This window comes from Muntiacus reevesi, chromosome 1 (assembly GCF_963930625.1).
Source record: "Muntiacus reevesi chromosome 1, mMunRee1.1, whole genome shotgun sequence".
NCBI classification, from domain to species: Eukaryota; Metazoa; Chordata; class Mammalia; order Artiodactyla; family Cervidae; genus Muntiacus; species Muntiacus reevesi.
In genome coordinates this window covers 84496802-84640980 of record NC_089249.1, presented here as the reverse complement: position 1 = coordinate 84640980, position 144179 = coordinate 84496802, and the positions used below count along the sequence as shown (strand labels likewise).

The window sequence follows — 144179 nt, the reverse complement described above, 5'->3', positions numbered from 1 at the left end:
TATGAAGTAGAATTAAAAATAACAATAATAAACCAACATTTATTAATTCAGGCACCAGTCTAAGCTCTTTACATGTAGTAACTCCTTTAGTTCTCACTAGAACTGTGAGAGATAAGTAGTAATACTATTTCCATTTTACAGACTAAAAAATTGAGTCATAGAATGATACAGATGGCCAAGTAACACTTATTGTCTACAATGTACCTGATAGTAAGGTTAAAGCAAGGAGTAGAGAGAAATGAAAAAGTTTTAATTAGAATAAAACTTGGGTCTTTATGGGTGAAGTGAACAAGTTAGTAGATACTTTCTGAGGGACTTTCAATGTAACACCCTGAAAATCCTTCTTCACTTTGTTTCATATGTTGTAAAGTAAGGAAAAGTAAGAGATGAGAAAAGGAGGAAAGTAGACTAAGGCCACCAGGGCTTTTTGGAAGATGCCACTGGAAGTCCAACAGTTAATACCAAAGAACCTGCACTCAGGAGGTAAACACGAAACATTTGAGGAACAATGTAAGTATATGAAGGAAGGAAGTTGTAGAGGAAAAATAAAAAGCTCATTCAGAGATGGAAAAATATTGACCAGAAAAGAAAGTAAAAGCAAGTGCATGAATGGCCACTGGGAGTGATGGAAAGGAAGTGTGACAATAGGCACCCATACACAGACCTCATGGTAGGCTTATCAGGAGTGCCAAATCTAACATTAGACTACTTCAAGTTAAAACAGTAGCCGGCTCTGCCACTCTGAAGTGTGACTTTGGGCCAGTACCCCAACCTCTCTGTGCCTGATTCTTCTTGGCTATTATTTGTGGATAATATTAGTACCTTCCTTATAGAGCTGCTGAAAGATAAAATGAGATAGTACATACACATGAGCCCTGGCACATGGTCCGGTGCTCTATGAATTTAGCCATTGTTATTAATCCTAAACTGGTGTGAACAAAACAAGACAAGAGCATTCCAGCTTTTTCATTACATACAGCCCGATTATTCCTCGACAGAAGTTGTGGCAGGGACAAGAGGATGATGTAAAATAGCCAGTTAGCAAGATCCTTGACAAACATCAAAGGAACTGAGACAAGCCATCATGGAGAAAAAAGGTCACATGAGTGAAAAAAGCATGAGGCATAAGGAGGGTCCTTAAAACGGGCCAGCAAATGTACCTCTCCAGCTCTTCTGAGGATGAATCTGGAGAAAACGAGCTTGCTTCATACAGGAGGGAAGAATTTCCTGATGAGGGATGAGGTATTGAGTTCTAAGGGAGAAAGAGTGGTTCCTGTTTCCTACTTATCAGAGCTTTCAATTGTAAAGAGACAGATACTTCTTACCCTGCTGAAGTGCGGGCTCAACCAAGGCCCAGGGGTAACTAGAAGAAAATATAATCCAAGTCTCAGGCCTAAGAACTTAGCATATGACCCATTCTCCTGGGTTGTGTGAATGTGTTAGTCACTCAGTCATGTCCAACCCTTTGCGACACCATAAACTGTAGCCTGCCAGGCTCCTCTGTCCATGGAATTCTCCAGACAAGAATACTGGGGTGGGTTGCCATTCCCTTCTCCAGGGGATCTTCCTGACCCAGGGATAGAACCCATTTCTCCTGCATTGGAAGCAGATTCTATACCTTCTGAGCCACCAGGGAAGTCCATTCTCCTGGTTGTTTGGTTCTTTTTTTTCACCTTCAACCACTAACTAGCTGAGCACCTACTGTTTGCTACACCCACTTGAAGGTCCCACACTTCATCAATATTCTAGGCCTGTCCTCCCTGCCACGCCTTTCTGAAGCACCACAATTGTGCACGTATGCGTGCAGTTCCCATTCAACCTCAGTACTCTGGCATTCTCCAGGAGCCTCTTCCTTACGCACACGCTCAAGTCAGCCATAACAACGAGTGTCACTGGTGTGTGCGCCTGAGGACGGGTTGGAGGAGACGCTTGACGCTGGTTCAGACGCTGAGCGCCTCCTCAGGCTCCAGGTCTTCACACACGCACCTAGCAACCAGGGCCCCAGAAATCATAAGCGCGATGCACTGACTTCTCTTGATTTCTAGGGTGCTGAGTAATAATAATAAACGAAAGAGAAGAACCGTATAAATAGACCACTCTAATGTGATCACATTCACACATAGAAACCACAATAGCAAAGCAGAACAACAGGGAAACACTGCACGCTAATGAGACCGGAAGGCTGTTTTAGTTTCTGGGCTCTGCTCGTTCGTGTTTTGAAACTCAGTTGCAGGAATGTCCCGGGGGAGAAAATCCCACCAGGACGGACTATTATCAAGCTGTCGTGGAGGAGGTGGGGAAGGACTGCCAAAGAGAATCTGATTCGCAAACTGCTCTCAGAGGGAGCCAATGCTGGGTCTGATCAGAGCTTTTTCTCTTAATGCTGCCTGCTTTTTTAAGAAATAAATGCCCAGGGTTACATTGCATCCTTGCAAACTCCCAGTCAAGGCTAGCGGGAGGGCTGCATTAGAGGAGTGTAACTTGACCCCACCACCTGCTGGCAAGCTGGAAAGCTGGCTGGAGGGCTGGAGAGAAGGAGGGCCGCCTTCAAGAATCTGTGAAGGGCTTTGCTTCCTCCTCTTCCTCCTCTTCCCATCCTCCCACGGAATGGCTTATTTCTCTGGTAGAATTCTGATACTCAGAGCCAAGGTTCTCCATGCATAAAGCAGGGATGATAACATTTGTTCTCCACTTTTCCAGGGTCTTACAAAACTTCCTATTCTAATATTTATAAAGCATTTGAACTTCTTCAGCAAAAGATGACCATCTATAATCACCTTGAACTGTCGTTGGCAAATTATATTTATTGAGTATTGACTTTGGATCAGACCATGTGCTGGATATTATGTATGTATTATCTCATTCAAGCCTCACAACAGGCTGTCAAAGAAGGTGTTGCTAACCCTGGCTTTCTGGCAAAGAAAAGGAAGCCCAGAAAAATTAAATAAACTTGTCTAAATGTATACAGATAAAAAGAGGTAAGTTTGAGTCTGAAGTTTCCCCAATATGTGGCTCAGGCTTTCCTGTATGCTGTGGACTGTGTCTCCCTGGATTTTCTGTTCATTTACCCAGTGACTATCCACTATGTGCTGGGTGTTCTTCATTCCTTTTTTTAAGATATAATATCTCTGTGTCTGTTTTTCTGTCTTTTTGTCTCTTAGTTTCCCTCTGTTGTTCCTCTGCCATACTCCCCCCAGCCAAGTGAAGAACAGCACTCTCATCCTACAGCCTAATCATGGACCAGTAGTTCTGAACCCTGCCATTCTGCAGCCCCATTCTTATCACACAATTCAAGGAAACCTCAGTACCTGTCCCCTGATGACTGACAGGGGGCCAGTTCAACTACGTGAAACTGGCAGTTTGGAACTCTACCTCCACTAGGTGACCTTTCCTTGGCAAGGTCTGAAGAAGTCCATCCATTCATGAAATACTATAGTACATTTGACAGTAAATCACGTATTGCTTTGTGATGGCTCTTCTACTGTTGCCTTTAACAACTGGTTTAGCATCTTTTACATATTTCTTTCTTGTTCCTGGAAACAGGAACCATGTCTTATGTCTGTTTCATCAACAGTTCCCACCTGCTTAACACATGATTTGTTGTTGTTTAGTCACGAAGTTGTGTCCAACTCTTTGTGATCCCATGGACTGTAGCCCGCCAGGCTTCTCTGTCCACGGGATTTCCCTGGCAAGAATACTGAAGCAGGTTGTCATTTCCCTTTCCAGGGGATCTTCCACCCAGGGACTGAATCCGTGTCTCCTGCATTGGCAGGCAGATTCTTTACCACTGAGCCACCGGGAAAGTCAATCCAACTCTTAGGCATTCAGTAAATATTTGTTGATTTTATATCCCCTTCTTTGGAACAGGTCTGCCTAATTAGCCCTCTTGACACATTCTGTCCCTTGCTGGATACTTCCCAACACTCTCTCTCCCATCCTTTCTTGTTTTTTCATTCCTTCCCTTCCTTAGTTAATTCAGTGTAAGTCATGGAGTCATGTTTATCTACTAAACCACCTTCTTTGAGTAATACAAGTAGAAAGAAAACCAAATTTGGAGTCTTATGATATAAGCTTTGGTCACTACATGACAACAGAATTTGCTAGCTGCATCACCTTGACTAAGCCACCAGACCATTCTGAGCATCATTTTCCACCCAATCATTGTTCTCCAGGACTTTCCCCTCCCATACCATGCCACAGAAACATATTGCAAAGATCATCAACGTCTTACCTACAGTTAAACTCAGTAGACCTCTTTCAGCCTTTTAATTTTGACCTCTTATCACATTTGTCCTTGTTGACCAGTTTTTCCTAAACACTATCCCTTCAACTTTTATGATATTGTTTCATCTGATACTCTTCTGACTTCTGTAGCTGCTGCTTCCTCTTATTGCTATCATTTTTGTTTCTCATTAAAATAATTAAAATAATTGCTAGCATTAGTTCATGCTTACTATGTGCCAAGATTATGCTAAACTTCTTAGATGCTATTCAATAAGATAGGTACTATTATTAGTACCTATGAGAGACATAAGAGAAATAAGTTCGACCCCTGGGTCAGGAAGATGCCCTGGAGAAGGGCATGGCAACCCACTCCAGTATTCTTGCCTGGAGAATCCCACGGAGGAACCTGGTGAGCTACAGCCCATAGGGTCCGCAAACAGTTGAACACGACTGAAGTGACTTAGTACGCATGCACACAAAGAGGAAAAGACCAAGGTTTAGAGGGGTAACATAACTTGCCCAGGGACATGTGGCCAGAGTTGTCTGTTTCCAAACCATATTCTCTCAATAGACACAACATGCTTTTCACTCTCCTTTATAGGCTGTCTTCCCCTACGCTTCCCTTTACTTTTAGAATTCCATGGAGCTTTATCCTGGGCCTGTTTCTCCTCGGTCATCTCTCCCTGGATAATTTCACCCACTTTTTTGTCTTTAATAACCATCCATATAGAAATATTACTATCCTCTGTCCTCAGTCCATGCTCCTCTCCTGAGCTCCAGGTCTTTTTCTCCAACTGCCCAAGACACAGGAGCATATGATGTCTCACACAGGACTTGTTATCTTTCCCTCAAAACCTGGTCTTCCTCCCAGACTTCCTATCTCAGTAAAATCACACCATTATCCAACATTTGCCCAAGGCAGAAAACTCAATGTCATCTTTTTCACCTCTCATTTACCCTCCCTAACATGGCTTCAAAGGCCCTTTAAGACTTGGTTCCTGCCTCCCTTTCCAGCTCCATTTCTTCTGATTCATCCCGACAGTCTTCACCTAACTGTGATCACTCTGCAGTTCCTAGAATGAGCCAACTCACTTCCCTTTTCTGTCTTTCCTGTCTCCAGTTTTGTTTTTTTTTAATTGTACCTATAACTGTAATATTTTCCATCCCTTGCCTCTCTCCTAGCTCAACCTTGCTTACCTACCAATCAGTTCTCATCTTAAATGTCACGTCTTTTGAGAATACTTCCCTAGAACAGATTAAACCTTCCTGCTGACACTCTTATTTTCCTCAAACATAATCTATCATACTCCATTGCAATTTTACTTTTCAATTGTTGATGTAGTCTTGTCTGTTGTAGTATCTTGAATATCTAGCATAGCACCTTGTTTATAAAAGGCTCTCAGAGTATATTGAATGAATGAACTGCAAAATAGAGTTAATTATAACTACTTCTCAGTTATATTGGGTAATTGTGGAAATTGCATGAGATAGTATTTGTTATTACACTTTGTAAGCTGTGAAATTGTAGAACAAATCCCCACAACAATAAAAAAAATTATGCATGGTTGATCTCCCATACTTTTCTAGATTTTTTATCCTCTTTCTGGACCCACTATCTCAACAGTTGAGAGATCATGATGCATCAAACTCACGTCAGCTGAGACTTGCCCTGTGCTTTCTCACTTGGGGGTTCCTTTCTGATCTAGAAACTGCTCAGGTTGTCTTCCATAGCATCTCTGTCGGTGCCGTCCCCAGCTTGGCTCAATCAGCAGCTATCCCAAAGCTTTGTACTCACCCCTGCAATATCTACATCTTCATGCTGGTTCAGTCCAATTTGGTTCTTTTTGCTGATTCTCCCCACCCTTAGGACTCTTAGCAATTGCCTTTGCAGTAAGGATTAGCATCTCTGTTCCTGACCAGGCTAACAAGCCCTCTTACTTTCACTCACTCCAGAAACTGCAGGAGAGGGTTATAACCCAAGATTATCCTGGCCATTGGAGAAGTTAATTTGGAGAGGAGTAGAAAGCTGAAAGAGTTTTTAAAGCAAAATCTCAATCCAGAGGTTACAGGGGAGAGAGATTAGAGATGATATGAGAAAAGGTAGAAAGAGAGAAACAAGGAGAACGTGTGAGGGTAGAAGAGTTGTTGGGTGAACAGGGTAGTGAATCCATCCTCCCAGGTCATACTCTGTTCCCTTGAGAACGGTACATCCCACTGAAGCAAGGTTGTGTCTCTGGCTAGCTCTGAACAGAGGTGGAGGTCCCAGTCTCATCTGGTGCTACCCAACATAGGACGTATTGATACATTTGATCTCTTGTGATTTAATTTGGAAACAGAGTTAGGTATTCAGAACCATTCCTGAGCTTAGAGGCCAAAAATCAGAGATAATATCAAGCAATCTTTTTAAAAAAATCACCACCAGGGTTATGTTGTGGGAAAGTCAACCACTGTATCAGTTGGCAGTGTCAAATTATAAAAACAATCATGGCAGCAAAAACCTTATAACCTCATTCACATAAGAGGTTATAGAAGTAAGTGCCTTCTTCTCCACTTCGACAGCCCCCTCCTTAGATTAACACCCTTTGTGATTTCTTGAAAACTATGCTGGATGTTCACTAACCTGATTTTACCTGTATAAACGTGTGAGGGGAGAGCAGTTAATGTGATCTCCCTGGAACATCCAGACCAGGAATGGACAAACTTTTACTACCATAGATGATAGTTTATCTGGAAACCCAAACACTGGAAATCTCTCAACACTGTACATATGCTAAGTGTCTTCAGTGTTACATTCATTTGAAATGAACGTATCTAAACTCCACACACAGAACTGCTTGGATGCTCCGGGTGAGCACTTCTCTCCTATATCCACATGAATGCAGGCCCTTTCTTCAGTCCTGTGTCTTCTCCCCTCTCCCCCTCCGCAGCTTCCCTGTGTAGAGCCTCTTCCTGCCTCCACCCTGGGCCCAGGAGCAGCATTGCTTGTAGAACAGAGTGCTAAGCTCACCTGCGCCTTTCTCTGTTTTCACCCTGAAATTTGGGGAAGTGACAGAACTGTCATAATGTGTATGTTTAAGTCTCTGAGTTTTAAATTCAACAGAGGGAGAAAAAAAATGAAGATGAGAAGGGTAATAGACACATTTTATAATTTTTCAAGATATTAGTCCCATGGCCTCATTTTTTTCACCCCCACCTCCCAAAATTCCTGCATAACAACTAGATAGAATGATAAGCAGTGACACTTTGGAAGGCAGCCAGTCTAACAGTATTAGAGAGACAATATAATTTTAGAACTGGAGGGGGCCTCAGACCTGATTTAATCCAATGCTCTCATGTTAAGATAAGGACAGTGAGGTGCAGGGAGGTGTTGTGACTTGCTCAAGGTCACATAGGGAGTTTGGTCTATTACCAGCCCTGTGGACAGTCCAGGCCAGGCTATCTAGACTCGGGTGGGACTCAAGTAGCAACAGCAGGGTCTGTGCAGAGGGTTGGAGGCAATGATGAAATGAGGGGCAGGGGCTGGAAGAAAAGAAGCCAGGAGAGGTTGCAGAGGAAGAGGCTGTAGCCATACAATTTCAATCCGAATGGTCAAGCCTGAGACATCTGAGCGTGAGAGGTACCAGATGGGCCTGGGATGGGCAGCAATCAGGCACTGGGAAATTCACTGGGAGTCAAGGCAACAGGAAGAAGCTGAGTCAAAGAGACTGATTTGCAAACACCACAGGACTCTGCATACAGAAGCTGCAGCTGCAACTCAAGGACAGCATTTAGATTTACAGAGTGTGGATAGGACTTTTGGCCAGCATCAGTCACCTCAGCCAGGCCTGTGAATCACAGCCAAATCTAGATGAGTTGTATTATTGACCATACTAATGGGAGGATGCATGGTGGCTGTGACTGCCTGCACGGCAATCAACCTTTAAGATGGCTAGAAATTTTGATCTGGCCAGTCCTTGGCCTGGAGTATAATGTCCCAGAGACACAATGATCACCATGAACAGAAGCTACTTCAAAGACAAAGGCCATGATGCACAGCCCTGTGATGGAGGAGTCCACTTTGTCATGGGTCAGAGCCCAGGTTAAACATCGACCTTAGTTGGAGAGGGGGAGGGGGGGATGAGGAGAGTGATGACCTGGAGAATGAAGAGAACTGAACGGACTGTTTTCATCTCATGGATGTAGAAGCTATCAGTGGGGCAGGAGCAAAACATTGGTGGTACGGATACTAAGGTGGTAAACCCCTAAATCCTTTTACTGACGGTATATTCAGAAGATTTTGTCACAGATCCTGAGAAAGTCACTTAACTTTGCTATGCATCAGGCTAAATCAACACAATGCAGAAACATCTGGATGAAAATGAAATGCCTCTGTCAGTAGTCTGGGTGTTTTGTCGACCTGACATCAAACAGCTGGATCCTTATAAACATTTGGATGACGCAATGAATTTTTCATTTTTCATTCAGATCACAAAATCATAGACTCTCCGGCTTGGCAGGAACTTAAAGGTCATCTAATCCCTGATATTTGGCATAGCCTCAAATGACCTGTTTTGTGTTATTGTGCACATTAAATGCTTAAGATATGGGGATGTGTTATGTCTAATTATACATATTGTATCTTATTTAAACACATGTTTATTTTAACATTTTGTTCTCCCTGGCTGTTTAATTGAATTGTAAATGAATTGTTTACAGGGTAGACTAAATTATTATGTGTATGAAAATACAATGAAATTCTGTAATTAGCCCAGACTTAAGTTTGGGGGGAAAAAAAGCTGCAGGTGCATAAATGTGGGTGAACCTTGGTACTTGATCAGCACAGAGCCAGGAGACTGCCTGGGTTACCTTCGCTCCTAAAGCTCCTTGCTTAGTTTCAGAAGGAGAGCTCTTCCCAGAGAAGTCTGCTTCACCTCTGTTTCACTTCGTTACATATGCCTGCCACTTTAGGAGCTCCAACCAGGTATCTGTTCCTAGACTGAGACTGAAAGGAAAGTAAGGGCAGAGGACTGTGAAATTCATTAACTCCAGAAATCTGTTTCAGCATCTGAATCTTTCTCATCCAGATGGCGAAGGCGTCATCCCACCCCAGCCCCCACTCCATATTCAGAGAATTCCTTTAAAAACATCCCCCCCCAAAAAAAATAAATAAATAAAAACATTCCCCAAAATACAGCTTCGCAGAAGAGACAATCTAAGGAAGCTTCCTCTCCCACAGTTACAGCTCTGGTCTAAAGTATGCGTTTAATGTCCCTGACAATCTGCATGGAACTTTTCTTTTTTTCTTTTTTTACAAGTGGCTCTTGGAGCCATTGTCTCATTTATACAGCTAGGCTCCATAGAAATGGGTATGGCCGAATTAACACACAGGAGAAAATGGGAAGCATTTTCCAAAACTAAAAATGTGTGCACCGACTTAAAATGATAGTCTGGGGAGAAGAACTAAGTTAGAATGTCCAGGAAAAGGAAGAAAGGGTGAAATGAGATGGTGAGTCAATGAGGCAGGGAGATCTAGGAAGACTGTTCTGGATGGCAGGAGATGTAGATAAGGAGGTTCTTATATTTGCAGTGATGAAAGATTATAATAGGATGGAGGGGAGTCGGTAGTAAATCAGTCAGTCAGCCAGCCAGCAGCCTTTGCTAGCCTTTGTGCACTCTGTGCACAGTGGGTACCTAGCATTCTCGGTACTAATAACTGCAGGGAGTTAGCCAGACTGTAAAACACCTTCTAAGATGAGCTTGAAAACTAGTGGAAGAGATCACTGCAGAAAAACAGCAGCTCTGTGAATGTAAGCAAGAGCGGAGAACATATTGAATAATGAGGATAGCTATAACTCAAGCAGGCATTAATACAACCACATGCACAAAAAATAACTCAAGCAATCTAGATAGTGTAGGTTTTATATGTATGTATGTCAGAGTTAATGTCTATCGAGTGTTTGCTATGTGGCAGATAGAGTATTAACCATTTTATACACATTAGATCTTGAATCTGCCTGCAAAGCAGGAGACCCAGGTTTGATTCCTGGGTTGGGAAGATACCCTGGAGAAGGAAATGGCAACCCACTCCAGTGGTCTCGCTTGAAGAATCTCATGAAAAAGAAAAAAAAGGAAAAAAAAAAAGAATCTCATGGACCCGAGGAGCCTTGCAGGCTACAGTCTATAGGGTCACAAATGACTTAGTGACTAAACCACCATCATGAGAAATATGAACAAGCCTGTGAAATCTAAACATCAAGTAATACATCCATTCATTTGGCATGAAATGAAGTAAATGAAAGGTATGGACCTGAGGTATAAAAACTTCACCATTCAAGGATTTGACATAACTAGTCATGACTATTCATGAGCAGCCCTTAAAGTGGAGGACGTGGATTGATTTGTAATTTACTCAGACACCAGAATGACTTATGCTGGGCAATGATTCTCTTAGCTTTTGAGAGAAAATTTTTTACTGCCCACTGTCTACATCTCAGTACAACTTGGTTGTTCTAACATGTTTCATTGAGTTTGTCATCATTCTTTTGGAACAATGCTTTACTGCATTTTATGGGGGATAGTATCAACTATTATTTTAACTGAGAGCTTGAAGACTTGCAAAGATCTTAAGAAGTATACTTCACAAAGGCAAAACAGTTTCTGATTTTGAAGAGATGAGGAAATATCCCACTGATACAGGTAAATTCTCCAATGTCTTTTCATAATATTATCTAGTTTTAGATTAGGATAGTGGTGGAGACAGAAGGGCATGTATCTGCAGTTATTTTAGAGATGCTGCTTCAACAGCCCTGCCCTTCTTCAGCCTCCTGGGGAGTAACATCACAGGATTATTCAGAGTTTGGAATGGAGAATTATAAAATGTATCCTGAATGGGTCAATTTTTCTTTCAAAGGATAACTACCTTCATCCTCCCATTCCAGGCTGTGCTGAGGGAAGCAGCCCTGGCTGGGCCTTGAATGAGGGTGGCCATATTCCCTACCACAAGAACCTTCTCTCTGCCCTTGGATCAAATGCATAGTTGACTCCTGATATAAAGGCAGGCAATCTGAATTTTGTCAAGTAACCCCAATACTACACAAAGTTTTGCAGCAACAAGAGTGATGATTCAATAGGGCAATAAAGTTCTTTCAGGAATTTGGACTGAGAAACTCACAAAAAATATCTGTACTGTGAGATGCAGCAGATGAACACAGAATGAACACAGAAGAACAGCTGGAGAGAACAGACTGGTCATGCTTGTGATGAACAGTACGGAGATGAAGGACCACCTCTGAGGTTAGTTCTCCCACTACCCATATGGCATTTCACTTACTGTGAGACCACTGTTCCAGATGGTGTGACATGTCTCTCTTCGTATTGCCACAGGTATGCCTCAGTAATCTCCCACTGACTGAGGTAAGCTAAGGGAGTACTGGTTCCTGGGGTGGGGGGTGGGTTTCCAAGACTGTCAGAGGTGGTTAGGGATCATCTAGTCGGTGCTACTCAAAGTGTAGTCCAAGGACCAGTGGAATCCACCACCATTCCAGTGTGTGGGAACTAGGAATGGAAACTGAGTAAGCATTTGAGAATTTTAACAGGAATTTGACCTTGCCCCAACATCCAATTTTATGTCTATTGAATCTAATAATAAAAAATTTGAGCTTGCATTTTGCAAATTTGTGGGGATTTTTTTCCAGTTCATTTTTCTAGTAATTTATTATTATTTACAAAATTATGAGGAACAGTTGACCTTTGAACAACATGAGTTCAAATTGTATAGATCCACTTTCATGCTGATTTTTTTTTCAGTAAATATGACCACAGTTCTACATGATCTGGTTAGTTGAATCCTCAGATGCAGAACCACAGATATTAAGTTATACCTGAATTTCAACTGCAGTGAGTTGGCACCTTTAACCTGAACATTGTTCAAGGGTCAGTTGTACATGAAGGATTGGAAATTGTAAAAAAAAAAAAAAAATGGGTCTTTCTCAAGAGATAGTTTGAGGACCACTGATCTAATCCCCAGCTTTCAAACTGTGAATCCTTGATCCATGAGTGGGTTCAGTTCAGTTCAGTTCAGTTGCTCAGTCATGTCCAACTCTTTACGACCCCATGAATCGCCGCACGCCAGGGCTCCCTGTCCATCACCAACTCCCAGAGTTCACCCAAACCCATGTCCATTGAATCAGTGATGCCATCCAACCATCTCATCCTCTGTCATCCCCTTCTCCTCCTGCCCTCAATCTTTCCCAGCATTAGGGTCTTTTCAAATGAGTCAGTTCTTCGCATCAGGGGGCCAAAGTATTGCAGTTTCAGCTTCAACATCAGCCCTTCCAATGAACACCCAGGACTGATCTCCTTTAGGATGGATGGGTTGGATCTCCTTACAGTCCAAGGAACTCTCAAGAGTCTTCTCCAACAACCATTGATCAGTCATGAAATTAATTTGTGTAGGTACCAGCATTAAGATGAGAATAGAAAGTATCAGGGTGCATTGCATGTGATAAGGCTAAGTACTGTTTCATAAAACTTTTATTTTTAAAAGTGTATGTAAACACACAGGTGCATGTATTTGTATATACGCCAACAAGGAAAGGAACCCAGGAATCCCATGTTTGTCTGTCAGATATCTCTGCTTTCCTTGTAGGTGTAGGAAAAAATTTTCTCATCACTGGAAAACTATGTGTTGTCTATAGCATACCATTTTGCATTATCTGATTTTGATTCAATGGAAGCTGTACATTATACAACTCCATACATTAGAGATAACTGATATCATTGCAAAAACACTTCTTGTCTATAGACATGCAAATTTCCATCCCTTCTGGTAGAGGCTCAATTGACTCTCATGTCCCTTAAGAAAGAAGCCAGTTTTTCAGCTTTTTGCACATTCATGTCAACATTCCTAATCTAGAAATGGGTCTGTTTTCTTTTGAATTCTTGTTTGAATCAGTTGTGGCATCTACCTTGTTCCCTCAGTGACTGAATTAAAACCTCTAATGAGTGTTCATTCTAAATCTGTGAGAGTCATGATTTTACCTTTTCTTGAGAATAATCTTTTTACAGAGGTCACAGTAGACCTTTGTTACACCATCAGGTAGTGGTGTTTGTTCAAACTTAGATCATTTCTAATGAAATGGAATCCCTTAACAAGAAGTAATGCCTGGGTCCCCAGCAAGACTGACAGGCTTGCTCCCGAGTTAAGTTTCTACTACTGTCCTGATAGGAATCAAAAGGGATCTCAGCTGTGAAAGGTCTTTTCTTGTGAAAGACCATGTGCCATCAATGATCTTGATTGCTATTCCATAAAATTATCCCTCCCATGCCTTAACCTGTGATATTTTAAAGTATACATCTCTTTTCCTACAGTTCAGAAAAATTTTTAAATACAGTAGAATGTGGACTGGGCACATTAGAAGTTCAGTTCAGTTGCTCAGTCGTGTCCGATTCTTTGCAACCCCATGAACTCCCAGAGTTCACCCAAACCCTTGTCCATTGAGTCGGTGATGCCATCCAACCATCTCATCGTCTGTCGTCCCCTTCTCCTCCTGCCCTCAATCTTTCCCAGCATCAGGGTCTTTTCAAATGAGTCAGGTCTTCAATCAGGTGGCCAAAGTATTGCAGTTACAAGGTCTCAGATACAGCAAGAAACAACACTAGCTTGAGAATCAAAAATCTAGATTCTAGGCCCAGCTTGACCCCTAATTAGCTGTGCACCTGTGTGAGTGCATGCGTGCTAAGTCTTCAGTTGTGTCTGAGTCTGTGTGACCCTATGGACTCTAGTCCACCAGGCTCCTCTGTCCATGGGCTCCTCCAAGGCAAAAATACTGAAGTAGGTTGCCATGCCCTCCTCCAGGGGATCTTCCCAACCACCCCATGCCTCTTACATCTCCTGCATAGCCAAACAGGCTCTTTACTACTAGTACAACCTGGGAAGCCCAGTTAGCTGTATAATCTTAAACAAACTGCTTAACCTCTATGGTCAGATTCTTAATCTGTCCATTGACCCAAGTCAATAGCTTTATGCTTTTATGTTTGTTTAGTACAACAGCTCTTTTCCACAAAAAGCTTGCACACAGCTCCCAAATCCCAATTTCCAAAACAACAACAGACACTCTGATGAACAGTGGGCGTCTGTTTGGTTTCAGCTTCCCACTCTGTGGTGGTCTCGCTTACAGGGGCCACTCAGAACTCTGAGGATTCCACTGTAGCACAGCCCAAGAGGCACAGAACTTAAGAGCACTAAAGCTCTTCCTGATACTATGATGATGTTGCAGTCCATTATTTTGTCCCAGAGTTAGCATATTAAAAAAAAAAAAAAAAAACTTTCTAAGCTGTTCCACCCTTCCTTCCTTGACCCACCCCCACCCCACTCCTTTAACTGCCTCCAATTTTAGTTCTGACCTTTGGAGTCCTCAACCCATCCTCAGTTCCTTCAACCCCTGGGATCCGCCCCCCATAGCTTCAGTTCAAAAACATATCCATTGTATTGTAGTAATGTTTAATTATCTGCTTCCCCCACCAGACTGTGAGTTCCCTGAACTGCAAGGCATGTCTTCTCACCTTTGTTCCCCAGTCCAGTACAGTGCCTGACCCTCTCCTCTGTCCTCAGCACACACTCCACCCACTGTGTCTCCTGTTCAGAGTTCTCTCCTGAACTCCAGGTCACAGAGACAACTACTTGCCAGACATTTCCACTTTTGTGTATTTCCTAGGCTCTTCAAAAGCAGCGTGCTCAGAACTGGCCATAGCTTCCATTCAGAATCCTCACCTCCTCCTGAAAAGTCCCATCTCTATGAGGGGTACTGCAGTCTACCTGCTGCCCAAACCAGAAATCTTCAACACCTCTCTTAACTTCATTTCCACATCCAACCAGTTACACGTCCCTTCAGTTCCTCCTCCCCTAATTCTTAACTCCATCTGCTTCTCTCCATTCTCACTGCTACTGCTCTAGTTCAGACCACATGGATAATAATTGATAGTTTTGATGGTATTTTCATGGTACTAAAGTGGTATAAAAAATTAATAATAAAATCCTCTTCATACATTAGATCTTTCAGTGTTTATGCCTACTCTGAGAGTTTTAGTGCTGTTAATAGTCCCATTTTACAGTCAAGGCAATTGAAGCTCAGAGAGAATAAATTTGGGTGGGTTTGTTGTTGGAACTTAAATCCCTGTCTCTCTAATGCTGATGCTCTAGCCCATAACCATTGCATTAAAACTGAAATATAGACTGCTGTTGTTCCTACCATTAGCCTTGCCCTTTTAAGTCCTTTCACCATTCTACTACCCAGGAATTCTTTTTAAAAGAGAAACCTTATCATGTATCCTCTGCTTAAAACCCCTCATTGTTTTTCCTTTGCCTAGACACAGTACAAGCTTGCTAATAGGTCACTAGGCCCTTTATAATCTGGACCATCTTAACCTCTCTGGTCTCTTTCCTTGCCATTGTCACCTGAGGCTTCAGTCTTACTGAACCCTTCACAGTCTTGAGGATGTATCTTGCGGTGTCTCCCATTCTTACCTCTGTGCCTTTTTCTTCTGCCTGGCAAACTTTTCCCCCACCTCCTTACCCGGCCAACTCTGAGTCACATTCCAATTCTTGGCTCAGAAATTTTCAACTCTAAGAACCTCTCTATGAGCACCCATGTTCCCAGAGCACCATGTATTTTCTGACAATATCACCATGACTCTACCCTGGAAGTACCTGTTTATGTGTCAGTATCCTGGACCAAAAACGAGCTTCTGGATGGTGGAGGCTGCTGTGATGTTGCTCTTTGCTGTAAGTTGGGGTTCTTAGACGCACAGCCTAAGATGAAAGTTCTTATCATGTGATTCATTGAGAGCGTACTTTCAGGTGAGACCTGTGGAATGAGGGAAACAGAATAGGGTAAGATGAGATCAGCTGTGGGCTCAGCCTAAGTCTGAGGCTGGGGGAGGAGCTCTAGTTCTTGAATGACAGCACAGAGTTGTTCCACCTTGAGGCTAGGGGTTGAGTTTTCACCACACCCCCAAATATCAGTCATCTCATTTTCTGCAGGCTGGGGCCTGAGTATGTGTGTATGGGTTGGGATAAGAGGGGCACAACTTCCCAGGTATCACTGTGGGGAGTGATATCCGCCTACAAGCTCCAGTAAAGGTTTCAGCTGAGAGTTCTCAGGGGCTGAGATGGGTATGCCCTCCAGGTAATGAGGATCTACCACCTACCCTAGCAGCTAGAACTTTCCTGCCACCATCACACTCAATAAATGTCAAAGGAGTAAATGACATGACTTTTTTCATTCATCTTCAATTTTTTCATTTATTCCTGGCTGGTGATTTTTTCTAATGAATTAAATCCCCTAACCTCCCCAATCTTGATTTGCTTTAAAGGTCTCTGGTATTTTTGGTCAACTTTTTCTGAACTCTAATTCCAGGGCTCCCAAACTTGGGTAACTAGTTTCCCACTCAGTATGTTTTGTTCATAATAGCCAAACATGTTCATGAGGGCGTATTTCTACAACTTAATTAGTTGTGAAAGGTCTGACTGGTCCCTAGTCAGAATGTACACATCTTCTCAAATCAAGTAGGATTTGTGGGGAGAAGGTTTCTCTCATACCAGCAAATTTGATTTTTAAGCCATTTGCCTAGAATGACTTGCTCTGGAATGTCTATACATATCCTAAGTGGTGTGCGTGCTAAGCTGCTTCAGTCATGTCTGACTTTTTTTGATCCTATGGACCAACAGGCCCCTCTGTCAATGGGACTCTCCAGGCAAGAATACTAGAGTGGGTTGCCATTTCCTTCTCCAGGGGACCTTCCCAACCCAGGGATCGAACCCAGGTCTATTATGTCTCCCACGTTGGCAGGCAGGTTCTTTATCACCAGTGCCACCTTGGAAGTCCTGTCTAATTTGGGGGTCTACCCAAATGTATCTGTCAGTTCTGCATAATTTACATATGCATTATCCAGGCATGGGGGCCCTCGCCTAGTGGTGACCTAACATGGCTAGGAATCTAGAGAGATCCCGATAGAGGGAAGAATTATTCCAAAAAGAAAGTTTGCTTCTGCTCAAATGGCCTGGGGCCTGACTTTGTCCCTCAAGGACATTTTTCTCTCTGGGAGAAATTTAGCCCCACCAGACTCAGCCAAAAATTTAAGAGACCTAAAGGTAGAGACTGGGTCTTGTTAATCTTTACATAAATACAAATAATACTTCAGACTCAACTGCTTAAAAGTACTTTCACATATATCTCATCTGATTCTTGCAAAAATCCCAATAAGCAAAAAATTAGTGTTTCCATTCTACCCATGAGGACACTAAGATATTTGGAGGTCAAATGACTCACCTAAGGGCACATAGATATTAAGTGGTAGAACTGCCATTCAAACCTAGGATTTCTAATACCAAATATGGTGGTCTTTTCAGAGCAGCTTCCTATATAACACAGACCTGGCAGGCCATACGGCCTCACTAGCTGTTTGTTGAATTACCTATGGTTTCTGTTATTCATGTCCAGGGCTCCCCTCCTTTAATATAGATAGTGTATCATGGGCTAGCCTGTGTCAGCTAAAGCATTGTGCCAATGAGGTCAAGGTCATTGGTTCAATTCTCAAAAGACCAGTAGTTACATTTTCATCAAGACAATAGCAATCTTAGTTCCAGTGATACAGACCACTCCCCTAATCACCCATTTTGCCATGTGTGCCATGGTCAACAGCAAGGGATAGACAAAAGAATATGAACAGAGCAGAGCAAATCCTTCACTAATTCTAACTCTAGAGAACATGGGAAAGAAAATCTGATTATTTTTATTTTTTTTCCCAGGAGAAAGGACAGAATCCTGGAGTTATCCTTAGAAGTTTCTAGGTCAATATTCAGTGACTTGAGTGGATCTAGCCCCAAAAGGCTTTACAAAGGAGAGGGTGAGGCAGGCTGAAGTGACAGCAAGGGCACAGGAAGAAATGACCAGCTGGGTCATTCAGTCCAATACATGTCATGTTTTCAAAGAGAAGGTCACAGGGTACCTTTTCTGCTAGAGATAACTTAAAGACTTTGTAGGAAAGCATAATGGTTCCAGTGGCTAAATTTATAATCTAGAGCCCTAAACAAAACCTTCACCCACATTCACCTCTTCCATCTCTATAGCTTAGTCTATGATGCCAACAAAAAGCAAACGCTTTCAAACAGATGCTTGAAAACTGCAGAGCTCTTATTGCTAATAATGTTTATACCATTCAATTACATGAACACTGATTGACAGGCCTGTTTTACATCTACAACTCTGAAGGCCCTAGGAGTGCAGTGAATTAAGTCTCTGCCTTCAAGTCATCATCCAAAGAGTGAGACCATTATAATATATAACATAAATCAAGCAAAAAATAAATGCTAATTAAGTGACTGTGCTCCAGGAGTTGAGAAAAGTTGACTATGACCAGATTCCTTTGGAAAAACCTCATGGGAGAGGACTGAACTGAACTTGGAAGGATCTGGTGGATCTGAATCAGAAGACAGGTTGTGGAAAGAGCATTCCTCCTCTGAATTCAGTGCACCACCTCCATTTCTGGGCCCACCTTACCATTTCAGCTATGGAGGCAGCAATGAGCTATAAGCCAGAGAAATCTGACAATGTTGTAACTTCAGGTGCCCGGAGCAGCAATGGCTTTCTCTTTCTGGCTTCTCTGCCCTCCCTGCCTGCAGACTTCTACAGCCATTCCGATACACATGCAAACCTGGAAGTGTATGGATGTTAACACCCAAGGAACCACACTTGATCAATGGGGAGCAGAAGCTGGCAGACTAATACTTCCCTCATCCATCCTTTGGGCTCCTAACACTGAGGCATTGTACAAGGGCTCTTCAGAGAGTCCTAGGTAGGACTGAGTTCTGGTTTCTCACAATGATAATCGGATAATGAAAGTCATCATGGATTGGCTTCTCATTCTTCCCTAATTTAGTCTTCACAGGCACTCCCCCTCCATCTGCGCTGCCCCCCCCCCCACTATATTATTCCTTAGCATCACTTCCCCCAATTAATCACCTGCACACAAGCCCTTGTCTTGGAAGGATTCTGGACTAAGAGTAAACTTGTTGTTTTTTCTGTACATCCCTGAAAAATAGCTGTTCCAGACACAGGAGTAAGTCACACAGTATGACACAGTGAGGGAGTGTAAATTCTCTCCACCACCGCTCTCACGCCGCTGACCATCTCCCTCTTGGGTAGGTCCTATGGGGCTTAAGAGTCATAAGAGGTCTTCAGAGAGCTCCCGGAGGCCTGAGTGATGGGGAATCCCACGTCTGTGGGACACAGGGCACTTCACTGAGGGCAAAGCAGTCAGGCACTATGCCCTCCCCTCTCCCCAGATGGCTGTGACAGCTGAAAGGCTCTTGTGTTCCCAGGGTTGCGGGAAGGAGTAAAGCCCAACCTCAGCCTGCCTGCAGCACCCTTGGTGGCACTCCTGTCCATCGTTCTCTCACTCTCCAAGTCCGTAAATTTCAGCACTCAGGAAGGAAGGCTGGGATCATCCCAGGATCCCCAGCCCATCCTCAGATCAGCACTTGCTCGCGTTACACAGCCAGGCTCCCCACACTACTCAGCCATATACATCATCCTCACCAGAAAGTGTGCTCAGCGAAGGGCCAGCAGTCTCATTTCCCCTGCTCTCAGCAAAAGACCCGATTCTTCCGGAATGTGCACCACTTTGTATTTTGTGCCTCACAAGTGAAGCATGATAATAAGAACTGGGGGAGGATGTCATAGGGATATGAGTTTGAGAAACAGACCTAGGCTGAATGCTGAGTGAAAAGGAAAGACGTACAAGGACACCAACTGTCCCAATGACTCAGACAGACTGACTCAGACTGGAGGAATGGACAGCGTATGAGCGACTGAGTCCAGATGGAACTTCTCCCTTGTAAGGGCCGTGAAGTTCTTGAAATTTGGTGGGGAGGTGGCAGGGGGATCGGGGGAAGGTTGTCATCAGGGAGACTGAAGAGAGGAGGATTATTAAATAGTGTTTCTGTTAGTGATCATGTTAATAGAAGAAACAGGACTAGAGATGAGTCATTTGTTGTTCAGGTGCTAAATCATGTCCCACTCTTTTGCAACCCCATGGACTGTAGCATGCCAGGCTTCTCTGTCCATAGAATTCTCCAGGCAAGAAAACTGGAGTGGGTTGCCATTTCCTTCTCCAGGGGATCTTCCTGACCCAGGGACTGAACCCAGGTCTCTTACATCTCCTGCACTGGCAGGCAGGTTCTTTACCTCTGAGCCACCAGGGAGCGAAGCAATGCCCAAAGTCAGCAGTGTGGCCAGGCTTATTCTCAGCTATCTCTCTGGCTCTGAGTGCCTCCATCAGAGGTGAATTCTACCTTTGTGATAGTCGCAGGTACAGCTCAGTGTCACCATCCCTTGCCACCTCCAGTAATCCTTAATAGGTCCTCCAGGGTCTTTGATACAGAATTTGTTCAGAAAAGTAATATGGCCTAAGGTTAGGATCATTGGCCTTAAAGTCAGACCCAAAAGTCCCAACACTATTGTATTCAGCCTGAACAGCAGTATTCAATTACTTCCCAGCCTCAGTTTCCTCATCTGGATTGGAAGCCCCATGAAGACAGGGACTTGGCCTTATTCACTATAATATCCCTAGAGGCTCCTTGGACACCTGGCAATACATATTTGCTGAATGAAAAAATAAACTTATAAAGTGAGAGTAATATTAGCACTACTCCACAGGTAATGAAATGGGCTTCTCAGGTGGTGTTAGTGGTAAAGAACCCACCTGCCAATAAATTCCATCTCGGGGTTAGGAAGATACCCTGGAGGAGGGCATGACAACCCACTCCAGTATTTTTGCCTGGAGAATCCCATGGATGGAGGAGCCGGGCAGACTTTAGTTTATAGGGTCACAAAAGAGTCAGACACAACTGAAGCAACTTAGCATGCACACATAGGCAATAAAACAGTAATATAGACAGTAGAACCAGACTGCCTTAATCTGAATTCAAACTCAGCCACTTCCACCACTGTAACTTCAGCAAGCTAGTAAATCTCTCTATGCCTCTCTGTCCCCAATTTCCTCATCTGTGAAGTGATGATAAGAACAAGAAGTCTACCTCAACAGATTATGGTGCAACTTAAAATAAGTTAATATATTTGAAGTGTACAAAACAGTACCTATTTATTAGTTAGCTATCATTATTGTTAAGAGAATTAATTAATAAAATCCAGGAAAAAATGCTCAGCATTTGAGGTTTAAATTTAAAAATTTTTTTAATTGAAGTAAAGTTGACTTGCTGCTGCTGCTGCTAAGTCGCTTCAGTCGTGTCCGACTCTGTGTGATTCCGTAGACAGCAGCCCACCAAGGCTCCCCCGTCCCTGGGATTCTCCAGGCAAGAACACTGGAGTGGGTTGCCATTTCCTTCTCCAAAAGTTGACTTACAATGTTGTTTTAGTTTCTGGTATACAGCAAAGTGATTCTGTAATACATATAAATAAATATATATATATATATATACCCTTTTTCAGATTTTTTTTCCATTATAGTTTATTACAAGATACTGAATACAGTTCCTTGTGCTATTCAGTAGGACCTTGTTGTTTAGCATTTGATGTTTTATTCCATATACTTCTAAACTATGTAACTCTTATGATGAAATATAATCAGATATTATTACTAATATTTTTAAATATAAAAATATTTTAAGCAGTTAGCTCATCACCTGCCATATCACAAGCTCTCACTAAGTGGTAGCTATTCTTATTGTTGTTGCTGCTCTTTTTGTTATAAGAAAATCATTCTGATCTCACCAGGCCTGCAGGCTGACAATAAGGCCACAGGTTCATCTTCAAGGTTGACTTTGAATAGGAACAGGCAATGGCAGGCATTAACTGAGGAAGGATCCCCAGGAAAACTGCTATCGGCATTGAATACGGTAAGAGTAGTGAGAACTGAGCTAGTTGTAATGTTTAGCCGCAGGCTAGAGAAACAAACTTGAACAAGAGTGGAAAAGGAGAAAAACAGTGACAGAAGAAGTGCAACGCTGGGTAGAACGTGTTGTAATACACCAGACCAATTTCTCCCTCTGTACAGTCTGTTACTTCCGTTACTAGTCAGAGGCTGAGTCAATTCCTCAAGAAGTATTTACAAAACCTGCACCGTTTTTTCCAGCATTGTGATCAGGGTTATGGGAAATAGAAAAGCAGTATGAGTCTTGGGCTTACAATCTCTTGCAGAGAGAACACACAGACAAAAAACCAAGATCATATATGAATATATCCCCAAGTGTGTCAAAACAGCTAACTGCTACAGAAAGTTAAGACAGGGAGAATTAATTCATTTGTTCCTTCTTCCATATATTCTTTTACTCACTCATTATTTAATAGACACTGAACACCCTCTGTATTGAGGGCCATGAAGGAGAAGGAGCTCAGGATAGTTAAATGCTGCCCTCAGAGAACTTATACTTTAATAAGGAGCTGGTGCTGATTGGAGAAGGAAAAGGCAACCCACTCCAGTATTCTTGCCTGGAGAATTCCTTGGACAGAGGAGTCCAGTGGGCTACAGTCCATGGGGTCACAAAGAGTCGGACATGACTGAGTGACTAGCACTGGTGCTGATCTGTGTGGGCATGGCTCCAGTATAGGGTAGAACACGGTCATGTCCAAGAGGCCTGCTTGATATTATCCAAGGTGTCCAGCTGGGGCTTCCCAGGTGGCGCTAGTGGTAAAGAATCCAGCTGCCAATGCAGGAGATGCAAGAGACATGGGTTAGATCCCTGGGTGGGGAAAATCCTCTACAGTAGGAAATGGTACCCCACTCCAGTATTCTTGCCTGGAAAATTCCATGGGCAGAGGAGCCTGGTGGGCTACAGTCCATAGGGTTGCAAAGAGTCAGACAAGACTGAGCACACATACACACACACAAGGGGTCCATTTGAGTTGTCTCATTATGAGGATGGTGGGTCTTGATTTGATGTGAAGGTTTGGTATCATCTAAACAAATGAGAGCACAGACCGGCATGCCAAGTAGGAAGTCACTGGGGGGTAACTCCCAGAAGCAGGGATGAACATAGTTTTTATTGATTGATTCATTAATGCATTGAATGAAATTTTTTGGAAATATCTATTATAGGCCTGAAAGATGAGTAGGACATCATTCCTTCCCTCAAGCAGTTTGTAGTCTAATGGGGGAGGTAGACACATAAAGAAAAACGTATATTAGAGTGTGATGAGTATAACAACAGGGGCCTGTGTAAAGTAGCATGCAGAGAGTGTCATCTTCCTGGGGAATGAGGAGGGGCTCAGTGGGTTACAAGGGAGCCAAGGCTCTGCAGTCGCAAGGGACAGCATGCCAAGGCTCTTTAGGAAGGACACAGGAGGCCAGTGTAGAGGGCAGATGATGACTGATGGGAAATAAGGCAGTTAGACGGTCTAGAGATCAGACCTCAAAGGCATTTAAAGGACATTCTATGGAATCTGGACTTTATTCAGAGGATGAGACAATCACAAAAGATTTCAGGGGAGATGACATACCACATTTGCATTTTGGAAAGATAAGCATAACAGTGTCTCACATTATTTAGGGCCAACCGCAGTTTGTAAACCTTAACCTCACAATGACCTTTATCAGTTCCAGAGGGAGGTACAAACTTGCCCAAGGTGACTCCAGCAGAAGGAGCAGGAAGAGGATTTTTGGGTTTCAAGACCGGACTCTTCACCCCCACATTCTGTTACCTCTTTGGCTGGATAGTTGGAAGGCTGGGGAGGGGAGGGAAGTGGTGGGGGAGAGAAGACGTCAGAGTCATGGTCAGAATAAAAGATAATGAGGCCAGAACTGAAGTGGTGGGACTGAGAACGGATAGAAAGAGACGGGGTTCAAAACCATTTAGGAAATAGGCCCTACTGGGTGTTGTGATTGATCTGATGTGTAGGGGAGGGAGGACCAGCAGGACTCCAGAGCTCTACTCCCTAGCTGCATTTCTTTCTTGTGGGGCCGTCAGCAGTGAGAACCACAGGAAGTAAAGGGTGTGTTTGTGAGATAACACACTGAGGACCCTCCCTACTGGATGGTGGGTTAGACCCAGCCAGAGCTCAGGACCAGGTCTGGGCTGGAAGAAGAGACTGGGGAATCTGACAGACTGGCTAGGATGAGTGGAGGGCTGATTAGACAGTAGAGAGCCTAGGTGACAGGATGACATATGGACTTGAGTGTGAAGAGTAAGAAGTCACTGACGCCCTTTGATTAAGGAAACAACACAGTCAGCAACAGCTTTTTAAATGTCAAACATCAAACTAAAATAGTCAAGAACCAAAACAGAACTTGATTTCCAGCCCCCATTCCACCCTGTGGTGAAAACCACACCTCAGCAACGGTGGGCCAGCCCTGCCATGCTTGGCGTGGAGACCAGGTTCCGAGAGGCTTAGCAAGCCCTGGGGACGGGAGCTGTTGTCACGCTCCATGCTGGGGTCCCTGAGATGTCTCTGCTCCTGAGGTGTGCAGGCCCACTCCACCAGGGGCCCAGCCATATGCCCCTTGTCAAGGCTGCGATGTGTCTCCCAGTTTGGAAGTGGTGAAAGGTTGGAGGAGCTCCAGCCTGTTGCTCTTTTTTCTTGTTCCTCATACGACTTTAGTGACTGAAAGGTAAAAGATGAAAAGAAATGTTGGGAGATGAGATGCAGTGGGAGAGGATAATATCCTGCAGTATTATCCTGCCACATAATAAAAATCATATTTGGGGAAAGCCAGTTCACAACATGGGACAGGATCTAATGGAGTGTGGAGAGGGTGGAGGAACACAGGAACTGATTCAAAGGCCATCCCAGAAGTGGAACCAGCCGGGGTCGTTTCTGATGGACATTTACCTCTCATCTGATCTGCACAGCAGCTCTGTCAGATGGTGTTCATTATCCCTGTTTTACAAATAAGGCAACCAAGAGAAGATAAACAAATCAGACCAAATCACTTGGTGGTTCAGATGGTAAGGAATCTGCCTGCAATGCCGGAGACCTGAGTTTGATCCTGGGTCAGGAAGATCCCCTGGAGAAGGAAATGGCAACCCACTCCAGTGTTCTCTCCTGTGGAATTCCATGGATGTAGAGGGATGGCGGGCTACAGTCCATGGGGTCACAAAGAGTTGAACAAGACTGAGCAGATAAGACTGAGTGACTAACACTTTCCCTTTCTCCTGGCTAGCAAACAGAAGAGCTCAAGCTTGAAAACTTCAGTCTTCTGGGAATTCCCTGGTGGTCCACTGGTTAGGACTCTGCGCGTTCCCTGCGGAGGGCAGGTGTGTCCAAAAACAACAACAACAAAAAAAGCAAAGCAAACAAAAAACTTCGGCCCTATCATGAAAACTTTTAAGAGGGAATCCGTTGTGCTTTCATCACCCACTGCTGCACATCCTGCAACATCAAGTTGCCTCTCCAGGTGCTCTAAACAGCAGAGCCTAAAGGTGCCTTTGGAGGCTCTATCTTGAGAGAAGGTCCCTCTGGGAAACAAGTCCACCCAGCATTCCTCCGCGCTTGGAAACGGACTTTCAACCGAGAGCTGCTTCCAACCCCAGCGCGCATCAGCCTTCCGCGCGGGTCCCCAGTGGAACTGAACTGCGAGGAGCAGTGAAAAGCCGGCTCCGACAACCGACCTCTGATTTACGCTGAATGAGTCCCTGGTACACACTGTCAGAATCTAAGAGGCAGGTGTAGCTCCCCTGACGCTTTCAATAGGAACTTGCTCATATCATGTAGCCTCTCTAGGAACATTTATTTCAAAGGAGTGGTTTATAATTTCTCATCTGTAGCAGGAGCGAGGAGGTGGATGAGGAGGAGGAAGGAGGAAGTACTGATGGGGGAGGCAGGGAAAAAGACACGATTCTCAATCAGAGCAGCGAAGATCAAAGGAGAGGGGTGATCCTCACTTCGGGAGATGAGAGGCTACGAGAGAATGCCGGCCAAGGTAAAGGAGAGTAAGAAATGAGATGTGGGAGATGGAGCCTTTGCTATAGAGAGAACCTGAAGAGGTTTCTATTTCCCCACAGGATAGCTGTGTTTAAGGCTCACTGGCTCCTCCCTCCTCCTCTGCAGGGACCTCGCCTTCCTCCAGGGTAGGGCTCCAGGTCCCCACCTTCCTCATCCACCATACCCTCTCCCTCCAGCCTTTCTGTTGTTTGTGTATTCCAACCCCAAAACATTCACTCACCAGGTTCATCCTTCCCGAATCGCCCTCTACCCTTCGCTCTGTCTCATTGAATCAAATTTAAGTGCCGAATACCCTGTAAGTCTGACCAAACCCTCCAGCCCCACTGGTCCCACTTGCCCACACCCCTGTTCTGTAGACTTTGAGTCAGGATCACCTGGAGGGCATTTTATTTATTATTTGTTTGTTTATGTTTTTCTTTCTGTAGCCTGTTGCTAACAGAACCAACTTTGGCTTAAGCTCATGTCCAACTTACTATCAGATAAAATTCAAGCTATCCCACCCCAATCCTTGTGTGCCTGTGTCACACACTAGTTTATAAATATTGTTATTAGTAACAATCAAGTTTCCAGTTCACTTCAGATCCTTCCTGTTCTTCATCCAGCAGAGAAGTACAATTATATTTGGAAATGATCTGAAAATGTCTATTGTTTTACTCAAGGGTGGGCTTCCCTTGTGGCTCAGATGGTAAAGAATTGGCCTGTAATGAGGGAGACCTGGCTTCCATCCCTGGGTTGGGAAGATCCCCTGGAGGAGGGCATGGCAACCCACTCCAGTATTCTTGCCTGGAGAATCCCTATGGACAGAGGAGCCTGGCAGGCTGCAGTCCATGAGGTCACAGAGTTGGACACACTGAGTGACTAAGCACAGCACAATACATGCTAGCCTTGCTTACTCAAGGGCATTTTAAAACACACACAGGTTTCTGGGACCCCTCAGTCTCTGATCCAGTAGGGTTGAGGTGAAATGAAGTGAAGTCACTCAGTCGTGTCTGACTCTTTGCGACCCCATGGACTGTAGCCTGCCAGGATCCTCAGTCCATGGGATTTTCCAGGCAAGAATACTGGAGTGGGTTGCTCTTTCCTTCTCCAGGGGATCTTCCCAACCCAGGGATCGAACCCAGGTCTCCCGCATTGTAGGCAGACGCTTTACCGTCTGAGCTACCAAGGAAGCAGGGAATTTACACTGCTAACAAATTCCAAAGTGATGCTGATGCTATGTTCTGAGGACCACGAATCTGTATCATTCATTTAGCCTTAATCATGCACTGCCTGTATTGATATGTTCATTGAGTGTGTGTATTCTGCCCCCCAGATGAAACTGTGAAGAAGTCAAAGGCAGTGATGTGGTAGGTCCTAGACTGCATCCCCCACAGTACCTTGGTGGCATACTCAGAGAGGGTACCCAAACCAATATAAATTATTAGTTGGTGTGAAGGGTTAGTATTGATTTTAGGTAAAAGTATGGAATAGGTAGTTTGGCCATAGGAACATCCCACTTCCTCAACCTCTTTCTGTGCCACTTACTCATCCCCCTCTAGACTGTATCAGGCCCCAAAACGTATGCCTATCCTAAAAACCTGGAGTCCTCTGGCCTGCCCCGTAGAGTTTATAGGCAATTCTCATAAGAAGTTTGGCTGAGAAGGAAAGAAATGAGGCAAGGCAGTAGCTCAAGAGGGGTATGAGACCCAAGAGGCTTTTTATTTAATTTTATTTTTTTTAAATGAGGGAGAGTTGAGCTTATTTAAATACTGATGGAAAGAAGCCAGCAGAGCCGGGGAGATGGTGGTTTGGAAAAGGGAGGTATAAAGGATAAAGGGAGGTCTTTGAGAAGGAGGGTGGGTGGGATCCAGAGTATGGGGAGGAGGATTAGCTTAGACAGGAGCCGGGATATTTCTCCCATTGTGGATGGAAATAGGAAAGAATGGGTCAAGTGGTAGGAACAACGAGGCTTTAGACTCTAGCTTGTTCCTAGCTCTAACATCTTACAATTCCATGAAATTAAATCGCTATGGTGTCAGTGGCTTAATGTGCCACCTCTCCTTGGCAAAGTTTTAACCCAAAGAAATGAATCTTTCATGAGAGACTCTCAGACTATGGGAGGCCTGCCAGTAGGGCAGCAGGGCCTTCCTAGCATCCTCAAACACCTAACATCCTGCTATACAAGGGGGAATTGGAAAAATGGGGCAAATATGCTCAACTGTGACAATGTAAGACCTCGCATAAGATCACGGAGCTGAAAAATAAATAATGGAATCAGACTAGAACCCTTCTTCATTGGATGCAGCAGCTTAATGGGAATGGCCACTTAATGGAAATGAATAAGAATAGACATGGAAGTAGAAGTATTAAGAACAGCTTCTCCCTAGTCCTTGGAATGAAGACTTGTGAGGTCATACTCCATCCCAGATCCACACATCCCTAGCCCATCTCTGGAGCTCTGAGGAACATCTGATGGTTATAGGAATAACAAGTTACCAAATACCTCCTCTATTAAATTAGCAAAGTGCCTGCTACCTTATACTAGAAACTGGATCACAGGAAGAGGTCAATAAATGTAAGTTGTCATCATCATCTTCCTCCTTCTTATCATCATTATCAACAACAATCACTATGTGCCAGAGCACCATGCTATGTGCTAACATATTTATTTATTTTTTAAGATGTTTCTTTGTCTGCACCAGGTCTTAGTTACCACATATGGAATCTTCTGTCTTCCTTGTGGCATGTAGAATCTTCCTTGTTGTTGTGGCATGCAACTCTTAGTTGCAGCATGTGGGATCTAGTTCCCTGACCTGACTTGGGAACATGGAGTCTTACCATTGGACCGCCAGGGAAGTCCCTACATATTTACCTATAAAGTATGTGTTTTTCCTAATTATAAAAGTAAAAAGTTGTCAGTGTTAAAAAGTTTTAACAAGAAATACATAAGAATTGAAAGAGTGGTGTGCTGCAAAGCAGGAAAGTACTGGATTCAGACCGCCTGCATTTATGTTCTGACTCTGCTGATACTAGCTAGGTGATCTGGGATGTCTTACTTAACTTTTCTGTGCCTCTGTTTCTTTATTTGTTTAATAAGGGAAATAATACTCATATCATAGGATTCCTGAGAAATTTAAATAAGATGTTATAAAGCACTGAGCACAGTGCCTGGCATACAGTGAACAGTCACTATAGCTTGGTTATTATTGATATTATTAAGTTTGCTGTTTTTAAATAAGTTCAGTTCAGTCACTCAGTCATGTCTGACTCATTGCATCTCCATGGACTGCAGAATGCCAGTTGGCATCACCAACTCCCAGAGCTAACTCAAACTCATGTCCATTGAGTAGGTGATGCCATACAACCGTCTCATTCTCTGACGTCCCCTTCTCCTCCCACCTTCAATCATTCCCAGCATCAGGGTCTTTTCCAATGAGCCAGTTCTTTGCATCAGGTGGCCAAAGTATTGGAGCTTCAGCTTCACCACCAGTCCTTCCAATGAATATTCAGGACTGATTTCCTTTAGGATGGACTGGTTAGATCTCCTTGCTGTCCAAGTTTTTAAATAAAGTTCTCCATAATTCACATCTCAGAAGTAACTACTACCTATAGCTCTTTGCGTATTTCTTCAGGTTTTTTCTACCTATATCAATGTCTTTATATCTGTGTATGTATATAATATGGGGTCCAAAATATGTAAATAATTCCACATCTCTTTGTTTGACAAATATTATAGATGATTTTCAAAACAACCCTACAAATTACATATTGATACATCATTGTGTCTATAAATGGATATCTGATGTAACCTCTCTGAAGGTTGCAACTTCATATCCCAAATGTTCAAAGGAAACCTTTGGAGGCTGAAGTATAGGGCATGGGTCCACAGCCTTTTTCTGCAAAGGGTTGGATACAAATAGTTTAGACATTTTGGGCCATGGAGCTTCTGTTACAACTAGTTAACTCCAAGGTTGCAGTGTGAAAACAACTGTACACAATATGTGGAGGAAAAAGGGTGGCTGTGATCCAATAAAACTTTATTAATAAAGAACAGAATTTGAATTTCATGTTATTTTCACATGTCATGAATGATTACTCTTCTTTTGATTTTTTCCCAGACATTATTTTAAAAAGTAAAAGTTATCCTTAGATTGCAGGCTGTACGGCACAAAAACGCAATGGGTTGGATGTGGCCCATGGATCATAGGGAACAAACCAGCTTGTCATTCTGAAGCCTGGTTGAAAATTAGAGAGGCAGTGAAGTGTAGAAGTAATATCTTAATATAACCTTCCTGCCTTCTCAGTAGGAAGTACCCTTTCCTCTGCTTGAAATGCATTATCCCACCAAATCCACTAAAATCCCACTCAAGGTTTAGATCACATGCCGCATCCTTGGTGAAATCTTCCCAAAATTCCCCTGAAGAAATCAATGCTGTTCCCCTCTCAGATTCTTAAAGCACTTCCTTTATAGGACGATGCACTGTACTTTTTCCCCCTACCAGAATCCCTACTAGGCCTCAAAGTCCTGTGAGTTCAGTTTATTTGATGAACATCTGGAACTAGTACAGTGCTTGGCAACTGAGAAGGATTGAACCAAATTACTGAGCTTCACACTCCCTCTATTCGGTGCAAGAAAAAGGAACTCACTAACACTAGTTTAGGAGGAGGGAGAGGGCCTTCCCTGTGGCTCGCAATAAAGAATCTGCCTGGAATGCAAGAGACACAGAAGACTGGGTTCCATCCCTGGGTCAGGAAGATCTCCTGGAGGAGGGCATGACAACCCACTGCAGTATTCTTACCTGGAGAATCCCATGTCCCACAGACAGAGGAGTCTAGCAGGCTACAGTCCCTATGGTCTCGAAGAGTTGGACATGACTGAGCACGCATGCAGTGGGAGGGAAGGGAGTGATTTAGAATCAGGAACATTTAAAGAACTTAAACTGAGGAAGCCACCATCAGAGCTAAAACCACGGTTTCCTAAGCTGACAACCAGGGGTCTTCTCTCTCTCTCTCAGGCCACATGGACTTCCATCTCTACCCCTTTGACTAGTCTGATTTCATTACTTTTCTTTTGGGGGCAGTCCTCTCAATTCAATAGCTCACAGATCAGCTAGCTTCTGAGAGTTCTAATTTTAAATTTCTGGGAGAGACAATCTTATTGGCTGGGAGCACTGGATGCATGTTATAAACAAAGTGCCGAAGATTTGCGTGGGTAGTCTAAGAGTCACTGGCCAAGAATGGAGGGAATGTGTTGGGCAGACACCTCAAAATGCCTGTGATACTTGCTGGCTTCATTTGTCTCATGGTGGCTTGTGTTGTGGTTACTTGTATGCATGTCTGTCTTTTCCACTATCTAGACAGCGTGCTCCTTTAGAACAGGGACAGAGCCTCACTCATTTTCGTGTCCCCCATTTCAATACAATGTTTTGCACCCAGCATGTATTAGCAACTGCTTATTGAATTGAAAACATCACCTTCTATTCAATCTTAAAGCATCTTTCACCTTTATGAAAGATACACATTCCATTGCTAGGTAAAAGACATGTGGCATAAAAGACAAATTTTCTTTTCCTGGCTTCATTTTTTTTTTTAATTTTGTTAAATTGTCTTTAGCTCAGATAATTGCATTATTTCCATTCCAGGTTTTCAGAGGTCAAACAACCTCAGGTCCAGATGTACTATGAATGCAACTTTAATAGTTTCAGAGCAATTATCTCCTTCCAGCTCCACAGGGAGAAGCAACTCGAACTCTGGAGCCAGACTAGCAAAAATCCTTTCATAGAGTCAGCCCAAAGTGAAGTCTAGGCCAGTGTGAGCAGAGAATTACTTAGCTGTGGCTAGTGGCCTAGGTATGTGCTGTGCTTACCACGCAAAGTCAGTTGTGTCTGACTCTTTGTGACCCCGTGGACTGTAGCCCACCAGGCTCCTCTGTCCATGGGGATTCTCCAGTCAAGAGTACTGGGGTGGTTGCCATGTCCCCCTCCAGGGGATCTTCCCAACCCAGGGATCGAACCCAGGTCTCCAGCATTTGCAGACAGATTCTCTACTGTCTGAGCTACCAGGGAAGCCCTAGGTATAACTGCTGCCTATGCTGGCTTTTACGAAGGTCCAGAAGCAGCTGAGTGCCCCAAATCATACCTGAATCCTTCTGCCCTTTTATCAAGGCCAGGAAAGCTCAGCCTCTGCATCTGCCAAGGTCAGTCAGGAGAGGCGGCCCTTTTCTGGCTGTCTTGTAACTGCTGGAGAGTTTCTCTCCATCGTTTATTATTTCTTCTCTGATCTGCTCTCTTGAGGGAGAAATTGCCTCATTGTTTACCAAAACCAGTTGCTCCCACCGGTAGCTCTGCTGCCTCTTTCTGCTCTGATGAGCTGCAAGCTTCAGGCAGAAGTAGATCTCAGGGAAGAGGCGTTTCAGACAGTGCACGGCAGATGCACCCTGTGCTGGCTTCTGCCGTTCTTGGCTCAGCCGACATCGATTCCTAAGGCCCTTGTCAGGGTCTTCTGTGCTCCCTTCTATATCCTAGTTAGAAGGGAGAAGACTCAAGACAAAATGGCCCATCCATCCCACTAAAATACCAGTTGTATTATTACATACATACTCTGTTCATAACAGACACTCTAAGACTTTCATTGTTGGGGTGCTTAATGTAGTTCAAGGCTGATTTTTCTCTCAAGAGGATGGTATGTGGGTGTGCACATACATGGTGTCACATCTCATGAAATGCATAGAACTCCAATTTATTATTTAACCCCACTTAAATAACAATTATAAAAATCAAATACTTTGAACTCAAGCAAATCTCTGACTAGCCTTGATCACCTAATCAGACTCCTTTAAAAGCACCCACAGGTCTTTGGCAAGAATTAGAGGTTTTTCGGAAGTTTGCCTGGAGAAAGAAAAAAAATAAAATAATTGAGCTTTAAAAAGTAGTATTAAGATCTTCAGTTCAGTCATTCAGTCATGTCTGACTCTTTGCATCTCCATGGACTGTAGCACACCAGGCTTCCCTGTCCATCACCAACTCCTAGAGCTTGCTGAAACTTATGTCCATCAAGTCGGTGATGCCATCCAACCATCTAATCCTCTGTTATCCCCTTCTCCTGCCTTCAGTCTTTCCCAGCATCAGGGTCTTTTCCAATGAATCAGTTCTTCCAATCAAGTGGCCAAAGTATTGGAGCTTCAGTTTTAGGATCAGTCCTTCCAATGAATAGTCAGGACTGATTTCCTTTAGGATTAACTGATTTTATTTTTTTGATTTCCTTTAGAATTGGGGGCATTTAATCTGTTGGCCACTTCCAAAATGGTTATCCTCTCAGCCTACCCACCTGTAAGTCCATTCTCCTAATTTATTGCTGTTTAAAAAGAATGAAGAAGCTGTATTCATTTGTTCTGAAGGAGCAAGGAATTTCTATTTCTCACTACAATGATGGTCTATTTTTGCCTGCCATCTCTCACCAGATTTGAGTAATGTGAATCTCTTGTTAATATATGTATTTTAACTTTGTTGTTTAAACTAAGTTCTTTAAACATTTTTTTGGCCTGTAAAAACTGTAGTTCGCAATTTTCTGCTGCTGCTGCTGCTAAGTCACTTCAGTCATGTCTGACTCTGTGTGACCCCATAGACAGCAGCCCACCAGGCTCCTCTGTCCCTGGGATTCTCCAGGCAAGAATACTAGAGTGGGTTGCCATTTCCTTCTCCATCACAATTTTCTACCCATCTCTTAAAGTTTGAGGGGAAGCATCTTATAGTTTGTGGGTTACCTGGATACCTTATTTTTCTTTATTCTAATCTGTAGCTTTTGACCACTAAGTGCTCTATATTGACCTGAAGCTTAACTACGAAAAGAAAATGAGGGAATTCCCTGGCGGTCCACTAGTTAGGACTCTGTACGTCAATGCCAAGAGACTGGGTTCAATCTCTGATCAGGGAACAAAGATTCCACAAGCTGTGCAGCATGGCAAAAAAAAAAAAAAAGAGAGAGAGAGATGAAATTTAAACCAATAATTTTTCATTTCTAAAACAAGAGTTTGTCACAGTGCTTTTCTGAGATGCTTGAACTATGTTGAGGGATCTTTTCAAATAGTATTTTTAAGTAATAGTATTACTTTCTAAGATGCTCTGTATGGAAATATTTTCCCTGAGTGCTTATGTTTGCAGACTAATAGTTCAAGTGGGAAGCTAATAAAGGTAAAACAAATGATGTTGCAATTAGTATGTCCTTTCAATTATCTGTGGTTCAGGAAAATCAGTGGAAAGATAGACAATATAAAAGAACAGTAAAGAGCAAGAGCTTTGGATCAAACAGAACCTGGTTTTGGACCCCTTATGTTTACAAGCTGTATGACCTTGGGCAAAGCATTTAATCTCAGCAGTCTGTAAAATGAGAACTAATATAACATCTAACATTTGTTGATTACTTTTATGTGCTGGGCACTGGGCTAATTATGTCACGTGCATTCATTATCTCATTTCCTCCTCAAAATAATCCTATGAGGAAGATGCTATTAATATGGTCATTTACAAATGAAGAAACTGAAACTCAGAAAGGTTGAGTAACTTTTACAAAATCACAGAGTGGCAGAGTCTGTAACTCAAGGCCACGCCTGGCTCTAGAGGCCAAGTACATAAACCAACACTATATTGTGTCCCTGTAGTACAACTCCTCTCACAAGGTGAGTTATGAGGATTAAATGAGGTAATGCGTGAGAAGAACATGCCGGGTCATAGTTAGCACTCTTATATTCATATTAATATTACTGCAAATATGCTAATCACTGCAAATATACTAATTAGCAAATATGCTAATTACTGCAGATATGCTAATAAGCAACTAAAATTTGTATTTGTTTCTGTTGTTTAGCTGCTAAGTTGTGTCCTACACTTCGGTGACCCCATGGACTGTAACCCACCAGGCTCCTCTGTCCATGGGATTTTCCAGGCAAGAACACTGGAGTGGGCTGCCATTTCCTTCTCCAGGGGATCTTCCCAACCCAGGGATTTAACACTATCTCCTACATCGGCAAGCGTATTCTTTACCACTGAGTCACCCCTCTTTATTAAGCTCACTGATATTGTAGCTCATTACTTCATGAAGACAAGTGAAGGATGATAAAACTGTGGCTCAGAAAGCTTAAAAGACTTGGCCAAGTTCATTTAGCTTATAAGCACACTGAAACAGGAACTCAGATCTCTTCATCCCAGAACACAGAAACCTCACTGTCTTTTAATCATGGTGGGGGGGGGGGATATATTTTTATATAATTAATTTAAATGATTATTAGAAGAGGTGGCTATTTCCAGATTGAGTTCTAAACTTTCCTGCCTCTAAATTGCTGCTTTATCTTGGTAAATCTTGAAAATTCCTCTGTTTCTTACACTTTATGCTATCTTTTGTTGTTGTTCAGTTGCTAAACTGTGTCCGACTCTTTGCAACCCCATGGACTGAAGCATGCCATGCCTCCCTATCCCTCACCATCTCCCAGAGTTTGCCCAAGTTCATGTCCATTGCCATCTTTTAGTGCCCCTTTATCTTCTCTTGCTCTGAGCGACCTCCAGATCACGCCTTCCATATATTAAGGAGTCCTCTAAATTCTAAAACTATCTACCTGCTCCCCTCTCATCTTTCCACTTCATCCTCTAATCTAAATGGCTATTGGGAGCTTCCCTGGTGGTCCGTGGTTAAGAATCCACCTCACAATGCAGGGGAGACAGGTTCGATCCCTGGTCCAGGAGGATCCCACATGCCTTGGAGCAACTAAGCCTGATTGCCACAACAGCTGAAGCCCACACACTCTAGAGCCCCTGCTTAGCAACAGGAGAAGCCACCCTAATGAGAAGCCCGCATACCTCAATGAAGAGCAGCCCCTGCTAGCTGCAACTAGAGAAAGCCTGGATAAAGCAAAAAAGACCCAACACAGCCAAACAGTAAAATAAATAAATATTAAGCAAAGACCCAACACAGCCAAACAATAAAACAAATAAATATTAAGCAGCTATTGGATATGAACTAAGGGTTTGGAGGAAAGCAGATTAATAAAATAATTCACACTGAAGTATAAGAAGCTGACTTCCCTTATCCCTGCTAGAGGTTTGCTTATTTAAAAGATTATTAGTTTTAGAGTCACAGACATAGAGATCAGACTTGTGGTTGTCAGGGAAGAGGAGGGGAGGGAGATGGATGGACTGGGAATTTGGAGTTGGTAGATGCAAACTATTACATTTAGAATGGATAAACAACAAGGAACTACTGTATAGCACAGGGAACTATAATCTCCTGGGATAAACCATAATAGAAAAAAGTATATTTAAAAAAGAATGTATACATGTGTAAAACTGAGTCACCTTGCGGAACAACACTGTAAATCAACACTTCCATTTTTTAAAAATATTATTAGTTGTGCATGTACATTCATCTTGCAGTGAAACAAAATAAAGTGAAAATAGCTGCTATGTAGAAGGTAGTTTGGAAGTGATGTGCCATTATACAGAGAGACCAAGCCAACAAGGGTCTTTCTTGCCCAATCCTTTCATGCCACCAACCTCTCCAGTACATATATATACACACGCATCCAGACACACATCATATCAACTACCTTGGCTGCTAATCTTTTCCTCATCAAATGGACGGTTATTAGAATGATGGCATTTCAGCACTGGAGAGGGTTGTAAAGCTAATGTCATTAGTTCATTATATAATTGAGGAAACCAAGCTCAGATACAAGGGCCTGGTGAGTGGTAGAAGAGGCACTAGGTCTTCTACCCAAAAGTCTAGGGTATTTTCTTCTACAATCCATGCTTAGCATTCAGAAGTCTCGCAAAATAAACTCAGGAACACTCATTGACCTTGTTCACTTATCCACTTGGATTGTCTTTTCTTTCTTTGGACTTGGTAGGTAGAAGTCATCACTGCCGGAGGCAAGATAACCTGACCTGCTCTTCCTGCCAATACGTTCTGACCCGGAGGCTGGAGAGTCTCTGTCCTCTACCAAGAGGGGCTGTGGAGGAATTAAAAAACTGGGGCTGTCTGGGGGCCCTGGTACATGCTTTTTGGTTCATTAGCTACTCATGGAGATCATAGGATTATTACTGCCTCTCTCCCCTTTCTATCACTGAGCAGTTAGATTTTTCACTCTCATTATTGAAACTACTCTTTTCACTTCTTCAGCAGTATCAGCAGAGTGGGGAAGAGCATGATCTCTGGGGAGGCAGGCTGCCTGGGGTCATAGCTCAGCTAGCACTTCCTGACTGAGTGAACTCAGCCTGTTACTGAACCTCTGTGCCTCAGCTTCTTCATCTGGAAAATGGGAACAATAATAGTGTATACCTTATGGGGTTGTTTAATATGTACCTGCTCATTACATGTTACCAATTGTCACCGTCAATATTACCATCAACAATTTGTGGATGTATTCAGTTTGCTTTGTACATTTTTTAAGGAAGGGAAACCTTTCTGGTCTTAGCTGCCTTTCTCTGTTGCCTGGCAATCAGTAAATCATACAGTCATTAAAGGTCAAGCTGACCCTTTATGCAATTCTTGCCTAGAAGGCCTCATTGTATATAGTGAGTCACCACCACATAGACGTGGATGGTGAGTCAGTAGTCTCTTAAGGAGAGGTCAGAAGGTCCCCTGGCTCAAAGTGAGAGGATCCAAACTTAGCTCTGGGGTGCAGAAAGAAACAGGGCACTTTTATGGCTGAGTGGACTTGGGGTGTCATGGAGAACATGTGTTACCCAGATCAGAGGATATAAATGATGGGTAAATGCTGGAGCTTTAAAACCACACAGACCTGAGTCTGATTTCAGCTCCATCTCTATTTTGCTGTGTGACTTCCGGCAAGTTATCTCTCTGTGCTTCATTTTTTGTCATCTGTAAATAGAGATGGTCTTAACAGAAGTGACTTCATGGTATGAATGCTTGGAAAATGCTGAGAATCAAGTAAATACTTAATCCAAAGGAATTATTTTCATTATCATCATGAATGTGAATTGGAACAGACAGTTAAAAGTATCTGCCGTAACGGAGAAAGGGAAAAGGTAGTAGGAACAAGGATGTGTCTGATAGGGTAAGTTTTACGTAGTGACAAGCCATTTAGCTAGTTTTTTTAAAAAAATTATTTATTTATTTATTGGCTGTGCTGGGACTTCTTTTGCTGTGTGGGCTTTTCTCTACTTGTGGTGAGCAAGGGCTAGTCTCTAGATGTGGTGTGCTGGCTTCTCATTGCGGTGGCTTCCCTTGTTATGGAGCACCGGCTCTAGGGCTTGCAGGCTTCAGTAGCTGCTGCCTGTGGACTCTGTAGTTTCGACTCCCCGGCTCTACAACGTAGCTCAATAGTTGTGGTGCACAGTTGCTCCAAGGATCAGAGGTCGAACCCATGTTTCCTGCATTGGCAGGCGGATTCTTTACCTCTGAGCCACCAGGGAAACCTTTAGCTAGTTTTAAATGTAAAAAGTCATAACTTAGTCCTTATTGCACCCCAGCAAAGAAATGAGTGATGTGTTTTCACATAATTTGCATGTTGTAGAGGAAGAGTCAGAGGACTAGAGTATAAGCGACCTTTCTGCAAAACCACAGATCTGGCAGCTCCAGTTAGGAGCTGAGCTCCCATTCAGATCCTGCCTGTAGAAGGGTAACCATCCCAGCTCTAGCAAAGGAGACCTTATCAGGTTCATAAGACTCCACAAGAGGCTAAAATTACGAATGTCACATAATCATCCTGTCCTTCTTCTTGATCTCAACTGGCTCTCCTGATTTCATGCCATCTGCAAATTTGCACATCCTTTGTGCTTCTTTTTGCTCACATTTTATGCCTTCTTTTGCCATCTCATTTACTCGGCATGTTTCAGTCTCTGGGTTTCCATTTTTCTTCTTCCTTTCTCATGCACTGTTTTTTTTTCCTCCCTCCTCTCTTTCTCTTCCCTCCTTTACACCCCCACCTTCCTCCTCCCTCCACACCAATCAAATTCCTGCTTGCTTCTTGCCATATTCATTATTCTACCTCATTCCCCCTTCATTCCTCGAAAACAGCTCAGAGACTCACCCTTCCCCCCTCCAACTCGCAATGCCCACCCTCCATAAATTCCAGCAGCCTGGCAATCAGTAACTTTCGCATCACACTTCACAGCTCTCAGAGTTTACACTACTTGTTACTATTCTCCTTGCTACCGCTCTCTAGGGTTTCTGCAAAAAAAAAAAACACACTTAAAAATATCTTAGGTACAAGTTGAACCCACAGTTAAGTTTACTCGCACATTTACACATTTCCTGGTTTTATTTTAACTAGTGGTTCAGGTTTAGGCTCCATTATGCAGTGAAGAAAGACTAGCTCCATAGGGAACACTTTTTTTTTTTCCTACTATGAAGAAGAAAACCATCTAAACATTTCAACAGAAACCCCAGCCCTGGGTCCACCCACTCTTATCTCCCCACTCCCCCAAGCTGCAGCTGATGGGCCGCGGCTTTTTCCTTTGTGGAGTCATTGATTTCACTGTTTCTGGAGCTCAGACTGCCTCCCAGTGTGTGTCTGTGTGCACACGTGTGTGGCCACTGCTGTTTTTGCAGGGGGCTCACCTCTCTTCTGCCATTTTACCAGGACACAGGAGGCGGTTCTCCGTCTCCCTCTCTTTCTCTCCCTGCCCCCAACTCAGCCTAGGCTTTTTCCTGTCTCTTAACTCCACCAGTGCAGCAGCAACTAGCTGAGCTGCTTGCGTGAGAGAGCGAGAGAGAGAGAGTGTGTGTGTGTGTGTGTGTGTGTGTGTGTGTGTGTGTGTGTGTCTGCCTGCGCAGCTAGGCCAAGCCTGCGAGCCTGCCTGTCACTGGAGAGTTTTAGTTTGCATTCAGAAGAAAGGAGGAGGGGAGGCAAGGAGGGGGGAGGAGAAGGTGGAGGGGGGAGGAGTGGGGGGGCACTGAGAAGGGAGGGAGAATGTCTTGTTTGTGGCTTGTCAGCAATTGCTTGAGACAAGCTTCCATGTGTGAAAGCTACTTGGCATGAATGCCTGGGCTGTACCAAGTGTCACCGCAGCAAGAGGGGGAGTCAGAAGAAAAACAGATCAGACCAGAGCAGACAATAGGCCCCTAAAGTGTTCCCCCTAAGTTGCTTTGATGTTGTCCTAGTGTCTTGATACCAGGAGGCCAGGGATTGCAGGAAAAGGGTCTTTTTTGTCTTCATTCACTTTCCCCCCTCAGTTTCTGAAATGATTCTCCAGAATTTCTCCTCATAAAAAAGGTAAGAGCCCTAACAATTCCTTCTTCTGTGGCAGGCTGGTTCGCCCGTGCCTGGAAGTGGGGGTCTCATTCCTGCGCTGCTCAGGAGGAGCGCTGGGAGCCTGCGATTGGAGCTCTAGCCTTGCCCCTGGAAGTCTTTGCAGGCGCTCCGGGCTGGGGATGGCCCCCTCTTTCTAGGGAACCCCAGTAACACGATCTGCGCCTCTGGGTTGATGGGGGAGAAGGGGTGGATGGAGAGGAATGGGAGGAGGGTGTGAGGTTGGAGGGCGTGAGGGGGGAAAAAAGAGAGAGCAGCCTGAAAGAGAGGCAGAGAAGGGCAGAGCCCTCGTTCAGAGCAGCCCCAGCCAGGAGCCCAAGGAGGGCCTCCTTGCAAGCTTGCGCTGTGCATTCTCAGGCTGAGCAGGGGCCGGCGGGGGCTCCGCCGAGTGCCTGCAGAGATTACACGGAGCTTTGTGTGTGTGCGAGTGTGCCTGTGTGCGTGTGCGTGTGTGTGCACTTCCCACACCCTGCCCTGGCGTGCCTCATCGTGAAGGGGAGGTACCCCCATCCTTAGCACCCCAGCCCAGACTCTCCGGGAGGAAGAGCGGCATGGCAGGCAAGCAGGGAGGCTGAGAGAACTCTGTCGCAAGACGATCCAGAAACTTTTCCCGTCTCAGGGATCTCTCTGGTGGTAGAGACCGTGAAGGAGTTGTGGGCGGCCCCATGCCTCAGTTTCCCCAGCTGTAAAATCCAGAGAGCCGCCTGGGGATGCTGCCCGCCTCTCTGGGATCCGATAAAAACGGAACAGATATCCTTCTGTCTCAAACGCGTTGACAAATCTTCGAGCTAGCAATGCTGTGGCATCACAAAGTAGAAGTGTTATCATTGTTCTTGATCGTCATCATCATGATAATAAAACCATCATTAAGACACCCTGAGACAAATAGACCGGGGAACACAGATCAAGTGTCTGAGCATTTCTAAGGAAACAAAAAGCCTTTTTCCACCTGTTGGCTTCTGTCCTTTTCTCTTGTGTCTTTTCCTTAGATTTATTGGCCGATTTGTACAGAGAATGGGGTGGGAGGGGTTGGGTTTTCCCCTTTTCTCCTCCCTGGTACATATTTTTTTTTTTTTAAAAGAAGGTCAATGTAAGATGCTTGAGAGAGAAAATGTGTCTCCCGTTAAAGGAGTTTTTTCAAGACCTTGTGTTTTCTGGCTCTAGCAGGGCATGCAGACACATCTGTAAACTCTACCTTGGAGATTTAAGATTTTTATTGTGGCTTCTAGAGATTAAATGAGATTTATTTACAAATGCTGTTTATCAGAGAGTAAATATCTTACTGTGTGTGTGTGAGGGTAAGAATGTGAAGGTTGTTTACTCACTGGTGGTTTTGTGGATAAAACCTTTGCTTTTTAAAGTGACATCTTGAGAGATGGGACTAGAGGACTAAAATCAGTGCCTAATATTAATTTAAAATTTTTTTAAGGAAAAAATATGTCTGCTTATTTTCTCAAATTATGGGTTTCCTTTCTTCTGTTCTTACACAGTGATTGTTTCAAGGCTCTCAGTTGTTGCTCTCTCTGAATTCTCTGGGGGAATTTCTCTTTCTTACCTAATTCTAGGTTTTCTGTGACTCTCCTACTTGTCCATAAAAAAAAAAATCTGTAAAAGTCTGAGAGGCTGTGCTTCCTTCCATTCTAACTGCAAATGTTTATCAGACCGACTCCCTGTGATAGCTAGAGATTGAAGCTCTGGTTGAGATTATTTATGTTCTTCCCATTGAGGCCTAGAGAACCTGACTTCTGGGTGTGGAAAAGGATGAAGAGAAGGTATTAACTGGCTTGGATCTGGCAAGAAGTCACCCCCCACCCCAATAACATTTCATTGAACCAGAGCTGAACTTCATATTTTAGAAATTGTTTTCAACTTTGTAAGCAGAAGGTCTTACCATGGTTTGTCTCTGGCAAGATTTCAAGGTCCAGAAATCTTCCTAAAAGGTTAGAATTTCAGAACTGCAAGGGAAAAGAATGATTATTCCTCAAGTTTTAAATGAGGACACAAAAGCCCAGAGAAGATCATCAGTGATCTGAAGGGGCTCAATACAAGTGTGGTTGCATCTGAATCATACCCTGGGGTTCAGAGTGCCCTGCAGGTCAGTTGTTACGCCAGCCGTCCTTTCCTGGCCTCCACATTTGATTTTGTCTGCCCTAGCATTGAGCCAGGCAAAGATGGGCACCTTTTGAAGTTTTGCCTGCTGTACTGAGTTATGGCAGCACACTCAGCCCTGCTCATGGCACAGACGTGGCAAATATGCGTCACAACATGAATTTGCATGAATTCTTATGTGTATTCGTTTGTTTATTCAACTAATATTCAGGGGCACTTGCTATGTGCTGAGCATCTTGCTGAAAACTGAGGATGTGGGAAAGAACAAGGCAGATGCACCTACACTTCTCTCAAAAAACTTGTAGTCTTATTGGTGTAATCAACATGAACCACACAAAGTAGTAATTATAATATTGATAATATACATTGAACGGCTTGCAGATGCTCTAATGCAGAGCATAAAGTTGCATAAGTCATTGACCTGAAGTTTGTAATTAAACATAAACTAACTCTCTTTTTGGCTTTGTGGCTAGGTTATTACCCCTGGCCAACTTCCATTCCCTCGTAACATTTCTACTCACATAGAGTCCAGTGTTTGTAAAGACAGCAGAAAATTCCCTCTTTCTCATTCCCTCCACCCTCCTCCACACAATACAAAAGAGTCACAAATATGTCTGCTAACCCTTTACACATGTACTATTAAATAACTTCATACTCATTGTGAGCCAGCCTATTTAACAGTCATTATCTGGGTGATTCGTATTAGCTATAGCCTCTGTGCGCAGTTAAACCAAATAGGCATTGAGGGGACATGTGTTTAGGGAGACTTGTCTCATTGCACTTGTTCCATAGTTCTTCCAGTTGATACTAAACACTTAGCTGCAGGACACGCCACCATTATTACTGTCATCTTAGAATTCCAAAGACATTTGTGTACAAAATGACTTTTCCCATTCCTACCAACAAGCATACATATCTAAAAGGGGGGGGGGGAATTAAAGCCTCTTCAATGGGTCCACTTTTGGCTGGTTTGTTAAAATCTCACTGGTTTTATGAAGTCAAAGGTAGGAGAATCCCCCCCACCCCCACATTTATGGTCTTGTTTGGAGAGAATATTTTGTTGAAATGCCAGTCATTTCCTTGGAGGCAGATCTGTTAACGCTTATACCACCATTTTCTACATTGTGTCTTTTTCTGGTACTCACAGGTGTTAAGTCTTCAATGTTGTCAATCCATGCTTTTTTAGATTAATTTAGTAGTTTAAAAGGAAGACAGATATGCCCACCCAGACATAAATCATAGGTTTGGTGCCTGTCCTCTGGGAACCCACACAGGTTGTATGGTCAAGCCATGTGAATAAGAGGCATTTCTATGTACCCATTGTTGCTAGGCAGTGAGGTAGTCGACACACGTTGTAGCAACTACCCTTTCCGGAGCTTTGGTAGTCGTCTGCATTTGGCACCTGTGGCCATTGCCTTCTGTAAGCTGTATGACTTCATTTGCAAGTCTTTGATCACTTCCGAGACACTCCCCCCCCCCCCAACTCCATGTTACTCACTGGGGAGCTGCCTCTGGGGGAGGCAGTTTGAGTTGCCTCCGAAGAGTAATCCAAAGAGAGGAGTAATCTGACTGGGGAGTTAAACAGTGAATAAAACAAGAATCTGGTTGGGGAAAACATTTAACAGAGCTAGGGAGCCAGACAACAGTGATCCTGATCATCCTTAACTCTAGAGAAATAAGAATGAAGATTGTGATGATATTTTAAAAAGGTACAGTGGTTGGATACTTGCATAAATAAAAGTGCTAGAACCTCTAGTCCTGATGAAAGAAAAGAAAGTGAAGTCATTCAGTCATATCCGACTCTTTGCGACCCCATGGGCAGTAGCCTGCACCAGGTTCCTCCATCCATGGGATTTACTAGGCAAGAGCACTGGAGTGGGGTGCCGTTTCCTTCTCCAGGGAATCTTCCTGACCCAGGAATTGAACCCAGGTCTCCCACATTGTAGACAGACGCTTTATCGCCTGAGCCACCAGGGAAGTCTTGCTGAAGGTAAAACCAATACAACATGCAAGACATTCCTCAAAAGCCTTAGATACAAATACTGCTTTTGCATGTAGTTTTATTGAAGGGAATTTTGTGTCCTCCCAACCCCCAAGAGACATACATATAAGATGTAAAATGGAAATTTTCTACATTTCTTTTAAGTCTTGACATTTTGATGCAGTTTAAAATGATATCTGCTTAGTCCTCTCTTGTAATTTTTTTTTCTATTTTTGATCACACCATGTGGCATTTGGTATCTTAGTTCCCCACCAGGCGTCGAACCTGTGCCTGCTGCAGTGGAAGCATGGTGTCTTAATCACTAGACCACCAGGGAAGTCCCAGACTTCTCTTGTATTAATAATATTGTTTAGTTAAGTACTGTTGTTGTCCTTATGTTATATTTGAGTAAGGTTATGTAGCTCACCTAAAGACGCACAGGAAAATAAGGGGCAAGATGGCCATCTGATTAAATCTCCCCATTAGACTAAATCTCTTCAAGACTTGAGAAGCAAAGAAGTGAGGGAATCACCATGCTGTTCAGGTCAAAGGTACTGTGTTGACAGGATATTAAGATAGCTGCCTTAGTTTTTTAAATGTATTTATTTAATTTTTGACTGTGTTGAGCCTTCGTTGTATCGTGAGGGCTCTGTTGTTGAAGTACAGGGGCTCAGTTTCCCCATGGTAAGTGGGATCTTAGTTCCCCAACCAGGAATTGAATCACGTCCCCTGCATTGAAAGACAGATTTTTAACCACTGGACCAGCAGGAAAGATCCTGATTGCCTTAGTTTTGGCCCCTTTTTAAAAGACTAAGATTTAGAATGTTGATCAAAAGAGAGGAATTCCCCAATTCAAATTTAATAATTGGGCTTCCCTGGTGGCTCAGATAGTAAAGAATCCACCTGCAGTGCAGGAGACCTGGGAACAATCCCTGGTTTGGGAAGATCCCCTGGAGGAGGGCATGGCAACCCACTCTAGTACTCTTGCCTGGAGAATCCCCATGGACAGAGGAGCTTGGCAGGCTTCAGTCCATGGGGTCGTAAAGAGCTGGACACAACTGAGCAACTAAGCAGACAATTTAATAATTACTTTTTTTTTTTTTTTTTTGTAAAGTACATTGGACCAGTTTCTGGTGTTGGTTTTGCCAATCTATTTCTCTGGACCTCTTATAGAATGAAGTTCTGTACTGTGCTAAGTCACTTCAGTCATGTCTGACTTTTAGCCACCCCATGGACTATAGCCTGCCAAGCTTCTCTGTCCATGGGATTCTCCAGACAAGAATACTGGAGTGGGTTGCCATGCTATCCTCCAGGGGAACTTCCTGACCCAAGGATCGAACCCATGTCTCATGTCTCCTGCATTGGCAGGTGGATTCTTTACCACTAGTGCCACCTGGAAAACCCCTGTAGAATGAAGGGGTTGGACTAAATCCTCTCTAAATTCCCTTTCAGCTCTGTTATTCAGCATTTCTGACTCTGTGAATAGGATCTTCAATGAATCTGGTCTTTTAGTCACCTTACACAATGCCCAATTCAAGAATTATGTTTACCAAAAGGGGAAATGTGAATTTTGTGGGTGTATGAGATTTATTCCTGTACATCCAAACTATGTTGACGTTTTGAAGTGGAAAGCACAATAAGGAAAAGTAGGGTTTTAAGTTATGAATTTCAAGAGAATTTGCCAGTCAGCATGCAGACTCATGTGGAAGGAGACGTAAGAACCATTTTCAAAAGAGGTGCATTTTGACTATGTCTTTCTGTATAATAAGTGTGAATTTAAAATGGCTGAACACTGGGTACATCTCTTAGCTTCACCATTCTCATGCTTTTTCATAGAAATTGTGCTATTCCTTTCTGCTTTATGTTTACATGTTGTTTTGAGGATGCAAGGGACCAATTTAAGCAATTACAGTGTTTATGATACATGCTGCGTGTTTAATGTTATGCTTTTGGGGATGACAGGACTGTTGATGATCTTTATGATATGCAACTCCTGACGGATATTGCTGAAGACTTGCTGATGTGATGACAAATACATAAATAAATGTATGTGTGCATATATATATACATATATATATGTATATATGTATATATATGATATGTTTAGAATGTGAGTAATAAATTGCTTCTAAAGTGAGCCCAAGAGTGGGACAAAAAACGAGAGTAAATGACGTTTTTATTAATCATGTTTTCTATGAGTAATTCCATGCACTGTTCTTTTGAAATTGGTTAAAGGTTTGGAAAGATATAATTGGAAAATTTCACATAGCAGCTTTTAATGCAATTTTTAGAACCCCAGAGTAAGTTCTTCTGCCATATTTTAGAAATATCATCTTGGCTTGTTGCAAGAGTGACCAGTTCAAGGCTGCTTTGACAATTAGTAAATCACTGACTCTCTTTGAATTGGTCTTATTTTCTGTCTGAAAAAAAATAGTGTATAAGATATAATTGCTTTATAACTGGAGAAGAGAATTTTGAAAGCAACATATAGTAATTTTTTTCACTTATATTGTTCTTTTATTTTTTGGTTGCTTAAAATTTCTGATTTGGGGTATTTTGCTTAATCTTACACATCAACCCTTAGAAGTAGATATATAAGAGAAAGGCATTATTGACTTTAAAGATGGAAAAACAGAAATAGGTTTGTGGAATAGTATAATGATATGCCTTTTAGAATATAAGAATATACTCTGTAGAAATATGTGAAATGTTTGTTTATTGGTAAGTGTTAAATGATTATGGGAAATAATATTCTACATATTATTGTGGTCAACTAATTTTTAATAATATAAATGATTATCAAAACTATTTTTATGCTATTCACTTGAAGATTCAAAATGCCTCTAATGTAAAGTTTTGGAGAACTTTAGTGATTTCCATGAAATCCAGAATCACTCTTTTTCTTGAAAAATTAATGCACAAATTCAAAATTAACAATAATGTAATGACAGTTGAAAGAAGTCAAGCCATCATTTGCTCAGAAGAGAAACTTGTGAATCTTGAGGTAGCTTTGTCTTGCCTAACACTAGATCTATTGGACTGTCTATTATCCTTGGGGCTTGTGTAGTTAGTACATGTTTGAGGATGAAAGCTTTGCAGAGGGTCTGTGGACAAGGGACTTTTTGAATGCAGGTCCAGGACACACTTACCCTAAGGATGCCTGGAGTGGTGAATTATTGTATAGAAATCCATGAAATACTGGGCTGTTTAAGACAACCATACTCTAAAGAATGCAGAATTTTAGTTCTTGTACCAGTTCCCAGGTCTTCTGCCTTGTCTTTTCCAAGCCAAATGCCGCTGCTCCTTCAAGATCATCCTGGCTATTTCTTCTGGAAAGTTCCTTAGTGTCTAAGGAACACAGCACCCTACCTCCTTTCCTGGACTGGTCATGTTCTTATGGCCCTCCTCACACTGCAATGGAATGATCTGGCCTCTACTCTGGGCTGTGGTCCCATCAGGGACTGGGGCCGTCTTTGGTTTTTGTACCCCTAATGCCTAACTTAGGGTGAAACAGCAGATGATCCATAAATGTTGTTGAATGGATAAACGTTTTTACTGTATACAGAAAGAATGACAGGTAAAAAGCTTAGATTGTATAACTTTATGTCTCAAGTTTAAAAAACAGGAAATTTCTTATATTAGAGTATTCACTCTTCTTCTTGTTTGCAAGTAAATTACACATTCATAATGAAGTATTTTTCTACCCTTGAACGTTCCTATTTCTTATGTCCAGTTTTTCTCCCCTAAAGCTTTTTTGTCATGTTTCCTACCCTTGAACCTTGTGCTTCCCTTACTTAAGAGTTTATTTTTTTATATCAAAGCATGTGTGCTCAGTCACTTCAGTTGTGTCCTACTCTTTGTGACCCTATGGACTGTAGCCGAACAGTCTCCTCTGTCCATGGGGTTCTCCAGGCAAGAATACTAGAGTGGGATGTCCTGCCCTTCTCCAGGGGATCTTCCCAACCCAGGGATCGAACTTGCGTCTCCTGCATTGCAGGTGGATACTTTACCCACTGAGCCACCTGGGAAGCCCTTATGTCAAGGAATCCCTTATGACAAATGAGTTGGTGAAGTTTGTCTTAATAGTAGTAGCTGAAGAGACGCTTATTCTACCTCAGTACACGGAAAATAGAGAGATATTTGGGGAAGTCAGGACAATCAGAGGATAGTGAGGTAGATGACTGTCTTCCAGGAAACTGTAGTTGTGACCCATCTGAAACAAAGAAGGGGAATAGTACAATCTAACTTTTCTAAAAAGGTTTTTAAGTGCTGAACCCTCTAACAAAGGCATACTGGTTGCAAAGAACTGGACCACTGAAGTTTCCTCAAGAAAAGGGATTTTCATTGTGAGGATGCTCACAGATGGAACCTGAAATTAGAACTGGAAATCCCTGAGCTAAACTCTAGGCACCACCTTCTGTCTTCCATCAGTCCTATCCTCTCAGGGTGTGTTTGCTTTTCTTAAGCTCCGTTTGTTGCCTTCCTTGAGCTCCTTTTGCTGCCTGCTGGTTTGGTCTTCTAACGTTATTCTGAATAATCACTCTCAATCTCATAGCTTTTGTTTACACCCAATTGTTGCTTCTTTAACTTGCCAAGTAACCCCCATGTCGAGAACCCTACACCCTTTCTCCCTTACTTCCTTCATGGCTTCTTCCCCAGGGCTTCTGTCCTTGTATTCCTTCATTTGTAGTGTTCCCTGTGAATTGCTTCATTCTCTCAGAATTCCCTAATTTAGATTCCCAAGAAAGAATCCAACTGAGCCTTTCATTGCCCTGTCTTATAGGACTCTAACCAGTTTAGGATTGGAGTTGCCCACAGATCAGAAGTGCACCTTTAGTTCAGGATGCTGTGGCAGAGGGTAGTCGGTAGAAACAGGTGGGTTGTCAGTCAGTATAAAACTGGATTGCCTTTTAGTAGGAACTAAGGAATGCTCAAACTACCACACAATTGCACTCATCTCACACGCTAGTAAAGTAATACTCAAAATTCTCCAACCCAGGCTTCAGCAATACGTGAACCGTGAACTTCCAGATGTTCAAGCTGGTTTTAGAAAAGGCAGAGGAACCAGATATCAAATTGCCAATATCTGCTGGATCATCGAAAAAGCAAGAGAGTTCCAGAAAAACATCTATTTCTGCTTTATTGACTATGCCAAAGCCTTCGACTGTATGGATCACGATAAACTGTGGAAGATTCTGAAAGAGATGGGAATACCAGACCACCTGACCTGCCTCTGGTGAAACCTGTATGCAGGTCAGGAAGCAACAGTTAGAACTGTACATGGAACCGCAGACTGGTTCCAAATAGGAAAAGGAGTACGTCAAGGCTGTATACTGTCACCCTGGTTATTTAACTTCTATGCAGAGTACATCATGAGAAATGCTGAGCTGGAAAAAGCACAAGCTGGAATCAAGATTGCCAGGAGAAATATCAATAACCTCAGATATGCAGATAACACCACCCTTATGGCAGAAAGTAAAGAGGAACTAAAAAGCCTCTTGATGAAAGTGAAAGAGCAGAGTGAAAAAGTTGGCTAAAGCTCAACATTCAGAAAACTAAGATCATGGCATCTGGTCCCATCACGTCATGGCAAATAGATGGGGAACCAGTGGAAGCAGTGTAAGATTTTATTGTTTTGGGCTCCAAAATCACTGCAGATGGTGATAGCAGCCATGAAATTAAAGGACGCTTACTCCTTGGAAGGAAAGTTATGACCAACCTAGATAGCAAATATTAAAAAGCAGAGACGTTACTTTGCCAACAAAGGTCCGTCTAGTCAAGGTTATGGTTATTCCAGTGGTCATGTATGGATGTGAGAGTTGGACTGTGAGGAAAGCTGAGTGCCGAAAAATTGATGCTTTTGAACTATGGTGTTGGAGAAGACTCTTGAGAGTCCCTTGGACTGCAGGGAGATCCAACCAGTCCATCCTAAAGGAGATCAGTCCTGGGTGTTCATTGGAAGGACTGATGCTGAAGCTGAAACTCCAGTACTTTGGCCAATACTTCTCAACTCATGAGAAGAGGTGATTCATTGGAAAAGACCCTGATGCTGGGAGGGATTGGGGGCAGGAGGAGAAGGGGACGACAGAGGATGAGATGGCTGGATGGCATCACCAACTCGATGGACATGAGTTTGAGTAAACTCCGGGAGTTGCTGATGGACAGGGAGGCCTGGCGTGCTGCGATTCATGGGGTCGCAAAGAGTCGGACACAACTGACTGAACTGAACTGAACTGAACTGAACTGAAGGAAGGGCCATCTTCCCTTCCATATAGCTCACAACAAATATACTTGACGTATCTATTATGAGGCCATTAGGGAAGTCTGAGAAATTAAGGATAACCAGATTATTAAAAATTAAAATGTTTCATGGATGACGATTAGTATAACTGAGATAAGAAGACCGTGGGAACAAATAGCAACTTTATAACCAGGAAAGAAATTGGGAGAGGGAAGTGTATTAGAGTTAGTTCTTAGATGAGTGGCACCATTTCATACATTTATTCAAGAATGAAGGTAGATAAATAGTGAAAGTGAGACTATATTGACATGAATCCCAGAGGCTAGTTTAAAAAACAAGCATAAGCCTGGAATTGAGGCCCAGAATGAGAATAAATAGGAATACTAAGCTTTTTAGGGAGTTTCTGCCTATCCTTTCTTCCTGTATTTTATACCTCTTCTTCTCTGTTCTGTACTTGATCCCTCTTAACTTTAGCTTCTGGAACCATCTGTCATGAATTAGTGATGTGACCTTGGGCTGGTTATTTATTGTCTCTTGAACTCAATTTATTCATCTGTAAAATAGGGCTAATGATTATTATTTCAATAGCTTATTATATGAATTAAATTAGATTGCATAATATATTTAAAGTGACTGGTACACATTACTTAGAATGTCATAGGTGCTCAGTCAGTTGTAGCACAAAGGAAGGAAAGAATTGACTAAACAATGTTCTGAGCAAAATTTTGCTTGTCATATCATTTATTCCTTGTAATAATCCCACAAGACTTATATTATTTCTACTTTTTCTTTTATTGAGGTACAAGTACAGTAGTATATAGTTCATGTGTTATTTCTACTTTATGAGTGAGAATACCCTAATAGTATTTAATTGGTATTTGCTATGAGAAAAGCACTGAGCTAAACCCTTTCTTGTGTTGTCATATTTGAACCAAGATAGATACTGTTCGTGTCTTCATCTCCTAGACGAGGAAACTGAGGTCTAGATAGTTTAACTTGCCCCAAGTCATACATCTAGGAAGTGATAATCAGAGCTTGGGTGTAAGTTCATCTGAACCTAGGCCAGTCTGACTGAAGTTTTCCAAAGTCACAGAATCGACGAATGTGAGTATGACTGAGTCAAGACTGAGGTCTTGGTTAGGCCAGTAATTCTGTAGTTCACCACCAGAGCTACACGCTGATGAAGAATAGTGGTAGCTGTACACACACTTGTGCTGCATCTGAATCTGAGTGCCATGACTGGACTGCAAGGGCAAACTTTGGAAAGGGTACAAAGGGAAATTTTTTTTAAATAATTGAAATATGTTAAAATAAGTTCTCTCAGACCTGCTGAAATGATTTAACAAACATGTGTTGGAAATGTCTATTGTGTGTCAGGCAATGAAAAATAGGCTTGGCACTGTGGAAATGCAAGATGAGGAAGGCTGACTCCCTGCCTTTAAGGTGCTTTCGTTCTGGTGGATGGAGATAGATACTCACCCAGCCGTGATAAAGCAGAGGACAACAGATGAAAAAACAATGGAGTTAAGAGAGAACATCAACTTGGTGGTGAAGGGTATGTTGGTGGAAGGAACTTGGGAAATCTTCATGATGAAGATGGCATTTGCAATGGTTTTTGAGGGGACAAATATGGAAGTGCTGCCTTCTATTGTTTTCTTTTTCTTCACACCAAGGATTTCATAAAGCGTGGTATAAAGAAGATAACTACTGTGGTAATATATGGCTAGATAATAGGATTTCAAAGAGTAAATTCTTTGACTAAAAGTAGAGAAGTATCTACTCTGATTAATCATAGAGAATAAATAACAAGTTCCTATTGCATAGCACAGGGAACTAGATTCAATGTCCTGTGATAAATCAAAATGGGAAAGAATATAAAAAAGAACATATGGATGTATATACCTGGATCAGTTTGCTGTGTAGCAGAAATTAACACAACATTGTAAATCAACTATACTTCAATTAAAAATGATTTTAAAAATTAAAGGAAAAAATCATAGAGGTATATTGGCATTTTTCTGGTCTACAGTTATGTATATTTTTATTGAAGGAATCAGAATGTGGAATTCTCTATCCTGTGCATCCTCAGTTGGGGATCTGTAGTTGTCCAGCCATCTAGCAAGAGCCTTCAAATCCCTCCAATGGCCAAATGGTACACTAGTAGCTGTTCTCAGCTATATTGAGTGGTATTAAGTAGGTATGAGCACATAGGTCATTTATCCATCTACACTTTGATTAGAGATTTTTTTCTGTTAGCTGGAAATTCCCAGTTTTCCTTACATACATGATCAGGCTTTCTGAAATTTTTTTGAAGACAGTCCTAATTGAAAACGTTTTTGTCTTGTTTTTCATAAATTTACTTGTGATTGGTAGTCTGTTTCCGAATGTTCTTTCAGATTGTTAATTAGATGGAGTTTCCACATATTAATCCTGTTTACAGAGGCCAAGTAAATGTCTTTCACTTATCCACTTGCAGTGAGAAAGTCCATATTTGTTTTTATGCTGTGAGGTAGAAAGCCAGCTCGGGGAAGGCAATGGCAATCCACTCCAGTACTCTTGCCTGGAAAATCCCATGGACGGAGGAGCCTGGTAGACTGCAGTCCATGGGGTCTTGAAAAGTCGGACATGACTGAGTGACTTCACTTTCACTTTTCACTTTCATGCATTGGAGAAGGAAATGGCAACCCACTCCAGTGTTCTTGCCTGGAGAATCCCAGGGATGGAGAAGCCTGGTGGGCTGCCATCTATGGAGTCACACAGAGTCAGACATGACTGAAGCGACTTAGCAGCAACAGCAGCAGAAACCCACCTAAAAAGATCTGTCGTTTTGATTTATTTTGGTTCTTTGCTCAAGTCCCCTTTTCCCAAGCTCTGTCTTAATGCTCATCGTTTTTTTTCAAGGTCTGGCTCAAATGTCACCTTATTACAGAGTCTTTCTCAATTTCTAGAGCCCAGGAAATCTCTCCAACTCTATGGCATCCATGTTATCTTGTTCTTTTCTTGGAATGGTCGTAATAGCTATATGTGTTTGCTATCTCAAATTTACTATCACAAATCCCTTAATAGGTAATAAACACGAGGGCAGGGCCTTGAGTTCTAGTCATCTGTGTGTCCCTCAAAATACCTAACAGGGTCCCTGCTTTACAGTTGATTGATGCTCAGAGATGTTTATTGAACTGAACTTAATTGTATTCTTGGTTTTATTGGATTGGTTTTGGGTATGGTAACCTTGATATCTGAGCCCCAGTTCCCTTTTGGAAAAGAAATGTTGCTTAAAAAAAAAAAAAAGCATCATCTTACTGATTTTAGGATGAAAGAAACCATGTAATATAAATAGTAATTATAATTACTATTAATAAGCATCATTAACATAGCATGGACTGATAGGATTATTTTCTTTACTTGCTTTTGCTGGCTGAGTGGGCAGACTTGGTAAACTAACTGGTCTTTTCCATCTCTAATATCTATGATTCCTTGAAATTTTATGTAGACAAGTGCAAGCTAATGTATACTGGAAGGAACAATTGAAACAGCTCATACTCACTGATGGGCTCTGAATTACTCTACTTGTAAGTGCTCAGGAAAAAGATCTCAGATTCATTGTGGATTGCTCAATGGGGACATCTGCTTGCTGTGTAGCAGCAGTCAGAAGAATGAATGAGATATAATAGGCTGTATTAACTTTGAGAATGGGATAAAGAATAATGCAGAAGATAATATAGTGCACATAATTTGGCATTGACTACTTCTGTAATTGCAATAAAACATTTTAATGATATACACTGATGTTATGACTTCACCTTAAAATCAGAATTCGGCATTGAGTCCTTTCATTTCCGAGAAAACAAAGCAGAAATATAAAGGATCCAGAGAAAAACAACAGACTGTCTCCAAGACATACAAGGGATTTGCCTGTAATGAGAAACTGAAATGACAAGGACATTTTAATTTGGATAAAGGGGGGAAAATGACATTGCATAAATTTATTTAAAATTAATGAAAGTTTCAGAAAATTGCTAAGGCTAGCTTCTGATTATCCCTGGTAATGGAGGTCAGAGATAGGCAGGATAATTGAAATCCTTGATAATCTCCAGCCCTCATTTCAGATATTAGTTGTAGGATCCAGTCCTATGGAAAGTTTTAACAGATGAATAAATACAAGACATAGCAGCCCAGGGTTTGTGAACTAAATGGCTCATGAGAAAGACAGTGTGGGGTGTTGGGAAATGCACAGAATTTGGAATAAGGTGAACAGGGTTCTATTTTGTCATTTCTGTTTATCATCCATACAACCTTGAGTGATATGTTTAACTTCTATGAGATCCTGTTCCCTCATCTGCAAAGTGAAGGGTCTGTAAAATTATAGTTTGTTGGAAAAACTACATAAGTTCATTGGAAGTGGTTGGTGAGTGGTGATGTATGAATTTGAGAGCTGGTTGTAAAGAGCTCTGTCCACTTGATTTGCCAATCTCGAGAGCAGACATGGCTCCCAATACCAAGGAGGCAAGGGGGGCTCACACCACTCTTCCCTTCTCTTCAATCTGCTATCACTAGTGCTCACAGTAGGGGGTTTTAGAAGAAGTATGCAACATTTCCTTCATCTCCAGAACCATCTGCAGCATGCCTACTCCCTTATTTCCAGAAAACCTTAAGATAACTTTGCATGTGTTTTTTATTAATGCGAGATTATTTAAAGGTCATCTCCTGTGATTTTCTCAATAGCCCTGTAAGGCTCATACTGCAGTTATCCTCACCTTCCAGACTGCAGATACTGAAGCACAGACACCTTGCTTAGGGACACACAGTAATGGCAGAATACAGAGTCAAACCTATGCTCTCTTGCTTCTGGGTTGATTTTAAAAGTCTAAAAAATTGTCTCATGTGACAATATTGATCCCTTTCCTGGGGAGTGGCTGGGCTGGCGTTTCCTTATTTCCCTGGGAACTCCTACTCTATCCTTTGGCACACAGTTCAGGATTCATCACCAGAAGTCATCTTGTCTGCTTTCACACCCCTGTCTTGTAGCTCTTAACAGGTTATTATGTTAACAACAGTAGAAACCCTTTTACCCTGTTCAGCGAATAGTTGGTGACTTAGCTGAACAAGTTAGTTAAAGCAAGAGTCATACAAAGTGATGGAATCATCCCTTAAGCCTTTATTTCCACTTAAAACATCCCTCAAGTTTTTGATGTAGGGCCAAGGCCTGTCTTTTGAGTTTAGGGCCTCCCAGTAGCACTCCTCATCCTATTTCTCATTTAAGCCACACCTCCAAGGCTTTCACAGTCATTTTGTCTCAGTTTCTTTAAAGTGGAGCTGGATCTTAAAGACATTCAGTGAGACAATCAGATTTTTCCAGATTTAATGTTGACTCTTCCCTAGTGGTTCAGTGGTAAAGAACCCGCCTGCCAATGCAAGGAACGAGAGTTCAATCCCTGAGTTGGGAAGATCCCTTAGAGAAGGCGATGGCAACCCACTCCATTATTCTTACCTGGAGAATCCCATGGACAGAGGGGCCTGGTGGGCTACAGTCCATGGGGTCGCAAAGAGTCAGACATGCCTCAGTGGCTGAACAGCAAAACCCCCCACAACCTAAGTTGACAATGCATTTTTTAGTAACTCACCTTTAATGTGCCTTTCCCAAACTTTCAACTTATTGATAGATCTCATAGAAACAATTTTCTCTTGTGCACTCATATTTCATTATTTTAAGTAACTTTAATAAGATTGTGGAATTATGATAAGAAGAACTAGCATAGTTTTCTCCACTGGTGAGAAAGCAGGGTGCAGACCTCCTGGAGTAGCCACTCTTGGCTGTGATCAGGCAGCATGCCGTGGGCCTGGTCTTTACATTTGCTGTGGGAATGGAGACCACAGATGAGTCTCAGTTAGGTGCTGGCCACTTAAAAGAGCCCTGACTCAGTATGGCTTCTGTTCCATGTCTGGCCTAGAAGACGAATACCTTGAAACTTTAGCTTTTATCTTTTTGGTTAGTCCCCAAACCCACTACAGTGATAGGTGTGTGTATGTGCTCAGTCGTGTCCAACTCTTTACAACACCATGGGCTGTACCCTGCCAGGCTCCTCTGTCCATGGAATTTTCCAGGCAAGAATACTGGAGTGAATTGCCATTTCCTACTCCAGGAGATCTTCCCGACCTGGGAATCGAACCCGAATCTCTAGTATTGGCAAGTGGATTCTTTATCACTGCACCACCTGGGAAGCCCAGTGAGTGGATAGTGGACCCACAATTAACACTGATAAACTAGCTAACTGATTACACCAACAAAAGCAAAACTCAACTTTGTTGCTGCACATCTTCTGGTGAGGGTCTTAAGCACCATCCTCTGTGCAGAAGTTGGATTAGAGAGAAAGAATTAGCAAAAGCATTCCCAATATTGCTGTAGGATAAGATGATATATACCATTAGAAGTTGAATGGAAGGCAACTACAAAGAAGTGAATTTTGTATAATATGTAATTAACCTGGATAACTCACTAGCACAAAATAATAGTGAGACAGTACACTTGATAACATCTTTAAAAGGATTAGATAATATTCTTACATGAGGAAAAATCCACACTTACAACCACAGTATTTGACTATGAAAAGCCTCTCTGATGATTACTTTCAGGGCCAGCTGGGTCAAGAAAAAATTTCCCTGACTGACGTATCCTTGCAACGTTGAGTTTATGATATGCTTCTTGTGACAAACTAAATCATCTTGAATTGAGCACCAGAAGAGGAAAGAAGTCAGATCTGAAGGATATTAAACTTGATGGTAGATTTGGGAGTTGCAGGTAGAATGTTGGTGAGGGCAGGGATATCCTCTTTCCTAAGATAAAGAAAGTCAACCCTGAATACTCATTGGAAGCACTGATGCTGAAGCTCCAATACTTTGGCCACCTGATGCAAAGAGCCGACTCATTGGAAAAGACCTTGATGCTGGGAAGGATTGAAGACAAAAGGAGAAAGGGGCAGCAGAGGATGAGATGGTTAGATGGCATCACCAATTCAATAGATCTAAGTTTGAGCAAACTCCAGGAGATAGTGAAGGCCAGGGGAGTATGGCCTGCTCCAATCCATGGAGTCGCAGAGTTGGATATGACTTAGTGACTGAACAACAAGAAGATACAGTTGGGCAAAAACATTTAGCCTCATGCTCAAAAAATGTTTGAAACAAAATTAACGGAACAAGCATAGTTGGAAAAGTACAGAAAGTTTCTATGATGAGTAAATGGGATGAGAAAAAGTATCAGTTCAGTTCAGTCACTCACTCATGTCAACTCTTTGCAACCCCATGGACTGCAGCACGCAAGGCTTCCCTGTCCATCACCAACTCCTGGAGCTTGCTCAAATTCATATCCATTGTGTTGGTGATGCCATCCAACCATGTCATCCTCTGTCGTCCGCTTCTCCCGCCTTCAATCTTTCCCAGCATCAGGGTCTTTTCCAATGAGTCAGTTCTTCACATCAGGTGGCCAAAGTATTAGAGCTTCAGCATCAGTCCTTCCAATGAATATTCAGGTCTGATTTCTTTTAGGATTGACTGGTTTGATCTTCTTGCAGTCCAAGGGACTTTCAAAAGTCTTCTCCAACACCACAGCTCAAAAGCATCAATTCTTCAGCACTCAGCTTTCTTTATGGTCCAACTCTCACATCCATACAAGACTACTGGAAAATACATATATATATATATATGTATATATATATATATATTTACTTATTTGTGTATTTATACACACACACATATTTGCTTATTATATGTATGCATATATATATTCACAAATAAGTAAATATATATATATAGTGTGTGTATGTATACAGTAGAAATAACACTCCATAGGATCTGGTGTGAATCTTCTCATTAATTTTCCATATTGTGTACCTGTTGGCCAATTCCAATAATTAATTCTTGAGGACCCCCCATTCTTCAAGAGGTTATGAAGCAGTTATCTAGAAAAGGAAGAATGGAATTAACATTGTATTGAGCACTCATTGTGTGCCAGTTATTATGCTAAGTATTTAATATAGCTTTGCATATTCCTTTGAATATAAGTTGCAATTGATTTTTTAAGATCAACATTACTTTATGTGCCACTATGAAAGAAAAAAGCAAAAACTCCCAATTAACCATAGCACACCATCAATGTTAAAATACATCTTGATTTCAGAGCTTTTAAGATGTGAAAAATATGCATCTTAGAGAATCAGTAAGATATAATATCTCATTTAACCCTCCCAATGACCCTTACATTAAGCATTCATATTGCCAGATGAAGAAAATGAGGTTCAGAGAAGTCATTTGCCTAAAGTCAAGTAGCAGGTAAGTGTTAGAACTGGAGTTGAACCCAAAGTAATCTGTCTCCAAATCCAGCGCCCTTTCCATAGTTCCTTAGTTCTATGCCATTTTCTTTTTTTTTTTCCTAAGCCGTTTTCATAGTTATATAGTTCTATGGTGCTGATGGAAACCAGTGCTTGCCCAGGATTCAGAGATTTTAAAAAATAAATAATAAAAACAATGTATTCTACTAAAAGCACACACCTTTGAACTTGTCACCCCAAAACCTTTCCTCGGGGGAAAACTGTGAGAGACACTAGAGTCAGTAAGAGCCATGGATTTCTAAGAGTAAAAGGGCAATTTGAGTTCCTCTGGTTCAGTCTATGTCTGGTGGTTGAACGCCGATGATAACACTCCCCCAGGGAGCCCTGTGACCTATGAGAAGCACCAGCAGGGCGGGGCCCCTTGAGCAGCTCGGTGCACCTTTTGTGAGCTTTGCTTTCATCTCTTCACTGGTCCAGTTCTGTGTGTGGAGCGTCTAGAGTTGGCCTCACTGTCTTGGCACCACATGGCCCTTCCCATATTTGAGAACAAGTATGAGGGCCCCTCCAAGACTTGTCTTCTCTAAGGTGAACCTTCTGAGTTCCTTACAGGACATGGTATAGAAGTCTCTCTGGTTGCTATTCTGTTGTCTGTATTCATTTGAAAAAAGAGGCATTCAGAAGGGTTTCCCAGGTGGCTCAATGGTAAAAGAACCTGCCTGCCAGCCCAGGAGTCATAGGAGACACTAGTTCAATCCTTGAATCAGGAAGATCCCCTGGAGAAAGGCATGCAACCCACTCCAGTATTCTTGCCTGGAGAATCCCATGGACAGGAGAGACCAGCGGGCTGCAGTCCATGGGCTCACGAAGAGCTGGACGTGACTGAGCAGGCATACTCAGTCATTTTGTTTCTTATGGGGTAGAGATCTGTCACCTCCTGAACCTGCCTGCAATGCGGGAGACTTGGATTAAAACCCCAGGTTGGGAAGATCCCCTGGAGGAGGACATGGCAACCCACTCCAGTATTCTTGCCTGGAGAATCCCCATGGACAGAGGAGCCTGGTAGGCTACAGTCCATGGGGTCGCAAAGAATCTGACACGACAGAGAGATTAAGCGCAGCACAGCACATCTCCTGGCACAAGCTGTGGGTGCATTTGATGTGTGCAGAGCCTCATCACAGAAGTATAGACTCCTTCCTTCTCTCTCCACCCCTCCCCCCTGCCCTTTTCTTAACACCTACTGCTATGGAGGCCGTCTGAACTTTAAAATGTATTTCATTAGAATTGATTAAGGACTTTTTACTTTGGACATATATTTGTTTTGTTTTGTTGATTTTTTTTTTTTTTTTTTTTTGGCATTTGATACTCATCTCCCCCAGTTTTATAACATCCACAAGTGAGATTTTTTAAAAAATGGTTTTTCAGAGCATTAATAAAAACATTGCGGCAAAAATTGAGCTGGGTAGGGACAAAGACAGAGCTGGCTGGGAGGTCATAGAAAATCTTTTAGTTGTTCAGTTACCAGTCCATTATATTCTTCTGTCCTATCTTTCTATGCCCTGAATTTCCCTATCTTGTTTATAAGATTATCAGGGGCTTTACACATGCCACCTCATTTTACCCGGGAAAATGTCTGTAACACGATATGACTGTCCCTGTTTTCAGTTCAGTTCAGTTGCTCAGTCGTGTCTGACTCTTTGTGACCCCATGGATTGCAGCATGCCAGGCTTCCCTGTCTATCACCAACTCCCATAGTTTACTCAAACTCATGTCCATTGAGTCGGTGATGCCATCCAACCATGTCATCCTCTGTCGTCCCCTTCTCCCACGTTCAATCTTTCCCAGCATCAGGGTCTTTTCCAATGAGTCAGTTCTTCACATCAGGTGGCCAAAGTATTGGCGCTTCAGCCTCAGTCCTTCCAATGAATATTCAGAACTGATTTCCTTTAGGATTGACTGGTTTGATCTTCTTGCTGTCCAAGGGACTCTCAAGAGTCTTCTCCAACACGACAGTTCAAAAGCGTCAATTCTTCGGCGATCAGCTTTCTTTATAGTCCAACCCTCACATCCATACATGTCTACTAGAAAAACCATAGCCTTGACTAGACGGTTCTTATTTTACAGTTAGGTAAACTGAGCCTCAGGCAGGTGAAGGAGCTCTCCCAGGAGTGTTTGTTAGAAGCAGAACCAGGATTTGCAACCCGTGTTTTCACATTCCTTCTCCTCTACTATGGAGGTACCCACTGCAAATTTTTTTTTGCTGAAATTCAGAAATGGTATTTCTACCTCATTTTCCTGAACTACAGGAGAGCATTTCTGACCTCAGAGAACCAGATGTCATAAAAGAAGTGCCCTCTCTTCCTCCTTCCCCAGAGAACCGCAGGCAGGAGACTGGATAGCTCGCTTCTCTCTAAGGATGGGAAGTTCTCACACCCTTTCCTTTCCGTTGACTTCTCTTACAAACAGGCACAAAAACAGTGTTTGAACAAGAAGATTCTTTCCTGAACAGTAAAGGGCTGTTGAGCAGTATTTGGACTTAGAGAAAACAGAAATTTTAAGAAGCTGGTAAAAACCAGTTACCTAAACTCTTGGTAATAAAGTCGCCAGAGTTATAAAGCCTCGCTTTCTCTCCGTCCCTCAGCACATGCTCTGATGACTTCATATTTCAAAAGAAATTACAATTGTAAAGTTAAAAACGAAAGAGAAAGAAAACAACATGCGTGATTCAGGGAAGATGCAGAGAACCAGCCCTACTGCTCGGTCCAAGGTGGGTGAGCATGGATGAGATACATAAGGGGCTGCCAGTCCAGGGGGAGATGAGTCGTATGCTGAGGTGTTGACTGCCACGCTGCTCTCTAGCTAAGGGACTGACCTTTGGCGGATTCCTTAAAACCTTCTGGGAGGAGTATTTTAAACCATAAAATAGTAATAAAAACAGGGCACTATAGTTCATGGGAGCATCCTTTTTTATATATAAATTATCTCAAATCCTTTCTAAATAAGTTTCTTTATTTTGGCTGTGCTGGGCCTTTGTTGCATGGGCGTTTCTCCAGCTGTGGCGAGCTGAGACTACTCTCTAGTTGCGGTGCTAGGGCTTCTCATTGCAGTGGCTTCTTTTGTTGGGGAACAAGGGCTCTAGGGTGTGCCGGCTTCAGTAGTTTCACCTTCCAGGTTCTAGAGCACACACTTCAATAGTTGTGATGCACCAGCTTAGTTGCTCCACAGCATGTGGAATCTTCCTGGACCAGGAATCAAACCCATATCTCCTGTACTGGCAGGTGAATTCTTTACCACCGAGTCACCAGGGAAGCATCTTGATTCTTAAACACAATTAATAATAGATATAGTGTGTTAGTCGCTCAGTTGTGTCTGACTCTGCGACCCCATGGGCTGTAGCCTGCCAGGCTCCTCTGCCCATGGAATTCTCTAGGCAAGAAGACTGGAGCGGGCTGCCATTTCCTCCTCCAGTAATAATAGATGGTTTACAACTAAGCACTATACTAACAATATATCTAATTTAAATAACACTGGGGACATGCAGTTATCCTCCTTCATAAAGAGAGTCAAGGTCTGTGCATGAAGCAAAAGAAAGGGAATGAGGAAAGGTCACCTTGTTGCTTCCCAAACAAATTTGTGCCCGTTTTCTACGTAAATAGAAGCCTTTGCTCCGTGAGGAGGTTCATTCAGTACCTTTCTTCCGAAGCAAAGTCGCTGAAGATAAATGAACTCACCCACACAATTGATTGAGGTAAACCCCAACACACTAATTCAGTCTTTCTGGAATGCTAATACAGTACAGTGAAGAATTAGGGAATTAGCTGAAACTTTTTATCTTTTTTTCTAAAAAGGAGCTACTCAACTCAAAATTAATTGCGAAGGGAAATGGTTCTACATTATTTCCCATAAACCTACCTTGGGGATTGAAGGACTGTGGGTAGTGGGAGCCACAGACATGAAGTCTGTGTCCTAAGGCACTGTTAACACAGTGTATGATTTTCAGCAACCCCCAAGTGACTTTTTCCTCACATCCACTCCATGTAAAACAATGGAAACCTATTTCCATGCTTATTTGTGTTTCCCAGGAGTCCTTAAGTGCCATGTGAAGATTAAAGGGCTAGGCCCTTCTTATTCCCTCTCATGATTATTCATAATTTTCTAAAATCGTCTTATTGAACTGCATGAATTTTAGGTCTAGTGCTCTGTTTGTTCATTTGTTCATTCAACTAATATTTATCAAGGTCCTCATCCCACTCGAGTATTCTTGCCTGGAGAATCCCATGGACAGAGGAACCTGGAGAGCTTCAGTCCTTGGGGTGGCAGAGAGTCGGACACGACTGAGCAACTGACACTTTCACTTTCCTGTACACTATGTTCTCTGCTTGGGACTAACAAGCATAAAAAAAAAAATGAATAAGGTTCAGTCATCATCCTTAAGGAGCTATTAATTTAGTAGAGGAGTAAGACATGTACACAGATAACTGTAATACAGAGAACAAGTTAATAAATGCTTTAAAAAGAGACCAAATCCCATGGGAGGTTCACATCTAGGTAGAAAGAGCAGAGAAACCCTCAGGAAGATGGTATCATTTGACTCCAGGGATTGAACAGTAAAAGACATCTTACATATAACTGGAGGAAGCATCAATTCAGACCCAGGAAATGACATGAGTAAAAGCCAGCCATGTGCTGCGAAGAGTAAGTAGACCATTTGACCAAAGCATAGGTCAGATGTAGGTAATCATGGAGAGACAGCAGCTCGGGAAACATGGTGGAGGATCTTAAATTTTGGGTTAGAGAATTGTAATTGAGTTTCTTGGGCAGTGGAGAGCCATTGAAAATTTTTGAACAGAAACAGTGACATAAGCAGATTTTACTTTTGGAAGATTTATCTGGCAATGGTATGTGGAGTGGAAGAGTTAGTCAAGAATCTGAAAGACCAGTTAGGAAGCTATTAAGACTAGAGTAGTTCCGGTGAGAAGTGGTGAGACCTTGAATTAGGGTGAGGCAATGGGAATGCAATGGAGCAGTAACTTCAGAAACAGAGGGGCCGAGAACTTCAGAGAGGCCGGGTTGATAGGATTTGGCAACAGCTTAAGTGGGGGTGGGGAGAGACTCACCCATGACAGATAACTGGCAAAATGATGATGCTTTTAAGAGAAACTGGATGTGTGCACTTAAGTACTCAACATTTATGTATTTGGGTGAGGGGATGGCAGGATTAGAAATAATCTTTTTAAAAGGCAAAATCAGATCCTATTGTCCCCTGCTTAATAATATCCAAATGGCCTTCTACTGCATTTTAGAATGAAATCCAAACTCCTTACCATGAACTTGTGTAAGGTCTCCATGATCTGGCCCTTGTGATTTACTCTAACCTCATCTCTTGGTACTCTCTCCAATGCTTCAGCTTTGACCACACCGGTTACCTTTCAGTCCCTTAAATGCACCAACTTTATTCCCGCCTCAGGGCCTTTGCATGGCTGTACCCCTGTGCCCAGAACACTCTGCCCTCACATAACTCGCCTTTCTTGTCAGTCAGGCCTCAGCTTCAATGTTATCTCCTCAGAGAAGACTTTCCTAACTAATTAGTTACCATACCCATCACCCACAGCCACTCTTTCTCACATCATCCTGCTTTTATTCTTTATAGCACCTACCATAATCTGAAATGATCTTATTTGTTATGTTGTATCTGTTCCCCTCTAATGAAAGTCAGCTCTAAGACCATGTCTATATCATAACTGTATCCCAGTTATTAGAATCAAGTCTAGCACATTTGAGGTGCTTCATAAATAGTTGCTGAATGAATGAATGAGTTCTCTTTGGAGAATGTTGGCTTTTTATTCAGGTGTCACATTCATGTGGACTTCCCTGATGGCTCAGATGGTAGAGAATCTGCCTGCAATGAGGAGACCTGGGTTCAATCCCTGGGTTGGGAAGATTCCCTGGAAAAGGGAATGGCAACCCACTCCAGTATTGTTGCCTGGAGAATTCCATGGACAGAGGAGCCTGGTGGGTTTACAGTCCATGAGGTCTCAAAGAGTCGGACACAATTGAGTGGCTAACACTTTCATTTTTTCACTTTCACATTCAGGTAGAGACAGGCAACAAATACTTGGATATGTGGGATTAGAGCTCAGGAGAAGGCCAGGGCTGACATCTGTCTTCCAGGAGATGAAAAGTCAGGAAATGTATTACAACTCCTGGGCCTTTTTGAGCAAAGGCATCACTTTAGTGTTTCTGCCTCAATAACTAATCTTAAACCTTAAATCTCCTACTTTACCTCTGTTATCCAACTGAGTGTCTTCTGTCCTCCAGAGACTCTTTACTTGGTAGACTTTAGCAAAAAGGCTACTTTGTCAGACATAATTTTGGAATCCCTATTTTAGAATTGCCCACAGAGTCACCAGCACCTTAAAAGTAATGCAAAATATTAATAACTTCCATTCACTGAGCTCTTGTGCTAGGTAGTATACCAAATGTTTTCACGTGTTATCTCATTTAATCCACTTTAAAACCTTGTAAGGTAGGCAAAAAGAATCCCCAGTTTTGCAGTGGAGGAAACTGAGACTCAGAAGTATAAATCCCTTGAACCCTGTCAGATCTGAAGTTCACATTTAGTCTGAGTGACTCCAAAGCCTAAGCGTGCTCTGCGGTGAAGTGGGGAGCGGGGCGGTAGAGTTTGTGGGAGGGTGAGAAGGCAGTGGGAATCTTTCTTTTCCTTTGAATGCATATGTGACTTCTGGAAACATACAGGAGCTGTAGAACAGAATCCCAGTTGTGCCACTCAATAAGCAGGTAATCTCAGACTAATAACTTTATCAACAATAAAATGCTGCTGAGAATGCTGTCTCATAGAATTTGTTCTGTCAAGTACCATCTGCAAAACGCTTGGCACACAGTGGGACTTAATTTTTCTATTTTTTTTTTTTCTCGCAAGAGACACACTACTAACTCTTGATTCTCTCTGGGTTGGATAATCTGAGTTGGTGGACTATTGAGTTCCTTGCTTTTTCCTTGCTTTCTTATTATCATATTGTGTTGTATTGTTTAATCTGTAACAACTTCTACAATGAAGTCAGGATTGGAGGTTGTACTGTCTGTTAAAGGAACTGAAGAAATGAAGTCAGAAGTGATTGATTTAAATTACTGCTTCATTTACTGTTTGACCCTGGGCAAGTATCCAGGTCTCAATTTGCTCCTCTGTAAAATGAGATAGTATTAACTTGTCTTCTACATCACAGGGTTTTGGTGAGGACCAAATTATAGTCATGAAAGAACTTTGGAGAGCATAAAGTCATATATAATTGTGTGTGTGTGTGTGCTAAGCTGTTTCATTTGTGTCTAATTCTTTGTGACCCTACAGACTGTAGCCCATCAGGCTCCTCTATCATGGGATTTTCTAGGCAAGAATATTGGAGTGGGTTACCATTTCCATTTCCAGGGGATCTTCCAAACCCAGGGACTGAACCTGGTCTCCTGCTTTGGCAGATGATTTCTTTACCACTGAGCCACCAGGAAAGTCCCATATGATAGAATATCAAAGATCAAAAGAATGTTGGCCATCATCTATTCCAACTTCCTAATTTTATTTATTTATTTTTATCCATGCCAAGTGGCATGTGGGATCTTAGTTACCCGACCAGGGATTGAACCTGCACTTCCTGCATTGGAAGTTCAGTCTTAACCACTGGATTGCCAGGGAGGTCCCCAAATTTCTTAGTTTTATTAACCCCAAGGAACTGAGATCACTTGCTTGAGTTCATACAACTCTTCAGTGGATTTCCACCACTCTTTGCACAGTATAACTGTGAACACACGAGTAATAGGGTAGCATTATTTTCCTCCTGCAGGGTGGCTGATATCATCCATCTTAGAAGAAAATATGTCTGAGACAGAATTTACAGGTTGCTTGCTATTGCCATTCAGCAGCCTTCTCCTGTCTGGCCTAGTGCTACTGGTGAGCCCTCGCTAAGTCATAGTGAAGACATGGTAAAAGATGGGGGGCACACCTCACCCTTCCATCACTGCCTCTGTTGAGTTACAAGGGCCCTAGAAGGCTGGCTTCCTTGAGAACCAGAGTATTCTGTGGTTGAGAATTTGAATAAATTCCCCAGATCAGATCAAATTCCTTGAGACTGGCCTTACTTCCTCTTTACACTCATCTGAATCATGATATATTGGATCTTTAAGCAAACTGCTAGGGAATTAAAATGGGGATTGCTGTTCCCAGGGTTATATGTAATACGGATGTAAAATAGTAAACAGCTCTTGGTATATGGTAGGTGTCCAGTAGACATTTAATTCCCTTCCCTCCAGCTCTATCCACTTCCACTACCATCCTCTTACCAGCTGCCAGCCCTTTCCGAGATAAACAATATAACACTTATAATTCCCAAGTTGCCAGAACCCCAAACTCCTGTTTTTGTTGTTGTTGTTGTTGTTTTTGTCTGGTTTTGCTTTTAATTCTTATCTCTTTGGTCAACCTTTTTTGAGAGTCTACAATCAAGGGCCCTGTGTACGAACAGTTGTAGAGGTATGGGAGCAGGGGAGATAGTTCAAGATTTTTATCATCAAGACAAAGGATCTGATTGATATAAAAGCATTTCTAGAGACAACAGAAGTAGAAAGTGACCCAGAAAATCTGCACTGTGTGGTTGCTCTGTCCCTCCATACCTGTGTGTGAATTAACAGTGGGGTTCATTCTTCACATGAAATGGCCATTGGGGCCTTATTGGAAAAGGGATTAGCTGGGTACTTGAGAACAAACTATATGTATAGGCAGAGGTGGGTCCAGGTTTGGGGGAGCTGGAAGTTTATTCAGTTTGTGGGACCCTCCTGAAGAAAAGATTATTCAAAATTAATTAGGTTCAGGACCCTGCAGGTGGTCTGTGAAAGTGAGGTTAAAGCTTCATTGTCTTGTTCATAAGTTTAGGTCTAACTAAGAGGGGTTTCTTCATGTTTACAATGTCCCATGGGGTGGGGTAGGGGTGTAGTAGGATGCTGGGTGAAAGCTAATCAGAGAAGGATTTTGGTTATGAGAGGTTATTTATCAGGCATCTCTTCTTAACTAACCTTGTATTGAAGTTAGAAAATAAAGTTTGAATTGGACTCTGTGGGAAATAGAGTCTGGATGGGTAGGAAGCCAAAGAGTGGGTCAAGAACCTCTTCCAATGAAGGAAAGGGACAAATACTAACATTGTCTGTTTGTAGTTGTATTATAGTGTTACAGTACTATAATATATCTATATCTGTAGTATCTATAGTATTACAATAGAAATATCACCAGTAAGTTTAGGAAGAGAATTCTAGTCTGGCCTACTTTTCACCATCATAGATGACTTATTTCCAAAATATTCTAATTGAGTTGACATTTCACACATACTTGATATATGCCTAAGGGAAATTTAGGAGGGAAAACCAAAATGGAACCCATTCATTTTTTTTTTCCATTTATTTCTGAGTCTACTAAGAGCAAGAAAAAAAATACTTTATTTTAAAAACCAGATATGTTCAACAATTAGTAGTACAAAAATCCATCAAACTTGGCTTATAACTGACACTCAGTTATAACTCTGTTAAAGGGAAATATGTGAGGAAATAATGAGAATCTAAGAGGTGAAAGCAAGCAGTGTTCCTGCATAATGAAACCTAAATCTGTTCCTGTCCTAGGACCCCCACCCCCACCCCAGTCTCAGGAACCAATCTCTCCCGCCTCCTAATGCAGAGATCCCCTTATCTACTTTGAGGGTGACATTGCTAGTGACCTAGCAGGTCTGACTGCCATTCTGCTCAACTGCTGTCTGTCTATTTCAAATTTTATCTTTCAGCTCTAATGGTTTTGCACTTTCAAACTGCATGCATTTAACTCTGAAACTCACTTGCACACACAAACACTAGCAAACCCCATCCAGTTTCCTTAAGAAAGCCTGCTGTCTTCTTTCTTTTGGAAGGCCTTGCATATCACGCTTTAGATATGCTAATAATCTCACTGATCCCTGTAGCCAGTGCCTTATCTCTTTAGAACTCCAAACAACCCACTCATCCCAAGAAAGTTCTAGTCTTGTCACTTCTCCCAATAGGGCTCTGTTTGGGGATTTAGGTGCTTGAGGGCAGAACTGTGGTCAAACGATCTCATAAAAGGTGAGTTCCACAGCCTTGAGAGGCTTTATAACCTAACAGTGCAAAGTCTTAACAAATATCCTGTTGATCATTTAACCTAGAATGCAGTACTTCATGGAATCACAAAATTTCAGAGTTGTAGAATCCAACATTTCACTGAATGCTTAAATCCCCTCTCCCATTAAATTTCATACCTGGGCACATTGATCCAGAAAAGTTGCCGTAAAAAGCTAAAACCAGGTCAGTTTCTTTGTCATTTTACTTGGTTCCAAACAGAACACAAAATAACAGCCTGTGATTTCTAGAAACCTAACTGAATGGAAATCTTTTACTTCTTTTTTTTCAAATAGAGAAACATGGATCAGATGAAATGGGAGGGCAAATTCAAGAGGACTTTGAGCAGACTTCTTTTACCTACTTCCTTCTTCCCCACAGTCTTTTTTTGTGTGTGTGTCCTATTTCTTCCATCATTTTTGAACATAGATGCAAAAATCCTCAACAAAATGCTAGCCATTCATATCCAACAATACATTAAAAAGATCATACACCATGATCAAATGGGATTCATCCCAAGGATGCCACAATTTTTCAGCATCCACAAATTGGTCAATGTGATACACCACATCAACAAACTGAAGAATAAAAACGATCATCTCAATAGATGCAGAAAAAGCTTTTGACAAAATTCAGCACCCATTTATGATAAAAAAAATTCTCCAGAAAGTGGGCATAGAGGGTACACACCTCAACATAATAAAGGCCATATACAACAAACCCACAGCTAACTTCGTACTCGATGATGAAAAACTGAAAGCATTCCCTCTAAGATCAGGAACAAGACAGGGATGTCCACTCTTGCCACTTTTATTCAACATAGTTTTGGAAGTCCTAGCTACTGCAATCAGAGAAGAAAAAGAAGTAAAGGGAATCTAAACTGGAAAAGAAGTTAAACTATCACTGTTTGCAGATGACATGATACTATACACAGAAGAACCTAAAGATACTACCAGAAAACTGCTAGAGTTCAGCAATGAATTTGGTAAAGTTGCAGGTTACAAAATTAATACACAGAAGTCTGTTTCATTTCTGTTTCTCCCATCATTTTCTTTTTTTTTTTTTAATTCTTTAAAAAAAATTACTTAATGAATATATTTTGCTGTACCAGGTCTTAGTTGTGGCATATGGGATCTTAGTTCCCTGACCAGGGATTGAACCCAGGCACCCTGCATTGGGAGCATGGAGTCTTAAGCCAATAGACCACCAGGGAAATCCCCTCCCTTCATTTTCATTCATTCATTCATTTATTCAGTCATACCACTGTTCCAGGTGCTAGGGCTCCCTAGGAATCATAGATAAATGCCTTCCCTTCAGGGAGCATACTGCATAGTGTAGTGATGAATAAACAGACCAATATTAATACAAAGTGATTACGATGATAAATAGAAGCCTGGACGTGGGAAGGTGACCTCCGGGCAGCTGGGATAAGCATGGGAAGAAGCAAACTCTTAGACTGAGCTTTTCAGGTTTAGAGGAGTCTTCTGGGTGAACAAATAGGGAGCCAAGGCAAGTGGAGGAAAAGCGTCCAGTAAGGGGGCAACAGAATGTGCAAAGTCACAGAGCCATTCCAGAACCAAGCCTTCTTAGTAAATAACTATTTTCTTGAAAAGGATTATTTTTGGAGAGAGTAGAAGGAAGTGAACAAGAGCCAGGAGAGAAAGGATCTGTCCTACGACAAGGACTTTGAACTTTATCCTGTAAGATCATTCTGACAGTACTTTGGAGCAGGGCAAGAGTCGGACACGACTGAGTGGCTGAGCATGCACACAAGACTAGAGTCAGAGAGATTAAATAGCAGGCTGTCAGAGTGAAATAGGAGCGGGTGGTGAGGGTCATTGGCAGTGAGAATGAGGAGGAAGGGGTGTATTTTAAACATTTTGGAGGTAGAATCTGAAAGACAATGTGGTAGTGAGATAGTAGAGGCTGCGATGACTCTAAACTCTGGTTATTAAAAGTGTGGTTTTCTGAAGGGAAAAAAGAAAGAGAGAGAGAATAGGGGTTAAAAAGGACGATCAGCCATAGCAAAAGATTACGTCTGTCGAATCTGAAGACTCTACAGGATGTCCTGATACCTTTTTAAAAAAGATATTTATTTATTTATTTGGCCGCACCAGGTCTTAGTTGTGGCAGGTGAGATCTTTTGTTGCAGCACGTGCGACCTAATTCCCTGACCAGAGATTGAACCTGGTACCCCTGCATTGGGAGCACTGAGTCTTAACCACTGGACCACCAGGGAAGTCCCTATCCTAGAGTCTTAATGGAGCTTATGGTTGAGAAAAGTCTGACTAGAGCTTAGTTAGCTTCAGCAGACAAATGTTGATTGTAACTTGCTATATGCCAACTATTGTGTTCAGCAGGATGTCCGGGCTATAGATATTGGCTTGAGAGCTATCTCCGTGTCAGTGGCAACTGAAGCTATAGGATATCACCCAGGAAGAGTGGGTTGAGTGAAAAGAGAAGTCTTGGGATGGAAGTAAAAGAAAGTTGGGAAAAAGTGAGAAGTGAGAGGAGAATTAAAAAACTAGCATCACAGAAGCTACGGGGAGACAAAAGGCCTTGAGGAGACAAGTGTGTGAATTCTGCAAAGCCAGGCAAGATATAGAGTGGAAAGTACCATCTGCAGTTGACAACTTGAAGCTATTTGTAACTTACATGAAAGCAATCTTTATTTTTATGAAGTGGGGTAGGCAAGAGTTTTGCATCATCTTCTTTGGAGCAGGGATCATGTTTTCAATTTCTTATATACTTATACTCTAAATTTTGTCCCTTTTCCTCATCCTATCCCTTTGTACCCCCCTCCCCAAACACAATGTTGTTGTCTGATTTCTCCCCTAAATTCTAGACACGTTTACAGCTACCCAGGGACACTATGAGCAAAACAAAATGCATGCACTTTTATCTAAAAATCCAGAATCTCTTCCTGCATTTCCTTACCTAGTTAAATAATCCACCTTTCATCTGGTCTCCTAAGCTAGAAATCTTGGGTCATTGAATTCTTTCTCTTCCTTACCTTCTGCATCCAAACAGTCATGAGAATCTATTGACTCTACCTTTAAAAAGTCTTCAAATTCAGTATTTGCTTTCTCCACCTAGCACTTCTGGGACTTAATTCATTTCATCATAATGTTGTGTATGTTCGTGTTTCCTCCTCTAAATCCTGAGATCCTTGAAAATAAGGCCATCCATTTATTTAATCTTATAACTCTGTCCCTAGTGTAGTGGCAGACACTCAGTAGATGCTCAGCACATGTTTGCTGAATGAATGAATGACAAGACCTTTTCATACTTGACATTTGCTTGGCTGGCCAGAAGCTTATGGAACCCTTTCTCTGCCTGTGGTCTGCCCTTTCTGCTCTCTGATCTGCCTGCCAACCTCCTTCCTTCACTTTAGCTCCAGTTGGGTGATGTGACCTTTGCATGAAGATGATCAGATGAATTAAGCAAACCAGTTATAAATTTGCCCTCTTCACCCCTCCAACAGAGGAAAACATTTCTCAGATAAGAAGAGTGATATATAACCTAGTCTTCAGAGGTGTGATGAAGTCACTCAGTTGTGTCTGACTCTTTGCAATCCTATGCACTGTAGCCCTTCAGGCATTTCCAGGATTTTTTAGGTAGTAGTACTGGAGTGGGTTGCATTTTCCAGACCCAGGGATCAAACTCAGGTCTCCCACATTGCGGTCAGACTCTGCCGTCTGAGCCACCAGTTACTCCGGAGAGTAATTACCTCTCCATGGCAAGGATTCTGTCGTCCCAAGTGTTAGTCGCTCAGTCGTGTCAGACTCTGCAATACCATGGACTGTAGCCTGCCAGGCTCTTCTGTCCATGGGATTCTCCAGGCAAGAGTACTGTAGTAAGGACTTCCCTGGTTGGCTCAGGTGGTAAAACATCTGCCTACAATGTGGGAGACCTGGGTTCGATCCTTGGGTCGGGAAGATCTGGAGAAGGGAATGGCAACTCACTCCAGTATTTTTGCCACCCCCCCCCCCCACCACCACCCAAAAAGAGTACTGGAGTGGTAGCCATACCCTTCTCCTGGGAATCTTCCCAACTGAGGGGTCGAACCCAGATCTCCTGCATTGTAGGCAGATTCTTTACCCTCAGAGCCACCAGGGAAGCCCCCTATCTTCCCAAAGTTACCCTATTTTGTGGCTCAGAATAGAATCCAGAGACTTCCCTGGTGGTCCAGTGGCTAAAATTGTGCACTCCCAATGCAGGGAGCCTGGATTTAAACTCTAATCAGGGAATTAAACCCCGTGCCGTAACTCAGAGTTTGTTCTCATGCTGCAAATGAAAATCCTGCATGCTGCAATGAAGACTGAAGACCCCATGTGCCACAACTAAGACCTGGCGCAGCCAAATAAAGAAATATTTAAAAAGAAAAAAAAAAAAAGAAAAAAAAGAAACCCAGTAAGTGCCAGTTGGACTAGTGCATAAATGAATGAGACAAAGCTTAAAGGCAGAGAAATGTCAATTAGATCCCCCAACCTCAAAGAAGAACCACTTTCTTTCTACCAGGGAAGATTAACTGTAAGGACTTTTGGGGATGATCCATTTTAGAGTTCGGCCTCATGATGAGGTTCTTACTAGGGAGACTCTAGCCCTTCAGCCCTTCTAATGGATATTTGAAGCAATAGTGTCTCGTATTTTCAGGGACAGGCATACTCCTTAAAGAGGAATGGATGGACCTTCATAGTCCTGAAGATACCAGCCCCATTTGGGGTTTTTACTGGCCAAATGGAGTGAAAGGACAGGGCATGGTCTCCCTGACACCTCTGCCTCAGGGGACTTCCCAGTACCTCTGTCACTCCTAGGAACTGGTCTTGGATTGCTCAGAATCCCATATTTACTGGGTCATTTTTCCTATACCTTTAAATGGGAGGACTTGTTTTTTGGCAACTTATTGATTTTTTTTTCCTCCTGTAGCAATGAATGTAAAACATTTTTGTTTCTCTTTTGCTTCAGATGACGAAAGCTGGTATAGTTTTCTCAGGCAAACATCCCAACATTTGTCTTCAGAGGGGCATAGTCCTCTGGACTTGGATTCATCATGTGACCTTTCCGCACCACAGTTTTCTCTGTTGTCAAATGAAGGGTTGACTTACCCAAGTTCTCCCTTAGACCTGCTATGCTGTGATTTGGGGGTTCAGAATATTTCCCACACCACCCTAGTCACAGAGGCCCTTGACTCTCTGTCTGGCATGCCCTACATAGCACAGAAAGCTGAGTTATGGACACAAAAAATGATACATTGAAACTGTATTCACACAAAAGACAAAATGAGAATAAGGAGAATGGCACAACCATTCTTCTTATAGGTTTCTTCATTTTACCCAAATATTTATTTATTCATTAGTATATTTATTCATTTTTTATCCTCTTAAATTAATCATCTGTTTTTTTAAAAAACATTTTAATTAAAGTATAATTAATTTGCCATGTTGTACCAGCCTCTGCTGTACAGTGTGGTGACTCAGTTATACACATATACCCTTTCTCTTTTTCCTATTCTTTTCCACTGTGGTTTATCATAGGATACTGAATTTCGTGCCCTGTGCCATACAGTGGCACCTGTTGTTTACCCATTCTAAATGTAACAGTTTGCATCTCCCAACCCCAAACTCCCAGTCTATGCCTCTCCTTCCCCTATCCTCCTTGACAACCACAAGTCTATTCTCTATGTCTGTGAGTCTATTTCTGCTTTGTAGATAGGTTCATCTGTGCTATATTTTAGATTGCACATGTAAGAGTCACCTATTATATTTTAAGGCCTGTTCTAATTCCTGTTCCTTGTCAGGATTCCTTAAAATTTTGTTCTTCTCATATGTCAGACTGGAGTTCTCCGTAACCAAGGGCCTTTCTCTTCAGTCCCTCACTTGCCTGGCTTGCCCAGGCCCTTAGGAAATGGTAAGGAACCAATACTTGTGACCAGTGGAAAATAAGGAAGAAGTTCTTAACTCCCACAAGTCTTCATCCGTAAAAATCCATCGCCAGCAAAGAAACGGAGGCCAGGAATACCATATGAGTGTTATCTGCTTCTCAGGTGTGAATCTCTGGAGCCATCCTGCCAGATGAGCAGCCAAACCAATCTCTGGCAAAGACAGACTCATGCTTGATCTCAGGGAACCTGCATTCCAACAGCTGTACACCGTGGGGCCCACCCAGGCATCCCTGAGGACACTGTGGGTCACAGATGTTCCTAGTCAGGTCCCATTACAATTAGATACAATTACTTAATGGGCAAGAGGTGGTAACTCACTGTTACATGATGTTTGCAATGTGCAATCAGCTGTGGCATTTACTATCCCTTTTGATTCTTATAACTCTGGGTAGGGGTGAGGGCTGGGAGAAGGATGGCTCTTATCCTTATCTTACACTGGAAGAACACACACTGGTGGTTCAAGTGGTAAAGAATTCACCTGCAATGCAGGAGAGGCAGGAAATGCAGGTTTGATCCCTGGGTCGGGAAAATCCCCTGAGGGAGGAAATGGCAACCCACTCTAGTATTCTTGCCTGGAGAATCTCATGGACAGAGGAACCTGGTGGGCTACAGTCCATGGGGTCAAAAAGAGTTGGACACGACTGAAGTAACTTAGGACACACCCTGGAAGGAAGTTAAGCTGCCCAGCTTAAGACTTGAGTTTCCTGGTCCCAAATCCATTGTTTCTTCCTTCTCTTTGTGCTTTCTGACCAACCATCACTGAGGTTCTCACCTTGCAGGTATGGAACCAACTTGACATCACCCCTGGGCAGTCTATTTCAAACTGAGGCAAGGATAGTTAAGTGTTTTCCAATCTTCCAAGAGTTGGCTTCCAAGACCCTCTTTTTCCATCAAAGCCAAGCTCCTGGGTTGGGAAATGCTTAGTGTTCTGGGCATTCAGGCAGGGTCTACCACCAGCCCTTCTGCAGGGTGATATTGAGGTCCTTGGATTCTTCCTCAATAAATGAAAAAGCAACCTCTTCCCTCATCCCATACCTTTTCCTTCCCAGAGAGACTCTGGGGTGAGGGAATCACCACAGGATGTGGCTGTGGGCAGCCCTCCAGACAGAGGAGTCAAAGAACAGACCACACTACTCAGGATTACCACCTGAGGAGATGCCAGAGGAAGCATGCACCAAAGGAAGGAAGATGGACTTTCCCAGACTTCCACATGTCTGAAAAGGTGTAGAAGCTTCTTTGGTTTTTGCCGCAAACTCCTGTACTGGAACCCAGTACTCTAGTCACTTGCTCCTGTATTGTGCTCAGTCATGTCCGGCTCTTTGAGACCTCATGGTCTGCAGCCCACCAGGTTCCTTTGTGCATGGGATTACCCCAGCAAGAATACTGGAATGGGTTGCCATTTCCTTCTCCAGGGGATCCTACGTCTCCGGCATTGACAGATTCTTTACCATTGAGCCACCTGGAAAGCCCTAGTCACTTGCTCCACATACATTTATTGAACATCTACTATATACTAGGCTCTGTTCTGGGTACTGGAGACGAAACACGATACAAACCAATTCTGTCCTCCTGGAGTTTAGGTTCTAGTGGGGTATAGACTGCAGGGAGGCCAGCTTTAGAGCAGGCTTTTGCTGCCAAGGCCCTTAAGAGTCAGGTGACCAATGTGTCGCATTCATCTCCTCCTACAACAACAGAAATTCCTCCCAGGATAGGGGCAGGAAGTTCTTGGTCTGAGCTGACCATAGTGGACCAGCTAGCATTGCATTTTTGATCCCCTTAACACTTCTCTAGAAGAAAATGTGGAAGGTTTCGATTCTCTCTGAATGTTTAAGAACAGAGTTTGGGGCTTTGCTTATGGTTTTTGTGTCCCCCAGTAGAACAAGCTGGCAAAGAATATCTGTGTATAAGTACCCAATATTTCTGGAGGCTCTAATTAGACTCTATGACAGTAATAGAGAACCAGAGTCCCTAGAACTTTTTCCTCTGAGAAAAAAATGTCCAAATGCTAGAGGCTGAAGAAGACAGCATATGTAAGGATTTTCTCCAAGACTGAAGTTAGTTTCAATTGTGAAAAGAGTTAAAATATGTAATTCTGATGGGGCAAGCATTTGTCAAAGCACAGGGACTCTAAGGCAGGTAGTCTAATAATGAAGTTCTTGGGGTGTTTGTGTTGGGGAGGAGGCATCTTATTCTCCTTAGAATGCGGCATATATTAGACACACAATAAAGACTTCATAATTGATCAGTATTGCTGGCTACGAGTAAGGTTGAGGGACTTCCCTGGTGGTCCAGTGGTTAAGAATTCACAGTTCAGGTGGTGTGGGTTCAATTCCTGATTGGGGAGCTAAGATCCCACATGCCTTGTGGCCAAACAACCAAAACACAAAACAGAAGCAATATTGTAACAAATTCAATAAAGACTTTAAAAACTGTCCACATCAAAAAAAAAAATCTCAAAAAAAAAAAAAAAAATATATATATATATATATATATAAAAGAGGGCTCACCCCATAGGGCAGAACCACAGATTGTCAGAGCCAAGAGAGACCTTGGAGATACCTTCTCCAGTTCCTTCAGTTACAAATGGGAAGGGGAAAAAAAGCAATTCAGCGTAATTGTGATTAAGAGGGTAGGCTCTGGAGTGAGACGTAGGTTCAATTTCTGACGTAGTCCTATAATAACAATGACAGATTTTGGCTTTTGTTTTTGAAAATTATTTACTTAGGTCTCAGACTCCTCATCTCTAAAATGAAGAGTATTGCTAGAAAGGTGAAGTCAGAAAATTCATGTAAAACAGTCAGTACTGGACCTGGCTCAGTACATGCACCAAATGTTATTTTCCAGGAAGGAGAAGTGACTTGCTGAAGTCACACGGCTAGTTAGAGATAAACCTGGAAATAACTATGTTTCCTAACTCCCTGTCATGTGTTTTTCCCACCACCACTGCACTATGCCAGAAAAGAGTAGCAGGACAGGGAACATGAGGACTTAGAAGTGAGTATGATGGTGACTTAAAGGGAAAAAAAATCCTATTACTTATTGAGGGCTACTATGTGCCAAGTGGGGCTTCCCAGGTGGCTCAGCAGATCAAGAATCCACCTGCAATGCAGGAGACACCACTCGATTCCTGGGTTGGGAAGACCCCCTGGAGAAAGAAATGGCAACCCACTCCAGTATTCTTGCCTGGACACTACCATAGAGAGAGGAGCCTGGTGGGTTACAGTCAATGGGGTCACAAAAGATTCGGACACATCTGAAGCGATTTAGCACACATGCACGCGTGTGCCAAGTACGACCTGCATTCCATATGTGTTACCTTATTAATCCTCACAGAAATGCTGCATTATTCTTATCCCTGCACTAGTGATGTAAAACTGAGAACTGGGTAGAATAAATAATTTACCCAAACCCAGGTCTGCCTGCCTGGCCCCCCAACCCGACGCTTTACTCTACACTCTGACTGTGGTTAAGACTGGAGGAATATGGCATTAAGTGTATAGCAAAAAGGACTTTAAACAAGGCTGTACGTTGTACAGCCTTAACTGATGTCACTGACCTCAGTGGCTGCCCCTTCAAGGGGCTATGACAGTCGTCCCTGGAAGGACACAGAGTGATTTGAGTGGACAGTGTTTTTACGGTATTTGTTTCTCTGTGGAGGAGAATCTGTGTAGGGAGATGAAGAACCTGCTGCCATCTGGGACCAGAATTCCAGAAGAGTAAACTTATCTGCTCACCTTGGTGGCAGGGGATGGGGCTTTATTTCCAGTGTGAAATGCCAAATAGTCCAAGAATGATCAAATCACCCTAGTTTTTCTTATGAACTCCTAGAAGTCATCTTTGTTGGTATAAATGAGATCATTTAGCCTAATTAGTTCCAAGCTTAATTAGCAGTAATTATCCCAACATGGGAGTAATATCCGAGCAGGAAGTGCCGAGTCCTCGATTAGATAGATCTCTAATTGGTGTTACAATATTGTAATTAAAGCGTGTTTGTACGCCTCTGCCGCAGCACGCGATTTGTTTCATGTCTGATTAAACAGGGAGACCCAGCAGCCTTTGAGGGAGCCAGGACTTTAGATCTGACTCATACATGTTAACCCTGTGACAAAAAAGATTTGGGGCCCCCGCCTCCCTGCCATGGCGAGTGTGCTGCCCTGAGCCTGAGGGTGTTCCTGCCAAGAGGACGTGTACTTGGCTTGCTTATCCCATCCCCTCCTGTGCAGCACGTGCAGGAGAACCTAAGTGTTTGACTGAAGGTTCATTTGGTAACTTTTATACTTTTGAGGGCCGCCTCATCTATAAACTGGAGAAGGCTGTAGAGAGTGAACAAAGAATCATAGTCAGCATTTACTGAGCACTTACTATATGCCAGAAGCTACACAAAATGGTTTATTTCTTAAAATACTTGTGTATTTATTTGGCTGTGCTGCATGTGGGATCTTAGTTCCCAGGACCAGGGGTTGAACCCTTGTCCCTTGCATTGTTACACGAATTCTTTTTTTTTTTTTTTAGTTCTACCAGTTTATTGCTACCAACCCATCTCCCTCCACCCTCGTGAACACATGCTCAGTCAGCCCGCCAGGCTCCTCTGTCCATGGGCTTTTCCAGGCAAGAATACTGGAGTAGGTTGCCATTTCCTTCTCCTAAGCGAATTCTTAACCACTGGGCCACCAGGGAAGTCCCAATAATAGCTATTAAACAATAGCTAGACAGTAATAGCTATTGTTTATTGGGTGTGTGGTCTTCCCAGGTGTTCAGTGGTGGAGAATGTGCCTGCCAATGCAGGAGATGCAGGTTTGATCCCTGGGCAGATACCCTGGAGTAGGAACTGGCAGCCCACTCCAGTATTTTTGCCAGGAAAATTCCATGGATAGATGAGTATGGTGGGCTACAGTCCTTGAGGTCGCAAAGAGTCGGACTTGATTGACTGACTGAGCATGCACCCATTGAGCATGTCCTATGTTCTAGATGCTACAACAAATGCTTTCGATATCAAAATGCATTAAATCTTTAAAGAAAACCTTTGAGATATAATAGCAGCCATAATCCCTATTTTTACAGACAAGGACCTGAAGATGAGGGAGTTGCTTCACTTGCCAACTCCAGGTCATCCTTCCAGTCTTACCTTGAGCATCATTCCTCCAGAAGGCCACCTCTGACCCCTAGACTAGGTTAGCTCCTTGTCAGTTTCCCTCACAAACTTTACTATAATTTAATTGTCCGTCTTCCCCACCAAATGATAAACTAACTCATTTCTCCTTTGTTCTCTACTCTGTGCTGAGTGCCTGGCACCCAGAGAAGTACCTGCAGTATAGCAGGTATTTGACAAATAAGAGCTAAATGAATTGTCAAAGACACCCGACTAATAAGACGGGTGATTCAAACTTAGCTACGTGTGGTTCTGTGGTCTGTGTGTTTTCCATTGCATCATGCTTCCTTTTTTTAGTTTTTCAAATTCCAAGCTTAAGTCTCTTGGTAGTACAAGTACAATGAATATGCATTGGAGGGGAGGGATAGGGGAATAGATTTTCTTTTCTCTCATTTTAAAATGCTGTATTACAATTTTGCAGTAGGTCCCTTAACGATTCATCATATTTATCTTTTCAATACTTCAGGCTTATCTTACAATTTAGAGATTTTTGACCATATTCAAATAATTGGTGCTGTGTTCTAAGTCACTTCAGTCATATCTGACACTTTGCAACCCTATGGAACGTAGCCGCCAGGTTCTTTTGTCCATGGGATTCACCAGGCAAGAATACTGCAGTGGGTTGTCATTTCCTTCTCCAGGGGATCTTCCCAACCCAGGGATCAAACCTGAGTCTCTTATGTCTCCTGCCCTGGCAGGTGGGTTCTTTACCACGTGAGAAGCCCCAAATAATAGGTGATTGAATCTAATAAACCCAAGAGAGTTGGAGTAAACCAGATAAAATTCATGTGCATTTATGTGTCATTGGACTCTGTAAATTTTTAAAAATGTAACTAGCACTCTCAGAATCTGTATTTCATTGATTCCTGACTGTAGTTTTGGCACACTCCAAGAATGTCCAGTTATTTTGAACAGTGACGCACGATTCTTGAGAATTTTTTTCTCATAACTTTGCTGGATGTTTAAAAGGCACTAGGAAACGGCTGAAGTGACTTTGCATGCACGCACATGGCACAAGAAACATTGTGGAGTAATAAGAGGCCGGCTAGACCAGAACAAAGTCGACGCCTGTAAAACTTTGAAAATCAACTGCTATTTATTCTTGGTCACTGCTGCAACATATTTCGGGATTAAGAAGCTCGATGAGAATATTTGTTTATTCATTAGCATTTTTAAACATATTCTTTAAACAGGTAGACGATACACAAAGTAATGTAAAATTCACAGAAAGATAAAAATGAAAAGGCCCCCTTTCACCTTTTCCCATCCCCTAGCCACTTTAGAGATAACCAGTTTTGCATATGTCTATGCATAGAGATAGTCTATGACTAAGCAAACATATGCTTTTTAAAAGGTATTATTTCTTGATAAAACACCACATTACAGACTGAATCATAAAAGTGAATTAGCTCACTTCCTAGTCTAGGCAAAGACAGGAAGTGAGAGGGAGGAATTCAATATATAGAACCCAAAAGCACAAAGCTCTTTAAGTCTACTTTCTTAGAAACTACTACTGAACATCATGGCTATTGAAATTTGAAACATGGTCCTAATGGATGAGAAATGCTGCGTGACTTATGACAGTAATGACTTCATCAAGCTTGAGTCCTGAATCAGCCTAGGTGCTCTGTTCTAGCTCTCAGAATGATGGTTCTATACATCTCTTTGTTCAGTATCAGCATGACGAGGCAGAAGCTGTGGATTCCAGTTACTGTTAGCAACTTAACTTACTGCTGATCTGTCTCTAGAGGAGTTAGGTGAGAAAGTGAGTATGAATTCATGTAAATCTATTAACCATCAAAAGAGAAACGTCTACATAAAGGACATCACCATTATATATTAGTTATCGTGGACAGGGCTTGATGCTTATCTTGGATGACTATTTTAGTGCAAGAATAACTCACAAATCTTCTGACAGTTATTACATAAATATTGGGGAATTTTAATTTTAACTTTTGAATAGCCAGAAATTATCTAACCATGATATTAAAATAATGGGATTTGTATTTGTACAAGTAACAGATAAACCAGGTTAAAATTGCTATGAGTATCTTATGATGCTCAAGGAGTGCCCTGGCCAAGGTCATCATCAGCTTACTCTAGTTTATATTTAGAATTTATTGAGCCCTGCGCATGTTAGGCTTTGTAGAAAATCTGGTGCCTGGAAACTGAGACTCTTATGTTATTTATCATCTCATTTTGTTTATGAGAACTTGCCTGTAGTTCCTCTAGCATTTCTTTTCACCAAGGCTCACCTTGGGTGGTGGTAGACTCTGATGCTTCTATTATGACGGTGGAAGGTTCTCATGACTCTGAGTAGGCTATGATTACCTTCTGAAATATGCCTTTGGCAAAGAGAAGGACCAACACGGTGGAATGCTCTAGAAGCATCATCAAGGGCATCATCAAGGACCACAGTAAACTTTTATTTTTATTTTAAATGTTCTGCTCCATTAGGCATATCAGTGCTCTTGTATTTTGTGTCCCAATTTTTGGCTTAGAAAATATAAACACTAGAGCTAGAACAAAGTGGCTCTAGTTTGGGGCCTGATTCTTTTTTACTTTCCTTAGTGAAAAGGTAAGTTTTTGCTTTGTTTCTCTGGACATTAATCTTTCCATTTCTAGTGAGATGTTGGACCAAGTGATCTTGAAGGGCACTTTTGTTTTTAACATTTTAACAGTATGAGCTTTAGAGTAGTGCTTTCAAAGTTTTCTACCTATTGTCTCTTTTAAAAATTTTACTTACTTACTTTTGGTTGCACTGCGTCTTCATTGCTGTGAGCAGGCTTTCTCTAGTTGGAGCAAGAGGGGGATACTCTTCATGGTGGTGGTTGGGATTCTCATTGCAGTGGCTTCTCTTGTTATACTGTACAGGCTCTTGGCATGCGGCCTTCAGTTGCTGCAGCTCAAGGGCTTAATTGCTCCACAGCATGTGGAATCTTCCCAGACCAGGGATCAAACCCCCGTCCCCTGCATTGGTCAGTGGATTCTTAGCCACCATCCCACCAGGGGAAGTCCGTAACTATTGTGTGTGTGTGTGTGTGTGTGTGTGTGTGTGTGTGTTTTAAATAAGCCTTCATGATATCAATCTCTGAGTGAATTTGGCTACAGTCATATGATGTATCAACACATTATGTCAAAAACAAAAAGAAATAAAAAGACTATGTCTGTAGGGACAAACTCCAAAAATCTTTGAAATGTAAGTTAATTGATTATTTCCCTTTTTACCCAGCTTATATTTAGAAGCCCCCCCCCCCCCATCCCCGGTAAAATGTTAATACAATCTATATCCTCCCTCTCACTGTATATTTCCTGACCAGCTTTTCTTTGTCATTACAATATTTCCAAGAATCTGCCTTTTCCTTCTGTTGGCTTATAACTGTCTGTGTAACTTAATTCAGTCATGCCCTTCTCGTCATTAATAAATTTAGTCTGTACTGCTTTTAGGGTACACACTGTATGATGTTCATCTTTTGGGGCTTCCTATTCTCTATGCCTAGTGCTTTGTACATATTCGGCACTTGGAAAATGGCTGTTGAATTAAACTGAATTTCTGACAATTCCTACCCGGCACATTGCTTCATACCTTCCTCCAAAGAAATCTTTCTGGACAAAATCAGACTTTGCATTCCCTTAATTTGTCTTTCACAGTACTTTAGTACACATGGTTTGTATCATATTAACTTTAGTTATTTGTTCAAGTTGTTCCTTTTGAAGTATGAGTGAACCATAAAGGAACAGTACCCAGACTTGGAGTTATGAAATGTTGATTTTAACTCTGCTAATTTGCTAGTTGAGCGACAGAGGACAGTCAGTCACCCTCTCTAGTGTTATTGTTTTTGTTTAACATAAAAGATGGAGGGAGGGAAAAGTTGCTAAAGGATCAAATGATTCTAGCCTTAGAATTCTGAAATTTGGCATATTGGTTCCTTAACAAGATTACGGGCATTTCTCGTGGCTCAGATGGTAAAAGAATCTGCTTGCAAAAAATAAATAAAAAAAAAAAAAAAAAAAAGAATCTGCTTGCAATTCAGGAGACATGGGCTCAATCCCTGAGTCGGGAAGCTCCCCTGGAAAAGGGAATGGCAACCCACTCCAGTATTGTTGCCTGGAGAATCCCATGGACAGAGGAGCCTGGCGGGCTACAGTCCATGGAGTCATAAAGAGTCAGACATGACTGAGGGTCTAACACAAGATGATAGCTCTCAAAGACAAAGAATTTCCTTTTTCTACATTATGCTATAGATACACTGCCTGACATAGATGGTACTTAATAGATTCTTCCTTAGAAAATGACTGCTATTCTACTCCTTCTGGCAAGAAAGTTAAACCTGAGGGTGCCGCTCTCGTATCACAGCCCATGACGTGAAAGGGTCCTCGAATCTGCTCTGGGAAGTGCTACTCCAGACTCAGACCTTGGCAGCGAAGACCAGCACACTGTATTAGTCATGAAGTTAAGGCGCACACGTAACAGCTTCGCCTTTTTAAGTAAGTGTGTTTATGGTTTGTGCTGCTTTCCTCGGGAAGATCATTTCCTTACAAGTAATGAGAGCTGTGTGTGATACGGTTGCAATCTCGTCCCTCAGCTGGGATGGAGCGCTCACGTGATGCTGAGCAGCGCCCGTTTTCCCACTGGCATGCCCAGGAATGCTAAGTCTGGCAAATATTAACTCAGGAACCACAGCAGCAGTTAGGAGACAGCAGTCTGCCCACCTTCCTGAATCTATCACTACTTTTAGGGTATTTTCTTTTACTTGGTTTGAGCATTGTGCTTTTCCCCCCTTTCATTCATTCTCCTTTCCTCCTTTAAAAAAAAAAAAGGCAAAAACAAAATAAGACATTATATTTCCTCCATTTATCCCCAGCTGAAAGCCCTGATGTTCTCATTCATTTCAGAGCAAGTCTTTTCCTCTTTTGCCTAAGTGACGTACAGCACTTCTCTGGTGGCTCAGACGGTAAAGAATCCGCCTGCAACGCAGGAGAACCAGGTTCAATCCCTGGGTTGGGAAGATCCCCCGGAGAAGGGAAGAGCTACTCACTCCAGTATTCTTGCCTAAAGAATCCCCTAAACAGAGGAGCCTGGCTACAGTCCTTGGGGTTGCAAAGATCAGACACAACTGAGCGACTGAGCACACAACACATACATAGTACATGCATTCATCCTCCCTGCCTCCAAGCCAAGGGCCTGGGTGTTGGAAGAACTCTGGAATCTTCCAGAGGTCTCTAGGAGCAGACATTCAAGCAGCCAGCTCTGGATAGAATAGATGGGTTGTGAGATCGCCTCAAAACCATTCCTGTGTGCTGGAGGAGCTTTCCCAGGAGGGAGAGAAACATATGCAATTTTTCCATATGGCAGGGAAGGGAATTACATATTAGGTGGAAGAAAGCTAACACACATCTGAATGTATGTAAAGAAAAGACATGACTAGAAGGGAGGAGCTGTGGTTTAGGTTAAAACCACAAAGGAAGTGAAGGACGTTACCACCTTCCTCCTTGCGGGCAGAAGAGTCTCCTTTGGCTCATCTCATGGGCTCTGTGAGACTGCGTCTTCCTATAGGAATACGTTTATGGCTCCTACCCTTCTAGAAAAGCACCATACGCAGTGGTTTGTGGTCTTACAGAGTTTAGACTTGATTTTTAAAGCATAAACATGCTATAAAGTACTTCCATTTCCAAACTTGTCCCAAACAGGCTTCCCTTATCTTAAACAGAAAAGCAAACACTTAAAGCTCTCTGGGAAATAAAGGGAAGGAAAAGCCTTTTCCCAAGTTACCTTAGCAATTCCCCTCCTTTAACTCTCCTTTGTTTTCCTAGAAGAGACCTTCTGATTAAGTTTTAGCTTAGTGAAGGAAATGAATAGTAGTTGTGTTCTCCTAATAGCAGTCATTCACTGAGCACTTACAATATGCTGGCTATTTTCTTTATACTGTCTCTGAATTTCCAAAAGTTTTGAGAGAGAGATTTTAGTATCCCCCATTTTTGTAGGTGGGAAAACCGAGGATAAGAAAAATCAACTCATACCATGATCTTGCACCTTGAACTCAAGTGGGCTTGATGATAACATTTGACCTCTACTCTGCCTTTCCTTAAAATATGGCTTGAGAAACATTTCAGCCACTGATGCCACAAACTTCAAAATAAGATTTGAAACCAGACTTTACCTAGATGACCCTGGGCAAATTATTTGACCCCTCACAAAGAGTCGGACACGACTGAGCGACTGAACTGAACTGAACTGAAGGTCTTACTTATCTGGTAGGTCTTGACTGGTATGACACTTGCTTAGATCAGGGGTCCCCAGCCTCCAGGATCTAATGCTTGATGATCTGAGGGGGAGCTGATGTAATAATAATAGAAATGAAGTGCACAAAAAATGTGATGTGCTTGAATCATCCCCAAACCACCACCCACCCCTAATCTCCCCCCAACAAGTCTGTGGAAAAATTGTCTTCCACAAAACCAGTCCCTGGTTCCAAAAAGGTTGGGGACTGCTGATTTAGATAGTGTTGAGGAAAGTCCTCTTTATTGGCTTCCTTTTAGAACTAAAAGAAGCAACCAGTATAAAGAGGTAGCAAATGGACTGGCAAACAGTAAATTCCCCAAAAGATAGCCATATATTCATTGTGTGTAAGTCAGCTTCTGCCAAACTGAAAGAGCTGAAGTTTGTTTAAGGGAACCTTCCATTTCCTGAAACTGCCCTAGCTTTTCTCCCTCTTTGCAGCAAAAGATGCATCCAAGTGTAAATGGCTAGTTAGCACTTGGAAGAGAGAAGCCATCCCTCTGCAAAAATAAAACAACAGAAGCAAGCTTTCCTTGTAGAATTCTGTCTTTCTAAAACTTGAGACAACAGTTGTTTGGAGTTTATTTGGGGGGAGGGGGGATGTTGTTGGCAGAGAAAGAAAAAGAAGCATCTGAATGCCCCTAGCCACACTGTGCACAAGGACAGGTCCTTTAATCTCATGCTTTTCAAGTTATGTTCCTTAGAGGGTCAATTGTAGATTCCAGGTCTCAGCTGCTTTTGATCAGAACTTTTTTTTTACTTTGGTGGTGCTTGAGTTTTAGACCCAGTCAACTGAAACTTTCCTGGCTGAGTCTGTTTTTCATTGCAAATTTTGTCAAGATTTTACATCTAGGTTGCATTGGACAGGTTTTCTTTTTTTTTTTGCTTTCTCTGACTTTTCTGTGTAAACTAGTTTCTGGATTATTTTTTTTTCAGTTTATTTTAAATATAATATTAGAGTATCTTCCTAATTACAAGGGTAATAACTACTTACTGTAGAGAACTGTTAGAACAAAAGAATAAAGAAATATAAAATCACTCATGAACTCAGCATCCAGGGCACTTATTCACATTTTAATGTATTTCCTCCAGTCTTTTCTCAATATACATACATATGTATATTAACATGAACATAACCAAGGTTGTTTATTTAACCATTCCCATTCTACTGGATGTTTAGCTGCTTCTCTGTAAATATAGCTGTCTGAGTTTTTTTATTTTGTTTTTCCTTATAAATAATTCTTAGAAAGGAAATTACATGACAATTAGGGAAAACAGTACAAACTTCCCAATTTTTATTTTAAAAATTATTTGTAAAAAAAAAAAAAAAAAAAAAAAAAAAAAAAAAAAAAAAATTATTTGTACCAGATTATTTTGATACTGGCAAGCCTGGGTATGGTCTTTTTTTAGACTCTTGATATATAGTGCCAAACTGATTGCCAGAAATGCTGCTCTAGGACAGGGCAAACTACTATCCATAAGCCAAATCTGTCCCATGGTCTGTTTGTGTCTTGAGCTCAGAATGGTTTTTACATGTTTCAGTGGTTGGGGGAAAATCAAAAGAAGTATAATATTTCATGACACAATTAAAATTATACGGAATTCTCATTTCAGTTCCATAAATAGCATATTTTTGGAACACAGTCATGTTCATTCATTTACATATTGTCTCTGGCTGTTTTCAGCCTACAACGGCAGAGTCCAGTAGTTGCACAAGACTATACGGCTTGCAAACCCTCAATATGTACTGTCTGCTCTTTACAGAAGCAGTTTGCTGACCCCTGCTTTCGTATGTAATCCTACAAGTTGCATGTTAGAGCACTCATTTGATCATATCCTGAACATTGGGATTTTCTTGTTTTTTGTTAATTTGAACAAGTCAATGAGTATTTACCAAATGTTTATCATGTGCCAGGTCTGCATAGAAAATATGATTTATTTATTATATTACTTCTTTGAATACAAGTTAGAATGAATTTTTTCATAAGTTCAAGTGATTTTTTTTCTGTTAATTTTCTATGTATATGAAGTGTTCAGCTTCAACTCAGGTATTTACACTTTGCATATTGCTTTGTATGAGCTCTTTATATGCTAAGAACATAAACTTCTTTCAGTCATATTTGTTGAAATCTTATTTGTTGGAAATATTTTTTTCATTACGTTGTTTGTCTTTTAGTTTTATGATTTTTTAAACATACAGAATTTTACATTTTTATGTAGTCACATCTATTGAATTATTTATTTTTTCCTTTGATTTTATTCTAAGAATATCTTTGCCTGTCTCCAAGGTCTGATAAATATTTATCTATGTTTTCTTCTAGTTTAAAAAAAAAAAGATTCATTTTTATGTTTATCATTTTAATCCCACTGGAATTTTTTATATATGATGTGAGATAAGAATGTGAATTTTTTTCCAAAGAGTAGGACAATTATTTCAATATTTCTTGAGCAATTCTTCCTTTTTCTACTTATCTGTGATGTCACCTTTACTGATTATTATGTATCCTGAGATGTGTTTCTGGCGATTATTCCAATTATCTTTAAGAATGTGTGTGTGTGTGTAGTCCTTGTGGATGTCCACTTTATTGTTCCTGATTAGTTCTGTACAATGTATACATCCTGGTTGGAGTTTCAAGCTTTACATTTTTTTCTTCCTCAGGTATTTTACTCCTTTACCATTGTAAATTTCAGTAGCATCTCCCCTTCTTGCGGTCAGTTTGTCAGGAATGTGGTATAAGCTTATGCCCTGAAAGTACACAAATGGTAAGGAAACTTCATACCAAACCAGAGATAGAGGCTAAAGCCAGACCTTGCACATATATGACTTGAGAACTGTAGTACTCATTTATAACCACTCTGGGTGACAAACGCTTTCGCATTTGTAACCTAGGAGGTTGGAGGTTTTCTGGCAGAGTACTATCAGCTGGCATAAAAGGAGCAAGTCTCTGGAAGAGCTTCCCAGAAGAGCTGTTACATGATGTGCAGCCCCTAACCTTCTGTTAACGGCTCACCCCAACCCGACCTTGGTTCACAGTGGAGTTATTTCATTTACCAGGTGTGAAAATTGGATTTTACCACAGAGGAGGGAGTTATTGCCTCTCAGGTCTGCTCTTTAGGGGAGCAGAGATTGTGGTGGGATTTATTAAGAGATTTGCTATGGATGGAACATATAATTAGAGATGTGGTCCTTTTAAATGGATTTGCTATCTTTGTCATTTTAGGAGAGCTGGTTTTTTTTTTTTTTTTTCCCCTGACAGCCTTCTTTCCCGTGTAGGTTGCACACATCCTACCTAGGATCTGAATATTTTATATGGCACCATTCTGCCAAGAGAGGGACCTCAGGGGTGTGACAGGGAGTACAGCTCAGGGGGATGGTGGAGACTGCCTGTAGTTTGGATGGTAGTCACACATTGATACTAAGAATGGGAGGGAGGATGATAAAGTAATTTTCATGTTTATTAATTGCTATCTGGTCCAGGGCCCAGCTTGATAGAGATATTACGGTCATTCTGAGACTCTCTGATGAAGGAATTCTTGAAAATCAAGAGTTCAGATTTAATTACCTGTTGTTAGAGGCTGTGTCTGTTGTTAGAGATGGTCTCAATTTTAGGATCTGGTTAAGCACATCTTCTTTATAGGAAGATACCTTGTTTACTCTGATGATGGAGGAGGCGACTGAATTTATTATTGTTTAGCAGTTCTAGCACACTTTGTTCTTGTTGAGTGCCTTCAACTTATTTATATATGTATATTGGTTGCCCTCCGCAGCACTCCCATGAGATGAGTGGGTGATAAGTTTTATTATCACCTGCTTTTCCATCAAGAAGGAGAATGGGAGCTCCTGGGTTTATAGCTCAGAGTGCCTGACACTTTGTTAGGGAATCCTCAGCAAAGTGGTGATGAAGGCAGCCCTTGCAGCCTTCCTCCAGCCCAGCTCCCTGTTGGTCTGCGACCTACTCTCATCCTGTATCCTGCTAGCCAGGGGCTGCTCCCTTAAAATAAAAATTATCACTATTCTTGGCCTCTGACTCTGTGGCACCACTTTACACCTAAACACCTCGCTTCCTCACCTGCTTTACAGTAAGGGCGCCTTCTCTCCTGCTCTGCTTTTAAAGGCCTTACTGTTTTCCTCACTGCCCAGCTCAAATCCCTGGAGTCATTGGTGACTCAGCCGCTCCACTCGCCTCCGCTGCCCAGTGAGCCATGGAGATTCTGTCACCTGCATGTCTTTGCATTTGTCACGTCCCTCCTCTTCCCCCTGCCACTGCCCTAAATCATAATATCCCTACCTGGAGTACTGCAGTAGCCCTTACGTGGGCCCCCACTTTCCATCCTCAGCTTGCCTGTCTTCCTAAGAACAGCCTTGATAAATACCACTCTCTCTCTGCCTCCATTCTCCAGAGCTCCCCACTGTCTTCCGATTTAAGTGCAGATTCTTACCCTGCCCTGGTGGCTGAGATGGTAGAGAATCTGCCTGCAATGCAGGAGACCTGGGTTCAATCCCTGAGTCAGGAAGGCCCCATGAAGAAGAGAATGGCTACCCACTTCAGTATTCTTGCCTGGAGAGTTCCGTGGACAGAGAGGCCTGGCGGGCTGCAGTCCATGAGGTCACAAAGAGTCAGACAGGTCTTGGAGACTAACACTTCTAACCCTGTTCTCAAACCCTACCTTCCTTTTAGCCTTCTCTCCTAAAGGGCTTTTACTGCTCATCAAGACAGAGGAGCTTGATAACCAGGCGCCTGCAGGGAGAGGTCCTGAGTCGGCAGGTCTGCTTGCGGGCCCAGAACTCGCGCTGTTGACAAGCATCCCCCCAAATCCCCCTTCCCCCACGCCCAGCGCGGCCAGGTGCACCCAGTGCGTGCCGCGCTCTGGACCACGCACGGCTCCGGCACTGTTCTCACCAGGGCACATGCTCTCAGCCCCTGGGCCTGGCTATGCTGTTCTTTTCGCCTGAAACACTCCCCACCCTGCCCCATCTCCACCTGTTGAAATTTTTCTCATGCTTTCAGGCCCAGCTCAAATATCTCCTCCTTTAAGATTGTTCCAAAAGGAGAGGATGCAAACTTCCCAGCATTAAATGTAAGGTCCGTTCACACGGAACAGCCCCGCTATACAATTCCAGTCCCGACTCCTGCCCAGGTTCCTCCGCTATCCCTAAACTCCCACTGAAAATGCATTCTCAGAACAGACTCTTTTACACATACCTCTGCCAGGAATGCGGTGCCCCTCCCCCCTCTCCCTCCCTTCCCCCATCTCTCTCTCGGTCTCCCTTAAAAAAAAAAAAAAAAAAACTTATCCTACTAGGCTCAGCTCATATGTCACTTCCTCCGTGCCACATTCATCACTACCAACAGTCTTACTAGGCTCTCCCCACCCCCGCCGGCACGAAGGCACTCCCTCCCCTGTGCTTCCTCGGCCTCCTACACCTCCTAGAGAACTTCCATGCCAGTAGCTTACTTCGTGTTTTACCCCTTTAGCTTAATCCTAGGCAGTGACCTTGACTAAGGTGGTATTCCGCGGCCCTGGCACCGAGTGGACACTCATCACTCCTTCTGGAATGCGAGCACGAGGGAGTCTCTTTTCTCCTGAGCATCCCTCCCCCAGGACGATCTTTGATCTTTGCCCTTTCCCCTTAGCATTGCTCTTCCCTTGTCTTTTCTGCACTTGTCTTTTGCCTCCTACTAGATTGCAGGCACCCTTGAGGGAAGAAGCCTTGCAGGGTTTCCCTCCCCGTCCCCCAGCCTGGCTCCTTTACCCGTGGCAGGAGCTCGATAAATGCTTGCTTAATTGAATTGTAGGGCGTTGTGCTCAGCTAGCTGCTAAACAACCCCATTTAAGGGGTTAACTAATAACGCTTGGAGAAGTTCTTCTCCTCTGGGGGTATTTGCAATTTAATGGAAATCTTAAAAACCCAAAGGAAATGTTCACTAATGGTGGGACTGCAGGCACCCAGGGAAGCTCACTTTTGGTGGCGGTGAATGAGGACTGGGAGTGGTTTCCAGCCTGGGAGTCCTTCACCTTTTTAGCGACATGGACCCCCTTGAGCAGTCTGGTGAAGCCTATGGACAGAATCATGATTTTAAACATGTAAAATAAAATACATAGTGATATAAAAATAGTGCATTATGCACTAAAAATAGTGCATAATTTCAATAATGAAATATCAAAAATATTCAAAGCATCTAATTTGTAATATAGTAATTTATGTGCTTCTTTATTAGGGCATTAGTTTTTAAAAAAGTCTATTGGCAGGTCTAATAACTACTGTAATTCTGTCATAGTCGTGAGTGTAAACAATATTTAGAATATCTGCCACAACTGTAAGATGATGTGAAAATGTCTGTGATTCTATTGGTAAAAAGTCATGAGTTGCTCTGCCTTGATCTATTGCCTATCTTCATCATTGAAGGAAATGATAAATTTCAGGTAGAAGTTAGTGAAATTTAAGTTTTATTCCCCCCACCCAATCTAAATTCTATCTCGGTCCACCTTGGACCCGGGATTTGGAACCTGTTGCTTAGCAGTGTGGGTGGTGGGTGGTCCTGAAGCCAGTGTGGTTTCAATCTTGGGCTTCCTTTTCTATCTTGAGCTTCATGAGTCTTTGAATTTTTTTTTTTTCCTTTACTTTCACAGCCAAGGACTGTAGTCTAATTTTGCTTCATTTACACCAACCAGAAATGTGAAAGAAGGAGAAACAAAGAATTGTCAGGCCTTAGGGGAGGGAAGGGGTCTTTAGTCCCTAGCCTGGGAGGGTCTCCTCCGAAAAGCTCTAAGCTTTGGTTAGGGATGGAGTCGGGGCAGGAGGAGGAAGGGTCCACGAATTCTGAGGTGGAAAAGCAGTTGTAGTTTATCTGAGAATCTCTGCTGCCTCCTTCTAAGTTCAGAAGTCAATATTGGGGCCAAAGAGCCTGATTCCAGGGGTGGTCCAACACAGTATCCATCCTTCTTGGTTGCTAGTGACTAAGTGAAATATCATTGCTCTTGAAAACTGCACTCCCTAATGCTGATGTTATTTCTAATTTGGGTAAAAATGTTTGTGCAGTTCTTTTTAGCTCCAAAATACAGGGAACATATTCAGTGCATTCCCAGTTATCCTTGTGTATTTTAGTCACTTAGAGGCAATTTTCCCCCAAGTAGATTTACCCCACTCTTTGCCATGCTGTGTGGCACGTACCTTTGCTGTTAGTGGGTGTATGCTTAGACAATACAAGTAAATTTGAATATTAGCTGGATATGTTGCTACCAGGATGAACACCATGTCAGCCCAGGTAAACTATTATCCCTGCCCCTAAATGGTAGTTACACCAAAGGTTTGCCATTGGCATCTTCCTTTCTTCCTTTCCTCTTGTGTGTCACTGTTTGTGTGTGCGTGTGTGTGTGTGTGTGTGTGTGAGCTCATCCATTTTTATTCCTTCCAATTTCACCTCTGCACCTGCACCTCTTACCTGGTGGGACATCTCCATTTTAGTGTCCAGCGGTCACCTATGATTCCAAAACTTAACTCTCTTCCTTCACAAACCAGCTTCACCTTTCTAAAGAACATCTTTATTGAGATGTAACTTGCATACCCTAAATTCACTCATTTTAAGTGTATATATGACTCAATGATTTTTTGGGGGGGTAAATTTACAGTATTGTGCAACCATCACCAAAACCCATTTTTATAACCTTTGCTTCACCCCAAAAAGATCCCTCATACTCATCTGCAGTTGATTCCCATTTCCAGTCCCACTAATCTGGGACTGCATTATTACATTTCATGTAAATAACATTATACAATATTTCAGTCTTTTGTATCTGGCATCTTCCCTGGTGGCTCAACCTGTAAAGAAACCATCTGCAAATGCAAGAGACTTGGGTTCAGTCCCTGGGTCGGGAAGATCTGCTGGAGAGGGAAATGGCAATCCACTCTAGTATTTCTGCCTGGAGAATCCCATGGACAGAGGAGTACAGTCTATGGGGTCCCAAAGAGTCCCACATGACTGAGTGACTAACATTTTCACTTTTCTTTTCTTTCACTTAGCAAGTGATTTTGAGGTGCATCCATGTTATAGTGTGTATCAGTACTTGATTTTTTTATTGTTGAATATATTCTACAGTATTGTTATGTGTGTGCATACATGCTAAGTCACCTTAGTCATGTCTGACTCTTTTCAACTCTATGGACTATAGCCTGCCAGGCTTCTATGGGATTCTCCTGGCAAGAATACTGGAGTGGATTGCCATGCCCTCCTCATACCACATTTTATTTATCCATTTATCAGTTGATGGACGTTTGGATTGTTTTCACCTTTTGGCTACTGAGATAATGTTGCTGTAGGACATTCACACACAAATCTTTGTGGACATGCAGGAGTGGAATTGCTGGGTTGTTTGGTAAACTTATGTTTAACTTTTTAAGAAACTATAGAACTGTTTTCAAAGGTGGCTCTGCCATTTTACCGTCCCACCAGCAGTGTTTGAGAATTACAGCATCTCTTCATTCACACAACACTTGTTATTGCCTGACTTTTCAAAACTGTATCCCTAGTTGGTATGTAGTGTTATTTCACTGTGGGCCAGTGCCATTTTCAAACCACTCCTATTTCTGACCACAGTGTCCCTCTTTTCACAGATTTTATGGCTAGAAGCCAAACTTATGCTGTTTTTCCTTCCTCTTGTATTTTCATGGTGCAGAAGTAAGCTACCATAATCTTTCTCAGATAGCCCCTGGCCTGGCCACCTTTTCATCCCCCCTCACACTATCCTACCTGGCTCTGCATCATCTCACATTTACTACACATTAGTCTTCCAACTGCTCTCCTTGCTGGTTGTAACTCTCTCTTCAAATTGTCCTTCCTGTAGCTGCAGATTCATTGTTAGTATCATAACATGAAAAGGATATTTCATGGATGTGGAATTGGGGGATCTGTGCTCCAGTCCCGAAATCACACTCGTTATCACTTGACCTTGAATTAGTTCTGTAACTTATCTGAGCCCAGTCTCCTTCCTTAAGTTACTTAACCTCTCTTTACACCAGTTAGGAGAGTCCCCATTTCCTCATGGGCAAAGTAAGGATAGCAATAGACCCTATCTTACAGAGTTGTTGTGAACCAACCATGTAGTCCATTTAAAGACCTTAGCACAGTGCCAGGTGTATGGAACACTCAGTCAGTGCTGACTAAGACCACTATGTTAATGATAACTACAACTACTATTATTATTCACTATGATGGAGATATCTTCTGAACCTTATCACGTGGTTATCATAAGAGTTGGCTGTTGCTATGAATATGAAAATGCTTTGAAAGACACAATGTAAATTGCAGTGGTGTTATTTTTACACAATTTTCCCCTTGCTCAGGAGAGAGGTTGTGTAGGTTAGTAGCAGGGGCACAGGTGTTGCCACCAGCCTAGCGTTCAAATCTGGAATGTGCTGTTTAAGTGTTGTGAGGCTTGGGCAGTCCTTTAACCTCTGCATTTGGGTTTTCTCGTCTATCAAATGGGTGTAATTATAAATCACATTCAGGATGATGCTGTAAGGAAGATGCCTGTTCCATAAGCAGTGTTCAGTACACCGTGACCTTTTTATTAATAAAGATATATAATTCTGATTATTTAGGTATATAAACACATATATACATCAGTGGTAAAGAATTTGCCTACCAATGCAGGAGACACTGGTTCGATCCCTAGATCAGGAAGATAGCCTGGAGAAGGAAATGACAACCTATGTCAGCACTCTTGCTTGAGAAATCCCATGGACAGAGAAGCCTGGCGGGCTACAGTCCTTAGAGTCACAAAAGATTCAGACACGACTTAGCAAATAAACAACAATGGCAACATGCTTACTTTGGTTCTGTTTTGATAAATACAGACATCTAATGCAATATTTGTTAGTATTTTCAGATACCCATATTTTTGTTAAATGGCTACTAGTAAATAACATTATAAAATTATTCATCAAAAAGATGTAAATTTTTAAGCATGTTACCTTTTTTTTACAATATTGTTTTATTTAGAATGAACAATCTTTTAGTTGAAAGTTACTAATAGATATGAAGAAAAAGTAAGCATGTTATTTTTTAATACTAAGGTCTTGGTTACTCTTTTTATTGAAGTATAGTTGCTGTATAATATTTCATAAGTTACAGGCATACAACATAGTGATTCATAATTATTAAGGTTACATATATTCCATTTCTGGAGAAGGCAATGGCAACTCACTCCAGTATTCTTGCCTAGAGAATTCCATAGACAGACCATGAGCTCGAGAAGAGTTGGACACGACTGAGAGACTAACACTTTCTTTTTCTATAGTCCGTTTATAGTTATTTTATAATATTGGCTATATTCCCCATGTTGTACAATATATCCTCGTAGCTTATTTTATCTGGCCTTTTAAAAAACTTACCGTGTATCCTTCTTATATGCTTTCTCTAAATTATATTTTGTGTAATGAATTCCCAACTTATTTAACCAATCATATGCCCCATTGCTTCCTAACACCCGTGCTGAAGAGAGGCTGTAGTGTGGGCTGGTTAAGAGCTTTCACCTCAGGCTGACTTGGGTTTTAAACTCAGCTCCCACTTAGCTGCATGATTTAGGACAGTTACTTACTCCTTGAAGCATCTGGCGCCTCAACTGTAAAATGAGAATAACAGTTCGTATCTCATGACGTTATTATGTGTATCAAATGAGACAATATAAATGTAGTGTTTAGTGCCTGGCACATGCAAATACTAAATGCTCAATAAGTGACAGCTGTCATCATGGTTGTTGGTAATGACCTTTACTGTTATCATTTTCTGTCCACACATGTGGACATGTGCTGTGCTTCTTTTAGTCCGTGTCTTGCTCCTTGTCTCTCTTCCCTTGAGGTCATCACCGTTCTTGCAACTGCCCAAAACCTATTCTTCAAGGCCCAGTTCAATTTAATCCTTCAGATTATTGCTTGCTACTCCAAACTCTACTCATTGCTTTTTTTTTTTTTTTCCCTACAAGTCTAGAATTTTGTGTCATATCTGTTATACAATTTAGGAGCTAGTTGTTATTAATTTTTATGCTTCCTCATTTGGACTATATGGTGCCTGAGAGGGACTATTTCTTCAGCCTCTAATGAAATTCTCACTCTCCTTAATTTGGCATTAAGACAGATAGTAGGTGTTTTATTAGTTTTTGATAACACAGAAAGCAAACATGTAAAAGTCGTTATGAAAATTTAAAACCAGGGGTTTCTTGATCACCTGTATGGTCTCCTTCATTAATATGAATGAAGATTTGTCCTGAGAAAAATTGTTTATTGTAAAACACAGCACAGAGAGGAGAAAGGCGTGGTGACTGAAGAGTTCCAGAGTGAAGATCAGCACTGTTTGTTGTTAGCGTCTTTACTGACACGAATGACCTTCTTTTTGCTTTCCTCATCACTTCTTGGTCTCCCTCTGCTATCTCACCTCTTTTTCCAATCCCAAAGGACCTGCTGTCCTCGGGAAGCCCTCAGAGTATCTCCTTCTAGCTTGAGTTTCTGAGGAAAAACTATCTCCAAGCTTCAGCATTAGCCTTTTCTTTGTTCTCCGTATTTCCTCAGTATTGTTGGCAGTTAAGAAGGACAGAGTTCTGGCCAGATAAAATTTTAAAGTGAAAAAGGGCTGACCCCTTATTATGTCCCTTCCCAAGGTATTGGGAAAGTGACATCTCAAATCCAAAGGTATGAATGTCTAATGACAGAATTTAAAAGACTGTATTAGGAGAGTTGAAGAGATACCAGTGAGTGAGATGTGATGTGACAATAAGTGAAGTATTGAGGAGATGGCCTTTTCAGTGCTCCTAAAATCTCTCTTAAGGCCAACCCCATTGTGGATAATCCAGAGATGCACAAATGTAATAATAATAACCATCAAAAAATAATAATACTAATAACCAACATTTATTGGGTACCTACAGTGTGCCAGGCACTCTTCCTACATGTCTATATGCAGTCATTCATTTGTTCCATACACTATCATTACTCCATTTTATGGAAGAAAAAACTCAACCCTAGAGAAGTTAAGTAATTTTTCTAAAGTCACACAGCCCTCTAATGGAAAGCTGGGATTCAAGCCAGGTAGTCTGACTGAGAGGCTCTCCACCCAGAAATGCTTTTTTGATTCATGATTCTCCCCTTGTAAACTAGTCTGGGAAGAGGCAACTTCATGATAAAAACCTAGATATCACCACCATCATCATAATCATCGCCATCATCACAGCAAACAGGGACCTATGCCACTCTGTACAGGGCACAGCACAGAACGCTCAGAAGACAAAGAGGCATCGGCCCCACTGCACGTCTGAACTTGACCCCTTAACCCTTCAGATTGCTTCAAATGCCTCCACTACCACACAGCAGTTTCTGCTCACCTCACCCAGCTCCCAAGAATGTACCTCCTCTTGACTGCCACTTTTTGCCTCTGCTCTGCCACTTATTTATTACTTTCTATCTTATATTGCGGTTATTTATATACATTCTTATACAGCCAAGCCTTTGCTCATTGCTGAGTCTTTTGCCTGGTTGACTGCTACACACTTTTTAAGACTCTGCTCAGATCTTATTGCATCCCCTGACTCTCCTGTCTGAATTAGATATGCCGCCTCTGTGTGCCCCAAATGCCTGGTATGTATCCATATCCTAGCACTTACTATGTGCTGTGCTGTGCTTCGTCACTCAGTCGTGTCCGACTCTTTGAGACCCCATAGACAGTAGCCCACCAGGCTCCTCTGTCCATGGCGATTCTCCAGGCAAGAATACTGGAGTGGGTTGCCATGCCCTGCTTCAGAGGATCTTCCCAACCCAGGGATTGAACCGGTATTTACTATACTTGATTATAAATGTTTGCTTATCAGTATCCCTAACTGGATAGCTCCCAGATTCAAATGTCAGGGAACATGTCCTCTTCTTATTTGAATCTTCGGTACTTTGCAAAGTACCTGGCAAATTAGACATTTTCTCTTCCCTGCCCCCTGGATGAATGAATCTTCCACATAAGTCTGATTATACTTTGAAGACAAAACGGTGTGCCTGATTCATTTTTTGTTCCCCTCAAGATGCCCAGCATCTAGTAGATACTCAATAAATGTAGCAATAACTCAACGACTTTGAAACACAAAGAGGTGTAAGATTCTGCTCTCAGGACATAGGGAAGGACTGGCAACTACAACAAAAGGTAGATGATATTATTATTGGGCTTTCCTGGTGGCTCAGCAGTAAAAAATCCTCCTGCAATGCAGGAGCTGCAGGAGACATGGGTTCGATCCCTGGGTCTGGATGATCCCCTGGAGGAGGGCATGACAACCCCCTCCAGTGTTCTTGCCTGGAGAATTCCACAGACAGAGGTGCCTCGTGGGCTACAGTTCATAGGGTCAGAGAGTTGGACAGGACTGAAGTGACTTAGCATGCATGTACACATGCTATTAATATTAAACACTTGCATATCTAAGCTGTGTTCTAAAACAGGCAATATAAACATCTACTACTGAACTTAATGATAAAGAAAATAACATTTTTTTTCTATGAAGTTTGAAGTTATTTGGCCAGTAAGATACAGTCTAATATTCAAATCCAGGTCCTGGTAACTCTAAAGCCACTGTTTTTCCTGCTATGCTATATTGTAGAGATGTTAGGATAGTTGGGCCCAGAAGAACAAGTAGGGCTTAAATAATTAGAGAGGAATTAGCGCTGCACAAATGATTATGCACACTCACATGTATGTACATGTATGTACACACACAAGTCTTTCAGGAAGATCTATTTAGGAAGAACGTGGAGAATTGACTGAGAGGAGAAGCTGGAGGCAGGAGTGTCTATTTAGAAACTATTATAACAGTCCCAACTTGGGAACAGAAAACAAGAAATTGATTTAAGGAGGAATTTGTGAACACTGATGGTTGAGTAAAATACATAGCAGCTAGAAATTTTGAGTCAGGATTATTCCAAAATTTCGAGCCTAATTGAGAGACAGTGTATAATTTTGAAAGATGGTGAGTTTGTTTTTTGATGTGTTAAACTGACTCCTACATGGGCAAGCTGAGTGGATAGAAATGCAGGATTTAAGCTCAAGAGAGGCCTGTGTTAGACCTGCAAATGTGTTGATCAACTGCAAAGAGGTGATAGGTAAAGTTAGGAGAGCAAGAGAGATAACTCCTAGGGAGAAGTGGAGAAACAAAAGATCAAAACACCAAGGAGTTTAAGGAACATTCAAGAAATGTTCACGTAAAGGATGTATTTAAGTCAATAAAGAAGACAGACCTCTAGGTATCCATTAGAAGGAAATGAAATCATGATCTTGAAGTGATATCTGCACCCCCATGTTGACAGCAGCACTGTTTACAATAGCCAAGTATCCATCAACAGATGAATGAATAAAGAAAATATGCTATATATATACAGTGAAATATTACTCAACCACAGAAACGAAGTTATGCCATTTGCCATTACTTGGATGAAACTTGAGGGCATTATCCTGAGTGAAGTAAGGTAGACAGAGAAAGACAAATACTGTGTGATCTCACTTATATGTGAAATCAAAAAACCCCAAACTCACAAAAACGGAGAACAGACTGGTGATTACCGGAGGCAGAGGGTAGAGGGTTGGGGGAAAGGTATGAAGGTATTCAAAAGGTGGCTCAGTGGTAAAGAATCCGCCTGCCAATGCAGGAGATGCAGGAGAAGTGGGTTCAATCCCTGGGTCCAGAAGATTCCTTTGAGTAGGGAATGGCAGCCCACTCCAGTGTTCTGGCCTAGAAAATTCCATGGACAGAGGAACCTGGCAGGTCAGACATGACTGAGCACGCACACACACACATGCATTCAAAAGGTATAAAATTAAAAAAAAAAAAAAAAAAGGTATAAAATTCCAGGTATAAGATAAATAGGATGTGGGGGTGTAATGTACAGCATGGTGACTATAACCAATACTGTAGTGTATATTTGAAAGTTGCTAGGAGAGTAGGTCTTAAAAGTTCTCATCACACATACACATCGTAACTATGTGAGGTGATGGATGTTAACTAAAGTTAAGTGGTAATTATTTCACATTATATACATATATTGAATCATTATGTGCATACCTTAAACTTACACAATGTTGTATGTCAATTATATCTCAATAAAATTGGGGGATGGGGGCTAGACAAAACAAGAATATCATTGTATCTTGGAGTTCAGACTGTAAGAGAGTAAAAAAAGGATATTCATTGGATGGATTTGGTGATTAGGTTTGGCCATATTGGAGAAAGGATTTTGGTTAAATGGTTGGGTTAATTACAGAGGAAGAAAAGGAATTGTGATGGGAGAGAATGTAGGTTACCCTTTAGATAAACTGGAAATGAAAAGAAAGGGGGGGAAAGAGTATTTGTGTAAGACAGATTTTACTAAAGATTCTAAAGAGACGGATAACTGAGCAAAACCCTTCCAAGCTGAGATGAGATGACAAGGTTGGTCTTGCAGTGTAGGAGAAGTAGGAGACAAAGTTTGGAATAATTGCTGTAGGAAATGATATAGGAAGCAATAAGGATGCATAAAAGGATTGCCAAGTAAAATCCAATAAAGTTCGATTGAAGTTTCATCACCTGAAATTTGATTGAGATCTTTTTTTTTTTTTTTTTTTTTTGGTTTCATGGGGGATTTTTTTCTAGTAATGTCTGCCAGCCCAGGAGTGAAAACAAATGTGGGTACATCTCAGCCATAGGAATTTCAATTGCTGGAATGATAGGTGGTCAAGGAATCCAAAAGGCAGTGTGGCTAGTAAGAGCAACCTGGACTCAAACCATGGAAGTGAGGTCAAAGCTGCAGTAGTTAGGTACCAACTCCAGAGCAGCTGGGAAGAGACTGATGTGGGAAGTGGGAAGATTTTAGTAGTGAAGGCAGAACCCAGGAAAAATAAAATAGGTGTGTGTGTGTGATGGGCAAAATTCCTGGAGAAATGTCTAGCAGGAGAAAATGAAATTAAATAGTAGAAATACTTGCAGAGAATTATTCTTGGGAAAGAGGTTAAGAATTTTAAAAATGAAATAGTAAATTAGTGGAAACTGAAGAAGAAAGGAGACATGAGACTGTAAGAACATATGTGAAGAACCACCTGAAGACCAAGAGATCTAGGGGAGAAATGGGTAGAGCACGTGGAACATATAGGTTGTTTCTCATTGAGCCATGATGGACTATGGCTAAACTGGAAAGCTGGGGAAGGGGAATTGGCATTTCTATATTGATCAATTAGGGCTTAGGAATTTGCAGGCTGGGTGTCACAAAGCTTGGCTTCCAGAAGGCAGGCAATGAGGGTAGTAGGCACAACCCTGTAGGTTTGAGTGTGGAAATAAAGGAGAAACATCGGTGGTACCTTCTAAAGGGAAATGAGTGTCACATGACAGATCTGTCAGAGCTTTTGCAGATAGAGTGCCTCTGATGCCCGGGTTGTAGAAAGCAGATATGTGGGGACATAGAACAAGACCCAAGCTCACATCAGAGTGCCAATGGCCCCAGGTGGAGCTGCAGGAAGGAAGGAGATGGGAATTTTGATTTCTTCCTTATGAAAAGGACAATTAGCTCTCAATATTCCTGGCAGGGATGAAGCTCTGGAACTTCTCATTGGCTTAAATGGACTGGTGAAATCTCCTTCATGGGCAGCCTAAACAAGAAATCCCTTTCTGACTATTTTACTATAGCACTGGGCAGTACCTATGCAAGTCAAGATGCTGTCCCATTCTAAACCCTCATTTTCAGTCATAAATGACTATCTTGGTAGTATTCCTCTGTCCATGGGATTCTCCAGACAAGAATACTGGAGTGGGTTGCCATACCCTCCTCCAGGGGATCTTCCCTACCCAGGGATCAAAGCCGTGGCTCTTGCATCACAGGTGGATTCTTTACTGCTAAGCTACTGGGGAAGCCCAGATAAATTGGTAAGAAACAGTTTAAGAAGCAAGAAATCATGAACAAACTAAGGACTTTGACCAAGGCCAGGAATTTGTTAGGGCCTCTTATAACTCTTGCTGTCCTGGGTGGCTCAGTGGTAAAGAATCTGTTTGCAATGCAGGATACTCAGATTCGATCCCTGGGTTGGGAAGACCTCCTGGAGAAGAAAATGGCAATCCACTTCAGTGTTCTTGCCTGGGAAATCCCATGGACAGAGGAACCTGGTGAGCTGCAGTCCATGGGGTCACAAAAGAGTCGGACATGACTTCTGAACTAAATAGCAAGATGCTTCTCACCCTAGCACCAGCTGACTGAGTGGGTTCAGCCTTTCTGAGTCTTGATTTTATTATCGAATATTCTCTCCTACAATAGTAATATTGTTAGGAGTGAATAATCCTCGGAGGTTAGAACAGTGCTGTAGAGTGTTGGACTTAAATTCTAGTCCCTAAAAATGGGCATAATTTTGGCAAGTCGTGAAACTTCTATGTCTCAGAATTCTCATCTGTAAAATAGGACATGGTTCTTCCCAACCCAGAAATTTAGGTATATGTTTATCAAAAGCTGAGAGAACAAAAGCATTTCGAAGAGTCGGACACAACTGAGAGACCCTTTGCGACCCCATGGCTGCAGCCCACCAGGCTCCTCAGTCCATGGGATTTTCCAGGCAGGAACACTGGAGTGGGTTGCCATTTCCTTCTCCAGGGCATCTTCCCGACCCAGGGATCAAACCCAGGTCTCCCGCATTGTAGGCAGACGCTTTACCGTCTGAACTACCGGGGAAGTCCTAAAAAAAAAAAAAAAAAAAGAAAGACTAGTGCCACACAAATAACAGGTGTGGTGATTAGTTAAAGAACTAAGCCAGACATACCATCCATGTTTGTATCACAGTGGGTGCTTATCATCATTAGGAGAAGCAAATTTCAGAAAGTAAAAAATCAAACCCAGATCTCTTTAGTGTTGAAAGCGTTTATTTTTAACCATATTACCATTTGGATTTAAAAAAAAATGATTTCTCTTAGAATTTCTACAGCAAGATAAACAGTTTGAAGCTTTTATTTAAGGGATGCTTTTCACAATGATTTCATCATTATCAATTAGTATTTATGTATAAACAGTATGCTAGAGCCCTATCCAGTAAAATAGATAGAATTCTTTCTCAAGTGAGATGGAGATGCATGGAAGTTAGAAAATTCAGAGGAAAAAAACTAATAAAAATAGATAAACTATTTCATTACAGTAAATAATATTTTAAATGCATTTCTATCCCATGTGCAATGTAGCTAAATTACCATTACTATGGAGTCTCTAACCTTTGAATTTCATGACTTTCAGTTTGCTTAAATTCTCAGTATTATTGCTCTTTTAGCCTGGTGTTGCACATTTAATATTCATTTGCTTTTTTCCTCTGGTTCAGTAAATAATTCTAAACTTTGACATATATAGTTAAGTGAGGGTGTTAAGGCCTTGTAAAATGGTTAAGACTTTTTTGCATGTGTATTATTGTTATAATGAGCTTGTTTTTTTTTACCTTTCTGGGCAGAGGTGATCTGGTCTGGAACACCCTAGCCCAGAGTTTATTTTAGTAGTGGTTTTCTCTTACAGATAAGTCTGTGAATCCCTTCTTTCCATCTACCTTAGTAATTGCAAATGCCTCTTGCATATTTCTGGATTTAATTATCTTTTCATATGTCCAGACCTGATTTTCCTCCTACTTTTTTTTTTTACAGAGGTCCTTACTATGTTTCATCAAATACTCTATCACTAAAACTTGACGAAAAGCATTGTAATATTTTTCCATTAGGAATCCTTCAATTGATCTTAAATTTATATTTATACCTGCTTTTGCCTTTTTTCTTTCTGCCTGCAATGTGAGAGACCTGGGTTCAGTCCCTTGGTTGGGAAGATACCCTGGAGAAGGTCATGGCAACCCACTCAAGTATTCTTGCTGGAGAATCCTCGTGGACAGGAGCCTGGGGGGCTACAATCCATGGGGTCGCAAAGAGTCAGACGCGACTGAGCAACTAAGCACAGAACAGCATGCTCAGTCAAAACATAAGACAAGGAGAAAACATCTGCTATGAAAAAAACAGTTTTTCATAGAATGTAAGCTGGGGAGCCATGGTATAGAAACTTAGATGACCAGCCCAGAGTTTTAAAGTGTTTCAAAAGCTTTATCATTTAGGGCTCTCCTGATATCATCCCTTTGAGCTTCCCTGGTGGCTCAAAGGTAAAGAACCTGCCTGCCAATGCAGGAGATGAGGGTTCAGTCTCTGGGTCAGGAAGATCCCCTGGAGAAGAAAATGGCAACCCACTCCAGTATTCTTGCCTGGGAAATCCCATGGATTGAGGAGCCTGGCGGGCTACAGTCCATGGGGTCACAAAGTGTCAGACACAACTGAGGATGTACCATCCTTTACCACCAGCACCATTCGTTAAAAAATTGCCACAAGGAACGTTTCCTATTTTCTAGACAGGGAAACTAACATTTCTTAGAAATAAGTACCTGGTTAAAACTTGGTGATGGAAGTAAATACAGAAGAAAATTTTAATCTACTTCTCTTGGCCATGTTGCCTCCGTCTATCTTCAGGGAGAATACGAAGTACAGTATAACACAGGCAGTCTTCACTTAACTGACGGAGAAAAGCTGTGGGGCCAGTGCACATAGTTACAGAAACATCTTAGATCAAGACTCTACAAAGCACAAACACAGAGATTTAAACCGTGTGTTCTGAGGAGGGCTGTGGAGCAGACAGGTCTGTAATAGCAGCTGGGCACAGCAGCAACAAGGGCCACAAAGATAAAACAGGAGTAGTCGGAATCTGAGCTTTATTCAGCAACATGCGCTCACCATGATGCCGTCATTTTTCCTTCTGAGAAAAGTGCAATCTAATGGGTTACCCTCTCACTTCACAGGGGGCAGTGCCGGAATGCCTGGGGTTTGAGCTCTCCAAAGCACAGGCCTTCCAAAAATCAGGGGAGTGATTTAAAAAGCGGTTATGAAGCGATTTTAGGATCTGGGCAGAGGTTCTCTATGGGCTCTAGATAGCGATGCGTGAGTGGGGTTGGGTCGGGCTCCATAGGGAAGAAGAGACCCTGCACTAACCAACGTGTCTGCAGGACATGGCTAGAACGTGCTTTGGAGAAGGTGGAGGAGAGTGCAACCCCGAAAGGGGCCTGCACTCTTGGGAGGGGAGAAAGCCGGCAACAGCGAAGGCAGTGCAGAGATAGAGGGTGAAGACCAGGGACGGGAAGAGGGGATGGGTTAGGGCGGAACCTCATCCTGGAGGTGGGCAGGGGTCTCCTTGAAGACTGAGGACTAGGCCGGGACGAGGACAGTAGGGAAGTGTGAGGGAAGGACCCCTTCCTTTGGCAGCTCCCAATTCTTTTCTGTCAAAGATGGCCAAATTCCACATTGCCCTTCCCCCCTCCGCGCCTTTTCCACCGTGTTGCTCCCCGGTGCTGCAGGAGGCGGTGGGGAGGTCCGGTGAATGTGAACGTGAAAATAAAGGTGGAAGAAAGAAGAGTCCCTCCCTGGCCGCACCTCCCACCCCGCCGGCCCTTTGGGAGGTTCTTTTAGTTGAGAAGGGGGGGCTCTGCCGCTTTAAGGTGGGGAGTAGGCGTCACCTCTGGCCGGGGGACGGACTGGGGAGGGGACCTGGTAGGCGTGTCCATGCAAAGCAGGAGGTGGTGCCGACGGTGGGCGGTTCCATAGTAAAATATTGGAGGGAGGGGCGGGGTCGAGGAGGCGAGGCTACTTGGTGGGCGGGGCTCGGGAGGCGGTGCCTCTCCGGGAAGGCTGGGGAGGGGGAGGAGGAAGCGGCCGGGTTGGTACCATTACGCGCGTTCGGGAGGGGGACAAGTGACATTCCCTTGGAGGGGGGCGGGCCCTTCCCGGCGGCTGGGCCCTGCGCTGAGGTGGGGAGGGGCAGTTCCCTCTTCCCCCGCCGGGCGGGACGTCGGAGCAGCGGGGGAGGGGGCACTTCTCCGCTCGCGTCCGAGGCGGGGCCGGCGGTACCTTTCGTGGCGCGGTGCGGCTGGGGGAGGGCCGAGGGGAGGGGGAAGGGGCGGTACTGGGAGGGGGGTGCCGGAAAGGGGGAGGCGCCGGCGGACAATGGAGCCTATGTGTGCCTGCGGGAGTGGGCCGGCGCCGCCGCCGCCGCTGCCGCCGCCGGGGGGAGACGCTGCGCCGCCGCTGCCGCTGGCCCCGGCCCCAGCCCCCCGGGGCTGAAAGCCGCCCCGGACCGAAGCCCCCTCCCCTACACCGCTCCTCCTGTCCCCTCCCCCACTCCTGCCTCGGGGGTAAGTGGCACCTCAGGGGGCGGGGGAGGGGAAGGACCGGAGCCGGGGGTGGGGGGGGGGGGCCGTGTCCGCGTCCGCGTGTTTTGAGAGGGTTTGAGGGCAGGGGTAGCCAAAGCCGCGGAGGGCTGGGGGGCTGGGGTGAGGGGAGAAAAGGGGTGGGGGCCGAGGTTGTGAATTTAAGAGTTGAGTCTAGAGAAACCTGTGGGGGGAGGTTGGGGGGTCGTCCTCTGCCCACCAGCGGTGGGGAGAGACTGAGGCGTTTCTCAGCTTGTTAGAGGTTGTGTCCCAGGCGGTGCTTGGAGAGACTAAACGAGGACATGGGACGGTCCCAGGGTCCTGGGATGAAGGGACATCGTAGGGACGAGATGGAGAGCTGAATTCGAGTTGAGTTTGGTGGGGTCTGTGAGACCCAGGAGATGGACAGAGAGGTAAAGGGGAGTTTGCAGGCCAGTGACTTGTTGGAGGGTGGGGGAAGCCGAAGCTAAGAGGAATGTTCCTGAAGTAAAGAGCTCCAGCAGGTGAGGTGGTGATGTCTAGGTCACTGAGTCACTGTGGGGGTCGTGGACACGCCAGTGATTTCCAGATTGGAGCTGTGGCCGTTGACCTTTGAAAGTTGCAAAGACTATTAAAGGTGTCACTGGTTGGTGTTGGACCAGCCTGGCGAAATGGAGATACTCTATTAAAATAGACGGCAGACTTGGTTATTGTGTTCGAAGGGAAGGGTCGGAGGCCTATAACAGTGTTTCTGGGGTCCTTATGTGAAGGCTCCCAAGCCTGAAGGAGGAGGCCTGAAACCTGTCTTCCAAAGCCCTGCCTGCCATAGAGAAGAGTGACTTGGAGCCTAGACTGCAACCCAGTTGGAGACTGGTAAACTTATTAGACAAAGTAGAGAAATGGACGTAACTTTGTGTCAGTAGTGAGAGACTAGGGTGGGGTAGAATTGGTGCAAAGTTAAACTTTCCTTAGGGCAGACATATTCAGATCCCTGGCAGTAACTTTAGAGGGAAAACGATTGAGTGGCTGTGTAAAGAGTTATGTTTTGATCAGTGGTGTGTAATGGAGTGTTTGTTAGCATTTAATGTGTTCAAGAACTAAGTGTTCATTCTTGGGTCAGAGATTTGGACTCTTGTCCACTGCACTGGAAGTGATGAATCAGAATTAGCAGATAGGAAGGATAAGTAGTTGAGAGTAAGGGGTAGGGGGTGCAGATGGGTATTGGTAGGTAAGACTCCTGTGTAGGTTAACTTTTCACTGTTCGTGGAGATTGTACAACATGATTGTTCTGTTGATTTTGCTTTTTGATTGGATGCTCATGATTTGTAAAAAGGAGTTAAGTGTGAAAAACGTTACAGTCCTAAGTACAGATTTAAGAAGGATCTTGCTAACTGTTGAAAAAGACTCAATCTATAAAAAACAGAAATGGGTTAATAAAAGGGGCAGTTAGTTAGATGGCATAAGGATGCTTTGGGAAGTGAGGATTCCATTAATTGGTGGTTTGGGTGAAAAGAGGAAATTTAACGCAAAGTTGACATAGAGATGACCTTTTATAGTTTTAGAATCTAGGATCTGATTGTACTGAACCATTAGGATATTATTTTGTAATAACAGTGTTGAATATAAGATGATAATATTTCCTAAACCTGTGGTAGAAGATATGGAGGTCATTGAGTAAAAGATGAAGAAGCAATTTCCATACTGTTCTCTTCTTATAAGGCAAATTTTATGTAGCAACTTGGCTGTCGAGCTAAGGATTCCTGACCTGGGTTCCTACATGACTAGCATAAGTGAAAAAGCACTTACGTACATTGGAATTTATTCTATGGAATATTTTCCCCATAGCCTTCAGAAGTCCTGTGAATCAAAAGAAAATGTTCTCTGGCTTGTGGGGGGTGGGGGAAGTACAGAGGTTTCACAAGCATTGTAATCAACTAAATATTTGATCATGGTGATTTGGTTGAGCCTTGAACTTAGTGTTGGAACACTAGCTTTCCCATTGACTTATATGTGACTTCAAACAAATCTCTCATATTTATTCTCCAGTTTTCCCTTTTATAAAGCGGGATTACCACTGCCCTCATCACTCATAATGCATTGTGGCACCAAACAAGTTAATGATTATCTGCCAAGTGCCTTGGACACATCTGGGAATGAAAGTTTGTGTAGACCAACTTTTTCCTCACTTCTGAAAAACTATCATCTCAGAAACAGACCAAATTCAGCTTCTGAAACATGCCCTGTGCTTGATCAGGAAACAAAAAGGAGTACCTTCTACATCTGCCTTGTTGTATTGTCTGGGTTTGGGTTTTACATGAGTTTTGAAAGGTGATACATCTTCCCCATTTAGTGGTAAGACAGGAATAGTGATGACAGTTGTAGAAATGTAAGCAACAGTCCCCATGGGAGAGTGGAACTATACATGCTGTGAGTGCTAACCTAAGCTGATTCTGACCCTAAATTTGTGTGACCTTGGACATGTTACTTGTCTTACTGGTGGTTTGCATACGTGCTAAGTTGCTTCACTTGTGTCTGACTCTTTGCGACCCCATGGCCTGTAGCCCGCCAGGCTCTTCTCTCCATGAGATTCTCCAAGCAAGAATACTGGAGTGGGTTGCCATGCCCTCCTCCAGGGATCTTCTCCACCCAGGGATTGAACCTGTATCTCTTACCTCTCCTGCATTGGCAGGCAGGTTCTTTACCACTAGTGCCACCTGGGAAGTCTAGTGGTATAATTTTCTTCAACTATGAAGTACTGCTGGTGGAATGACTTGTCTCTCTGCCTTGGTAACTATGTTGGGGTCTATAGAAACTTTATTTGCTCTGGATCAGAGGTTCTTAATCTTCTGTGCCACATGTTTTCCTTTGGCAATTTAATGAAGCATAGTACCCCTTCTGAGAATCATGGTTTTTTTAATGTATAAAGTATATGAAATTGCAAATGACACAGAACAGTTATCAAAATGTTAAAGCAGTTGTGATACAATAGTTTATATGTTTATAGCTCATTAAATAACAAAATGTAGCTGCAGATACTGTAGTTTTGAAGTAGTGATGAGTGTAAATACTATGTTGCGAGATCTGCCATAACAGTAATGTGATGTGAAGTGTCTCGTGGCTTCTCTTGGTGACATAGTCACAATACTGTGTGGGTTATTACCTGCATTCATTGTTGAAGGTGAAGGTGGTGCTAACTTTTACTTGGAGGTTAGTGAGTATGAAAATCAGAATATTCTCCAGCCAAATTCACAGCTGCCTCCCCTCCTCTGAGTCTTTCGACAGACCGCTTAGGAGGTCATGGATCCCCAGATAAGAGCTCCTGCTATAGACCAGTTGATCTTTGAAAGGTCAATTATCTTATGGCCACTTGCCTTATAAGCTTCAATATATTCACCATGCTAAGAACAAGGGCATAGAGAAGATATGAAATAAAAGTCTATTTTGCAACCTGTGGTAACTGTTCTTGGTTGAGGAGAAAGCTAAAGCCAATGACAAGAATGAGGCTTTTGTTTCTGATGGATTTTGCTTTTCTAGACTTCCTAGTGTTCAGTGGGATAGATGTGGACCAGAGTGCTCCAGCTTCTTGCATTTTGAGTTTTAGTGGTTTTGCCTGCCTTCCCCATTTTTGACCTGATTTTTTTCTTACTATTCCTTCTTCCAGATATTGTTTTGGTCACGGAGCCTTGGGGAATGGGTGGTTTTCTTTGCTGTTGGTGTGATGGGGTATGAACTTTTCCATTCTTCTCATTCCTGTAGGACTGAATGTGGGACTAGCTGGTGTCACTCCACTTTGACCTAAAAATTCCTTTCTGTTTGGGAGGCACAGATCACTGTGTCCCAATGTTAGAAGAGAGAGCAAGTTGGACATCTTGAAAGGTAAAGAGCCCAATTATGAACATGTCACTTCTGTTATTCAGTCAGTGTATTTTGGATTTTGTTTCTGCTTCCGTAGGGTCTCTTGTAAGTTAAAACTGTATTTGTTCATTATTGTAGCAGTTCCCAAGGCAGCGGTCATCAAGTTAAATGCAAGCCATAGCTGTAAGTGCAATTACCTTGTACTTTTCTGTGAACAGGGACTTCTGCAGTAACTTATTTCCTAGGAAAGGCAGATGGTGAGAAGTTGAATAAGTATTTATTGTGTCATCATTGCTATTTGGGGATGCAAAGCCGAAGTAGCAGTATACAGCCCCCAGCTCATTATCACACACAGATCAACTAGCATTTATTAAGTTTCTTCTTTTGGGTGCTGAGATGTTGACCCTTTCCTCAGGAGGTTCCCTGGCTGTACATAACAAGGATACAATTTTCAAAGTGTTTTAAAAGTGTCATGAATATAATGCTGTGGGACCATGGAGGACATTCCTGGGAATGGTTTGGAATCAAGAAGAGTTTCACAAAGAAGGGACATTTGTGCTGAAGTTTTACTTTGGGTAGCCATTATTCTAAAGGGTGATAGATGATGTTCATTTTTTATTAGTTACATTTTATCAGAACCCTTGAGCTTGATACAAATTTATTTGCTTGCTTAAAGTTTGTTAGCTTGAAGGACAGTAGATGAGTTTTTACCCTTTGAGTATGAAAACACATATCTTAGCGTTTTGTTAGGACCAAGGTTTTCTACATAAGACTATAGTATAGTGTTCTTTTCTCCACATATTTGGGAAAGATTGGTTCTTCCTATTGTATATTCTTTCTGAGAAGGAAGCCTTTTAGTAGCTGGTATGCCAGAACTTAAGAATGAGCTCGGAATGGAATCCCAGGGCCTTTTAGTTCCACATTCTAAGTTTGATACTATGCCTTTTATGGCGTAGTGGTCATAGCATAGAAATGAAATTTGTTAAACATGACATACTTGTAATAAACTCGACTTCTTAGAGCAGGAGAGTGGGAAAGGATCATTGGAAAAGTTGAAATTGGAATTGTAGAGGTAATTCTGAGCTAAGTTAGACCAAGTTGTGGATTTATTGACAGCTTCATGACAACCTTACAGAATCTCCTTTTAAAAATTCCTGAGAAATTTGCCCTTAGGACAGTCTGGAACTTGGTTTTTCCCTGCCATTTCAAAACTATAAATTCTGGGTGAAGGGAGAGGCTCAGCATTATCATTGTAGTTTACAAGGACTAATGTTGGAAATAGTTCTGCCTGCTGAGTTACTTAGTCTTTTACCGATTTACCTAGCTCGACTTGGTATAGCATTTCACACACAGTAGGCTCTCAAGCAAAGGAGATCTTGTGGCCCTGTCATTCACTCATATGTTCTCCCAAAAGGGTATGAAAATAAGTTTCCTTGCTGAATGCATGCTGTGTAAAGTTACAGTTGAGAGTAGGGAGGACCTGGAAATGGTATGGGCTTTGTGAATTCAAAAGTGTGTCTGGAATTTTGTCTCTTTCACCTCCACAGTCAGCTCTCAATTTTCTGTACTAATTAGGAATGGGAAGAAGCAAAAATGTGAAGATTTTTTTCCCTACTAACTGTTCAGAAAAGTAGACAAATCGATTTTCTTTGCCTTTAATATTTTTCCAGTCTCTGAAAAGAAAATATGCACTTGGGAAGGAGGGAAAGTTACAAGGGCCTTGAGGCATCTGCAGGTTGGATGATATACCCTGAAATAATTGGAAGCTGATGCTGTTTACATGGGAGACGACAACTTCCTCTTAAACTAATACCCTGTAGATAGGAAGCCAGGTCTTCAGATAGTAACTAAGTGGCACTGATGATTTTGTTTTCATTCCTTAGAAACTCTTCTTCTTTCCTTTATCCTCATCCAGGTGAGGGTCACCTCTGAGACAGGGGTTCCTGGACTCCCCAAGCTCCCCACCTCCAGGATGAGCACCGCCTTATCGTGACCCTTGGGGTTTTGGTGAGTAGCCTGATGGATGGATAGGGGCCCTAGAAAGCAGGCCTGGCTTAGGAGATGATCTTCGGGGAAAGCTTCAACTTTTATTCAACAAATGCTTTTTGAGCAGATGGCATGTATCCAATACTATAGCAAGTACTAGGAATACAAGGATGAACAAATCAGTCTTGATCCTTTACGGATCCTCCTACCTTCATGGAGCCTAGGATGACAGATGAATGTTAATGCAAATGACCACATAATTATACAACATGAGAAATGTTGTGAAAGAAAAACATAGGATGCTATGAAAAGAATGTAATGGAGCATTTCATCTAGATTAGTGGCTTTACAGTATCCTTTATCTCTGAAGAAAAAAACAGTGAAACTGAGATTTTCTTCACTCAGCAAAAATATTCAAACTTGACATGGAAAGGTTGGGGTGAGGGAGAGAGGTGTCAAGGATGACTCCAAATTTCTGGCATGAGCAGCTGGGTGGATGAAGATGCCGTTTACTAAAATGTAGAAAGCTGAAGGGGAAATACGTTGGGGAGGGAGGCTATATAGGGATGAAAAATTCATCTTTGACCTTGTTAGGTTTCAGACGTCTAGTGGGATGCCAAGTTGGCAGTTGTGTATACAGGTCAGCAGGGCAGAAGCTGAGCTGGATGGAAATTTGGGAGTTCTTGGCATGGAAAGAACTTAGAGAATGAGAAGAGAAGAGGACCCGGGGTAGAGCTGTGAGGAACTTGAAATTGTAGAGATTGGGTAGAGAAGGGGTCAGCAAAGGAAGCAGATGAAGAGTGACTTGAGAGGAAGGAGGAAGACTGGGAAAGTGTGGTATTATAGAAGCCAAGAGAGAGGAGTTTCAAGAAGGGGTATTCAACTGGCATAGTCTACGAGATGGAGTAAGATGAGGTTAGAAAAGCGGTCAGTGGTGACCTTAACAAGAGTCATGGTTTTTGTGATCTGTGGGTAGAAGTTGGTTTAAGATGGTTAAAGGGTGAATGGCAGGTAAGGAAATGAAGGCTGTGTCTTGTCAACTCTGTAAAGAAACTTGACTTCAAAGGGGAATAGAATGCCAGAGCCAGTTTTGTTTTGCCTTATCATTATTATTTCATCTGGAAGGTAGAATAACATGTCTGAAAGCTGATTGGAAATATCCAGGAGTTGCAGGATGTAGAAGGGTGATCATGGAAGAGAGTGAGTATTCAGTCAGCTGAAAGGGATGGGGCTAGACCACCTGTGGTAGGACTAACCTTTGGGGGAAAAGTGGGCTTTTTTTTTTTTGATTGCAGTAGTGGAGAAAAAAGAGGGGATAGGTAATGATAAAAGAGGTTTGAAGATTTGGTGGTAAGGAGTCCTCTCTGGTGACTTCTCTTCTCCCTGTTAAGTCCTGGGCAAGGCCATGCACTGGGAGAGGAAGATGATGGTTGGCAATGGTGAAGGTCTGAAATGCCATTGGGCAGGACAGGTGAGTGAGCTTGCTAGAGGATGATAGAAGTCATGGTACTAGTTTACATAAATGCTTATGTTGTGCTGCTAAGCATTTTCTATGTGCTGGCTCACCTTGTCCACCAAGTCCATGCTTTTCACAAAGTACTGCAGTGATGAAGCGCAGCCTGAGTGTCTGGCTGACCTCCAGCTCCACCACTTAACTAGGGTGTGACCAACTTACTTGGGCAAATTACGTACTGTTCCAAGAGCCTCAGTTTCCTCGTCTCTTAAACAAAGATAGGATATATGCATATGTATAACTGATTCACTTGGCTGTATACCTGAATCTAACACAGCATAGTGAATCAGCTATACTGCAAAAAAAATCAAAAAGAAAAAGTAGTAAAATAAAATAGGGATAGTAATGGGACCTGCCTTCTGCAGTTGTTATGAATGAGTTAATATGTATTGAGAGTGCTTATAAGAGTACCTGAATCACAGTTAGTAAATATTTTAAGTATTATTTACAGAGAAAAGAGAGAAACATTGTATAAGCAGATCTTAAGAGTTAGAAGATTTAGTTATACTGGGGGAATATCTCTCTCTGGCTAAAATTAACCATTCTGAGGAAGATCTTCTCTTTTTTCAATCCTGAAAGGTAAACAGTTGAGCACTAACCTGAACACACAGGAGCTGAAAGACTCGCATTTTATTCTTTAGGGTTATCTGATAAGATACTTGGCAGATTTCTTGCTCAGTTGTTTTTGGTGTCAGATAGGCTAAAGCTGGGGTGACCTATTTCAACAACTCCTTTGGATTAGGGGTTAAAACAGCTGGATTTTATTCCCATCTCTAGTGAGCCCATGTACTTGTTTCAACTTTCTGTGCTGTTTCTCCACTCATAAAGTAATGGCAAGGAGATGGCTTTAAAGAAAGAGCAGGTCAGGGAGCACTGATTGGAAACCTGGGAGAAGGCATTCACGCCCCTGTGCTCCATCCATTCATCTATAAAATGCCATTGATCATGGTATAGTGAGTTTAAGAAACTGTGTGGAAATACTTTGAAAATGTTTTCTGTTCACACTATTATTATTTAGAAATAATCTTTGCTACCAGCTCGTCAGAAGTGCCTGGCAGACTGAGGTGATTTGGTACTTTTAATGTTTAGAGTTTCTTTAGAAGGAGTGTAACACAAGTGCCAGGCGTTTCTGCTCTGTAACTCACCTAGGGTCTAACCACATTCTTAGTACATTATATTGAGTACTATAGAAAAACCAAAGAAATTTAAAACAAGGTTCTTGTCTTCAAAGAGCATCGTCTTCATAGGGAGGTAAATCATGCACATGGGACTATTCAGTTTGACATATGATTGGAGTGCTCAAATGTGTGATAAGACAGAAACTACCAGAAGAAATTACAGAAGGGACTGTACAGGTGGTAACTTCTTTTCTTTTCCTGAGGTAAGTGTTTGCTGTTGGCTTTGTCCATGGAAGATTCATTGACTGCTTCTGTTTTACCAATGATTCCTGACGTTTAGTGAGAGGGACAGTATGGTTTATGATCATATATTATGTTGAGCTTCACAGCCATAATCAGTTTTAGAATCTAAAGTGGGGGGAGGGAGCTAAAGGTGGTAGGGAATAAACATATAACCCTAAATATAATTGAGACTCAAATGTTTTTAGGATGCTTTTTCCTAAGATCAGTGTAGAAATATTCTATAGCATTTTACTCGTTTTTTTCTTGCCTTCTTCATTTAAAGAAAAAAACGTGATTGTGTATACTCAGAACATCCATAAATTCCTCTCATGCTCTCAGGTGAGATAGCTGGGACTATTTCTAAATGAGGAAATAGACATTTAATACTTGACAACGATCATACTCATTGCTGAGTCCTAGAATATAAGGGTTTCTCCCAATTTTAGTCCAGTTCTTGAACCTCTTGTAGTGTATGTAACACTGAAGTGACTTCTATCTCCTTTTGATTCTTTAGCCTTTAATCCTGCATCTAATGTTCTCCTTCAGTCCTATACCTCATTAGTAAAGATGGCAGGAGGGAGGGAGGGGAGGGGACCATGGTTACCAAAAAAATCACATTGGAACTGCCCTGGAAGGAGCATTGACTGAAAGTGTATCTTGGTTTTCCCTGAACCAGTTTAGATTTCTCTAAATAAAGGGCTTTCTCATTTGTTCTCTCATAGGTTGGGGAATGTTTTTTTGACCTTTATGCTTCAAATTAGCCTTGCAAATTGGCTCAAAAAATATCTCAGTCTTCAAAGATGTTCTTTCACCTCCACATTATGGATCATTCCCTTGCTTACCCATGCCTACAGCTCCTGTCATTAAGCAGTGGGAACACAGGACACATACTCAGCATAATTTAATAGAAAGATCATAGAAATCAGGGGGCAGAACTGATTGTATTTGGTATTGGCTCAATAGTTGATTTCAGAAGTACCTCCTTTAATGTCTTCCCCACCCTGAGGCCCTGAGAATATAAACAGAGAGTAATTTGTTTCATGGTTTGAAATTGGGATGGGTTTGTTACATTTCAGTGCCATCAGGGGTGAAGCACCAGACAGTTGCTATGGATTTGGAGTACCCAGTGGTTTCAGAGCATTGTTTTGAAGAAAGAAAAACCCAAGTTTTTGAGGGTTTTGTATTTGGAAGTAGAGAAATGTAAGGGAGAATACACAGCTAAAGATAAAAATGTTTTTCTCTTCTGCTTACAAACGCCTGGTATATGATGCTTGGGTGGAAGGCTTGTATGCCTGGCAGAAAGTCTTAGTCACTCTTCTGCTGCTTTAGCACCAGAGCCTTTTGGCCAGAATATGAACACCACCCTTTCCTTTCACCCTGAGGGAAGCTGAGGAACCGTCTGCCTCTGCACTGTTGAGGTGGGGCTTTAGCCGTGGTGCTGCTATAAGGGTGTTGGATGTCTTTGTTTCTGTTCCCAGTGTGCCCTGGAGATGCGAGATTTTCCTTTGGCAGCCGGAGGCACGCACCCAGAGAATGCTGGAGCCGCAAGGGGACAGGACCCACTTCCACAGCGGAGAAAAACAAAGAGGAAAAAGGCGTGCAGGCAGCCAGCACTAAGGGACGCACCCGGCACGCAGTGGGCCCCTGCCGCTGCCCCTAGCAGCTGTTCCTGCTGCAGCCCGAGAGGAACTCGGTGAGCCCGTCCCTGTTTGTGGCTGCGAGCTCAGGATTTCAATCAATGCATTCCAGTAACCCTAAAGTGAGGAACTCTCCGTCAGGAAACACACAGAGGTGAGCCCCAGGGCCTGGCCTGACTGCCCCTTGGGGACATCATAGTGGACCCTGAACACTCACTGGTGGAGCAGTATGTTGAATCTTGAGACCCAAATGGGAAAAGAAAAAGACACAAGTAGACAGTGATAGAATAGTGAGTCAAAGTTCAGGTTAGCATTCTCCTCTTACTTATTTGTCCATCATTACCTGACTGCTCCTCATTACACTTCCCCTCCTCAATAAAACATTAAAAACCATCCAGTACAACGTGCTGAACTTGGCAAAGGAGGAAACTGAGACCTGGAAAGTTGAGGAGGCCTAAGGTCGTAGAACTAAAACACCAGCCCCTGACCACCACTGTGAAGCTTTTTCTTCTGTTCCACAAAATTGATACCTTAAAAGAATTTCTTCCTCCTCCCCTGGAGACAGTGGTTAGGGTGTCTGCTCTGGTGTGATACTTATTTGGTGATTAGTGTCCTGGAGGGTTTCCCTAACCTGCCAGTCACCAGCGGCTTTCCTCACACTCTCCCAGACCTGCTTGTATTTTCCAGCAGGGAAGCCAGTCTCTTGTTACAGCTGTTCCTTGTTCATCAGCCGAGGGGTGGGTAGTATTTTGATCTTAACGATGTCTGTTTGTTTACTCTGAGCTAGTCTTAGTGTGAGAGTCATTTCTCTATGTACATAGAAACCGTTGTCCTTTATTGACAGAAACCCTAGCGATGGGTTCCCATGTGACTCTAGGGTTCCCGAGACGAGACAGGCCACTCTGCCCAAATCCTCCTCTCTGTTGAGAGCTCTGAGATGAGAATGGGGAGAAGGCAACAAGCAAGCGGCTTAAGTGAAAGGTGGGGTGGTTACTTTAGCTGTCCAGGTCTCCCTGACGTGTGATAGAAATCAGACCTCTCTGATTTGTGCTGCCCCCTCTTGTCTGGTGTCTGATCTCCCTTTGTTATTTGTCTCTTTTAGTAGCCCTAAGTCAAAGCAGGAGGTGATGGTCCGTCCCCCTACAGTGATGTCCCCATCTGGAAACCCCCAGCTGGATTCCAAATTCTCCAATCAGGGTAAACAGGGGGGCTCAGCCAGCCAATCCCAGCCATCCCCCTGTGACTCCAAGAGTGGGGGCCATACCCCTAAAGCACTCCCTGGCCCAGGTGGGAGCATGGGGCTGAAGAATGGGGCTGGAAATGGTGCCAAGGGCAAGGGGAAAAGGGAGCGAAGTATTTCCGCCGACTCCTTTGATCAGAGAGATCCTGGGACTCCAAACGATGACTCTGACATGAAAGGTATGTCTATAAGATCTTTGAGACTCAGAGGGAAGTAGGTATTCCTGAGGGAGGGCCTCTGACATGGACGGATGCCGGAGAGCCTAATAGTAGCCAAGTGGGGAGAGTAGGAATCGGATCCAGGAGTTCTTGGAGTTTCAGATGGAACTCTTCCTGGTCATTTTCCTACGAACTGAAGAATAGTTTGGAACGACCTTGTTAAGTTCTTACCCTTGAGGATGCAAGTGTTTGAGGGTGCTGCACGACCCTAACCACGGACTTAGGGATGGTCCTGGTCTCCCTGCTTTTGTGTACTTGAGTGTCAGCCAATAACTCCAGTTTGTCTATGCCAGAGCCCACGCTGGAGCAATTTTTCTGACAACTCCTCCTCTTCTCCATGAAATTAGTCCTTCAAGACTTGGGTTGCATGCACTCTGGCTGCCATTTTGCCAGTTGTAGGTATAAGAGGCCACACTGGCACAAGTCTAGATCATCCCAGCCAGTTTCACCATGGCGGGAACGAGGGGCTCCACGTGGTAGAGATCCTGTAGGCACCACAGTGGAGAGAGCCAGGAAGGGGACGGGACCGTGACCGTGCCCTTAGGCTTTCCCTCACTTAGTGTAAAATGAACATCGTAACTGTGTAGGCCGGAATGTGAAACTGATGTTCATGGAGTGGAACGGTGACTCCCCAACCCAAATTGGAAATGAGTACCTGGGTACTTGTTCCCCTGTCTTTCCTGTCTTCTTCAGGTTGTTTGTGGGGGGCCTCTTGAGCACCAGTGCTATGCTGGGTGCTGGGGATGCCATGGTCAGCAAAACCAAAACAGTTGCTATCCTCAAGGGTCTAAATGCACCTAGATAACAGATCATTTAAAAATTACAATAAAATTTGATAAATGCTGAAGTAAGGGAAGTTAGGGGGCTGTGGGTCTAACTAGCAGGGACATCCAGCCGAGGAGGTTCCAAAAGGGTTTCCAGGAAGGAGGGACATTTATGCTAATATCTAAACCCTGGTGGTTCAGACGGTAAAGAATCTGCCTGCAGTGCAGGAGACCTGGGTTCAATCCCTGGGTCGGGAAGATCCCCTGGAGAAGAGAATGACTACTCACTCCAGTATTCTTGCCTGGAGAATTCCAGGGACAGAGGAGCCTGGCAGGCTACAGTCCACGGGGTCACAAAGAGCTGGATATGACTGAGCAACTAACACTTTCACACTTTTCAAAGAATGTGTAGTAGAGCAGTAAGGAGGTGGGGAAGAGTGCTTTGTACTTAGTCATTTAAATGGGAGAAGTGTACTTATATTTTTACAAATAGAAGAATTTCCTCTTAGCAAGGTACTTCCTCCTTGAAATTTTCAAGGTGTTTGCATTATGATGCTATAAATGCTGGCAGAAAAAAGAAAGCTTTATACTTCCTATAATATGAATCTTCTTTTTATTTTTTTAGAATGTAATTCTGCCGACCACATAAAGTCCCAGGATTCCCAGCACACACCACACTCGATGACCCCATCAAATGCTACAGTCCCCAGGTCTTCCACCCCCTCCCATGGCCAGACTACTGCCCCAGAGCCCACACCTGCTCAGAAGACTCCTGCCAAAGTGGTGTATGTGTTTTCTACTGAGATGGCTAATAAGTAAGTTAATGGCTGTGAATTCACTGATAGTGTTTTTTCCTTCTTCCAGTTTTATTGAGATGTAGTTGATGGACAGCTGGTGTGGCTTGCGTGTTGGCGCATCTAAATTTTTATTCCCTTTGAAGATTGACCTTTTTTTTGCCCACTTGTATTATTACTTAAGGTTAACACTACAGAAAGCGGTAAAATAAAATATAAAACCCCCACTCCCCTACTCCCAGAGGCAATCGTTGGTGGTAGTTCCTTGGCTTTCCTTCCAGAGAAACTTTTGATGCTTATACAGATACATGTATATATACTCTTTTAAACAGGAAAAGGATCGATGGCCAGTACACACTTTTCTGCAACTCAGTATTCTTTTAAAATGGCATACATAAGTAATACATGTTCATTTTAGAATAATTAGAGACTGTAAATAAAGTCTCAAGAATTTATAGAGATAACTATTAGGAATGTTTTGGTACATGTTACTAGTAGACAGATGCATCATTGGATATTTGTTTATTTAAAATGTGAATATACACTACATAGTTTTCTGACTTTTCATCTAACATTTTTAAAATTAAGATATAGAGTGAATCTTGGCAACCTTAAATTATGATAAGGTGTGAGAATTCATTTTACTCTTCTTGGGTTGGGATTTTGAACTAGGATTCTCTGTAAAACACCTACTAGAGTGGATGGGTTTAAAGGAAAAAAACCCTGAGGGTTTTTAATGCCTCTTTTGAGATTTGCTAATGGCTATCTTTAAATTTCAGAAGAGTTACAGTAAATGGCAGACAAGTAATGAAAACGTTTTTATCTTGATTTCTTCTCACTGAACTTTGCTGGTGGTTCTTTATACTTCTTTCTCTCTCATACCAGTTCCATCTGGGGTTAAAATGCTTTAGAATTTCAGTTAGTGAAATAGAAACAAGTCCTAGTGTGTGCATCTCTTCTCTCTCTGCAGGGCTGCAGAAGCTGTATTAAAGGGCCAGGTTGAAACTATCGTCTCTTTCCACATCCAGAACATCTCTAACAGCAAGACAGAGAGAAGCACAGCCCCTCTGGTATGTCATCTTAGAAGTGGAATAATGGTTTCAAGGTTATAAGGTGACTCTAAAGGTGGAAGATGGTGAATTCACTGACAGTCTTTTTTCCTTCTTCCAGTTTTATTGAGATGTAGTTGATGGACAGCACTGTATAAGTTGAAGTGTACAGCCAACTGTACTATATACTTTAATTCACATACATTATGAAATGATTATCATCTCATATACATACAAAATTTAAGACAAAAATTTTTTTTTGCCTTGTGATGAGAACTCTTAGGTGTACTTTCTTAAGTTTTACGTAGAACATACAGCAGCATTGATTATATTTATCATGTTATACATTACATTCCTATTACTTACTTACCCTATAACTAGAAGTTTATACCTTTTTGCTGCCCTCCTCTAATTCCGTCTCCCCCAGTCCCCCCACTTTTGGTAGTCACAAATCTAATCTGTTTTTCTGTGAGCTTGTTTGTGAAGTTTAACTGACCTATACTGTGTTAGTTTGTGGTATACAGCATAGTGAAATGATATTTCTATACATTTCAAAGTGATCACCATAAGTCTAGTCACCATGTATCACAGTCTGGGTCTGCAGGCAGAGATGCGTGTAACTGAAAGATTGTACTCTCAATTTTGATCACCTGTTTATGTCCTCCTCCCATGGCCCCCCTCCTCTTTAAACTACCTGTTTGTTCTCTATATCTGTGACTCTGTTCCTGTTTAGTTATGTTTAATCATTTGCTTTGTTTTTTTAGATTCCACATGTTTGTCTTTCTCTGACTTATTTCACTTAGCACAATACCCTCTAGGTCCATCCATGTTTTTGAAAATGGCAAAGTTTCATTCTTTCTTAATGGCTAAGTAATACTCCATTGTGTGTGTGTGTGTGTACACCATATAGTCTTTATTCATCTATTAATGAGCACTTAGTTTGCTTCCATATCTTGGCTTTTGTAAATAATGCTGCAGTGAACAACATAAGGGTACAGATACCTTTTCTAATTGGTGTTTTTGTTTTCTTCAGATAAATAGCCAGGAATGAAATTACTGGATTATATGTTAGTTGTATTTGTAATTCTTTGTGGAATCTCCCACTGTTTTCCATAGTGCCTACACCAGTATACATCCCCACCAACAATCCATGAGGGTTCAGTAGGGAGATAATCTTGGTATCAGCTAGATTTTGAGCCTTTAACCTAGTTGTGTAGTTTTAGGCACATCTCACTGGTCTTTTCTGCTAGCATGCTGATATATTGATGAGTTACTAGAAGAGAAGAGGTGCAAAGTAAAAAAAGGAGACATATGGATATCTTAGGATTTCCTTAATGTGGCCATCTCTGGGAAATTCTGAATTCAGACCCTGCATTAAAAAAAAAATAACACATACTCTTGAGTTACTTAAAGAACAGAGAAAAAACAACAGTTAAGGGTGGACACTGGTTTCCTATAGACTGTGACAGAAGAAACGGTTTACTACCACCCTACAGCATTGGAGTACATGCTGATAGTTCCGTAATTAGAGTCTCAGTGACTTTCAGAATGATTCTTATTTATTTCAGAGTGAGAGAACCACTGAATGTTTTTAATTGCTTGATATTTTCAAAATTATAGTTAATGTTAGTTTGTTTCCTCTTTGGAACTTAAGCACCTGCTGTAAACTACATTAGAACACACATGCAGTGGTTGTTTCAATATATGTAGTGTTCTCAAATTGAACCGAAAGGTATTTCTTGTGTCTCAGATTGTTGAGGCATCGCACCCAGTGCTGTGGGGACACTAGAGGTTCAAGACACAGTCCCTGATTTCAGGAAGCATAAACTATAAAACTGGGATGAGTCTTAAACCTGGGAAAAGTTAAATGACTAAAGTGACAGTTGAGTATAGAATAGATAACGTTTTCCCATGTTGTATGAGAACTTAGGATACCTCCCCGTGACATAGCAGGGCGGGAGCTTTCCTAGACCAAGCAAAGGAATTTCCTGTCTCTCTGTATCTCCACTAATCAAGGGTAGAAGAGGTGTATATATAATATTTTAAATGTATATATTATATATAATATAATTATATATAAATGTATGCTATTTTTAATTTATACTTTAAAAGTATTTATATTTTATATTGTTCTGAAATATATAGGGCATATTGTAGCTCTAACTGACGTTTTATTGACTTAATGACAGATCTTCATACAGTTTTTACCTCCACCTCCTCTAGTACTAAAATGAAATCAGAAGAGGAGTTAACGAGGGTATTGGGAATAGTCCCATCACTATTGCTCCAAATCTAAAATAAAAAGAGTGGTACTAAACCATTTCTTCTGTCACAGTCACCCTTATAGGAAATGAGTATCCACCTTTAACACAAACACAGCCTGGCCAACAAAACCAAACGTAAACTGGCTCTAAGGTGACCTCCAGACTCCAGTTACGTAGTCAGAGACACCAAGGACACTGACGTCCAGAGTCATCTAGGTTCAGTCAGTCTGCCCCACCTCAGTCTGGGTCTGCAGGCAGAGATGCGTGGAGAATACCAGCATGTGGAGCATTTACGTACATGTCCACAGAATGTGAGCTCTTCGTATTCAGGGATACATATAATGATTTCTGAACAAATTTGTCCTTGAGAAACATTCCAGAGAGTAGGTGGGGATGTAAGTAAGAGCCTTAGGGGTTTGGAAATACAGACTGGATTAGGTGAACATGTAGAAGGAAGTGAACATCAAAAAGGGATCCTGCAGCTCTTGAGATCCATTGAGGATTGGCAGGCTGGGCCCTTCTGTTCTGCAGTACCGCCCTTCTCTAGTACCTGAACTTCCAGCAGGGCCAAGGCATAGATGCAGAACATTTTATATCCCTCTTTCAAACACTGACAACATCCATGTCACCTCTTACAGTTGAGCCTGCCTTTACCCAGGACTTAAATGTGACATTGGTACTTAATAAATAATAATAAGACACTCATTCAGCCTGTAGAAAGGGCCATGTGCTGTCTATTGGAAAGAACAGATCAAGAGACACCACGAGCTAACCTCAGATTTCTCCACAGATGTTTCTTGCCTACAGATTATCTTATGCAGTTAATGTGCAAGTTTTTATCAAATATGTAATCAGTGATCACAGACTGAAAACAGAAATCGGAGCTGTCAGGCCCCCCGGAAACTAAAGGAGAGGAGTGCTTCACTAGTCACCGTGCCCGGGGAGACAGTGAAGTGGAGCAGCCTCACCTGCCGCCTGTGGCTGGTAGAGCACTGAGCTGGAAGTGACAAGGGCTTTCTTTTTCAGTTTAAAACATCAGACTCTTTGATTGACAGTGAGAAGTCTACACACCCATTTATACTTTCAGGGAGAGAAAAAGGTGTTAGGTACAGCCTCCCACATACCAAGAAACTAATCTCTCCCTGAATCAGAAACACGTAGTAGACATGTGATATCAAACCTGTTCTTCGAAATAGATACTCAGATGTATTCACTCGAGCAGAGTGGCTTTCCCTTGGCATGCTCATAAAGTTATTGAAACCTAATCTTTAGCTTGGGAAAGAGGATACCATTTGACAGTAAAATGTGAGGAAAAAAATAAAAATGTCTTCATGTCCATGGGGTTTGGAAGGCAGCTATGCTCACCACTATACCACCAATGCGTCCATGGGGTTTGTACATGAGCAGTTTCTACGGCAAGTGTCAGTGTAGATTTATGTGGCTGGGACCAGTCCTTTATAACATATCATGCTCTTTTCATTGCCCTTCTGTTCAATTTACCAATGATTTTTAAAATCTCGTTTATCTTCAGAACACACAGATATCTGCCCTTCGAAATGATCCGAAACCTCTCCCACAACAGCCCCCAGCTCCAGCCAACCAGGACCAGAATTCTTCCCAGAACACCAGGCTGCAGCCAACTCCCCCCATTCCGGCACCAGCACCCAAGCCTGCCGCCCCCCCGCGTCCCCTGGACCGAGACAGTCCTGGGGTAGAAAACAAACTGATCCCTTCTGTCGGCAGCCCTGCCGGCTCCACTCCACTGCCCCCAGACAGTACCGGGCCAAACTCAACGCCCAACAACCGAGCCGTGACCCCTGTCTCCCAGGGGAGCAATAGCTCTTCAGCAGATCCCAAAGCCCCCCCGCCTCCACCAGTGTCCAGTGGCGAGCCCCCCACACTGGGGGAAAACCCTGATGGACTCTCTCAGGAGCAGCTGGAGCATCGGGAGCGCTCCTTACAAACGCTCAGAGATATCCAGCGAATGCTTTTCCCCGATGAGAAGGAATTCCCAGGAGGACAGAGTGGGGGACCCCAGCAGAACACTGGGGTATTAGATGGACCTCAGAAAAAACCAGAAGGGCCTATACAGGCCATGATGGTTCAATCCCAAAGCCTAGGTAAGGGACCTGGGCCCCGGACAGACGTGGGGGCTCCGTTTGGCCCTCAAGGACACAGAGATGTGCCCTTTCCTCCAGATGAAATGGTTCCACCCTCCATGAACTCCCAGTCTGGGCCCATCGGACCCGACCACCTGGATCACATGACCCCTGAGCAGATAGCGTGGCTGAAACTGCAGCAGGAGTTCTACGAAGAGAAGAGGAGGAAGCAGGAGCAGGTGGCCGTGCAGCAGTGCTCCCTCCAGGACATGATGGTCCATCAGCACGGGCCGCGGGCGGTGGTCCGCGGGCCGCCCCCTCCGTACCAGATGACCCCTGGCGAGGCCTGGGGGCCTGGGGGCACAGAGCCCTTTGCCGACGGGATCAACATGCCGCATTCTCTGCCCCCGAGAGCCATGGCTCCCCACCCCAACATGCCAGGGAGCCAAATGCGCCTCCCTGGATTTGCGGGAATGATGAATTCTGAGATGGAGGGGCCCAATGTCCCCAACCCGGCATCGCGACCAGGTCTTTCTGCAGTCAGCTGGCCAGACGATGTGCCAAAAATCCCAGACGGTCGAAATTTCCCGCCTGGCCAGGGCGTCTTCAGTGGTCCTGGCCGAGGGGAGCGGTTCCCAAACCCCCAAGGATTGTCTGAAGAGATGTTTCAACAGCAGCTGGCAGAGAAGCAGCTGGGACTGCCCCCGGGGATGAGCGTGGAAGGCATCAGGCCCGGAATGGAGATGAACAGGATGATCCCAGGCTCCCAGCGCCACGTGGAGCCAGGGAATAATCCCATCTTCCCTCGAATACCAGTGGAGGGCCCACTGAGCCCTTCCAGGGGTGACTTTCCGAAAGGAATGCCCCCACAGCTGGGCCCCGGCCGGGAACTCGAGTTTGGGATGGTTCCCAGTGGGATGAAGGGAGATGTCAGTCTAAATGTCAGCATGGGATCCAACTCTCAGATGATACCTCAGAAGATGAGAGAGGCTGGGGCGGGGCCCGAGGAGATGCTGAAGCTCCGTGCAGCTGGCGCGGACATGCTGCCTGCTCAGCAGAAGATGGTGCCCCTGCCATTCGGTGAGCACCCGCAGCAAGAGTATGGCATGGGCCCCAGGCCGTTCCTCCCCATGTCTCAGGGTCCAGGCAGCAACAGTGGCTTGCGGAATCTCAGAGAACCCATGGGGCCCGACCAAAGGACTAACAGCCGGCTCAGTCATATGCCACCACTACCTCTCAACCCTTCCAATAACCCCACTAGCCTCAACACAGCTCCTCCCGTTCAGCGCGGCCTGGGGCGGAAGCCCGTGGAGATATCTGTGGCAGGCAGCCAGGTGCATTCCCCAGGCATCAACCCTCTGAAATCCCCCACGATGCGCCAAGTCCAGTCACCAATGCTGGGCTCACCCTCGGGGAACCTCAAGTCCCCCCAGACTCCATCGCAGCTGGCAGGCATGCTGGCGGGCCCAGCTGCCGCTGCTTCCATTAAGTCCCCGCCCGTCTTGGGGTCTGCTGCTGCTTCGCCTGTTCACCTCAAGTCTCCATCACTTCCCGCCCCATCACCTGGATGGACCTCGTCTCCAAAACCTCCCCTTCAGAGTCCTGGGATCCCTCCAAACCACAAAGCACCCCTCACCATGGCCTCCCCAGCCATGCTGGCAAGTGTAGAGTCAGGTCAGTATACTCTCAACTTCACAGTTGCACCTATAGCCAGAGATTGTGAAAGCCTGGTTTACGTACTTTTAAGAAAATTGGTGTCCTGATTATGCAGCCAGAGGAGGGGGCTTTTGCCAAGATGAATGTATTTGTGGCACGGTGCAGAGTCGGTACTCCCATGGGGTTATGCTCAAGTGTTCAATCCTGGTGAAGATTCATGGACTTTAGTGCAAAATATGTTTATGAAATAGGACTGGGAGGATAATGGGAAATGCATATCATTTCACTGAACAATTTACATTTGCACAGGGAACTCACATTGGTGGAATAAAATGTCTTAACAGTGGATAAATGTGTTTCCTTTAAACACCAGCCCCACTCACTCCAGAGGTCTGCCTTCATGTTAAGAGAGTGTGAGTGTCATCCCAAGCAAAGAGGGGAGACCGCTGAGAGACTTGAGTGGTTCTCGTAAATATGTGTTGACCATCGAAACAGTTTCCAAAACCTTCTGCTTGGTAGACTGCTATTCTCACAGATCAGCTGCAATTTATTAGTATTTTCTTCCTGGGGGAAGTTCTCACTGATGATGGTGGTTTTGTGAACAGGACCAGAGGCAGTCAGTAGATGAGCACCTAGTGTAAATACTAGGTCTGTGTTGTCTCCACTTGAGAAAGACTAGAATCAGAATGAGATAGGAGATTTATCCTAACAGGTTAAAGTGTGTCTCTCCGTTGGGTAGCTGTTCTCTATAAAGCAGTCCAGTGGAGCGGCCCCCTCAGACCTTTTGAGTGCAGACATCTTGGTGGCGGAAGTCAGTCAGGAGCATGTGTAGGGTGCTTTGGTCAGTACCTGGGGTGGGATGGCTCATCTGGCTTCCAAGCACACTAATGCCAGAGGCGAATTCTGAATTGTGGTTGGCAAGGGTAAGAGATCCACTTATTTCCCATTGTTTTCAGTGAAGGAGTTGTTTGTGAGACGTGGTTTTCCCAAGTTTAGCTAATATTTCTCATGCATCTTTGGTGCGTTGTCCTCCCATCTGTTGAGCTGTCACCTCCATTGCATGCTGCCATCTCCCTCTGCACACATACGGAGCTTGACTAGATGACTGATGATTCATGTCCTGGGTCTAATAACACTGTCCCATTCATCTGTCTCATTCCCTGCCCTGTTTTATTTTGCTTTCTTATCCTAGGTGGCCCCCCACCTCCTACAGCCAGCCAGTCTGCCTCTGTGAGTATCCCGGGAAGTCTTCCCTCTAGTACACCTTACACCATGCCTCCAGAGCCGACCCTTTCCCAGAACCCACTGTCTATTATGATGTCTCGAATGTCCAAGTTTGCAATGCCCAGTTCTACCCCGTTATACCACGACGCCATCAAGACTGTGGCCAGCTCAGATGATGACTCCCCTCCAGCTCGTTCTCCCAACTTGCCATCAATGAATAATATGCCAGGTAAGAAATCAGGAAGATAGGATATGGCCCTGTTGCTCTTGACAAAAGAAAAATGTCTTGAGGTATTTTCTTGATATCTGTAGACCTCAATAAGCTTGACGTTCAGCAGGTTGAAAATGTATACACCTGAGTTAGTTTCAGTAAAACTAAAATGTCTTGTCTAGAGGAAGAGAATAACACTCTTTTGGATTAGCTTATTTAATTCTGTGTTTGTGGATAAGAAAGCAAGTTTTTTTAGAGTTCTTGTCATTTTCTTACAGAAGTTCTGATGCTTCTGTGTACCTCAGTGTGCTTATTTTTAGGTGGTGGCTCCTCCTGGAGCGAAACTGAAAGCAGTATCTTTTTAATATGCTGATAGGAATGTCTTAGGGCTTCCCTGGTAGCTCAGACGATAAAGCGTCTGCCTACAATGAGGGAGAACTGGTTGGATCCCTGGGTCGGGAAGATCCCCTGGAGAAGGAAATGGCAACCCACTCCAGTATTCATGCCCAGAAAATCCCAAGGACTGAGGAGCCTGGGGGGCTACAGTCCATGTGGTCGCAAAGAGTCAGACACGACTGAGCAACTTCAGCTCAGCTCAGCTAGGAATGTCTTGAGTCCTCAACTATTTTCCTGAAAGGGCAAGCAGCCACAGGATTTCTGACAATGGAAAACCCCTATTTCCTAGAGAAGCACTTTCTTTAGGCCTACAGAGAAAATAAAATTCCTCCCTTCCATCCTCATTTTGTTCTCCTTCACTCTTATACTTCCCATCTCCCCAAATCTCACTAACAGGAAATGATGTGGGAGGGCAAATGTGGTCAACAAAGAGACCATAACTTCAGCCATGGATTTCTGGTTCCAGTTCCATTCTGATTTGTTAAGAATGCTTTTTATCATCAGTCAGGTTAGGGCATGCTCCATGGGTTGGACAAGCATTCTTACCATACTCGGTGGTTAACTTCATGGAAAGACCAAATATTTAAATGTCCTAGAGGCCATGGTAGAACCACTGTGTTTTCCTTTTCCATTAAAAGTTCGCTTTTCTTCACCATTTTATATACTCTAGAGTTTGAAGTGCTCTCCCTGTAAGGCAGTATAAAATAGTGATGCCACGTATCAGTTCAAAAAGGCCTATTTGGTTTCCTCATTGCTATTACTTCTGATTCTTGGACTTGTAGGATTGATGAATCCTCTTTCTCCAAAAAGGACTGTACTACAGGTCATCTAGGCAAATTGTTTTCTTCTGAATTAAATACCTCCAGTGAAGAAGTCTGTACTCATTTGTGTATTAACTTGTAACTTTTCACTCGGAGACTTTCTAGCTGTCTTCTATGTACATATATGTCATACAGTTTAAAGCTCAGTAACACATTGTCTTGCGGAGTTGTTGGTCTGTGTGTCCCAAAATGTGTTATAACCTCCCTGAGGGTAGATTGTGCCTTGTGTATTTTCTCAGCCGAGTCCCATGCACATTTGATGCATGGTCACTTTTTTTGTTAATTTGATTTATGATAGTTTTTCTGAGTTACTTTTGGTGAAATTGATTCATTTGATATCTTTATTTTTCTAGGAATGGGCATTAATACACAGAATCCTCGAATTTCAGGTCCAAACCCCGTGGTTCCAATGCCAACCCTCAGCCCAATGGGAATGACCCAACCACTTTCTCACTCCAATCAGATGCCCTCTCCGAACGCCATGGGACCCAACATACCTCCTCATGGAGTCCCTATGGGGCCTGGTTTGATGTCACACAATCCTATCATGGGGCATGGGTCCCAGGAGCCTCCAATGGTACCTCAAGGACGCATGGGTTTTCCCCAGGGTTTCCCTCCAGTTCAGTCTCCTCCACAGCAGGTTCCGTTTCCTCACAATGGCCCCAGTGGGGGGCAGGGCAACTTCCCAGGAGGGATGGGTTTCCCAGGAGAAGGGCCTCTTGGCCGCCCCAGCAACCTGCCCCAAAGTTCAGCAGATGCAGCACTTTGCAAGCCTGGAGGCCCCGGAGGTCCTGACTCCTTCGCTGTCCTGGGAAACAGCATGCCTTCAGTGTTTACAGACCCAGATCTACAGGAGGTCATCCGACCTGGAGCCACCGGAATACCTGAGTTTGACCTGTCTCGCATTATCCCATCTGAGAAGCCTAGCCAGACTCTGCAATATTTCCCTCGAGGGGAAGTCCCAGGCCGTAAACAACCCCAGGGTCCTGGACCTGGGTTTTCGCACATGCAGGGGATGATGGGCGAACAAGCCCCCAGAATGGGACTAGCATTACCTGGCATGGGAGGTCCAGGGCCCGTGGGAACTCCAGACATCCCTCTTGGGACAGCTCCGTCCATGCCAGGGCACAACCCTATGAGACCACCAGCCTTTCTCCAGCAAGGCATGATGGGACCTCACCATCGGATGATGTCACCAGCACAATCTACAATGCCCGGCCAGCCCACCCTGATGAGCAATCCCGCTGCTGCTGTGGGCATGATTCCTGGCAAGGATCGAGGGCCTGCTGGGCTCTACACTCACCCTGGGCCTGTGGGCTCTCCAGGCATGATGATGTCCATGCAGGGCATGATGGGACCCCAACAGAACATCATGATCCCCCCACAGATGAGGCCCCGGGGCATGGCCGCTGACGTGGGCATGGGTGGATTCAGCCAAGGACCTGGCAACCCAGGAAACATGATGTTTTAAGCTGCTAAGACTGGATGTGCCCATCCTTGTTGAGATGAGATTCCAGGTCCTGAGAGCTGCTATGAGGGCGTTCCAGGAGCACTGTCGGTCATGCAATAGGAGAACAGAGACCCAAGGGCTGCTTTGGGGGCGGGGGGAACTCGAGAATGTATGGATTTATCTGAAAACAAATTATTCATTTAATCAACAGGTGTGTTTTTTTTAAGATTTATTTTTTAAAAATTATTTTTGTGGACTTGGGTATCCCGTGATGGCACCTCCTTTTGGGAATCTGTAGCCGTGCTTTGAGAATCGCCATGGGTCACGTGTTGCACCGTTCTCTGTATGTTTACGTCCTTTGGACTTGGCTTCTCCCAGGATTCTTTTCTTGGTTTTGTTTTTGCTTGGGGCTTTATTTTTTTGTGTACTGTACTATATTGTAAAAGGGATTTTAGCAGAGACTTTAGTCTTTGGAACAAGAGGAGAACAGGAATGCTGGGCTGTTTACTTTAGGTGGAAAATCCATCTTCAGACCTTTGGACTATTTTCTTTCAACTCCAGTGTATAGAAAAACCAAACTACAACCTCAGAGCAGAGTATTAATGAAAAGCACAAAAAAAGGAACTAAGTTCAGCGAGGGGTGGGGGGAGGGGGAGATTTTTCTTTTTAAAAATAATGACACTTAGGACATTTGTTTTTCAGTTTAAGTGCTCTTCAGCACTGTCTGCCTCTCCCAGCCTACAGACCCACCTGCACATTTTTCTCTCGTTTTCCCTCCCCTCTCCTTCCCCATCTCTTGGTTGAGTGAGTTTCCCCCTGTTGTGTCCCTCACTGGTGACCCCCTGCTTCCCTCCTCTCTTTTCCTTTGGCAGCTGCAATACACGGTGATACTTTGGGGAAATAAATCTAAGCAAGCCTCACCTTCCATGCCGAGCATCGTCCCGGCTCCAGGAGGGAAGGGCCTGTCTTTGGGATGCTCGATGGTCTTTGCCCTTCGTCTTTTCTTCCCCATCCTACCCCTTCCCTGCCCACCTTGTTTTCTGTTCTCCTTTTATTAGGAATTCCCAAGTGAATTTTATTAATGTGGGAGTGGAACAGATGCTAAAAGCTATCCAGGATTTTGTTTTTCTGTTTTTAATTTTGTGGGTCCTTCCCTTTCCTCCCCCTCCCATGCGTAAAACGTTCTGTGTAACCTCCATTAAATTTGGTACAAAACCACTCACCAGAGCTGTGGTGTCAGAAAAATAAAATATATTGTTTCTTACAAAATTGGATTGCCTTTTTTTTGTCCATTTGGATTCCTGTTCACTGAGTATTAGGCATAGTGGTTGCCATGTGACCCAGAAACGTATCACCATTGTATCAGACTTGATCGACAGGGTGAAAGTTAGGGAAAGTATAGAAAAGTGAAGCGTATTGCTTGCTGTTGAGGAGTAACTACTCTTGTAGATTGATCCAGTGCTGTTCCTGTCTCAGGCATGAAATCTTAGCTATAGGCAGAACAGCCCTGGTCCCCATGGCCTCATCTCTGGAGGCAGCTCATGGCCTTTACTAGGAATTTTTGTGAGGGCCAGTGTAATGGTGTGAAGTATTTAAGAAGGCCAAAGTTATAGTCATTTGAAAAGCTACGAAATGTCCGTGGAGCTTGTTAAAGTATTATTACTGTGTGTACAAATGTGGTTTCTGTGGTCCGTTCTGCCTTCCCCCTTCCCTGCCTATCCACGGTCCCCTTCTGCCAGCCCTGCTCAGGCTACACAGCTCACTTCGACACGCACACCTTCAGCGCATCAGCATGAGTCCTGCAAGGTGAGCATCTAAGGGACCAAAAGTTTGTGTTTTCTGCGCAGTTAGGTTTCTTCTGGTGTATGTATTTCTTCTGAGTTACAGGCATCTTCAGCTGAGCAAGTGGGCGTCTGTGTGCGTGTTTCTTCCCAGGTGAGGGAATCTAAGTGAGGAGCAGCAGGTGCAGTCGTCTGCAGACAGACTTGTACAGATTGGGCTCTGCCAGAGACCCACAGTCCAGGTTTGACCCATGAACGTTTCTCTCCCATGAAATGTTTTTGAGAGTCACTTTCTCTTCTACCCTCAGCAATCCTGTCTTCTCAGTAACACAAGAACCCTAGACCACAAAAGTGAGATTTGATTTGAGCACCTCCTCTACCAGTCACCTCCACCCCACATGCGTTCTCTTGCGAACTTTTGAAGGGCCATAGGAAGCAGGTAGTAAATCATTTCATCTGGAGACGAGAATACTGAGCTCATTGATTTAAGAATTCTGACACAATCAGATCTTTACAGATGAACCTAAGCAGTGAAAATATTACGTTGTGGAGAAATTAGAGTACAAGGATTTTGTTTCAGGGGTTAAGCCCTATCCCTAGGTCCTCTAGGCTTTGAACTAGTGAAAAAGAACAGGGAAACAGCTAAGCGTGGGGCACGTGAGATGAGAGCCCTGAAAGGAAGGCTGGGACCTGGTGTTGGTCCACTGGTCTGGCTTCATGGTTAGTCCCACTCTTTGTTGCATCTCATAGTGCTGTGGTCACCGATACTGTGTGGTCCCTTTGCTTCTGTCCCAAGGAGGGAGACAAAGGCAGGTAGGAGCTTTGTAGACCCCCACTGGGAGAGGCTGGATATGTGGCACTCTGCATGTCGCCCCCTGCTGGAGAACTTGCAGCAGTGCAAATCAACCATTTCAAAGTAGTTGGGTTTTGAAAAGACCATAAATCTTCATTCATTTACCTTAGCCATTTACATTTCATCATGATCCATCTGATATGATAAACTTCATTTAGGGTTTAAATGTCACAATTTCCAATTTGCTAATCTTGCTATGAAATAAAGTCATGTTTGGCAGATTGGATGCTTTTGCATGAAGAATAAATGATGCAAAGTTTTTTCAAAAAATCCACAAAAGGGTGATAAAAATATTTTATATTAACATAATCCCATGAAAGCCAAGCCAGCCTCTCCCACCCTCTGCCCCTCCAGAAATTTTGGGATTAAATGAAGGAAGTGCAATAATGTGTTGCTTCATTCCAGGCTAAGTGGTAAGGTTATGGATCATAGAATTTCTTAGGAACTAATGAAGCATATGTGGTATTTTCCTTAAAATAATGTGAAACAAAGTGATTTACATTTTAAAAGAATCTGCACTTGTAAATGAAAACAAGCAGACAAAACTGGAGACGCCTTATGAAGGGGCAAGAAAAATAAGTTTTTAAAACAATTTTATATATTTTAAAGCTATTCTTTAAAAAATTGATCCAAAATTTCTCCTATTCTCCCTACTCTCCTGTACTTCTAGATGGTGTGATCATGACACAACTTCTATCACTGGGGCAGCTGCACAGGCCCCAGCGTGGTTTAATGCTCTGCTGTCACATGTTGACTTTCTTAATAATCTTTGAGCAGGGGCCCCATATTTCCATTTTTATACTGGGCCCCACAAATGCAGCAGCTGGCCCTGTTAGCAATAAGAGAATTCTCCGCAGCTCCAGAGCAGTGCTGGGATCCGGGTCTCTCTTAGTCCTTTCTCCATGCCAGTGGCCAGGGGTGACCCCAGACAGGGTGGGTGCTGTGTTCCGCTTAAACCGCCTACCCTTTAGTCACTTCCTTTTCCTTTTCTGAGTACCTTCAAAGTACTCAAGGGAGAGGAAAGCTGTATTTAACCCAAGGATTCATTTATTAGCAACCATTTAGACAGGGTCCATTGTGTGTCAAGAACTGCGCTAAGACAGGGACCAGGAAACGCATGTTGTAAATCAACACTCCATACTCTGATCGCTACCACAGGGAAAGTGCCAGCTGAGTGCCACTGACCAGAGAGGAAGGTCCAGGGAAACCGCCATGAAAGGTGGTTTTGACCTTAACTCTTGAAGGAGGAAGCACTTCCCAGTGGAGGGTGCTGGTGGGCTTTTAAACAGGACATGGGGGCAGCAAAGGCCTACTTGTTGCAATGGGGGTGCTCTTTAAGGGAGGGAGGTGGAGAGAAGAAATGAGCTCAGAGAGAGCAGGTCATGGGAGAACCCAGGGTGGCCCAGGGAGTTTGAACTTCACAGCTTTAAGCAAGGGAATCTGGTGATCAGATAGGTTCTGTGGAAAGATTACTGCGCTGGGTGTGGAGGACAGGGTGGGGATGGCGTAAGAGAACCATAGGAAGATTTTGCAAAAACTTGTTTATTCTACAAAATCTTTAAACTCACAGACTCATCTCTCTTGCTTTAAAAAAACATCAAATTGGATCATATTTCCTCTGCTGCTTAATAACTTGAGCCTATTGCCACTTTCTTTTCTCTAACCCAGACCACTCATATTTTTCAAAGTCACAAACACATATTTAAGAAAAGTCAAGGGAGCTTAATTTGGTGGTAAAATTTTAATGACACATTTAAAGCAAACAGTTTATAGAGCACAGAAACCAGTTTGTGGCCCAATATTTTATATTGGAAGGAGTTAAATAATAAACTAAGTTAAAAAGAAGATACGCTCTAAGGGTTGCATAAATTACAAAGCCTCTGACATGGCTCCTTATCTGGGTTACTGTAACAGACGGGATCTGTTTTCTGCCTGTAGGTAACCACACTTCAACTGTTAACTTTCTGGCCCAGTGTTTAGTTGTGCTTGGCAACCAACACTGCCTGGGGAAGAGGGTAAGTAGATGATCACAGAAAGAAGATAAAGAGAAGGTTCAGAAATGTGTGCCTCACACATATTTAAAGCATGAAAAAAAATCCAGCTATTTCATGAAACATACAAGAACTCAGGCTTCCCTTGCAAAACCCCACCTCAGAGCCCGAAGCAATTATGAGGGACCCTGGGGTTCCAAAGAACAGGTTTAAAAGCACAATCCAGCCCTAAGCAAGTTCAGGTCTGCCCTGTGGCCTAGGGAGGACAGGACAGGACATGATGCGTGATTCTGGGAAGTCTGGTTCTTCATACTGTAGAGCCTGCCCACAGCTCTGTGCTAGCCTCCCTCTTCCTTTGTCCTGTGGCTGAAGCTAGGGTCAAAAGTGAAAGGGACTTAGAAATCTTAATGGTATTTAGTGTCCCATTAATTAGTGTTGGGGCTTCCCTGGTGGCTCAGCAGTAAAGAATCCACCTGCAAATGCAGAAGATGCGGGTTCCATCCTAGTTCGATCCCTGGGTAGGAAAGATTCCCTGGAGGAGGAAATGGCAACCCACTCCAGTATTCTTGCTCGGAAAATCCCATGAACAGAGGAGCCTGGCGGGCTACAGTCTATGGGGTTGCAAAAAATTGGACCTAATTTAGCAACTAAACAAAAACAAAATTACTGTCCAGGGTGGATTTAACTTTTCAAGATTTTTTTTTTTTTTCACAGCTTAAGTTCTGTTGAAGACTCTTGGGAGCCTGTTTCTCCTCTTTGCCAGTCTTTCAGGAGCTTTCATCTTCCCCATTCCCCACATAGAAATCCCACAGCTCGACATGCATTTTTTCTCCTGGAGCTCCCACCCACCCCCTTGAGTCAGTCTGATCTAAGCACATGCTGTTTGGATGTGCTTTATGAGCTCCGGGGCGCTGGCCTCTGGCTGCCCAGTTCCCAGCACCAAACACAGTCTGGCCAGGCCCAGCACCTTGCTAGACACTGAGTAATCACCAGTGCGTTCACTCAAAATGTATTTGGTTACAGGGAATCATGGATTACTGTGATTTATTTTGTTCTCCAAACAGCAGGAGGTCTCCCAAGCTTTGGTGAAGTTCTCTATTGTAGCTGTCAGTAGTTGAGCTATTAAAAATTTTTATACACACACACACAGATTTACTTATACAAATGTATACATACTTTTAATATACTAGAGTATGTAAATAATTAAATGCCAGTTTTGAAATGTCAGTACGCTGTTATAAGAGATGAGTTGGTTTTTTCCTTGTCAAGGAAGCTACACAATCCCTGGGATCTCTTTATTTCTCTTATGCTTAGTGTCTGCAAGAGCTTTAAAATATAACCATTAGGATTTAAATGTAATAATAACAATAAGGAAAAACAGGGATCGCAGCCATACAAAGTATGAAGCAGGCATCGCTTGGCCTGGGAAAGAAACAGTCTTTAGCATTATGTACCAGGATCTGTGGTTTCAGCAAGGGCCTTATAAGAAGCACTGAGCATTTATCTTTTATCCTGCACTGTGCTGGGCACAGTGGGGTAAAAGGAAAGTATAACAGCTGCCTACAAGGAACCTACAGCTAACTGAAGAGACATACACTAGCAATAATGGGAAAATAGGACCACATTCTGTTCTCAGCATCACCATATTTCATGTTCATAGTCCATATTGAAATAATTACTAAGTTAGCTAATAAAGACAGACCGGAGCCACCAGGGAAGCCCCTAAACAACAAAACAAGGGCTATATAGAATGCAGTTACTGGTCTCATGATCATGCCTCTGACCCCCTTCCTGCATTATTAACCTCTCCCCTTCCTTTAGATTATTCCCGTCAGTATACAAACATGCCCCGGGCTCGGCCCTGGGCCTTCTGCTTACTTTCCTAATCCATCCAATCACAAGTCACTAAATACCATCTGTATAATTGTAAGTCTAGAATTTCTATCTCCCTCTCAGCCTATCCGTAGAAGTTCTAGACACAGTCAACTGGCATTTTCAACACTGCCTTGTGTCTTGCTGGCACCTCAAACTTAAGTCCTAAACTTTTGCATTTCCCCCAAATCTAATCTCCATACCCTATTTCCCCACCACAGTAAGTGATATATATCCATCCATCCAGTTATCACATCAGTCACACAGGAGTCATCTTTCATCCTTTACTCCTCACTTAAAACCATAAGCAAATCCTTTTACGTCTATTCCCAAGAAATATCTTAAATCTATCTACTTCTCTCCATCCCTCCAGATGAAGTCACCATCTTTCACATGGTCCGTTACATTCAGTTCTTAACTGCTACTTCCACTCTTGCTCTCCTTCAATCTGTTCTCCACAGAGTAGCCTGAGTCATCCTAAAAAGTGTCTAAATCATATACATCAGTTCCTTCCTTAAAACCCTGCAATGGCTTTCCAATATAATTCATATAAAATCCAAGATCTTTAACAATGCCTTCCAGGCCCCAGGCATTCTCCAGTTTCACCTCATGTCCTTCTCTTCGCACTCACTATGCTCCAGTCAAACCACTCTAATTCCAGTACCTCCGATGTGCCACACTCTTCCTGCCTCAGGACTCGTAATTATATACACTGGTTTTCTGTACTGGCATGCTCTTGACTCTGGCCTTCCCCTTTCCCAGTGGCTGACTCCTTCACATCCTCAAGGTCTCAGCTCCTCAGAAAGGCCTTTTCTGATTACCCCAACAATATAGTACTCCCCCATCCCCAACACACACACACCATCATTTTGTAGTACAACATCCTACTTGTGTCCTTTATGGCAATTATTTATTCTATCTCACCTACTCCACAAAGTCAAGAACCAAAGGAAGGATCAATGTGAGTTTGGGTGGCCAGGAAAGATTTTGTATGATCCTTCCTTCCTTTCATTCAACAAATATTTACTGATTGCTTTCAGAATGCCAGTACTATGCTAGGTGCTGGTGAACAAGTGATAAACAAGAAAAATTCAGTTTGACAGATGAATGGATACAGAAGCTGTGATAGGTTTATCAGTACCATCTTTCTAGAGTCCATAAATATGCATTAATATATGATATTTGTTTTTCTCTTTCTGACTTCACTCTTTATAATAGGTAGTGGACACTTGGTTACTTCCACCTTTTGGCTGTTGTGAATACGGCTGCTATAAACATAGGTATACAAATATTTGTTTGAATCCCTGCTTTAACTTCCTTTCCCTTTAGCTTTTTTTCTTTAGTCTTCAATGTAAGTCAACTTCATTAACTTACAGAAGTGTAACTGCTGGATCATATGGTAATTCTAAACTTGATTTTTTGAGGAATTGCCATAGTTTTCCACAGTGGCTGTACTATTTTACATTCCCACCAAGAATGTACCAATTTCTCTGCATCTTGGTCAATACTAGTTATTTTCTGTTTGTTTTGTACAATAATAGCCATCCTAATGGGTATGAAGTGGTTTGGGTTTGCATTTCCCTGATAACTAGTGATGTTGAGCATTGTTTCATGTGTTTATGGTCATTTGTATATTATCTTTAGAGAAATGTCTATACAGATCCTTTTCCCATTTTTGAATTGGATTGTTTGTGTCTGTTGGGTTGTATATATTTTATATATATTTAGGTATATATAAAATATATTTATTTTTAGGTATCAATTCCTTATATATTTTAGGTATTTTAGGTATCAATTCCTTATCCAGTACATGATTGTATCTCCCACTTCATAGGCTACGTTTTTGCTGTAGATAGTTTTCTTTGAGGCACAAAATTTTGACCATGTCCAACTTACCTATTTTTTTCTTTTCTTGCCTATGCTTTTGGTGTTATATCCAATAAATCATTGCCAAAGCCCAAGTCATGATGCTTTCTCCCTATGTTTTCTTTTAAGAGTTTTACAGTCAGAGCTAATCTTTAGACTGACATCAATTCAGTAATTCATTAGTATTTTAAGCATACTTTCATAATCCCAAGTCTACTATCATCCAGCTCATACTTTCCATCTTCCTATTAAGCAATTAGTTTGTCTTATCTATTCTTTTAATGAGTACCTACAAAGCTAAGAACTATGGATACAACAGTGAAGTGGTCAGAAATGACCCCACCCTGCTCTCACCAAATTCATAGTATATTGATTGAAGAAGTCAGACACTGAACAGGTGATTACAAACACAGGTATAAGATGAAAGAAGAAAAGGAAGCTGCCAACATGCAAGACTGAGAAACGCAACATAAAGTAACCCCAAAGATTTTATCAATTTCTTGGGAATCTTCGACTTACTGGTTTATTAACCTAAATAAAAGAAATAGTTTAGCTAACTACTGATTCCTAATGGTAATTATGGCTTTCTTCCCTAAGTGCTCACAGACTTCTACTTAAGAATCCATTCTAGGCTCTACTGGGGGCCAAGGAGCTCTTGTTTTTCAGATTGTAGAGTCTAACATTTCACGCATTTTAATACAAGGACCACATTTGCCTTTGTATTTTGGCTCTCTGAGACTAAAAATCTGAGGGTATCTTGGGACTTCCCTGGTTATCCAGTGGTTAGGAGTTGGTCTGACAATGCAGGGGACATGGGTTTCATGTCTGATCTGGGAACTAGGATCCCATATGCCATGGGGCAATTGAGCCCACGCACCACAACTACTGAAGCCCATGTGCCCTAGAGCCAATGCCCTGCGACAAGAGAAGCCACCACAAAGAGAAGCTGACACAGTGCAATCGGAGTAGCCCCCGCTTTCTGCAACTAGAGAATGCCCATGCACAGCAACAAAGAGCCCTGTGTACTGCAATGAAGATCCAATGCAGCCAAAAAAAATCTGAGAGCATTTTAATTTATCATAGATAATTCTCTGAAGTAACATCTATAACTTCTTTATCTACCTTGGGATATTACTCAATGGATATCAATATCTGAAGTCATTAAAAGCAACTGGATATTATATCCTCACCTCTTTCAGGTTTTGATTCCTCCTAACAATGTTTGTTTGGTAATTTTTGGTTTGAAGATTGGTTCTCCTTATAGGAGAGACTTGAAGCCTTCCCTGGTGGCTCAGGCGGTAAAGAATCTACCTGCAATTCAGGAGACGAGGGTTTAATCCCTGGGTCAGGAAGATCCCCTGGAGAAGGGAATGGCAACTCAGTCCAGTGTTCTTGCCTGGAGAATTCCATGGACAGAGGAGCCTGGAGGACTACAGTCCATGGGGTCACAAAGAGTCAGACACCACTAAATGAACTAAAAGTAAAAATAAGTAATTTCTTGTTGTTGTTCAGTTGCTAAGTTGTGTCCAAATTGTCTCGACCCCATGGACTGCAGAAGCACACCAGTCACCATTTCTGACAGAATGTGATTCACTGGAGGAGGGAATGGCAAACCACTCCAGGACACTAGACGTGAGAATCTCACAAACTATGTAAAAAGGCAAAAATAAGTACTAGTTAAGACTTGGGAAGGAGAGCAGAATTTGGAGTTAAATGATTTTGCCTTGTCTCTCTCCATTATTAAATCTTTTCCCCCAGATGTTGGGGCCTGTATTTGATATTTTCATTATATTCTCAAAATATAGTTTAAAAGCCTTAGATTCCCCTCCACACCCCACCTCACCCAAGCCTCGGGTGTCATGGATTAAAAATTGCAGGAGTTGGGGAGAAGTGCTTGTTGGGGGTTGAGGAAGTGCTGAGTGTAAAGTGATGATGTGGCAGCTACATGTGGACAGTTGGAAATAAAGGCTGAGACATTTAGACTCGTTATAAAGATGTGAATTCCTCTATGAGGAATTGAGATGAGTATGGATTATCTCTCAATGGAAATGAGAGAAGAGAGTCACATGGAAGGCCAAGTCATGAAGGACTGGCACAATCAGAAGGGGGGAGAAGTTCCAGCAAAAGAAACGGAAATTCATTGATTAAGAAGAAATGATCTTCTTAGACCTTAGATCTAACTCCACCTCTCACATAACTAATGAGAAAATGGTTGTCCAGATAAAAAAGAATAAGTCACTGGAGTAGCCACAAAAGTATAGAGTTGCATTAATCCTGAAAGGGTGAGAAAGTGGCTTTTAAGCAGTAGCAAGTGGTCCACAGGGCCAAACAGTACTAAGGAATTGAAGAATGTGAGGGTACTAAGAATGGGTCTCAAAATTAATTAAATGATGCTTTGGTCTTCTAGTGTACAGTTTTGGTAAAGAAAAAAAGAAAGAAAGAAAAGGAAGCCAGACTGCAAGGTAAGTATCAGGGGAAAGGGTTTGAACGTGAAAGAGACAAGGAGATGGTGAGTTATATACACTCAGCTTGACAAGAGAAATAAGATGATAGCTAGGAAGAAAGGAGAAATAAAGTTTAAGATAATGGAAATATTACTATTTTAAGACAGAAAGGAAGGAATCAAATGAATGAGAGGGATGGAGGATACAAGAGAACTCCTGCCATCCTTGGCAGGAAGATCACAGAAGCAGAAAAGAAACCAGAGCACAGGTGGTGGTAAGCTTTGGAGAAAGGAAGATACTGGAAAGTGAAAAGAGGAGGGTACCACAAGTGGTGAAGGAGACAAAGCAAAAGGAAAGCCATACCCCAGAGGACAGGTGTGGGGGAAACGGGGAGAAAGCCAAGCTGACCTCAAGGTCAACAGTGGGAATCTCACTCCAGCCTCTGCCTCTCCCTGGATCACTGACTTTGATCCCTCTGAGCCAGCAGCTTTACACGGGGATGTCACAGTCTTCCTATGAGGTGGGTATCAATTAACACAGGTGTATATGTCCAGTACAACCTAAGTTATCAGGGCATTTATGAGAGTCATCCCAGGACTCACAATGCAAAAGAGAAGGTCTGAAATGGCTGCTCCAGTGAGTAAATGTAAAAGCTCACAAGAGGTGTGTTGGCTGGGCAATGGGAAAGTTCTAGCTTGAAATTCCTTCTTTCAGAAGAGAGACCCAGGAAGCCCTCTTGTTGCTCTCCTGGGCTCTGAAAGGCAGCACAGAAAAGTCTTAAAGAAAGAAGCACCAAAAAAAAAAGAAAGAAAGAAAGAAGCACCAGAATGGAAATTTCAAGATGGGATGGTGGGAGCAGTAGCAAGAAGGTGCTTTCTTTCTTTTTTTTTTTTCCATTTATTTTTATTAGTTGGAGGCTAATTACTTTACAATATTGTAGTGGTTTTTGCCATACATTGACATGAATCAGCCATGGATTTA

At 42.7% G+C, this 144179-nt stretch overlaps 2 protein-coding genes across 8 annotated transcripts; both read left to right on the top strand.

Annotated features, from left to right (window-relative positions):
* The first annotated feature begins 40175 nt into the window (after positions 1-40175).
* LOC136146659 (uncharacterized) lies at positions 40176-118265 on the top strand. 5 transcript variants are annotated; one of them, XM_065905678.1, is made up of 5 exons: positions 110559-110601; positions 111097-111161; positions 111571-111690; positions 113585-113676; positions 118047-118265. In XM_065905678.1, exon 5 carries the CDS (start codon positions 118059-118061, stop codon positions 118263-118265), a length of 207 nt encoding a protein of 68 aa, XP_065761750.1. In that variant the 5' UTR covers positions 110559-110601; positions 111097-111161; positions 111571-111690; positions 113585-113676; positions 118047-118058. The 5 variants fall into 5 exon arrangements, with proteins under 5 accessions (XP_065761732.1, XP_065761760.1, XP_065761741.1 ...); XM_065905660.1 differs by lacking the exons at positions 110559-110601; positions 111097-111161 and adding an exon at positions 40176-40362; XM_065905669.1 differs by lacking the exons at positions 110559-110601; positions 111097-111161 and adding an exon at positions 107640-107820.
* Positions 118233-133654, top strand: BCL9 (BCL9 transcription coactivator). 3 transcript variants are annotated; one of them, XM_065905635.1, is made up of 7 exons: positions 118233-118359; positions 119311-119624; positions 121053-121242; positions 122192-122291; positions 126066-128307; positions 129482-129742; positions 131295-133654. In XM_065905635.1, the coding sequence occupies exons 1-7, from the start codon at positions 118307-118309 to the stop codon at positions 132410-132412; spliced, it is 4278 nt and encodes a 1425-aa protein (XP_065761707.1). In that variant the 5' UTR covers positions 118233-118306; the 3' UTR covers positions 132413-133654. The 3 variants fall into 3 exon arrangements, with proteins under 3 accessions (XP_065761707.1, XP_065761713.1, XP_065761698.1); XM_065905641.1 differs by having other exon boundaries at positions 119308-119402; XM_065905626.1 differs by having other exon boundaries at positions 119308-119624.
* The last annotated feature ends 10525 nt before the right edge of the window (positions 133655-144179 follow it).

Coding starts and splice junctions, on each gene's coding strand:
- LOC136146659 (XM_065905652.1), top strand. CDS start 115,061: ATGCACTGGGAGAGGAAGATGATGGTTGGCAATGGTGAAGGTCTGAAA. Junction 115,127..118,046: donor AATGCCATTGGGCAGGACAG/GTGAGTGAGCTT, acceptor TTCTGTTCCCAG/TGTGCCCTGGAGATGCGAGA.
- BCL9 (XM_065905626.1), top strand. CDS start 118,307: ATGCATTCCAGTAACCCTAAAGTGAGGAACTCTCCGTCAGGAAACACA. Junction 119,625..121,052: donor CGATGACTCTGACATGAAAG/GTATGTCTATAA, acceptor TTATTTTTTTAG/AATGTAATTCTGCCGACCAC. Junction 129,743..131,294: donor ATCAATGAATAATATGCCAG/GTAAGAAATCAG, acceptor TTATTTTTCTAG/GAATGGGCATTAATACACAG.